Source organism: Hemitrygon akajei, chromosome 26 (assembly GCF_048418815.1).
Source record: "Hemitrygon akajei chromosome 26, sHemAka1.3, whole genome shotgun sequence".
Lineage (NCBI taxonomy): Eukaryota > Metazoa > Chordata > Chondrichthyes > Myliobatiformes > Dasyatidae > Hemitrygon > Hemitrygon akajei.
This window is the reverse complement of record NC_133149.1, coordinates 57,722,822-57,867,000: the sequence shown is the minus strand read 5'-3', so window position 1 is coordinate 57,867,000 and position 144,179 is coordinate 57,722,822. Positions and strand designations below refer to the sequence as shown.

Here is a 144,179-nt window from a genome sequence, read left to right as displayed (position 1 = left end):
TTATTTGACGCATTTAGGTTATCTGTTTCTACTAACCCATCACTAAGAAATAACGATAAAGTTGTTATTATTTACTCGCTTTGGTATATTGTCTAGCATTTGTGTTGCGAGCGTGTACTGGGGGGGGGGGTCGGAGTATTACACCATATTTACACCGATGTATCGCACTATTGGTGGGGCAACGGCGGTTCACCCTAAGCGAACGGGGGTAAACTGGGGGCACGGAGGCTACACTATCGAAATCTCTCCCTCTCCCTCTCCCACTCTCTCTCTCTCTTCCTCCCCCATTCTTCCTCTCCCTCTCCCTCTCTCTCCACACTCACTTTCTCCGTCCCTCTCCCACATGATGTCTTAGTCGCTTCACTATCACTCTCTCTCATTCTATTTTCCCTGCCTCTCCCATACGCCCTCGCGCTCACTCTCGCGACATCTTCCTCGTGCTCTCCTTCGCTCCCTCTCCCTCACGCCAACTCCTTCGTGGGCTCTCCCCCTCGCGATGTCTCCTTCTGTCGCTCTCCCTCGCGCTCACCATCGCCCGCACCCTCTCCCTCTCGCCCTTTACATCACGCTCACTCCAGCGTCATCTCCATGGCACCAGCTCCCTCGCGCCCTCTCCCTCACGTACGTTCCCGCGCGCCCTTTCCTCGCGATATCTCATTCGCTCTCTTCCTCGCGCTCACACTCCCTATCTCAGTATCCCTCACAGAGAGACAAATGAACGTAACAGTACTTTGTCTTTAATTGTAAAACAGAAAAATTCTTTTACAGGAAGATATTTCAGGATAGCAGTGAGAAGGAAAACCTACAGGCAGAGAAGGAGGAGAATAAAAGGTTTTGACCGGAGTAGCAGTGGTTGATAGAGATGAAAATATACTCCAAGATCAGACGGTTTTGTTAGAACCGGGGAGCAGGGGAAACAGGTTCGCCTCAAGCTTCGATATAACAGGGCGGGACGTGAGGCGCAAAAGGGATTTCTCTGGGATGTTGAGGCCAGTGATGCTGTCGGGATCAGCTGCTAAGGCAACACACAAAACAGGAAATTAGTAAATAATTGACAGGACTCTGAAGAAGGGTCTCGGCCTGGAACGTCGACAGTTTATTCTTTTCCATAGCTGCTGCCTGGCCTGCTGAGTTCCTCCAGCATTTTGTGTGAGGAGAAGAGTAAACAGTCGAGGTTTCGTGGCGAGACCCTTCACCAGGATCTGACTCTCTGTGTGTTGTTTTGTATTTCGAGCGAATGCAGATTCTCTCCTGTTTGTTCTGTAACTCTGTTCATCACATTGTTTCCATAGAATCACAAGTGGGGGGATACATTAGGGAGCATGAAGGCTGCTGAATTCTAATACTTTACTGCATTTATTTCTAATGGTTCATTTTGCCAATCTTTCTGCCTACGATTTCGACCCTACTGATAGCTCTGACCGTACTCAAACATCGAATTAACACTCCATCCGAGATACGCATGTCCAACCCACTTAATACGCAGGCATGATTAACCGGTACTCCCTCGATCTCACACCAGAGTTCAGTCTTATCCGAATCCATCTCCCCTCGTTTAAACCGTATGTGACAAATTCAACCCCGAACGAGAAACCCCACAATGGAGCCTCAGTGCCTCCAGTTGACCCCTGTTCGCCTAGGGTGAACCACCGTCACCACGCCAGTAGTGCAATACCTCTGTGCAAATACGGTGTAATGCCCCCCAGTACACGCTCACAACACAAACTTGTAACGCTTTCTGGGTTGTATGAATACTATGTTTTGCCGTTTGGAATTAAAACTTTCAGGAATATTCCGGAGAATAATTAATTCAGTAATTCAATGGTTAAAACACACAGATGCCTATATTGATGATTTAGTGACAGGGAGTGACACTTGGGAAGCACATAACTCTGCAGTGGAAGAGTTGATTGAAAGGCACTCGAAGGCCAATCTTACAGTTAACTTAGCTAAGAGTGCATTTTGCATGCTACTGTGACCTGTCTTGATCACGTTGTAGGTCAGGGTGTGTTAAGGAAAATAGTTAATCAAACTCCAGTTCAACAACAAAGTTTAATTCTGCAAGAATATGATATTATGATAAGTCACATTAAAGGCAAAGATATTCTAATTGCGAATTGCCTTTCTAGATGTTCAGCCTCCAATGTATTTTGATGTACATGTTTCTGCAGTATGTCGTATTGGTCTGTAGTATGATCTATGACAACCATGCATTTATTGTTTCACACTTTGTAGTTTGCAGTTATTTTTTTTCTCTTTTATATCAAAACCTTCCTTTTTGGAGGGAAGTGTTACGAGCCTGCGGTCGTTTACTGTGACTGTTACTTTTAAGTGCTTGAGTGAGGCGGGACAATGACGTCAGTCACAGGTTGTCGCAGTTTGTGTGGTTTTGAAAACATGCACAGAGAAAGTGTGTGAGAGAGAGAGATAGATAGATAGAGAGAGATAGAGATATAGATAGAGAGAGAGAGAGATAGATAGAGATAGATAGAGATAGAGAGAGATATAGAGAGATAGAGAGATAGATAGAGAGAGAGAGAACAGTTACTGTGCACAACGAATGTGTGACTGTCACTTCGTATGTCGCATTCGTGCCCCCAATTTACCCCCGTTCTCCTAGTGTGACCCCGCCAATAGTGCAATACTTCGGTGTCAATACGTTGTAATACCGCCCAGTACACGCTCGCGACACCAATACCAGACACTACACCAAAAGTGAGTAAATAATTGAAACTTTATAGTGATTTCTTAGTGATGAGTTAGTAGAAACAGAAAACCTAAAGGCGCCAAAGTAATAATCAGTTTGTCAGTTTGTGCGCATATTTCAATACGCTGAAGCTCACGCCTCCGGTTCCATCCGCAACGACCTTCCGAGCCTTCGGCCACGGTCCGAACCTCCGACGTCCATTATCCATCGCTCTGGAGCCGCTGCCCGCTCCCACACGTCCGTCCTCCTCGCTCTCCTGCCGAAAATACACCGCGAACTCCCGCTCAGCTTACACAGACAACGTAGCATTACAATTCTCCTTTGGTTATTTGGTTATTTGGTTATTTCTCCCTTTATCCACAGCCATAACCCAAACGTACGAGACACAGAAACCCATTACAGAGAAGCCATTTTGTTAGCCTGAACAGTTAACACCAGAGTTACTGGTACTGAGTACCCTACATGTGTTCAAATTTGACCTGTTGAAATGAGCCACTTCACACGTATCTTGCTTGAACTCCATCTGCCACTTCTCAGCCCAGTTCTGCATCCAATCTGTTCCCCGCTGTAATCTCTTTTTAATTGTTTTTTTATTGAAGGAATGACACAATACAGAATACGGAATGCATTACATTTTCCTACATTTTGCTTTTATATCTTACCCCTAAACAACCCCCCAACTCTTCTGTTATCAGCGGGGCCTTCTGAGAGTTGTAGTCATTGGTCCTCACCTCCTCCCGCGCTCCCTGCAAAAGCATTTTTCCTCAGCCACAACAGACATTGCCGAAACAGCCACCAAGGCACGAATAAGAATCACACCCCTCCTTGTGGATGCCGAGGCCGGTGACCACCAACAGAAGCGACTCGCTGAGCTCCGCCATGGCGATGGAGCGGAAGAGGAGGGGCTGAACATGGGCAGATTTCCAGCAGCCAATCGTAGCTCAGACCCAACACGGACCCTAACTATCATTGGCTAGAGTGCCTGTCTGTCAAAGAGGAACTCACACGGTGATTAGTTAATGTGAACGTCAGTCAGGCTTTCTGTCTTTATGAGCTTGAGTTTGAATTCATTTCCGGGACAGGAAGCTAACTGGGAGAAATATAAGTTTTTATGTGACGATGCATCAGTCTCTGATTGACATTATTAAGAATAAAAGGGCAAAGGACGTGGTGAGGAAGGCGGTGATTTACTGGAGGTTATATGGAGATAATATTGGAAGAGATACCCTGATGTGTTGGAAGTGAGCTGTAGCAATGATAGTATCACTGCTATAGCGTTTTCTTTGTATAAATTTAAGAAGTCTATTAATAATGCAGGTCTGGTGTCCCCAGAAAAGGGTGATATATGTAACTGTAATTGTATGTAATTCTTTTTGTGAAAATATTAAATTTTTGAATCGTGCTTGGTGGTTAGGCCATCTACTGTCCTCATGGAAAATGGCGCAGGAGTGCCAGTTCTAAAATCTGGGAGATCCCCGACTGATCCTTCTAGTTAAGGGCCTATATGGTGAATGGCTCATTTATGTAAACTGTTGGAATGTATGGTAATCAAGCGCTTGAGTTATATTTTGGAAAGAGTGGTGATAAAGTGTTTTATTAGAGTGGATTTTGGAAGGGTAAAATGACATTAGATTCAGTTTTAGATTTGGAAGATGATATTAAAGCAAAATTAAATAAAGATGCTGTAATAGCAGTATTTTTTGATACTGAAAAGGGAAATTATATGGAAACAAGGACTTTTGATTAAATTATGGAAATTAGGAGAGAGGGGAGATTGTATAATTTTTCTGAGATTTTTATTTGGGCGGACTGTGCAAGTACGGGTCGGCATGTTATGCTTGTGTTTCTATGAGATAGAGAATGGGATCCCACAAGGCAGTATTTGTAGCCCTTCATTATTTAATATTATGGTAAATGATATATTCTCTGAGATGGGTACTGGGTAAATCACAATATACAGATGATGTAGATTTATACATTAAAGGTAGCAATTGCAATTTACAATTAATACGGCAAACAGTTGACAAATTGATGAGAATTTTAAGCTTTCAGTCGGTAAAACACATTACGTGGTTTACAAACAGGATTAATAGACTTGTACTAGATTTAAAATTATATGATTACTATCTTGAGGAAGTGTCAGTGGTAAGATTTCTCAGTATGTGGATGGATAATAAGCTGACATGGAAGCACCTATCAGTAAAATAATTGATAAATGTAAAGGAGCTTCAAATCTCCTCAGGCATCTATGTAGGTATTCTTGGGTGCAACATGAAAATGTTTGTTGACCAATTATATTTGTTTCATTTGATCTATTCTTGATTATGTCTGTGTGGCTTATGGATCAGCTTCATCTTCAAATTAAAGATGTTTGTATGTGATACAATTACAGGCTTTAAGATTGTGTTCTGGTGCAGTAATGTTGTCTCCTGTTTTGGCTTTACTGATTGCAGTGGAACAATTGCCCTCAAAGTAACAGAGGTTCAAATTGATGTCAACATACTGGATTAATTTCAGAGGGCAAGGAAATGATCATCCTGTTAAAGGTGCTGGAGGACTGTTGTGAACATCACAGGAAGAGTTTTCTTTTGTTTTGGGTGGTTTGTATCAAGCTGGGAATATGGGTGTATTTGATACAATAGGTCCCACTGTAACTTTCCTGGTCACCCTATCTTGTTTTATCCAATGACTTCAGTTGATTTTAGATTACATGATTCAATTCGCTTCTGCCTGAGTGTCTATTGTTTCATCAGTATATTAATGAAAGTTATTATCGTACATTAACCATTTTTTACAGATGAATCAGAATATAATTTAACTGGGGATGTTGGTGTGGCTGTTTTCTGTATGGCTGAATTGCAGGTAAACGAGAAATAAATGACTGAAAGCAATTTATCAGCATAGGAAGCAGAATTCTTTGCCAACAGTTTAGGCTTACAGAGGGTGGAAATTGGTCCTTATAATTTGTTCAGAATATATTTCGGTTTTGATGAGTCTTAAGCAGGTCATTCTGGCAGTAGGTCAGATTGACTGTTGGAAACTCGTCAAATGGTATTTCATATATAGTTTGAATTATATGTCTGCACATTATGGGCCCTGCACATCACACTGTTGAGGGAAATGAACGGGTTGACTGTTCAGCGACAAAAGCTGATAAATGTTAAGCTGTGGATATAGACCTTCCACTTAGCAAATCAGAAGCTAAAGGGTTGGTAGTGTTTTTAAAATTAGGGGCTTATTGCAAGACTTGTAGGATAATGGACCTGTTGGGTTTATAGAAGGGGTTAAAACAAGGGAAGAAATGATATTGACATGAATTAGTAATGCCCACATTAGGCTTAATTATGCCTTGTATCTAATTGAAAAAGTTAATTCTGTGTCGTGTTCATTTTGTCATTATGAAGCTGTCGAAAGACATAATATTTCAATGTGAAGCGTATAAGGCTGAAGAAAAATCAAATGCAGTCTTCAGTACAATCTTTGCGAGAGTAGATAGTTTTCAGATAAAAACCGTTAAATTATGGGACTGACTTTAAATCAATTCACAGTTTGAGCTGGAAAAGTCATTTAATAATTGCAGTGTAACAATTGTATCATGGGACGTCAAGATGCAAGAGGATTGGGAAAATCAGGTTGTTGTCAGATCACTAGAGGGCATTTGTTGAATTCCTACGAAACGGCTTTTTAGAGCAGCTTGTGTGTGGGCCTACTCAGGGAAAGTCTATCTTATATTGGGTGTTGTGCACTCTTTCAATGTTACTGATATCCTTCCTATAGTTCGGTGACCAGAACTGCAAATAATACTCCAAATTTGGCCTAACCAATGCCTTATACAATCTCACCATAACATTCCAACTCCTATAAATACATTGATTTATTAATGCCAGGATGCCAAAAGCCACAATCCTGTCTACGTGTGACGCCACTCTTGGGGAATTATGTACCTGAACTCCCAGATCCCTTTGTTTCTCCACACTCCTCAGTGCCCTACCATTTACTACCTCGGTTTGTCCTTCCAAAATGCAACACCTCACGCTTGTCTGCATTAAATTCCATCTGCCATTTTCTGGCCCATTTTTCCAGTTGGTCCAGATCCCTCGGCAAGCTTTGAAAGTTTCCTCGTTGTCCACAACGCCTCCAATCTTGGTGTCATCAGCAAAATTGCTGATCCAATTGACCACATCTATATCATTGATATAGACAACAAACAACAATGGTCCCAGCACAGATCCCCGAGGCACACCACTAGTCACAGACCTCCAGTCTGAGGGGCAATCATCCACTACCATTCTCTGTGTTGTCCCACACAGCCAATTTCAAATCCAGTTTACAACCTCTCCATGGATACCTAGTGTCTGAACGTTCTGAACTAATCTCCCATGTGGGACCTTGTCAAAAGCCTTACTAAAGTTCATATTAGACAACATTCACAGCCTTTCCTTCATCTACTTTCTTGGTAACCTCCTTGAAAAACTCTACAAGATTCGTTAAACACGATCTACCAGACACAAAGCCATACTGACTATCCTTAATCAGCCCTTGGTTGTCCAAATACTTGTATATCTGATCTCTCAGAACACCTTCCAATAATTTACCTATTACTGATGTCAGGCTCATCGGCCTGTAATCACCTGGTTCACTTTTGGAGCCTTTTTTTTAAACAATGGAACAACATGAGCTACCCTCCAATCCTCTGGCACTGCACCCGTGGCTGAGGACATCTTAAATATTTCTGCCAGGGCCCCTACACTGTCCACACTGGACTCTAACAAGGTCTGAGGAAATATCAAGTCAGGACCGGGGGATTTATCTACCTTTATTCGCTGTAAGGCACAAGCACCTCCTCCTCATTAATCTACAAATGTTCCATGACACTACTGCTTGTTTCCCTTCCTTCCATATGCACTGTGCCAGTTTCCTGAGTAAATACCGATGCAAAAAAACTGTTTAAGATCTCCCCCATCTCGTGAGGCTCCACACATAGACGACCACTCTGATCTTCTAGGGGATCAAGTTTGTCCCTTACTATCCTTTTACTCTTAATATACTTGTAGAAACAATTCGAGTTTACCTTCACATTATCTGCCAAAGCCACCTCATGTCTTTTTACCTTCCTGATTTCCTTCTTTACTATTTTCTTACATTTTCTATACTCTTCAAGTACCTCATTTGTTCTTTGTTGCCTCTACCTGCTATACACTTCTCTCTTTTTCTTAACCAGATCGCCAATATCCGTTGAAAACCAAGGTTTCTATACCTGTTAACTTTGTCTTTAATCCTGGCAGGAAAATGCAAACTCTGCACCCTCAAAATTTCACATGTGGAGGCCTTCCACTTACTGAACACATCCTTGTCAGGAAAAAAAAACTTATCCCAATCCACTCTTCCTAGATTTTTTTTCATTTCCACAAAATTAGCCCTTCTGCTATTTAGAACCTCAACTCGAGGACCAGGCCTATCCTTATCCATAATTAACTTGAAACTAATTACGTTATGGTCACTGGACCCAAAATGTTCGCCTACAAATACTTCTGTCACCTGACTGTCTGGTTTCCTAACAGGAGATCAAGTATTGCATCCTCTCTCGTAGGTACCTCCATATATTGATTTAGAAAACTTTCCTGAAAACATTTCACAAACTCCAAGCCATCTAGCCCTATTACAGTTTGGGAGTCCCAGTCAATATGAGGGAAGTTAAAATCCCCTACTATTACAACTTTCTGTTTCTTACCTCGGTCTACTACCTTTATATAGGTTTGCTCCTCCAATTCTCTCTGACTATTGGGCGGTCTATAATACACTCCTATTAGTGTGGTCACACCCTTCCCGTTCCTCAGCTCCACCCATATGACCTCTGTAGACAAGCCCTCCGGTCTGTCCTGTCTACACGCAGCTGTGATATTTTCCCTGACTAGTAATGCCCCTCCTCCCTCTTTCATCCCTCCCACTCTATCATGTCTGAAACAACGAATATTTCTATCATGTATAAACCTTAGGTGAGAGGTTATCTTTTTGTATTAATGTATTAAAAATAAATTATATATTCTACCAATGTAACCTCTTACTAAATGATTCTTATTCAAAACAGTATCCAACAATTCAGATTAATATATGTAAACTTAGATAATTATTTTTGTAAAAAATGTCTAACCTGAAGATATTGCAGAAAGTGTGTATGAGAGAGAGAATATTTGCTAATTAACTCTTCAAAAGTCATCAATCGACCATCACAAAATAAATGAAAATAAAAATAAATAAATCTGCAAAAAGAAAAACAGATCCCCTTAATCACTAAAAATTAAACAAGATTGGGAGAGAGAACTTAATATGACCTTTGTTAATGAAGATGGTCAATTCTGCTTTAATATGTGCCAATCAGTGTTTAATTCAATTTAAAATTGTTCACTGTTACTATTTAACAAAGGAGAGACAATCCAAAATATTTCCTAACATAGACAATTATTGCAATAGGTGTAAAACTGAAGTAGCCACTTTTTCACATATGTTCTGGTCATGTTCTACATTAAAATCTTTTTAGAAATCTTTGTTTTCCACAATTTCTAAAGTTCTGAAAATTAATTTACAACCTAATCTATCTATCTATCTAAAGTACAAACCTTTGATTTCTGTCTATACATGCTGTCCTCGCATGACCTTTATCCTCCTCCACCTCACTATTTGCTCTAACACTCTGGTTCCCCTCCCACTGCAAATCTAGTTTAACCCCCTCCCCCCCCTCCCGCCCACCCCGAGCAGCACTAGCAAATCTACCCGCAAGGATGTTAGTCCCCCTCCAGTTCAGGGGCAAACCGTCCCTTCGGAACAGGCCCCACCTTCCCGGGAACAAAGCCCAATTGGCCAGAAACATGAAGCCCTCCCTCCTGCACCATCTCCTTAGCCACGTATTTAGCTGCACTCTCCGCACATTTATATTTACAGGGACTTTACTCCTGACGCCGGTCCCGGGACCCGACCCGTTTACAGACCCGGAGCGGAACCGGAACAGATTCTCAGCCACTGGTTTTCATCCCAGTTCGCGACGAAAGGATAAAGTTTCCCCGTGAATTTATTCCCAGTGAAGGTGTGGAGATGGGACTTGGTCTCCGCGTTGTAAAATGAAACTGTCCCGGACTCGTAACTGAGATAAACTCCCACCCTCCCGGGGATGGGACCAGCAGGGAGACGGGACTCGGAGGAGGGGGGGACACGGAACACGTCATAATCCCGATGTAACACATCATCAACCCGATATAACACGTCACCAACTCGCCCGATGACCCAGAATCCGGTCTCTGGTCTCAGACTGACCCCTCCCTCCCTCTCCCCAGACTCTGCGGCGACTCCCAGAAACCAGACCCGATTCGCCGTCACCTCCACCTCCCAGTAATGTCTCCCCGATGTGAATCCCTCCGATCCCAGCACACAAGCCCAGTGTGTGAATCTCTTCCCGGTGTCAGGGAGATTCCTCCAGACCCCGGTCCGGGTCCATCTCACACTCTTCCGATCCTCAGACACCTCGAGATACGGACTCGCCGTTTCCACATCCAGGGTGACAGAGACTGGGGGGAGAAGCAGAGAATTAGAGAGCCCCGGGGATCGGGGGGAGATTCGTGCGGCGCGGCCCCGGGGATCGGGGGGAGACTCGGGCGGCGGGGCCCCGGGGATCGGGGGGAGACTCGGGCGGCGCGGCCCCGGGGATCGGGGGGAGACTCCGGCGGCGCGGCCCCGGGGATCGGGGGCAAGGCCACTGATAAGAACCTTTCCCGTGGTTTGACCCGCCCAAAGCGGATGGACAACTAATCTTTCCTCAAGAGTTTACCGCTGGACAGGGGAAACATCCTCGCTCACTCCTGCCTGTTGACCCCTGAAAGAATTTCATGTTTCCCTGAGATCTCCTCTCATTCTTCGAAACTGGGAACAGAGAACATAGAGCAGTACAGCACAGGAACAGGCCTTTCATTCAATGTTCACATTCATTTCTGAGTGTGAAGTGGGGCAGTGTGGAGGGTTCGAGACAGTAAAGGAGGTGATAATGGGAACCAGTAGGGGAGAGATGAATGGCAGATTGAACCAGGAGGGAGAGGGGTGGAAAGCCTGTGGGTGAACTGTGTGTGTGGACGTAATGAGAAGCTAGAGGGGGCAAAGATGGCAGATGAGGATGACTTTGTCCCTTTCCCACAACCCCATCCCCCACAGCCCCTCATTAGGACAGGGGATGAATTTTCAGGGACCCTTAAGCAACACAGGTACTGATGAAGTGTTTCAGTCTGAACAGTCGACTGTTTACTCTTTTCCATAGAAACTTCCCGGCCTGCTGTTACCCGAACAATTTTTTTTTAATTGAATTTTCAAATAGGTTACAGAAATAAAAAAAAACACCTTCCCCCTCCCCCCAACATCCCGATAGAAAAAAAAGAAGAAAAATAAATAAAGAAAGAAAGAATGCCTGGATATCGGAAGATCCCCACATGCTCCATGGAGTTCATAATAGCTTTAATATGTATATTTATTTATTTCTGCAGATAACCAATAATTTTATCTCCGGAGCACCTATATATTTAATCCTATTTTTTGTAAATAAGGGCGCCAAATTTTCAGAAATATTTCATATTTATCTCTTAAATTATAAGTAATTTTTTTCAAGTGGAATGCAGCTAAAAATTTCATTCTTCCGACGATCTATACTTAAGTATGAATCCGATTTCCAAGTAACTGCAATAGCCTTTTTGGCTACTGCAAATGCAATTTTTATGAATTTTTTCTGATGTTTATTCAATTTGGATTTTAATTTTATCCCTTCAATATCGCCTAGTAAAAACAATATTGGATTGTGTGGAAGTTGTATTCCAATAATTTGTTCCAGTAAAACTCTTAAATTTGTCCAAAAAGGTTGAATTTTAGAACAAGACCAAGTAGAGTGTAAAAAATTACCAATTTCTTGATTACATCGAAAACATTGATCAGATAAATTTGAGTTTAATCTATTTATTTTTTGTGGTGTAATATATATTTGATGTAAAAAGTTATATAGTACTAATCTTAGTCGAACATTTATTGTATTTGTCATACTGTCAAGACATAATCTTGACCAACTTGTTTCATCAATTTTAATATGCAAATCAGTTTCTCATTTTTGTCTTGACTTATGAATTCCTTGTTTAATTGCCTGTTTTTGAATCAAATTATACATACCAGAAATAATTTTCTAAATATTTCCTTTATGAATTAAAGTTACTATTTCATTAGGTTTCAGCAATAACATTGTTTGACCCAGTTTACCTCTTAAATAAGTCCTTAATTGGAAATAACAGAAAAGAGTGTTATTTGATATTTTATATTTATTCCTTAATTGGTCAAATGACATTAATATACCTCCTTCAAAACAGTCTCCTATATATCTAATCGCTTTGTGAAACCAGTTATATAAAAGTTGATTATACATTGTAATAGGGATAAATTTATTTTGAATTAAAGGTCTCTTTGCTAATAAAGATTTATTTATCTCATCATCAACATTTATCTTATTCCATAAATCAATCAAATGTTTTAGTATAGGAGATTCTTTCTTTTCCCGTATCCATTTAGATTCCCATTTATATATAAAATCTTCTGGTATATTTTCTCCTATTTTATCTGATTCTATTCGAATCCATGCTGGTTTATCTTCATCAAGAAAAGATGCAATAAATGTAAGTTGATTTGCTTTGTAATAATTCTTAAAATTTGGTAATTGTAACCCTCCTAGGTCAAATTTCCATGTCAATTTTTCCAACGATATTTTTGACAACTTACCTTTCCAAAGGAATTACCTCACACATTTATTTAACTCTTTAAAAAATTTCTGTGAAAATTCTATTGGTAATGTTTGGAATAAATATTGTAATCTCGGGAATATATTCATTTTTACAGCATTGACTCTACCTATTAATGTTATTGGTAACATCATGCATTTATCAAGATCCTCTTGAATTTTTGTCAATAATGGCAAATAATTTAATTTATATAAATTCTTTATATCATTATCAACTCTTATACCTAAATATTTTATACTATTTATTGGCCATCTAAATAGAGTTATTAATCGACATTGACTGTAATCTCCTTTAGTAAGTGGTAGAATTTCACTTTTATCCCAATTTATTTTGTACCCTGATATTTTCCCATATTCTTCCATTCTAGAAGATAATTTACGCAACGAATGTAATGGGTTAGTTAGATAAATCAGAACATCATCAGCAAATAAGTTAATCTTATATTCCTCCAGATTAACTCTGAAACCCATAATATCTGAGTCAGTTCTAATTAATTCAGCTAATGGTTCTATCGCCAACACAAATAAAGCAGGTGATAATGGACAACCTTGTCTAGTTGACCATGTTAACTAAAATTATGTTGAAATTTGGCCATTTGTCACCACTTTAGCTTTGGGGTTAGTATTTAAGGTTTTAATCCATTTTATAAAAGATACTCCTAATCCATATTTTTCCAATACCTTAGATAAAAAATCCCATTCCAATCTATCAAGTGCTTTTTCTGCATCCAAAGCAACTGCTACACTCATTTCTTCCCTCTTTTGTGCCAAATAAATTATGCTAAGTAACCGAGTTACATTATCTGCCGATTGTCTATTTTTAATAAATCCTGTTTGGTCCATGTGTATTAATTTTGGTAAGTATTTAGATAACCTGTTAGATAAAATCTTTGCTATTATTTTATAATCCGTGTTCAACAAAGAAATAGGTCTATATGATGTTGGTTTTAAAAGATCTCTGTCTTTTTTTGGCAATACTATTAAAACAGCTGTCGAAAAAGATTCTGGAAGTTTATGCGTTCTTTCCGCTTGGTGTATTAGCTCCATAAAAGGAGGAATTAATAAATCTTTAAACTTTTTGTAAAATTCAGGCGGAAAACCATCTTCTCCTGGAGATTTATTACTCTGAACTGATCCTAGAGCTTCTTCGACCCCTTTTAATGTAAAAGGCACATCTAATCCCTTCTGTTCTTCCAAATTTAATTTTGGGAGAGTTATTTGTGATAAAAACCTTTCTATCTCAACAATATCATTTTGTGATTCTGATTGATACAATTCAGAATAAAAAATTTAAAAGTTTATAAAGGTTTATAAATAATTTTATTTACAGTTGTTCTAATTGCATTTATCGTTTTGGAAGCCTGGTCTGTTTTTAACTGCCAAGCCAGAATCTTGTGTGATCTTTCACCTAGTTCATAATATCTCTGTTTAGTTCTCATAATTGCTTTTTTCTGTTCGGTATGTCTGAAGTGTATTATATTGTAGTTTCTTATTAACAAGTTGTCTTTGTTTTTCTTCTGTCATATATCTTTGAGATTCTTTTTCTAATTTTGTAATCTCTTTTTCCAATTGATCTATTTCTACCATATATTCCTTCTTAATTTTAGAAGTATAACTTATTACCTGGCCTCTCAAATATGCCTACATCGCTTCCCATAATATAAATTTATCGTCAACTGAATGTGAGTTTGTATCTAAAAAAACTTGAATCTGTTTTTTATAAAATCACAAAAATCTTGACGTTTTAATAATATTTAATTAAATCTCCATCTGTAAATCGATTTCTCCTTATCCATCAGTATCATTGTCATTATCAATAGGGAATGATCTGACAATATTCTTGCTTTATATTCCATATTTTTCACTCTATCTTGAATATTCGCTGATAGTAAGAAAAAATCTATCCTTGAATAAGTTTTATGTCTAGTTGAATAAAGTGAATAATCACTTTCTCTTGGGTTAATTCTTCTCCATTTATCAATCAAATTTAAATCTGTCATCAATGATAAAGTTAATTTTGTTACTTTTGGTTTAGTAACAACCTTTGTTGATCTATCTAAAACTGGGTCTAGACAAATGTTAAATTCTCCACCTATTAATATTTTATCCTGGGCATCAGCCAAATTCAAAAAAGCCTCCTGTATAAATTTTACATCGTTTTCATTTGGTGCATAAATATTCACAAGAGTCCATAGTTCTGAAAAGATTTGACAATGTATAATTACATATCTTCCCGCAGAATCAATTAATACAGTTTGTGTTTTAATTGGTAAAGTTTTGTTGACCAAAATTCAAAAATCGCTTTTGAATTAAATGAAGCTGCTATAACATTTCCGATCCAATCTCTCTTTAATTTCTGATGTTCTATCACTGCTAAAGGTGTTTCTTGTATAAAAGCTATATCTATTTTCATTTTCTTAATGTAAGTTAAAATTCTTTTTCTTTTCACCGGTCCATTAAGCCCATTAACATTAAAACTTTGAAAAATCAGTAAATTAGTCATTATGTTTAACGTGGTTACTTCAGTCTATAATAATACATAATATTTCAACTCTCATAGTACCTTGGGGAATTATTTTAAAATTCTCCATGTTGCTATGTGTCTCCCCTCCGATCATCCAGGCAAAGAAAGAAAGATAAAAGAAAAATAAAACCCCTGCTAATTTTGTGAATGAAAAAAAAAACACAACATTACCCCCCCTCCGTTGTGCGGGTCATGGCAAACGCCATGATTACACACGTGAATCCCGTAGCGATCAATCCGAAGTTCCCCCAGCTCCCCCGTAACATGAAAAAAGTATATATAAGAAAAAATATTATCACTACTCTCGATTAATATTTCTCAAATTTTTACCTTTCGCCCCCTGTATCATATAATTAAAAGTATATTTAAATATTCTTCTGTCCTTAATGTCCATCAACTCACTTCAGTGTCCCTGTCTTCATCTTTAAACTGTTTCACTTTTAAATCTTTACTGTGACTAGTGAATATTGGAGTTCTTGTGCAAACTCCTCTGCATCCCGATGATCAGTAAAAAAAATTCTTTTTCCGTCATCCAAAAGAATTATCAGTGTTGCTGGGTGGCGCAATATAAATTTATAACCCTTTTCCCATAAAACATTTTTCGCTGGCTTAAATTTCTTCTTTCTCTTCAAAAGGTCATAACTTATATCAGGATAGAAAAGAACTGCTTTCCCTTCTATCATCAATGGCTCATTTTTCTTTCTGTCATATTGGGCAGCCGCCTTCAGGATCTTTTCTTTATCTTGATATCTTAAGCATTTTAACAAGATTGGTCGTGGGTTTTGATCTTAAAGCTCTGTGGACCCTTTCGATTTCAATCAACTGGGTTCCCTCTTCCATTTCCAAATTTTCCGGGATCCATTTTTCAAAAAATTTTATTGGATCCTCTCCCTCTATCTCTTCTTTTAAGACCAACAATTTTAATATTATTTTGTCTACTAAAATTTTCAAGCACGTCTATTTTTTCCAACAGTCGTTTTCATTCTTCCATTCTTCCAAATTCTTCCAAAATCTTCCATTTTCTTCACTCTCTCAATACTGTCTCCCGTTATTTCTTCCAGGTTTTTAACTTTCTTGTCCATTTTCTCCTGTTTTTTCACCATTTTATCAAACATAGCCTTCATATTTTTAATATCTTCTTGTATTATTTTTAATTTTTTTAATCACCAAAGAAGGAACTCTTATGTGTCCAGAATATCTTCCACCTCCAATCTCTTCCTGTTGTTCTTCTTTTACCTCCTCATCTTCATCTGTATGTTCCAGAGAATCCGAATCCACCGCGGGTTCATTGTCACTTCCGCTTCCAATGGTAGCTGGGACTTGTAGTTCATGTGCTCATGTTTGCGCATGGTCTTTCCTGCGCGCACGCGTAGTTCCTGTTGTTCCTTCTTGGAGACTATTGATGCTGCGGGGGTTTCTGTTCTGTATCGCCGGATTGAGATGCACTTGAGTCCGAGGCTTCTTCATGGTGGCCGGCTTAACTTGTACTATCTTCAAAGTAATAGTTTTCTTCTTTGTCTGTTTAGGAGACATATCTAAGGAAAATCCTGAGTAGTTTAGACGTAGTTTTTAGGAAATATTTACTAACTTTTCTTCACTTAAACATTAATTTATTAGTTTTTTTTACGGGAGAGCTGGATATCCGCGTCTCGATCCCACGTCATCACGTGACGTCCCCCCCCCCAAACAATTTGTGTGTGTTACTCCGCTTTAAATATACTCAATTATTTGGCCTCCACAGTTGCCTGTGGCAGATTCACTATCCTGTGGATAAAGGAATTCCTCCTCATCTCTGTCCTAAATGGACATCCCTATAGTCGGAGGTTGTGCTTACCGTTCTCGACCCACCCACATCCTCCCAACATCAACTCTCTCCAGACAGGTGTCAGAGAGATCTGGCAAGACCCTTCATCAGGACCTTTGTAGCTTGGATTACCAGCATCTACAGATTTTCTCCTGTTTGATTATTAAAGCAGAAGTTAATAAGTAAACTTCTTGATTAGTCAGATTCTCAAAAGTTATGGGGAGGAGGCGGGAGAATAGGGTTGAGAGGGATAATAAATCAGCCATTCTTCTAAACTCCGGTGAGTACAGGCCCAGAAACATCAAACACTCCTCATATGTTAACTCTTCCATTCCCGGAATTATTTTTGTGAATCTTCTGGACCCCCTCCAATGCCAGTACATGTTTTCCGATAGAAGGGACCCAAAACTGCTCACAATACTCCAAGTGTGGTCTGACCAATGCCTTATTAAAACCTCAGAATTACATCCTTGCTCTTGTACTCTAATCCTCTCGAAATGAAAGCAAACATTGAGTTTGCCAGTTTTACCACTGACACAAACTGCAAGTTAACCTTCAGGGAATCCTGCACAAGGACACCCATGTCCCTTTGCACCTCTGATTTTTGAATTTCGCCCTGTTTACAGAATTGTCTATGTCTTTATTCCTTTGACCAAAGTTGTACCTGCTTAAGTTTGTACCTGCCAAACTCTACCTGTGCTACAAGATCCTTATTACGTCTACTGGTGCATTCAAATAAGACCATAAGACAAAACAGCAGAAGCCGGCCATTCGGCCCTTCGAATCTGCTCCACCATTTAATCATGAGCTGATCCATTCTCCCATTTATTCCCACTCCCCCACCTTCTCACCATGACCGTTGATGCCCTGGCTACTCACATACCTATCAATCTCTGTCTTAAATACACCCAATGACTTGGCTTCCACTGCGCAAGAAATTCACAGATTCACCACCCTCTGGCTAAAAAAACTTTCTTCGCATCTCCGTTCTGAATGGGCGCCCTTCAATCCTTCAGACATGCTCTCTCGTACTAGACTCCCCCACCATGGGAAACAACTTTGCCACATCCACTCTGTCCATGCCTTTTAACATTCGGCATGTTTCTGTGAGGTTCCCCCTCCTTCTTCTAAACTCCAAGGAGTACAGTCCAAGAGCGGTCAAATGTTCCACATATCTTAACCCTCTCATTCCAGGAATCATTCTAGTGAATCTTCTCTGAACCCTCTCCAATGTCAGAACATCCTTTCTTAAATAAGGAGCCCAAAACTGCACACAATATTCCAAGTGAGGTCTTACCAGTGCCTTATCAAGCATAAACATCACATCCCTGCTCCTATACTCTATTCCTCTAGAAATGAATGCCAACATTGCATTCACCTTCTTCACCACCGACTCAACCTGGAGGTTAACCTTAAGGGTATCCTGCACGAGCACTCCCAACTCCCATTGCACCTCAGAACTTTGAATTCTCTCTCCATTTAAATAATAGTCTGCCCGTTTATTTCTTCTAACAACGTGCATGACCGTACACTTTTCAACATTGTATTTCATTTGCCACTTCTTTGACCATTCTCCTAATCTAGCCATCTTTCTGCAGACTCCCTGTTCCCTCAGCACTACCGTCCCCTCCACCTATCTTTGTATCGTCAGCAAACTTAGCCACAATGCCATCTATTCCATAATCCAAATCGTTGATGTACAACGTAAAAAGAAGCGGCCCCAACACGGACCCCTGTGGAACACCACTGGTAACCAGCAGCCAACCAGAATGGGATCCTTTATTCCCACTCTCTGTTTCCTGTCAATCAGCCAACCCTCTATCCACATATGTAACTTTCCAGTAATTCCATGGGCTCTTATCTTGTTTAGCAGCCTCATGTGTGGCACCTGGTCAAAGGCCTTCTGAAAATCCAAATACACAACATCCACTGCATCTCCCTTGTCTAGCCTACTTGTAATCTCCTCAAAAAATTTCAATGGGTTTGTCAGGCAGGATTTTCCTTTAAGGAAACCATACTGAGTTCTGCCTATCTTGTCATATGCCTCCAGGTACTCGGTAACCTCATCCTTGACAATTGACTCCAACAACTTCCCAACCACCGATGTCAAGCTAACAGGTCTATAATTTACTTTTTGCTTTCTTGCCCCTTTCTTAAATACCAGAGTGGCATTTACAATCTTCCACTCCTCCGGAACCATGCCAGAGTCTATTGACTTTTGAAAGATCATTGCTAATGCCTCCGCAATCTCCACAGCTACTTCCTTCAAAACACAAGGGTGTATTCCATCTGGTCCTGGAGATTTATCTACCCTTAGACTATTCAGCTTCCTGAGTACTTTCTCTGTCGTAATTGTGACTGCTCACACTTCTCTTCCCTGACACCCTTGAGTGTCCAGTGTACTGCTGATATCTTCCTCAGTGAGGACTGATGCAAATATTCATTCAGTTCCTCAGCCATCTCCTTATCTCCCATTACAATTTCTCCAGCATCATTTTTTATCGGTCCTATATCCACTCTCACCCGTTTTTTATTCTTTATATACTTGAAAAGCTTTTAGTATCTTCTTTGATATTATTCGCTAGCTTCCTTTCATAGTTCATCTTTTCCCTCTTAATGGCCTTCTTAGTTTCCTTTTGTAAGCTTTTAAAAACTTCCCAATCCTCTGTCTTCCCACTAATTTTTGTTTCCTTGAATGCCCTCTCCTTTGCTTTTACTTTGGCTTTCACTTCTCTTGTCAGCCAGGGTCGGATCCTTTTTCCATTCGAAAATTTCTTCTTTTTTGGAATATATCTGTCTTGCACCTTCCTCACTTCTCGCATAAACTCCAGCCACTGCTGCGCTGCCGTCCTCCCGCTAGTGTCCCTTTCCAGTCAAATTTGGCCAGTTCCTCTCTCGTGCCATTGTAACTTCCTTTACTCCACTGCAATACCGACACATCGGATTTCGGCTTCTCTTTCTCAAATTTCACAGTGAACTCAATCATGTTACGATCACTGCCTCCTAACGGTTCCTTCACCTCAATCTCTCTAATCACCTCTGGGTCATTACACAATATCCAATCCAGTAGCTCTGATCTGGTGGGCTCAACAACAAGCTGTTCTGAAAAACCATCTCGTAGTCATTCTACAAATTCTCTGTCTTGAGATCCAGTGTCGACCTGATTTTCCCAATCCACTTGCATGTTAAAATCCCCCACAATTATCATAACACTGCCCTTCTGGCAAAACTTTTCTATTTCCTGTTGTAATTTGTAGTCCACCTCAGTGCAGCTGTTAGGAGGCCTGTAGATAACAGCCATCAGGGTCCTTTTACCCCTGTTATTTCTTAGCTCAACCCAGAAAGATTCTGCACCTTTCATCCTATGTCACCTCTTTCTAATGATTTAATATCATTTCCATGCCACCCCCTCTGCCTACTTGCCTATCCTTCCAATACACCGTGTATCCTTGGACGTTCAGCTCTCAGAGACATGCATCCTTTAGCCACGTCTCAGTGATGGCCACAAAGTTATACCTGCCAATCTGTAGCTGTACGACAAGATCATCCACCTTATTCCTTATGCTGTGTGTATTTAAGTATAACACCTTAAGTCCAGTATTTGGTCCTTTTTGTTTTGATTGCACTGCAACTCATCCCAGTGGCTGCAAATTTGCCCTATCACGTGCCTGTCCTTCCTGACATCTTTACTGCTCACTATCTTAGATTTATTTCTGTTTTCCCCCTCCTCCATTCTATCATTCCGGTTTACCATCCCCCTGCCAAATTAGTTTAAACCCTCCCTAACAGCTCTATTAAACATTCCCGCTATGGTTAAGGTGTAACCCGTCCTTTTTGAACAGTTAATACTTCCCCCTAAAGAGATCCCAATGATCCAAGAATCTGAAGCCCTGCCCCCTTCACCAGTCTCTCAGCCACGCATTCATCAGCCTGATCCTACTATTCTTGCCCTCGCTAGCACGTGGCACAGGTAGCAATCCTGAGATTATTACCCTGGAGGTCCTGCTTCTCAGCTTCCTTCCGGAAATCTCTCTTCAGGACCTTCTCCCTTTTCCTCTCTATGTCATTGGTACCAACATGTACCAAGACAGCTGGCTGCTCGCCCTCTCCCTTCAGAATATTCTGGACCTGATCCGAGACATCCCGTACCCTGGCACCTGGGAGGCAGCACACCATGCGGGTATCTCTACCAGGCTCACAGAATCTCCTGTCTGTTCCCCTGACTATGGAATCCCCTATGACTACCGGATTCCTCTTCCCCTCCTTCCCTCCTGCACAACAGCGCCAGGCTCAGTGCCAGAGACCCGGTCACCGTGGCCGTCCCCTGTCAAGTCATCCCCCTCAACAGCATCCGAAACGATATACTTGTTGCTGAGGGGGGCAGCCACAGGGGTGCTCTCCACTATCCGGGCATTTCCCTTCCCTCGCCTGACAGTCACCCAGTTTTCTGACCCCTGTAGCCTAGGGATGACTACCTCCCTGTAGCTCCTGTCTATCACCTCTTCATTTTCTCTAATAAGCAGTAGGTCATCAAGCTGCAGCTCCAGATCCCTAACACGGTCTCCGAGGAGCTGCATCTCGGTTCGCCTGGCGAAGATGTGGCTATCAGGGAGGCTGGAGGTCTCCCAGGATTCCCACATCTGACACCCTGAACAAAGCACTAACCCTGCAGACATGCTAGCTAATTCTACAGGAATGAAACAAAGAAAGATAGGTCTACTCACACACTTACTTCGCCAAGCACACGAACTTTTTAAACTGTTAGCTAATGTGCCCTGCTTTTCCCCCGTCCGTCCGGGCCGATTTGCCAAGGGGAGAAAAAGAGAAAAAGAAAAAGCCTCACTCTCGGCTCTTCCCGTTACCGCCTAAGCCCGTTGAGCCAAAGCCCTACACTCTGCTGCCACCCACTCCGCTGCCCGCTGTATAGGGTGGTCATCTTTTCAAACTCTCCGCGCTGCCCTGCGCAGTCTCGTCGTTCTTGTATGCAAAGTTTTTTTAAAAACTACATTCCTTCAGAATTTAGCTCCCACACCGCCCTTCTTGTCCCAATCTAAAAAACACCTTCAGTCCTGTATTCATCAGCCTATTCCATACTGTCTACATGAAATTCAGCAAGGCCTTTGATGTCGATGATAGACCACACTTGGAGCATTGTCTGCATTTCCGGTTCCCGAATATGGGGAGGATGTCATTACACTGGACAGGAGGCTTCAGGAGGATGTTACCAGGACTGGGGGCTTGGGTCAAAAGCAGAGAGTGGATAAGCTTGGGCTATTCAGCTGTAGTGTAGGATGCTCAGGTATGACCCCTTATCAAGGTAATTAATTCATAAGGAGCTTAAATAAGGTTTCTTTTTCCAAGAAATGGGAGTACAGAACCAGAGGCCTCGGATTGAAAGTGAGACGGGAAATTTTTCTGAGTGGTCTATCGGGTAACATTCTCATAGAGAGTGAGGTTGGTAAATGGAATTTGCCCTCGGACGCTGTAGAAACAGGTAAAAATAAACTATTTTAAAATACATTTGGGCAGGTACACAGATGGGAAATGGTTAGAGGGATGGTCGGGGGAGCAAACACACACAAATGGGCCATGCTCAAGAAGACATCTTAGTCTTGCAGATTGATGAAGTGGGCCGTGCGTTCAACATCTGTTAAACGCTCCCAGATCATCCTCCTGAGTAATCTCACCCCGGAGTCTGTCTGTGAAGTGTTGATGTGACGTCACGTCAGAGGGCAGCGCAGTGCCACAGAACAGACAGACTGGGTAAGGATGGCAGATTTCAATCCTAAATGGAAATTTGTGCCTATTTCTGTGGCCGTGTGTCACACTTGATTGAGTTGTTTAAATGAATAAATGACTGTCTCTGAAGAGATTGGTTTCCAGGTTACTGAGGGAAATAACAATGTACATTGCTGAGGCTCCTTCAATGTACATTGAAGGCCAATCCTTCCTGTGTATGTGGGTGAGGGAGCTTTGCCAGGCCGGTTATGCTGTGTGTGCTTCTCCCGAGATGAAATCTTGACCCATGTCAATGCTTGTTGGTGTGTCTGAGCTCATTCTCTCAATGCTTCAATGTAGTGGTCTGATAACCATAAGACATAGGAGCAGAATTAGGCCATTTGCCTATCGAGTCTGCTCCACCATTCAATCATGGCTGATCCTTATTTTCCCTCCTCAGCCCCTTTACCTGGCCTTCTCCCCGTAACATTTGATGCTGTGTCCAATCTAGAACCTATCAAGCTCTGCCTTAAATACACACAACAACGTTCCACAAATTCAACAGCCGCTGGCTCATATTTCTTCGCATCTGTTTAAAATAGACGCCCCTCTATCTTGAGGTAGTGCACTCTTGTCCTAAACTCCACCGCCATGGGAAACATCCTTTCCACATCTACTCTGTCTGGGCCTTTCAACATTCGAAAGTTTTCAATAAGATCCCCTCCTCATCTTTCTAACTTACAGCGAGTACAGACACAGAGCTATCAAACGTTCCTCGTATGATAACCCTTTCATTCCTGGAATCATCCTTATGAAATGAACCTTCTGCAATGCCAGCACATCTTTTCTTAGAAAAATTGTTCACAATACTCAAGGTGAGGCTTCACCAGTGCCTTATAAAGCCTCAGCATCACATCCCTGCTCTTGGATTGAATGCTATTCTAAACCACAGATTAAAAGCCAGGAGCAACAGGCTCCGGGACAGCTTCTTCAACCAGGCCATCAGACTGATTAACTCATATAAATGACACAACTGAATTTCTATGTTATATTAACAGGCCTGTTGTACATATTATTCATCATAAATTACTATCAATTGCACATTGCACATTTAGACGGAGATGTAACAAAGATTTTTAATCCTCATGTATATGAAGGATGTAAGTAATAAAGTCAATTGAATTCAAATCAATTTCTTGTTTATTTTTTTCATCCCAATCATTCTTTCAGTTCCTCTCTGTAGATATTTAAAAGCTTCCCAATCCTCCGTCTTCCTGCTAATTTTTGTTTTGTTGTATGCCCTTGCTTTTGCCTTTACATTAACTGGTCTTCCCTTGTCAGCCACGGTTTTACTATTTTGCCATTTGAGTATGTATTTATTTTTGGAATACATCTATCCTTCACTTACTTCATTTTCCCAGAAACTGACACCATTTCTGTTCTGCTCTCATCCCTGCCAGCATCTCCTTCCAATTTGCTTTGGTAAACTCCTCTCTCAGACCACTGTAATTTCTTTTACTTTTCTGAAATACTACAATGTCAGACTTTACTGTCTCCTTATCAGATTTCAAGTTGAACTCAGTCATGTTGTGAGCACTGCTTCCTAAGGTTTCTTTTAGCTACTCACCTCTGGTTCAATACATAACACCCAATCCAGTAGAGCTGTTCCCCGAGTAGGCTCAACGACAAACTGCTCTAGAAAGCCATCATATTGCATTCAACAAACTCACTCTCTTGAGATCCTTTACTAACCTGATTTTCCCAATTGACCTGCATGTTGAAATCTCCCATGATTATCATAACATTGTCCTTTTTATCAGCCTTTTCTATTTCCAGTTGTAATCTGTGAGCCTCAACCCACTGACTGTTGGGAGGCCTGTATATGACTGCTGTCAGTGTCATTTTTACTTTTGTAGTTCCTTACCTCAACCCACAAGGATTCAACATCTTCCAATCCTATGTCACATCTTGCTGCTGATTTACCAACAGAGCCACACCACCCCATCGGCCTTCCTTCCTTCCTCCGATACATTGTGTAACCTTGAACATTCAGCTCCCAACTACAACCATCCTTCAGCCACAATTCCGTGATGGCCACAACATCATACCTGACAATCGGTAATAGTGCAACAAGATCATCCACCTTATTTCTCCTACTCCATGCATTGAGATATAGCACTTTCTGTACTGTATCTGCTACCCTTTTTAATTCTGCATCCCTAATGCACTGATACTCACCCTACTGGCTGTAATTTTCTCCTCGCATCTGTCCGCCCTATCTGACAGTCTGACTGCACGCAATCTTTGCATTTTTACCATCAGTCCTATCCCTTTACTCCAGTTCCACCCCCCCCCCCACCACCAAATTAGTTCAGACCCTCCCCTACAGCTCTATTAAACCTCTATGTGAGAATATTGTTCTCCCTCGGGTCCAGGTGCAACCCATCCCTTTTGAGCAGGTCATCCCTCCACCAGAACAGATCCCAATGATCCAAGAGCCTGAATCCCTGTCCCCAGCACCATCTTCTCAGCCATGTTTATCTGTCAAATTATCCTGTTTCTACCCTCACCAGCACGTGGCACAGGCAGCAATCCAGAAATTACAACCCTGGGGGTGCTGCTTCTGAGCTTTCTACCAAGCTAGCCAGATTCTTTTCAGGATCTCTTTGTTTTTACTTCCTATGTAATTGGTCCCAAAATGCAACAAGTTATCTGGCTGTTTTCCCTCCCTCTCTAAATGCTGCAGACACGATCTGAGACATCCCTGACCTTGGCACCTAGGAGGCAACATACCATTCGGGTGTCCAATTTACGTCCATACATTCTCCTGTCTGTCTCCTGACAATTGAGTCCCCTGTCACTACTGCTCCCCTCTTCTGCCTCTAACAAGAGTGAGAGATGCTGATCCGGAAGGGGGAAGACCTGTGTCAGTCAGAGTCTGCACTCACAGGGCACATGAAGGACTTGTGTATTTTCCTGACAATCCCTGTCACCACACTGATACCTGCTTTTATTCCCTACAATATTATCATCAGTATTAAATTCCCAGCTCCTGTGGTAGGATTCAAATTCATGTCTTGGCGTGTTAGTGCAATGTGTCTGGAATCAGGACACAGTGGTTCATCTGCCAGTCCCGTGTATTGGTTGTATTGTGACCCTGTGCTGGTGTGTTCAGGGGTCTGACATCTCCAGCTGACCATGTGACAGTGATGCCTCCTAGTTAGTGGGGCTGATGTGGAATAAACTTCAGTTCCCCTTCAGTCCATTATGACAGCCAATCCTTGCTTCAGCTTATAAATTAATTGTGTTCCATGAACAAGGAAAAATGAATCTTTATAAGTTTTACCTCGGTTAATGGCATCAAGTGTTTCTGTCAGCACTGTATTCAACAAATAGAAGCAATCGAATTTTTCAACCGGTAGGGCCTCATCTGTCACTGACAATTCCTGGACATCATCACTGATTCTGTAAATGTTAAACTGCTGGTGATAAACTGGAATTTTGAAGTATTTTACAAATCCATACAGGGTTTCAGTAAAGAGCCTGTCCTACCTCCTGTTTCGATGAGCTTCCTCCTGAAATAAATAAAAGCACAAATCTGATTAGACTTGGACTTAATGTCCACATCCTGAATTTCATCCAAATCATTACAAGGTGTTGAAAATTCCCACTCCCACAGTCACTCACACACACCAGCAATACAGAACCACGGGGTAAATTACAGGGAAAGTTGCTGAAAGTTAGACCATTACTGAGAGGATGAAACTGACAGGAAAGACAGGACAGGCTGTGCATTATATCTGGATAAGATGTCAGAATGATAAAATGGAACAATTTAAGATTAGTGATGGATTTGCTTGCGCGAAGGTGGAAAAAGTATTTCATTTATGGTGAACTCGAGAGGACACAGGCGCTTGGAAGTAGTACAGAGGAGATGTCCGGGGTAAGTGTTTTGGAATGGGTGGAATGAGCTGCCAGCAATGAAGGTGGAGGTGGATGCGACAGGGTCTTTCACAAGACTCCTACACAGGTACATGGAGATGAGCTGCCAGCAATGAAGGTGGAGGTGGATGCGACAGGGTCTTTCACAAGACTCCTACACAGGTACATGGAGCTTAGAAAAATAGAGAGCTATGGGGAACTCGAGGTAATTTCTAAAGTCAGTAGATGTTCGACACAGCATTGTGGGCCAAAGAGACTGTATTGTGCTGTAGGTTTTCTTTGTTTCTATGTTTCTATTTATGGGGAGACCTTCAGTCAAAGATAAAATGCCAGGAGGTTTTAATAAACCCCACAAGAAATTTAGTGAAGAGGATGTGGAACTCAGTGCCGCAGGAGTGGTTGAAATGGAACAGCAGAGATTGAATGTAATGGGGAGGCTGGATAAACACGTGAGGGACCAGGGAGTCCGGGGCATTGTTGCTGGGTGCGGTGAGTAGGTGACAGGAGGCTTGTGGCAGAGGGAAAATTGATATAAGATGGACCAAATGGCCACTGATTGACAAAGAGACCCTCACACCCACCGCACCAGACACACTCACAGCCTGTGACTGGAACTGGGTGTTAATGGGAGTATTAAAGGATATTTAATGCGGTATTTAAGGACACAATCAGCAACTCTGTGTTATGATCAGAGTAAATCATTTCAGAAAAGATTACATTCTGTCCTGGGATGTACAGAAGTTGTGTAAGTCCAGTTTTGGGACAACAACAACCCTGAATAGTTGCATCAATTGTCTGGTGAAAAACAGTTTACTGCCATTTGTAAATGCTGTGTGTAAGAGCAACACGTCTGTTTTCTGTCTGCATTGTATTCTGTGTTATGTGTTTATTACGATAACCAGTCACGTGAGTGGGGACGTCGTAAAAGTGAAGGGAATAAGTTACGTATTCGTACTTTGTTCTGGGCTGTTTTGATCCTGGGACTGGCAGATGCCATATCTTTTGTTGACCGATTCATTGCAGTTTAATTTATGATTAATTATGCCGAAATATCATCGCTTAAATATTGTATGTTGCTGATAAAGGATCGAATATCTGTCTCCAACATTTTAGAATATCATTAGCGGAGTGATTGGAGGTTCATCATGCAAGGAGAACACTCTGTGTGAGGACACCAGCAGCGGCAATTGATTTGGTAGAATTGGCCGCTGTGCTTTGTTTAGTTCAAATATACCACTTCATTTAGTTCAATTTGTCAGAAGTAAATTGAAATGTAATCCCTCACCTTGAGAAATGTCACACCGTCTTTTTGATCCATCTGTTCCTTTAACTTAGTGATTTCCTCCTGAATAATCCTCATATTCACTTGAATCTTAAGAAGATTTTTCTCCATTGGGTTGAGAATCCTCTTCTCTTCTTCCCTGAGATCCCTGAGTAAACTCTGCTCTTTGTCAGTGATAATCTGGTGCAGTTCAGCAAACTGGGATGTGATGTGGGTCTGAACGCTGTGTGACTGTTTCTGTCGAATGAAAGGTGAAGATTAGTTTACTGCATTGCTGTGTTGTATTTCCTGATGACATGACGGTGACCATTCGGTCCATTGGGGTCCATACTACTTCTGAGACATTCCCGTCAACCCCTTTCCCTCACATTTTCCTGAAACTTATTCTCCCTCTGTGACCCATTAACTCCCAGCTGATTCACATCACTCTCCTCCACCTTCACAGGGTTAATTGTAATTAAACATTCATCCAGCATGTCCTTGGAATGTGTCTGAAACTGTCATGGACACAGGGAGAGCAGGCAAACTTCACACAGACAGCAACAGAGGTCAGGATCGAACCCAGGTCACAGGAGCTGCGATACTCGGCTATTCTGCATTAAATGGAGCAAAACTCGACAGTAATATCAGAAATTCCGCTCAGGAAGCCTCACCAGAACTCCGGAAATCTTCTCTTTCTGTTGCTGCTCCTTTTCCTGGAAGTTTGATTTCTTTTTTGTGAGAGAGTCTAAGGAAGATTTTAGCTGATCCTAGAAGTCAGAGAGTGAAGGAAATAGAAACAAAGATGCATAAAAAAAAGCAGGTGATCAAACCCGATTATCACACAAAATGCCGGAGGAACTCAGTGAGTCAGGCAGCATCTATTAAGGGGAAATAAACAGTCGGTGTTTCGGAATGAGACCCTTCATTAGGACTGGGAAGGAATGGGACAGAAGCCAGAATAAAAAGGCTGGGGATGAGAACCAGCTGACAGGTGAGACAACGTGAGGGGGAGCGTGGGGGAGGGTGATGAAGTGAGAAGCTGAGAGGGGACAGGTTGAAGAGGTAAAGGGCTGGAGAAGAGGGAATCTAATACGAGAGGACAATCGACCATGGAAGAACCGGGAGGAACTGGGCTGTTTGCGGTCCTGAATGGTGACGAGGGAGGAGGTTAGTAGTCAGGTGTAGCACTTGTCCCGCTTGCAGGTGTCAGTGCCAGGAGGGAGATCAGTGGGTAGGAGCGAGTGGATAAGGGCGATACAGTACGTAGAGCGCGATCCGTATAGAGAGCGGAGAGTTCGGGGTGCGGAGGTGGGCTGTGGGACGGAGAGATGCTAGAATCCAGTTGGAAATGGCGGAAGTTGCAAAGAGTGATGTGTTGGTTATGGAGGCTCGTGTGATGCTATGTAGGAGAAAGGAAATGTGTTAAGTATTAAACTAACGTTAGTTTTACCTTGTAGATTTTAACAGCTTCTTTAATCGGCTTGAAGCGGTGCTCTCTGTGTTCCTCCGCCACTGCACAGACCAGACAGATCAGTGTCTTGTCCGTTTCACAAAACAGCTTCAGTTCTTCCTCATGTTCCTCGCAGTGACGTTTACTTTCCTTCCCTTTCGGATTCAGGCTTAGATTTCGAAATTTTTCAGCCAGATTTGCTAAGGCCCGATTCACCCTGAGGGTGCGGTCAGCAAACACCGCTCTACATTCCGGGCAGGAGTTTCTCTGCTCCCTTTCCCAACACCGTGTGATACAAGAGCGGCAGAAGTTGTGTCCGCATTCCAGTATAACCGGATCAGTGAATAAATCCAGGCAGACAGGACAAATTACCTCCTCGCTCAAACTCTCGACCGGTCCTTTCGAAGCCATGTTAACTCCCAGCACTTCCTGATTCAGAATGCTTTCGCTTTCGGGGAGCTGCTGATCCCCTGCAGTACCGCGATTGTCCACTACGCGCGCTGCAGACTCAGGGAATGAACATGGTTTTGCTGGAAGTGTTCAGTGGAAATTCTGGCCATTTCTATGTTGAGTGTGGGATCAAAAACACATTAAACGGGCAACAGATAAGAAAACGTGGCCATGGACTGTCTAAGCCCGGCTACGAGCGGATGAGGGTTGACGGTATGGCTACCAACCCATCTCTAAAAAGCCCAGTGCGACACCTGGAAGACGATTGAAGGCCTGCGCTTAAAGGAGAAGCCATGTGTCCCCCCTGGGGTGGTTCACTACAATAACTGTGAGGTTTCCTCAGCCAACCCGGTCTCTCCCTGTCCAGTGTAGAGGATCCCTGTAGTTCCAATGGTGTCCCTGTAGTCTGGAATGTGACAGTCGGCAGCATTCCTGTACGACAGGGGTTCCCAAACATTTTCTATGCCAAAGACCAATACCAGTAACCGTGGACCCCAGGTTGGGAACCGCAGCTCTCCGGACATCTCGATGTGATGGCAGGCCAAAAAGTTTCCAGCGTCTTTCCCCGAGTTGATGATCTTCCAGCAGCACTCGCCGTCCGTTTTCCTGCGCGTCCTGGGAACAGCCCGAGGATCAGTGAGCCTTCTGTCACGCAGCTGCTGTGGCACAGGCCCTTGCATCTTTCTCCACAGATCTTCGCCAGCCCACAGTCCGCAAAGAGGTGAGTGACCGTCTCGTCTCCACTGCAGTAATCTCGGGACAGCGCGCTGTGGGAGTGATCTCCGGGCATGCAGCAAGGATCAGACTGGGAGGGCCCCTCTCGTCTCCACTGCTGTAATCTCGGGGCAGCGCGCTGTGGGAGTGATCTCCGGGCATGCAGCAAGGATCAGACTGGGAGGGGCCCTCTCGTCGCCAGACAGGCGAGGTCGGTGCCTGTTGGTGAGATCTGGTGATGAGACATTCTGCCAGATGGTCTGGGCTATCTGCTCAGGGAACCTCTCCACTGTGTCCATCCAGTCCTTCTCCTGCAGTAACTAGAGGACATTCCGTGCTGACCACTGTCTGATGTCCTTGTGGTCAAAGCTGCTGGTCTGAAAGAACAGTCACCAGTTTCATTAACACAAGGTTCACATGGAGAAGCTTCCTGATTGAGACAGACACAGTCTCACAGGGTATTTACAGGGTAGGGGCAGGAATGATGTTTCTCCTGGCTGGGCAGTGGAACCAGGGATCACAGACTCAAAATCCGAGATCACCTCAGCAGGACTGAGATGAGGAGAAATTTCCCCAACACAGTGCGGTAAATATTTGGAGTTTTCTCCACAAGTTTTCTAAATTAAACGGACATATTTAGGGGCTGGGCGATGATGGGAACGTTTCAGGAAAGTGGCGCTGGGGTTAATGATCAGCCATGTTCTGAGTGAGGGGCAGAACAGCGCAACGGGCCGAATGGCAACGCCCGCTCCTGTTTCTTATTTTCTAAATCACGAGTTGACCTTTGCGCCTTGTTCTCCCTTGGCCTTCAGCCTGTCGGATTGCACAGGGGAGCGGTGAGAGCTCCGGAGATCCATCAGCAGCCGCTGCGGTTATTTCATGCTCTTGTTATTTATCGCTGTTTCTCCATATTTTCATTTGCACAGTTTGTTACCTTCAGCACTCTGGCTGATCTTTCACTGCCTGCTTCTGTTATGGTTACTATTCTATACTTTTTCTAAGTATGTCCGCAGGAAAATGCCTCTCGGGATTGTATCTGGTGACTTATCTGTACTCTGATAATAAAATTTACTTTGAAATTTGAGTTTCGGGGAACTTCCTTTGATTCTGAGAAAAAACTGTGACTGACATCTCCAGCTCCCAGCAGCAGCCCGTCCTCCCACACTCACAGCCAATCAGGGACCACCGTTGGGAGAAGGATGCTCCATTTGGCTGAGGGGTGTCAGTGGGCGGGATGCTGAGTTTGGAACCGGGACCGAGTGAGGCCGGAGACCGGGAGCTGCGCGTCGGGTTTCGTCTGCACCACCGGCAGGTCGTGAATCCTTTCGAAGGCAGAGCTGAAGAGACTGGCGGAGATTCCGTGAGATGTTTCAGCTACACGGAGGGCGCCCGGCCTTTCCCCGCCGTGGATCGGGGCCTGTTGTCTGGAGTTGTCTCCCAAACCTGTCCCTTCCTGCTGGGAGACGGGAGCTGCCCCGCAGCGGCTGCCGATGGATCTCTGGAGCTCTCACCGCTCCCCTGTGCAATCCGAACGGCTGAAAACCAAGGGAGAACAAGGCGCAAAGGTAAACTCGTGCTTTAGAAAATAAGTAACAGGAGCGTGCCTGGCCACTCGGCCCGTTGCGCCTATTCCACCCTTTCCTCAGAATAGTCCTTTCTTTTTAAATCTTTTTATTGATTTTAAACAAACATAAATGAAACATGAATACTAAGAGCTTGAGAGTACATAATTAATAGGTTAAGGTATAAATACAAATAGATGATAATAACCTCCCAAACTCATAGTGGTTACAAAAAATGGAGAAAATAAGAAACCCTCCCCCCCAAAAAAATGAAAAAAATCCTAACCGACATGGGCCATTGCATTATATCAATTATACACAGTAGCGTCAATAACTCCGCACCTCCATCCATATAATTAAGGACAATAAAACTAACGTTTAGGAAAAGTCAGTTTAGCTCATATGAAAATGTTGAATAAATGGTCTCCCTGTTTCTTCATATTTAACTGAAGGGACAAAGACAACACTTGTAATTTTTTCTAAACTCGAACAAGAAATAGTTTGAGAAAACCACTGAAATATATTTGGAGGATTATTTTCTTTCCAATTCAATAGGATAGATCTTCTAGCCATTAATGTAACAAATGCAATCATCCGCCGGGCTGAGGGGGGATAAACGACTATTATCCACCATTGGTAAACCGAAAATTGCAGCAATAGGATGCGGTTGCACTGTTGAAATAATACCAAAACTATCTTTCCAATAATTTTGCAAACGGGGGCAAGACCATAACATGTGGGTCAATGAAGCGACTTCAGAATGACATCTGTCACAGGTTGGATTAACATAAGAATAAAATCGAACGAGTTTATCCTTGGACATGTGAGCCCTATGAACAACCTTAAATTGTATTAGGCATGTTTAGCACAAGTAGAAGAAGAATTGATTAATTGAAAAATTTTCTCCCACTGCTCTGTGGGTATAAGACAGTGAAGTTCTTTTTCCCATTCCTTCTGAATTATTTCTGATTCTCCTGGCTGTATTTTCCTGATCATATGATAAATGATAGCTACTTAACCCTTCTGGCAAGGATTCAGAGCTAGAATTTTTTCTGTAATGTTCATTGGACATAATGTCAGAAAATACTAACATTCAAGAAATTCCTAACTTGCAAGTATCTAAAAAAATGAGTTTTAGGCTGGATAGCTGTTCAAAGGACATAAAACTGTTATCTAAAAATAGATCACAAAAACATGCTATACCTTTTGTTTTCCATAACACAAAGGCTTGGTCCATAAAAGAGGGCTGGAAAAAGAAGTTAGATATAATAGGGCTTGATTATTCAAGCCAAAGAATTTACGAAATTGAAACCATATTCTTTATGTATGTTTAACTATAGGATCAGTTTTTTGTTTATTCAGTTTAGATAAAGCAAAAGGGAGTGAAGATCCTAAAATAGAAAACAATGAGAAGTCTTGTACAGATTTACACTCCAAATATCCCCATTGTGGGCAAGGTACTATGACCGATTCTTGTGTCCAAAATATTAAATATTGAATATTAACTGCCCAATAGTAAAATCTCAGGTTTGGCAAAGCAAAACCACCTTCCTTCTTAGGCTTCTGTAAATATTTTCTACTCAATCTAGGATTTTTATTCTGCCACACATACAAGGATATTTTGGAGTCAATAATATCAATAAAAGATTTAGTTATAAAAATTGGTAATGCTTGGAATAAATATAAAAAATTGGGTAATACTATCATCTTGGTAGTATTAATTCGACCAACCAATGACAGAGATAATGGGGACCACCTGGTAACAAGTTGCTTGATTCGTTCAATTAAACGTAAAAAACTAACTTTAAATAAACCCTTATGTTTCTTGGTAATTTTAATACCCAAATAAGTAAAATGATCTGTGACAACTTTAAATGGTAAGTGTTTATAAATAGGAACTTGCATATTTAATGGAAATAATTCACTCTTCTTAAAATTCAGTTTGTAGCCAGAAAAGCTACTAAACTGAGCAAGCAAGGATGAAATAGCAGGATTAGATCTCTCAGGGTCAGACATGTATAGTAACAAATTATCAGCATATAATGATAACATGTAAGTCCCTTACCCACGGGTAATACCAAAAATATTAGGTGATTCAGGAATGGCAACGGCTAAAGGTTCCAAAGCAATGTCAAATAATAGAGGACTTAAAGGGCAGCCTTGCCTCGTACCACGGGACAACTGAAAAAAAGGAGATCTTTGATTATTGGTCAGAACCGAAGGCAAAGGTTTATAATACATTAATTTAATCCATGATAAAAATTTCAAGCTAAAATTAAAATTCTGCAACGTATTAAATAAATATAGCCATTCAACTCTATCGAACGCTTTTTCAGCATCTAAGGAAATGACATTCTGGTATTTCAGATGAAGAAGTAAAAATTGTATTAGTTAATTTTCTAATGTTAAAAGATGAATAACAGTTTTTAATAAATCCGGTCTGATCATCAGAGATAATTTGAGGTAAAATATTTTCTAATCTAGTGGCCAAAATTTTGGTAAAAATCTTAGAATCCATATTCAGCAAGGATATTGGCCGATAGGATGCACATTCAGAGGGGTCTTTATCTTTTTTAAGAATTGGAGAAATGGAGGCATCATAAAAAGATTGTGGTTATTTAACTACAGTTAACGCATCTTTAAAAAATTTACAAAGCCAAGGAGCGAGTATAGAAGAAAACGATTTTTAAAATTCAGCAGTATAACCGTCCGGACCAGGGGCTTTACCTGATTTCATTGAAAAAGGGAGTGGGATCTCCTTTCCATACCCTGCCCGGGGACGTGCCACTCCTCAGGGTTATATATAGAACCTCTCGGGGAGGGACAGGGAGTGGGTTCCCCTTTCCAGACCCTGACCGGGGACTTGTGCTACTCCTCAGGGTTATATATGGAACCTCTCGGACAGGGACAGGGAGTGGGTTCCCCTTTCCAGACCCTGCCCGGGGACTTGTGCCACTCCTCAGGGTTATATATGGAACCTCTCGGGCAGGGACAGGGAGTGGGTTCCCCTTTCCAGACCCTGCCCGGGGACTTGTGCCACTCCTCAGGGTTATATATGGAACCTCTCGGGCAGGGACAGGGAGTGGGTTCCCCTTTCCAGACCTTGCCCGGGGACTTGTGCTACTCCTCAGGGTTATATATGGAACCTCTCGGGCAGGGACAGGGAGTGGGTTCCCCTTTCCAGACCCTGCCCGGGGACTTGTGCTACTCCTCAGGGTTATATATGGAACCTCTCGGGCAGGGACAGGGAGTGGGTTCCCCTCTCCAGACCCTGCCCGGGTACTTGTGCTACTCCTCAGGGTTATATATGGAACATCTCGGGCAGGGACCGGGAGTGGGTTCCCCTTTCCCAGGCAGACGCCCGAAGGTGACCGGGAGCCACCAGAGGGGCTGATGTCACTGAGGAAAGGGAACCCATTTGAATGACAGCCCGACTGCATGCGGATTTTGGTGAATTTACCCGATAACTACAGAAAAAAGGAGAATCCCTTGCGTACTTTATAGCTCGTTTTAAGGATACGTGAGAGTCAAATGCCGGCAAAACACTGGATAGATCAATATGTCCAGATGGCAGTGCAGACTTTTCTAAACTGTCTCAGACAAAAGCCTGCCCACTCCTTTAAGTTAACTAATCTCAATTTGCTGTGTCAGACCTGGCCCCGGGTGACATAAATTCTGATGAATATGGAGCGCAATTGACTCTTTAAAGGGACTGGGGAAAAGCGAGAGTGTGCACAGAGAACCGGTAGTGAGGAGATGGAGTTTTGGTCCTGACGAAGAACCCAGAACGGGTGGCAGGATCTTGCGGACGGTGCAGATGAAGTGGATATTTGGCTAAGGACAGAAACGGGGTTTGTAGAAAGAGGGGACATTGGGCCAGAGATTGTCGCAGTGCAATCACAGACAAGAATAATAAGGGGCAGGAAGAGAGCCCGGATCACAGTAATTCTCGACAGAGTAACATATGTACTCTCCACAATCCGTTTGGTCCCGAATAGGGCAGGCCAGAGGGGACGGAGCACAGTGATACTCGACAGAGTACCACATTTCCTCTCCACAATCCCCTTTGGTCTCGGATAGGGCAGGCCAGAGGGGACGGAGCACAGTGATACTCGACAGAGTACCACATTTACTCTCAACAATCCCTTTGGTCCCGGATAGGGCAGGCCAGAGGGGACGGTGATACAGGCGGCTGTGATCAGGCTCACCACACAGGCAGTCTCTTTTCTCACTGCTGCAATCAGGTAGAAGGTACAAGAGCCTCAGGACTCGCCCCACCAGGGTCAGGAACAGTTACTAGCCCTCAACCATCAGGCTGTGGAGCAACACAGGATAACTGCACTCACCTGCTGTCCATAGAGATGCTCCCACAACAAATCATGGTACAGGGACTGTCTCAAAATGAGTGAAATAAGAGGTGGTTTGACTGAGACAGATCACATTCCTGTCTCAGAATTAGAGAAATACAATCTCACAGGATATTTACAGCGGAAGGGCTGGAATGATGTTTCCCATAAGGTGTGGAACCAGCGGTCACAGACTCAGAATCCGTGGACAACTCAGCAGGTGCTGAGATGAGGAGAAATTTCCTCACCCAGAGTGCAGTGAATCATTGCAATTAACTCCACAAGATTTCTAAATTGAATAGACATATCCTGGGGCTCAGCAGTGATGGAAAGTGGTGCTGAGGTCAAAAGTCAAGCATGTTCTGAGTGAAGGGCAGAAGAGGCGCAAGGGGCCGAATGGCCACACCTTCTCTATTTCTTATTTTCTGAAACACGAGTTTACCTTTGCGCCTCACTGTTTCTTGTCCTGTCAGATTGAACAGGGAGCGCTGAGAGCACCGGACATCTATTGGCAGCCGCTGCGGTTATTTCATGTTCTCGTTGTTTATTTGCATTGGCGAAGTTTGTTGACTTCTACACTCTGGTTGATGTTTCAGTGATCCAGACATAGTTACCGTTCTGTAGCTTTGCTCTGTATGTTTGTAGGAGTTGTATGTGGCGACTTATATGTACTCTGTTAGTTTTTGGAATAGTCGCTTGGGGAATCTGAGGTGGAGGAGTATTTGGGGCTTATTTAAAATTATACATAGATATTATCCAAACAGTGTTTATTTGACAAGGATTAATTCTGATATTGAAACTAACTGTTCTTTTTCTGGTTTATATCCAGAGTATTTATTTCATCTGTTTTGGGATTGTGAATGTGTTAAAACATTTTGTGTTGATGTTTGTCAATTTATAGATCAATATGTTAACGTGGATTTAACTTTTTGTTTTGAAAATGTCTTATTTGGTTTTCTAATAATACCAAATCTCATAGGGATCATTTCTTTATCATAAATATTTTGTTAATTTACAGCAAATTTTATATCCATAAATGCAATCACAGCAATAAGAAAACTTCATTTATATTTTTTACATCAGACTTCAAACTATATGTTTATACTCTGAAAACTTCCCATAACCAGAAAGCTGTAAAGACTGTACAAATCTGTCAACGTTTTGGGTTATCTCTGTTTGTATTGTTTCGTACCCCTTAACTGGGTCACTTACTAGCAAAGATAGAGGTCCGTTGAAGTCTGATGATACTATTTTTAAACAGTATTTATTAGTAAAAAGACGCAAAAATAATATCAATGCAAATATACAGATACTATACGTCGTCAATACTAAATCTAAAGGTGCGGGTATAATAATAATCAATAAGAAATAAGCTGTATCGTTGTCTAGGGGATAATGAATTATCCGAAGGAAATATATAGTTCGTTCAGTTCATACAGGCTGCAGCCGTTGGGGGGAGAGAGATTTAGAGAAAAACTTGCCGACTCTTTTTATGATATCAATCCTTCGAGAGTCGTTGGGAGTTGAGTTCCCCGTTGTTAGCTAAAAACCGTTTTCCCGTGGCAAAGGCCACCGATTCCGGGGCAAATGGATACGGACGCACGTGGCCTTCCACCGGCTTTCGCTATTACGGGATCGCTAGCGTTTCTTCCGGTGCGTCTGAGGGGCTGTTCCCCCAGACCCTGTTTTTATCCTGACTCACAGGGTCGCAGATGTCGATCAGGTTGGGATGATGCCATCCCTCCAACTACCTCCCCCTCGGTTCATTGCCTGGGGGGGGGGGGGGGGGGCTTCGATGCATCGTGCAGGATGCAATACACAAGTCCGTCTCCAAGAGACAATAGCCGGTATCAATGGGTCCGTCTTTCGGAGGCCAGGACACATTTCAACCCTTTTGTGGATTCTGCATGTCCTTCTCTCATTTCCTGTGTCCCCTGAACTGACTTAATAGTGATCTTGCGATTCTCACAAAGGAGGGGGCTACCCCATACCCTTCGGCCCCTCAGAGCTGTGGCACATTCGTAGCAGTATATTTAAAGTTAATAGTTATATATCTGTTGCTGCTTTTGTGTGATTCCCTGGCTTTGTTAGCATATGTTTAGTGTTTCTGTTTTTGTTTGAGTTCAATAAAAATTAAAAAAAATTAAAAAATAAAAATAAAATTTACTTTGAACTTTGAGCATCGGGGAACTTGCTTTGATTCTGAGAGCAAACAGTGACTGACATCTCCAGCTCCCGGCAGCAGCCCGCCCTCGGATACACTCAAAGCCAATCAGAAAACACCACTGGGAGACTCTTGCCTCCATTGGCTGAGGGGTGTCAGTGGGCGGGACGCTGGGCGGACCGAAGTGTGAATCGGGAACGAGTGGACCCGGTGAGAGACCCGAGATTGGGAGCAGTTCCCCGGGTAAAGGCTGCAACAGCGGCCAGAGTTTTGAACCCTTCCGAGGGCGGAGGTGAAGATTCGGGCGGAGATTCCGTGAGATGTTTCAGCCTCACAGAGGGTACCCGGTCTTTCCCCGCCGTGGATCGGAGCCTATTGTCCGGAGTTTCCTCCCAGTCCTGTTTCCTGCTGCTGGGATACGGGAGCTGGCCCGCAGCGGCTGCCGATGGAACTCCGGCGCTGTGAGCGCTCCCCTGTGCAAAAGGACAGGCTGAAGGTCAAGGGAGAACCAGGCGCAAAGGTAAACTCGGACTTTAGAAAAAGGAAACTGGAGCAGGCCATTCGGCCCTTTGCCTCTGTTCCGCCTTTCACTCAGAACATGCCTGATCTTTGTCCTCAGCGCCACTTTCGCGCAACGTTCCCAGCATCGCAGAGCCCCAAAATTTGTCCTTCGAATTCAGAAACCTTCTGGAGAAAATTCCAAAGATTCGCCGCCCTCTGGGTGAGGAAATTTCTCCTCATCTCAGTAGTGCTGTGGTGAACTCGGATTCTGTGACCCCGGTTCCTCACCACAGCCAAAGGAAACATCATTCCTGCCTCTACCCTGTCAATACCCTGTGAGACTGTGTCTGTCTCAGTCAGACGACCTTTTATTTCTCTAATTTTGAGACAGGCCTGGTCAGTATAATCTCTACGAGGACACTACCTCACCTCCTAAATCAATCTGGGAAATCTCTTCATTCCCTTCATCCCACAGGCTGACTCCAGGACGGAGACCAGACCTGTGCACAGTGTTCCATGTACGCTCTCACCAGGACCCCATATACCTTCAGAGGAGATCTTTATTCTTGTATTCAAACCTTCCTTCCCATTCAATGCTCTTCATTTAATATCGAACTCAAACAGTGAACAGACACAACACAGCCTCAGCCATGAATTTAAAGGGCAGGTGTTGCAACAGTTTGAGCTTCATACCGGGGGCCACGGAGCAAGCAGGGTGTCACAAAGGGAGGAATGTGGGAGTGTTGTGTGTCTGGGCCCAGCTATGTGTGTTTGTGTATCAGAATCAGGTTTAATATCACAGGCATATGTGGTGAAATTTGTCAGCAGTACATTGCAATATCTAGGAATAAAAACCACAAATTACAGTAAGTATTTATAAAATTATACTTCAAATGTATTGCAAAAAGAGAAGGCAAATCCTGAGGAAGTGTTTATCAGCTGAAATGTGGTGAAATTTGTTCCTTTGTGTCTGCAGTACATTGCAATATTTAGTAATAAAAACTACAGATTACAATTAGTATGTGTAAAATTATATTTAGAATGTAGTGCAAAAAGAGAAGGAAAATACTGAGGGGGTGTTCATGGGTTCTTTGTCTATTCAGAAATCTGACAGTGGGGAAGAAGCTGCTCCTGAACCAGTGAGAGTGTCTTCAGTGTCCTGTTCATTCTCCTTGGTGGCAGCAATGAGAAGCCTTAATGATGGATGTACCCTTTTTGTGGCATCATCTTTTGAATGTGTCCTGGATGCTGTGGAGTCCAGTGCCCATGAAGGAGCTGGCTGAGTTTACAACTTTCTGCAGCATTTTCTGATCCTGTGCAATGGCCTCTCCACACCAGGCAGTGATGCAACCAGTTTGAATGCTCTCCACAGTACATCTGTAGAAATTTGCAAGTGTCTTCAGTGACAGACCGATTCCCCTCAATCTCCGAATGAAATATAGCCGATGTTGTGCCTTCATTGTAACTGCATCAATATGTTGGGCCCAGGATAGTTCCTCAGAGATGTTGACAGGCAGGAAATGGAAACTGCTCACCCTTTTCACTTCTGATCCCACGATGAGGACTGGTGTGTGTTCCCTCGACTTCCCCTTCCTGAATCCACAATCAATTCCTTTGTCTTCATGATGCTGAGTGCAAGGTTGTTGCTGTGACACCACTCAACTTGCTGATCTATCTCACTCCTGTACTCCTCCTCATCACCATCTGAAATTCCAGCAACAATAGTTGTGTCATTGGCAAGTTTATAGATGAGCCAAGCCACACAGACGTGGTGTAGAGAGAGTAGAGTAGTGGGCTGAGCACGCATCGTTGAGGTCTGCCGGTGTTGATTGTCAGCAAGGAGGAGATGTTATTTCTGATCCACACAGACTGGGGTCTCCTGGTGAGGATCCAGGTGCAGAAGGAGGTACAGAGGCCCAGGTTTTGGAGCTTGTTGGTTACAATTGAGGGTCTGATTGTGTTGAACGCTGAGCTGTAATCAGCTGCCTGACTTGTGTATTGCTATTGTCCGAGAGATCTAAGGCTGAGTGGAGACCCAGTGAGATTGCATCTGCTGTAGACATATTGTGGCAATTGGCTAATTGCAGTGGGTCCAAGTCCATGCACAGGCAGTTTATTCTATACATGACCAAACCCTCAAAGCACTTCATCAATGCTGTGTGTCTGTGTGTGTGTGTGTGCACGCTTGAAGCAGTGATCCCAGTTTGATTCAGGAATCTTTCCTGTAGCTGGGGTACCTCAGAAGAGGGGTCATAGTGATGGGACGATCATTCTGATCAGAGCCAAATTACTTAGCCAGTAAATGCTGAACCTTTAGAAATTACAAATCACACGTGTGTTTGAGAGAGTATTTACAGATTTAATTGTAGATTTCAAAATTTACCAAGTAAATTTATTCTCGAAGTACACGCTTGTCACCATGTTCAATCCTGAGATTGTTTTTTTCGGACAAATCCAAGAATCATGATTGAATCAATGAAAGCCCGAACCCAACATTGTAGATAAAACACAATGTGCAAAAGACAACAGACTGTGCAAATATTAAATAGGAAAAAAAAGTAAAAAATAATTATCATGAACAGGAGATGAAGAATCTGTGAATGTGTCCATTGGTTATCGGAACAGCTCAGTGATGGGGCAATTGAATTTGAGTAAGATTATCCGCTCTGTTTGAAGAACTTGATGATTGAAGGGTGATAACAGTTCCTGAGCCTGGTGGTGTGGGCCCTGAGACTCCTGCACTTTCTTCCTGATGGCATCAGTGAGAAGAGATCATGTGCCACTTGGTGGGTTCCTTGATGATAGATGTAGCTTTCCTATGACAGCGCACCAGAGAAATGTGCGCAGTGGTGGGGAGGGTTTTACCCGTGATGTACTGGACCGTATCCACTACTTTCTGTAGGATTTTCCTTTCAAGGGCTTTGGCGTTTCCATACCAGGCCATGATGTAACCACTGAACATATTCTCCACACACATCTGTAGAAGTTTGTCGAGGTTTTAGATGTCATGCTGAATCTTTGCAGGCTTCTAAGGAAATGGAGATGTTGCTGTGCTTTCTTCGTAATTGCACTTCCATGCTGGGCTCAAGACAGATCCTGGAAAGTGATGACATTGAGGAATTTAAGGTTGCTGATCCTCTCCGCCTTTGATCTCTGAGGAGCACTGGCTCACGGATCTCCTGTTTCCGCCTCCTGAAGTCAATAATCAGCTCCTGGCTCTTGCTGACGTTAAATGAGAGGTTGCCATAAGACCATAAGATATAGGAGCAGAATTAGGCCATTTGGCCCATCGAGTCTGCTCCGCCATTTCATTTTAGCTGACACAATTTCCCTCTTGGCCCCAATCTCCTGCCTTCTCCTGGTAGCCCATCATGCCCTGACCAATCAAGAAACTATCAACCTCTTCCTTAAATGTACATGAAGATTTGGCCTCCACAGCTGCCAATGATTCACTGTCCATAGAGTCCATAGATTCATTACTCTCTGGCTAAAGAAATTCCTCCTCATCTCCATTCTAAAGACACCTCTCTATTCTGAGGCTGTGTCCTTTGGTCTTAGACTCTCCCAAAATAGGAAACATCCTCTCCATATCCACTGTATAAATCCTTTCACCATTTGATATATTTCAATTATGTCCCCCTCTCATTCTTTTGAATCCCACTCAATACAGGCCCAGAGCCATCAAATGCTCTTCATATGACAACACATTCATTTTGGGAATCATTGATGTGAATGTCCAAATTCATTTGGACACTCTCCAGTTTCAGCAAATCTTTTCTAAGATAAGGAGTCCAAAACTGCTCACAGTACTCCCAGTGAGGCCTCACCAGTGCTTTCAAAATTTTCAACATTACATCCCTGCGTTTATATTCTATTCCTCTTGAAATGAATGCTGACATTACATTTTCCTTCTTCACCACAGACTCAATCTGAAAATTGACCTTTAGGAACTATTTGGAAAATAGTCAGCCCTTTCATTTCTTCTGCCAAAGTGCATGCTGATACCCTTTGCTGACACTGTATTCCATCTCCCACTTCTTTGCCCATTTTCCTCATCATGTTGAAGACCTTCAATTGCCTCTCTATTTCCTCAAACGACCTGGCCCTCAACCATCTTCATATCATCTGTGCAGCAAGGTCATCAGTTTCATCATGCACATCACTGACATTTAACAAAGAGTATCAGTCCCAACACAGAGTACGGTGGAACCCACTCATCAAGAGGCTCCCTTTTCACCCACTCTTTGCTTCCTCTCAATCAGCCACGGCTTTGTCCATGCTAGAAACTTTCTGGTAATACCATGGGCTCATGGGTTGTTAAAGCAGCTTCATGTGTGGCATCATGTCAAAAGCCATCTGAAAATCCAGGTAAACAACATCAATCGATTCTACTTTGTCTGTCCTGCTTGTTATTTCTTAAAATAATTTCAACAGGTTTGTCAGGCAAGACTTTCCCTTCAGGAAACTATGCTGACTGTGGCCTATTTTATCTTGTGACACGGTACTCTCAGACCTCATCATTAATAATGGACTCCAGCATCTTCCCAATCACTGAGGACAGACTAACTGGCCTATAGTTTCCTTTCTTCTGCCTCTCTCCCTTCTTGAAGAGTGGAGTGACATTGGCAATTTTCCATTCTTGCTGAACCATTCCGGAACCTTGTGATTCTTGAATGTTCATTACTAATGGGTCCACAATCTTTTTAGCCACCTCTTTCAGAACGCTGGGGTGTACACCATCTGGGTCATGTGACTTCTCTAACTTGGCCTTTCAGTTTCCCAAGAACCTTCACTCTGGTTCTGGTAACTTTGCAAACTTCTGACTCCTGACACCTGGAAGTTCCACCATTATGCTGGTGTCTTCCTCAGTGAAGACAGACACAACATATTTATTCAGTTTGTTTGCCATTTCCTTGTCTCCTGTCACTGCCTCTCCAGCATCGTTTTCCAGCCACCCTAGACTTGATATTAGATAAAACGTGGGGTGAGTGTGCTTTAATTGGGCAAGAATGTTGCACCAACACACCAGACAAATCTGAAAATATAACTCACCTGATGGATTATATTTGAGATGCAGCAGATAGAATGAGAGAAGTGGGAGAGCAGTTCCACAATGATAATCCCTCAGGAAGCTGGTGGCCATTTGGGACTCTGGGAGGATGGTGGGATACTGGTTTACATAGTACAGTTCCACAATGATAACCCCTCAGGAAGCCGGTGGCCATTTGGGACTCTGGGAGAATGGTGGGATACTGGTTTACATTGTACAGTTCCACAATGATAACTCCTCAGGAAGCCGGTGGCCATTTGGGACTCTGGGAGAATGGTGGGATACTGGTTTACATTGTACAGTTCCACAATGATAACTCCTCAGGAAGCCGGTGGCCATTTGGGACTCTGGGAGGATGGTGGGATACTGTTTTACATTGTACATTTCCACAATGATAACCCCTCAGGAAGCCCGTGGCCATTTGGGACTCTGGGAGGATGGTGGGATACTGGTTTACATCGTACAGTTCCACAATGATAACCCCTCAGGAAGCCGGTGACCATTTGGGACTCTGGGAGGCTGGTGGGATACTGTTTTACATTGTACAGTTCCACAATGATAACCCCTCAGGAAGCTGGTAGCCATTTGAGACTCTGGGAGGATGGTGGGATACTGGTTTACATTGTACAGTTCCACAATGATAACCCCTCAGGAAGCCGATGGCCATTTGGGACTCTGGGAGGATGGTGGGATACTGTTTTACATTGTACAGTTCCACAATGATAACCCGTCAGGAAGCCGGTGGCCATTTGGGACTCTGGGAGGATGGTGGGATACTGGTTTACATTGTACAGTTCCACAATGATAACCCCCCCAGGAAGCTGGTGGCCATTTGGGACTCTGGGAGGATGGTGGGATACTGGTTTACATCGTACAGTTCCACAATGATAACCCCTCAGGAATCCGTGGCCATTTGGGACTCTGGGAGGATGGTGGGATACTGGTTTACATTGTACAGTTCCACAATGATAACCCCTCAGGAAGCCGGTGGCCATTTGGGACTCTGGGAGGCTGGTGGGATACTGTTTTACATTGTACAGTTCCACAATGATAACCCGTCAGGAAGCCGGTGGCCATTTGGGACTCTGGGAGGATGGTGGGATACTGGTTTACATTGTACAGTTCCACAATAATAACCCCTGAGGAATCCCGTGGCCATTTGGGACTCTGGGAGGATGGTCGGATACTTGTTTGCATTGTACAGTTCCCCAATGATAACCCCTCAGGAAGCCGGTGACCATTTGGTACTCTGGGAGGATGGTGGGATACTGGTGTACATTGTACAGTTCCACAATGATAACCCCTGAGGAATCCCGTGGCCATTTGGGACTCTGGGAGGATGGTGGGATACTGGTTTACATCGTATAGTTCCACAATGATAACCCCTCAGGAAGCCGGTGGCCATTTGGGACTCTGGGAGGATGGTGGGACACTGTTTTACATTGTACAGTTCCACAATGATAACCCCTCAGGAAGCCGGTGGCCATTTGAGACTCTGGGTGGATGGTGGGATACTGGTGTACATTGTACAGTTCCACAATGATAACCCCTGAGGAATCCCGTGGCCATTTGGGACTCTGGGAGAATGGTGGGATACTGGTTTACATTGTACAGTTCCACAATGATAACTCCTCAGGAAGCCGGTGGCCATTTGGGACTCTGGGAGGATGGTGGGATACTGTTTTACATTGTACATTTCCACAATGATAACCCCTCAGGAAGCCGGTGGCCATTTGGGACTCTGGGAGGATGGTGGGATACTGGTTTACATTGTACAGTTCCACAATGATAACTCCTCAGGAAGCTGGTGGCCATTTGGTACTCTGGGAGAATGGTGGGATACAGGTTTACATTGTACAGTTCCACAATGATAACCCCCCCAGGAAGCTGGTGGCCATTTGGGACTCTGGGAGGATGGTGGGATACTGGTTTACATTGTACAGTTCCACAATGATAACCCGTCAGGAAGCCGGTGGCCATTTGGGACTCTGGGAGGATGGTGGGATACTGGTTGACATCGTACAGTTCCACAATGATAACCCCTCAGGAATCCCGTGGCCATTTGGGACTCTGGGAGGATGGTGGGATACTGGTTTACATCGTACAGTTCCACAATGATAACCCCTCAGGAAGCCGGTGACCATTTGGGACTCTGGGAGGCTGGTGGGATACTGTTTTACATTGTACAGTTCCACAATGATAACCCCTCAGGAAGCTGGTAGCCATTTGAGACTCTGGGAGGATGGTGGGATACTGGTTTACATTGTACAGTTCCACAATGATAACCCCTCAGGAAGCCGATGGCCATTTGGGACTCTGGGAGGATGGTGGGATACTGTTTTACATTGTACAGTTCCACAATGATAACCCGTCAGGAAGCCGGTGGCCATTTGGGACTCTGGGAGGATGGTGGGATACTGGTTTACATTGTACAGTTCCACAATGATAACCCCCCCAGGAAGCTGGTGGCCATTTGGGACTCTGGGAGGATGGTGGGATACTGGTTTACATTGTACAGTTCCACAATGATAACCCGTCAGGAAGCCGGTGGCCATTTGGGACTCTGGGAGGATGGTGGGATACTGGTTTACATCGTACAGTTCCACAATGATAACCCCTCAGGAATCCGTGGCCATTTGGGACTCTGGGAGGATGGTGGGATACTGGTTTACATTGTACAGTTCCACAATGATAACCCCTCAGGAAGCCGGTGGCCATTTGGGACTCTGGGAGGCTGGTGGGATACTGTTTTACATTGTACAGTTCCACAATGATAACCCCTCAGGAAGCTGGTAGCCATTTGAGACTCTGGAAGGATGGTCGGATACTTGTTTGCATTGTACAGTTCCACAATGATAACCCCTGAGGAATCCCGTGGCCATTTGGGACTCTGGGAGGATGGTGGGATACTGGTTTACATCGTATAGTTCCACAATGATAACCCCTCAGGAAGCCGGTGGCCATTTGGGACTCTGTGAGGATGGTGGGATACTGGTTTACATTGTACAGTTCCACAATGATAACCCCTCAGGAAGCCGGTTGCCATTTGGGACTCTGGGAGGATGGTGGGACACTGTTTTACATTGTACAGTTCCACAATGATAACCCCTCAGGAAGCCGGTGGCCATTTGAGACTCTGGGTGGATGGTGGGATACTGGTGTACATTGTACAGTTCCACAATGATAACCCCTGAGGAATCCCGTGGCCATTTGGGACTCTGGGAGGATGGTGGGATACTGGTTTACATCGTATAGTTCCACAATGATAACCCCTCAGGAAGCCGGTGGCCATTTGGGACTCTGGGAGGCTGGTGGGATACTGTTTTACATTGTACAGTTCCACAATGATAACCCCTCAGGAAGCCGGTGGCCATTTGAGACTCTGGGTGGATGGTGGGATACTGGTTTACATCGTACAGTTCCACAATGATAACCCCTCAGGAAGCCGGTGGCCATTTGATACTCTGGGAGGGTGGTGGGATATTGGTTTACATGATGGAATAACCATTGGAGCAATAATAAAACCAACAATCTGATTACGATTCTCGTGCTCAGTCGGGAGCCAGAAAAGGAGGCGACATCAGGGTTCCGGGTCCTCATGGGGAATGGTCGGGGTAAAAGGGGTAAGAAAGCCCTGAGATCTGAAGCATTATCGCCATAAAGACATCATTCACTTCGTAAGTCCTGATGATATTGGATGTCTGTTGTCATGGGACAACAAAGAGGAGGGAATGGGGAAATATGTATTGAACTTTGCATTTTATTGTGAGTATCTGATGAGACAAAATGGAGCTGTAAAAACCCCGGAGTGCTGAGCTGGTAAATGCAATATATGTAGATGACTAAAGTAGCCGGAGGAAACGACAAGAAATGTGCTCACTAAAGGAACTCGTGACTGCATACACTGAACGCTGTGCAGAAATGAGGAAGTAGCAGAGACGACTCAACCGGAGATGGCAGCAACAACAAATGTATCGGGAACACGGAGCTCGCTGAAAACAGTAACCTCGTCTTGTTCTTATGTACAGAAGGAATATTTTGTAAACGCTGTGTTTGAAGTCCCCTCCCATCCCTGGTGAGAATGGAGGTGAACTTACCCCCTGCAGGTAATAAAGAATAAAGCTGCTTGATGAAGAAGCACTCAGTGTTGGGATTGTGTTCTGTGAGTCTCAGCAGAGAGATACTTGACAGGGGGTTAAGGGTGAAAGGTGGGGAGTTTATGGGGCACATGAGGGGATACCTCTTTACTCAGAGGGTCACAGGAGTGTGAAATGAGCTTCACCCACCCACAAAACGTCTGCCCCCAAATGAGGTGGAGCCCAAATGGCGGGTCCCTCAAATGAGCTGCTGCCAACCGGACACTGGGATCTTCGGGCTGGTTTGTTGCCACCAGAGAACATGATGTGTGCCCCTGGTGATGGACACACTGACGGTAGGTGTCGGCGCTAGGGGGGAGGGCAGTGTTGTACTTGTACGGGTGGGTAGAGATATCTCAGAGCCAGTAGATGCCAGACAAGGGCTCGTCCTTTATTCTGGGAGGTCCTGGTACCAGTTGTAACGGGGTTTACCCGATGGTGCAGTCTGGGAGGACAGGGACTGGGCCGTCTCCAGCGCCAGTACAGTCACTCTCGGCTGAGCCTGGAGTGGGAGCAGGGACGGTTCCTGTTGAGATACGGACATGAAGGTCCAAACCCGGGGAGAAGCCATTGTCAAATTTCACCAAGAAACAATCAGGCCAAACAAACTTCAGGCAGAACTGGTCAGGATGACAAACAGACATCGGTACACAGAAATGACAACTTTTAAAATCAGAAATAAACCAATGTAAAAGCAAATTTAAAACCAGCTCCTTTGCCCGAGGATGGGTGGAATGGAAATGGTCCTGAGGTAAAGGAGGTGGTTTCACACCGTCTGCATGACTCAGTCGCCCCATTGAAGGAGTGGCAGTGGCGATTGAGTTCGCACTGAGAGGGGAATTGGACACGGAGGGACAGGCCTGATGAGGGTCGGTTTGATTGCCGAGGGGATCTGCTGTCTTGTCTTGTGGACTGGCCACTCACGGCTTCCTCACCGGCTCAGACACTGAAAGCCTGTGTTTCCCTGCCCCGCCCCCCCCCCCCCGGGTCCAGGCAGTCTTGTCCCCCGGGAGATGAAAGAGAAAGTAAATTCACCCGCTTACAACTGGACAATGATGTGTGTTAATTATTTGGAGAATGCAGATCAAACAGTGAGGTTGTGAATGTCACCAAAACCGGTGTGTGGAGAAAGTGAGGGTTGTCTCAGGTTACAGTGGGATCGAGACCAGTTGGGAAAGTGGGCCGAGGAATTGCAGGTGGATCTTAGCTGTCACTCAGAAACAGTTCTTCAGGGGGTCAAAGACGACTGAGACACGAAAGAGAGCTTTTCTTGGGCTCTGGATTCAAACAGACAAGACTGGTGCACTCGTTGATCTCGTTTGAAGGTACCGCGGCAGAATATAAGTTGTTGCTCCGCCACCCTGAGGGTGCAGTCATCAATTAGGAGCAACTTCGCACCATCCTCCACAAGTGTGACTTACCAGTCAGCAAGCATTTTAATTCTTCATTCCCAGTCCTGTTCGGCCGTGTCGATCCATGGACTCCTCTTGTGCCAAGATGAGCTCCCCTCCCCCCCCCCCCGGGTGGAGGAGCAACACATTATATTCCGTCACATTATATACCCTCCAATCTGATGGCATGAACATCGATTTCCACTCAGGAGAACAAATTACCGTCACCCTCCTCTATGCCCCACTCTGACCTTGTACTTCTTCTCACCTGCCTACACTCCTCCCGGGACCCACCTCCTGCCCTCTCTCTGGTCCACTCTCCTCTCCTATCAGATTCTTTATTCTCCAGCCCACCCTTTCTTGACCTTCCCCACCCACCCGGCATCAGCTTCCAGCTCGCCTCCTCCCCTCCCCCACCACATTTTTATTCTGGCATCTTCCCTCGTGCTTCTCTGCCTTGCAGAAGGCTCTCGGCCAAAAAGCGCCGACTGTTTATAATTTTCTATAGATGCTGCCTGAGGTGCTGAGTTCCTGCAGCGTTTTGTGTGAGTCGCTTTGGATTTCCAGCATTTGCAGACTTTCTCCTGTCAGTTCCAGAAATCGCCGTCCGTGACCAGGCGATCAGATGCGCATGCGTACGGTGCGCGGGGAGTTTCGCGCGTGCGCACGGTGGACAAAAGGCTCGGGGACTCCGCTGCAGGTAGGAGCGGGGATCTGGGCGGATTATTATCAGTACCGGCCTCCGAACCGGGACTCCGAAGTCCAATTACTGTCAGCTCCGGACACACCTTTCCTCCGCACCCCGGGACAGTCCAAGTCCTTTCCCTCTCTCTCTACGAGGGCTCCGGGGAACTTTCTGCTGACCAGCGAAGGTGCTGGAGCCGTGGCGGATAGATGGGTCTCTTCGTCGTGGGGGTTTCTGGGTAAAGAGGCAGCCATAGATGACAGGGCCTGCGTTTTCCCCGTTAGAGAGATAGATAGATACTTTATTCATCCCCATGGGGAAATTCAACATTTTTTCCAATGTCCCATACACTTATTGTAGCAAAACTAATTACATACAATACTTAACTCTGTAAAAATATGATATGCATCTAAAATCACCCTCTCAAAAAGTATTAATAATAGCTTTTAAAAAGTTCTTAAGTAGTTTACTTAAATACATTGAGTCCTAACCCCGGCATCTCCACAACTGACCTATAGAACATCTTCAGCATCTCACTACAAACATTGAATGACGCCTACCTTCTAAGGAAGTACAGTTGACTCTGTGCCTTCTTGCACAAGGCATCTGTGTTGGCAGTCCAGTCTAGCTTCTCGTCTAACTGTACTCCCAGATACTTGTAGGTCTTAACCTGCTCCACACAGCAGGACTCCGAGTTATATTGGAAGTCTGATGTGTACAGGGTGAACAGGACCGGAGAGAGCACGGTCCCCTGCGGCGCTCCTGTGCTGCTGACCACCGTGTCAGACCTACAGTCTCCCAACCGCACATACTGAGGTCTATCTGTCAAGTAGTCCACTATCCAATCCGCCATGTGAGAGTTAGTCCGTAGGCCGTATTTGGAATCGCAAGGGAAGGGAAGGGGAGTAGATGGATCACTCGGGCACCACTGAACACTGAGGAACTGACCTTCCAGTCAATGAAAATGTCAATTTTTACTGTATGAAAAGAAGGAAACAAAATCCTTGCATCAGTTTTAGTCCTTGTGGAAATCACCTTTGTTCCATCTAAATCTGGACCTTTCTGCCTGTGAGAACATGTTTAGAACCATTCGCTTTGAGTACATAATGATACCAATTACCTTTGGCCTGGGTACCAAGTGACCTGTAGCTTTCACTTCACAAATATGCCACATTCCAATGAGAACCGGGACTGCCCTCCCCATCATGTTCATTGGCATTGCCTCTGATGGGCTCTCCACCGTCAATCACCTGTGCGGAGGGGCAGAGTAATTTGAAACTCTCCAGGGTTTGCCGTGTAACATCACATGCTCTTTGTAGTGCTGTCATACATGACCAGAACTTGAAATAATACCAATGTTTTCCCTAATTTATTTTTCTCACAACATATGGACCGACGATTTGTCTGAAAGTTAAATGTTTAAACAGCCTGAAAACAGCACGGCATCAACAAAATACCAGCTGTGCAGCAACAAAGGCTCTCTGTGTGGGAGCATTTCAGTTACTGCACAGCTGAGAATAATATGGGACAGAGAATAATACTAATGGAAGGAATCAGACTGGGCCAAGTCACAGATTGAATGTCCCATTCTCACACAGACAGGAAGACTGTCGGGGAATTCGATGGACAGACCAGTTGCTGGCACCATGAACAGTTAGAAGGTGAGTTTTTCCCCAAACTTGGGTTGATCGTCGCTGCAACAGTGTGATGTCAGAGCTCAGAAAGGAAACTAAAATTATCTCATAATATATCGGCTGTGAAAATTAATCAGATACAGAAGCAGAATGAGGTCGTTTGTCCCATCGAGTCTGCTCCACCATTTCATTACAGCTGATCCATTTCCCTCTCAGCCCCACTCTCCTGCCTTCTCCCCATATCCCTTCCTGCCTTGACTAATCAAGAATCCATCACCCTCTTCCCTAAAATATACCCAATTACTTGGCCTCCAGAGCAACTCATAACAACAAATTCCACAGATTCACCACACACCAGTTAAAGAAATTCCTCCTCATCTCCATTCTGAAAGAACAAAGCTCGATTTTGAGTCTGTGTCCTCTGGTCTTAGACTCCCCCACTCTGGTAAGCATACTCTCCACATCCACTCTATCGAGACTTTTCAATGTTCGATAGATTTCAATGAGGGCCCCTTCATTATTCTGAACTCCTGTGAGTAGAGGCCCCGAGCCATCAAATGTTCTTCATCTGACAAACCTTATAATTACAGAAATATTTTTGTAAACTTCCTTTGAACGCTCTGCAATGTAAGTACATGAGTTCTACTTAAGGGGCCTGAATCTGCTCTCAACAGTCCAAGTGAGGCCACACTTTATAAATACTCAACAACACATCCTTGCTTTTATATTCTCGTACTCTTCAACATTATTTCCTCTCTATTGAGAAAACAGTCTGCACTCCTTGTTTCTAACAAAGTGGATGACCATACACTTCTCTGAATGATGACTTTCATTCATTGATGTCTTTTGTAAATCTTTTTTACAGGTTAGAAATGGCAAACATTGTGTACGGGAATTTTAAAAAGAACAAAATGTCAGTTTGCTGTCTCTGCCCAGATATTTAAGGAGTTACTAGATATTTAACAATGTATCACTGTCGATCCTTGGAGATGAAGAATTATGTCATCACAGCTGGAAAAGTACTTTGTGTCTGAAATGAAGTTTCCTGTGGTAACTCAGTGAAATCCACTGGAACCGGGGAGCTGAGAACACACCAGCATTTGTTCACTGGAGATCAGTTCTTCAAATACATTGATTGTGCAAGGGGTTTACTACATCTGACATTTGACTTATGAATTGACAAAGAACTGTGGGAAGGGATTCACTCTTCACTCACTCATCTGACCTGCATGCACACCAGCGAGTTCACACTGATAAGATGTCGTTCACCTGCACTGATTGTGGGAAGGGATTCACTCGGTCATCTAGCCTACTGACACACCAGCGAGTTCACACTGGTGAGAAGCCGTTCACCTGCTCAGACTGTGGGAAGGGATTCACTCAGTCATCGCAACTGCAGAGACACCAGTCAGTTCACACCGGGGAAAAGCCATTCACCTGTTCAGACTGTGGGAAGGGATTCACTTGGTCATCTGAACTGAAGATACATCAGCGAACTCACACTGGGGAGAGGCCGTTCACCTGTTCAGACTGTGGAAAAGGGTTTATTCGGTCATCTCAGCTGAAGGTACATCAGCGAATTCACACTGGGGAGAGGCCGTTCACCTGCTCAGTCTGTGGGAAAGGATTCACTCAGTCATCTGTACTGAAGGAGCATCAGCAAATTCACACAGGGGAGAGACCGTTCACCTGCTCAGACTGTGGAAAAGGATTCACTCATTCATCTGTACTGAAGGTACATCAGCGAATTCACACTGGGGAGAGACCATTCACGTGCTCAGACTGTGGGAAGAAATTCACTGACTCATCCAGGCTACAGGCCCACCGGCGAGTTCATACTGGAGAGAGGCCGTTCACCTGTTCAGACTGTGGGAAGGCATTTACCCGGTCATCTCAAGTGATGGTACATCAGCGAATTCACACTGGAGAGAGGCCATTTTCCTGCTATGAATGTGGGAAGAGATTCACTCATTTATCTGACCTACAGGTGCACCAGCGAGTCCACACTGGAGAGAGGCCATTCACCTGCTCAGACTGTGGGAAGTCCTTTATTCGATCAGTTGAACTGAAGACACATCAGCGAATTCACACTGGGGAGAGGCCATTCACCTGCTCAGACTGTGGGAAAGGGTTTATTCGGTCATATCAACTGAAGGTGCATCAGCGAGTTCACACTGGGGACAGACCGTTTACCTGCTCAGACTGTGGAAGGGGATTTACTCAGTCATCTCAACTGATGATACATCAGCGTATTCACACTGGGGAGAGGCCGTACACCTGCTCTGAATGTGGAAAGAGATTCAGTCAGTCATCCGACTTACAGACACACCGACGAGTCCACACTGAGGAGAGGCCATTCTCCTGCTCCCAATGTGGGAAGAGATTCTCTCAGTCATCCCACCTTGTGACACACTACCGAGTTCACACTGGGGAAACTATTTAAATAGGTGACAGGCTACAGGCTGGATATTTCACCATCACAGTTACTGAATCAAGTTCAAAAGTGACTGTTGGTGCCGAACTCGGTAATTATTGCTGCTGTTTATCAAACCCAGTTCTGCACTCTGGTCACTGGACGTGGGAGGTATTCCTCGGCTAATGTTCCCGTTTAATGGGACTGGAGTTTAATGGTTTGGATCTGTGACACAGAAATCAGTTCTCATTTAAATTATGACCACATTGACAGAATCTCCTTTCTCTCCCGTGACTGTCATCTCCTATAACTACCGCAAGGCCTGAATTTACACTTCCCTGTTGAGCATCAGAGCCGACAGTGCTACCGGCCTTTCTGTTGCTGCCGTGCGCCAATGGGTCAACAACCACCCACCCAGCAGTATCCAACAAGGTGTTATGCTGAGGAGAACGCCCACAGGACAGCCCTGCACTGTCTTCCTAATGACCCTTACCTCTGCTGGTGGTCACGCTTCTCCTATCCGAAGCTTGTACTCTGGGTGTGGCCACCTCTTCAGATGTTTCTTTTCAAATATTATTATTATTATTATTATTATTATTAAAAATAACACAGGTACATTGAAGTAACAACACTCACAATCCCTCAAAACAAATTATCTTAAAGATTGAACATTTTTGTGAATTAAAAAACCCTACTAAGCAAGAAAAGTGAGAGAGAAAAGAAACCCATTGGGGGTACAACCCCGGAGCCATGCGTCATACAGAAAGCTTCTAAAAATAAACATCAAACCGCCAACAAGAAAGACAGATATATCAAAAAACAATTACACTTAGATAGTGGAGGAAATCTATCAGTTAACTGAAATGATAATAACGAGCAAATGAGCCCCATCTCTTCTCAAAATCAAATAAAGGTTCAAAGGTTCGACTTCTAACTTTCTCCAAGCTAAGACACAGCATCACTTGAGAGAACCATCGTGACAAAGTAAGAGCTGATATGTCCTTCCATTTCAACAAGATGGCCCTCCCAGCTATCAATGTAACAAATGCAATAACATGTTGGTCAAACATAGAAATACCACGGATATTTTGAGGAATTATTCCAAAAAGCACAGTCAACTTCTTTTCTTTCTTTTTACAATATTTTTATTCAGAAGAAAAGAATGATTTACAGAGAGCAACACATAGATACATCTCAACATAACTTGTGTACATTCATATATTGTGATAAAATTGATCAAAATGTTATAGCATATCACATAAAGGTATACCACTCTGTAATCAAAAATTGAAAGATAGGTAATACATCATAAAAAAATATATAAAAAGTCAACCCCCTACCAACTACCAAAGGAAAAAAGTTGATGGATGATAATGAATAAATTAGAAAAGAAAACATATTCGCTTAAGAAGAGAAGATAAAAATATACATAAAAGTCTGTGCACTGTTAAACTTTATAAATTGGAAAAGTAATTTTGGAAAGGTCCCCAAATATCATAAAAATATTGTTTCGAATTTAAGACTGAGCAGCGGATCTTTTCTAAATTTAAATCAGACATAATATCACGTAGCCATTGAAGATGTGTAGGAGGGGTAGACTAAGAAGCTGTCCAGTTTTTATCCGAATGTTTCTCCACTTTGTAATAAATGTAACTCTGCTGATGCCTCTTTAATTCATATGTTTTAGTTTTGCCCTAAAATTTAAAAGATTTGGCGGGAAGTATTCCATACCTTCTCACAACTTTTTAGGGTCCAATTTGACCCAAATCCCTTTACTGCCTTGTTTGGTATTATTGCAGATGAAGATATAACTTTAAATACTTCTAACCTACAGGGTTTAGTTTTTACCTCTCTTTTAGCAAGGAGAGCAATCTTGCTTAAATGGAAGCACAGTCAATTTATTAGGTTGTAAGTTGATTCTGAGTGCTTTAGAAATTATCGAAAAGACTGACTTCCAAAACTATTTTAATATAGAACTTGACCAGAACATATGTGTCAGTGTAACTCTCTCAGTTTTACATCTATCACAATACTTGTCAACTTTGGGAAATATTTTAGAAAGTCTCTCCTTCGACAAATGGTAACGATGTACAATTTTAATTTGAATCAGTGAATGACTAGCACAGATCGAAGAAGAGTTAACCAGCTTCAGAATCCGTGTCCAATTCTCCCATATCAACGTCAAACTGAGTTCCTTCTCCCAATCTTGTTTAATCTTAAGTAAAGGACGCTTATCCCATTGTAATAATAAATTATAAATTCTTCCAATAGAACCTTTCATCGAAGGGTTCTTATTCATAATAGTCTCTAATAAGTCAGCCTCCAATATGTAAGGAAAATTATTTAAATATTTTTGAATCTCTGAAACAATATCTAACTTGAAGGTATTGTAAAAAGTATGAATATGAGAGAGAATATTTATCGACTAATTGTTCAAAAGACATAATTCTGCCTTCTTTAAATAAATCTAAAAAGGAAGTAATACCTTTATTTTTCCAAAGTAAAAAAAAATTGGATTGCTCCAGGAAGGTTTAAAAAAGTGATTACGATAAAATAAACTACACAGTTTAAATTTTTTAAGATTAAAAAAATTGTGGACATGGAGCCAAATTTGCAAAGAGTGCTTAACCACAGGATATAGGTTTAAATTAGCAACTTTAGCTAATTGTATAGGTAGAGCAACTCCTAATAACGGAGTTAAATAAAACTGTTTCACAGCTCTCAGTTCCAGGTTTACCCAAAATGGCCGATCATTCCTATCACCTTATTATAAGCAAAAGGACATATATCGCAAATTAACACCCCAATAATAAATTCTTAGATTAGGCAAAGCGAGACCTCCGTCCTTTTTCAACTTCTGTAAATGACATTTATTAATTCTTGGTCTTTTATTATCCCAAATAAAAGATAGAATAATAGAACCAATCCCATCAAAATCCCCTGATAGCTGAAAAAAAGACCTACAGTTATTAGTGACAACAGTAGCAATAGGAGATTTATATATGATTTTAATCCAATCATTAAAATTAATACCTAAATCAAATGTTTCTAAGACATTAAGTAAATATTTCCATTCAACGCGATCAATTTCCTTTTCAGCATCCAAAGATTCATCGCATTGTGGAGATTTCGAAGCGGGCGAATATATAATGTTAAATAGTCTCCAAACATTTGAAAAAGAATAACGACCCTTTATAAAGCCTGTTTGAGCTTCAAAAATGATTTTACCCACAGACTCTCCAACCGATTGCCCATTATCTTTGACAGAATCTTCGCATCAACATTCAATAATGAAATAGGTCTGTATGAGCACAGTCAATAGGATCTTTATCCTTTTTGAGGATGAAAGAAATAGAAGCCTCATAAAAAGTAGAGGGTTAATCACTTTTCACAAAAGAATCTTTAAGCATCTCCAACGTATATGGAGAAAGCAATTTTCCAAATTTTTTATAATATTCTACAGGATAACCATAAAGTCCCGGAGCCTTACCAGATTGCATTGAAAAAATAGCTTTATGAATTTCGGATTCAGTATTTGGGCATCCTAATGACCAAATGGTCTTCCTAGTGAACCTTACCTCTGCTGGTGGTCACGCTTCTCCTATCCGAAGCTTGTACTCTGGGTGTGGCCATCTCTTCAGATGTCTCATTGATAGTACCTTCAGGCTGCCGAATGATCCTGAGTACATCCAACTCCCTGAACCAGTCGTCAGGCGCTGTGATTAGGTGCACTTCATACAAATAATCATGAGGGAAACTGTTAGATATCCAGAATTCCCACATCTGACCGGAGGAGCATCCCATCTGCTCTGCACTAAAACACACCACTGTGGGTCAGGAAGGAATTAACATGCAAAAAAAACATTAAACGTTAATTGGTCAATGACAGTGGAAGGAGAGTGAACAATTGTCTGTGTTTTTGCCATGAGGTCGAAGGAATAGAGGCTGCCATTTTGTGAAGCTGCTCTGTAACCCCCATTTTTTGAACTGATTGAGGAACTGTTTGCTATGGGATAATCTAATCAGATCAATTGAACACAAGAAGTTTCTGGTGTTCCCATTCTGAGCCTGAAATCACTCTCACATAAACCATGTATTATGTACACGGTCAGGTTTGCAGAAGTAATCTCTTTATATCTGAACCTGAAATCACTCTGAGATAAGGTGTTTATTATGTACAGTGGCAGGTTTGCAGAAGTAACCTCGTTATCTCTGAACCTGAAGTCACTCTGAGATAGGGTGTTTATTATGTACAGTGGCAGGTTTGCAGAAGGAATCTCGTTATCTCTGAACCTGAAATCACTCTGAGATAAGGTGTTTATTATGTACAGTGGCAGGTTTGCAGAAGTAACCTCGTTATCTCTGAACCTGAAGTCACTCTGAGATAGGGTGTTTATTATGTACAGTGGCAGGTTTGCAGAAGGAATCTCGTTATCTCTGAACCTGAAATCACTCTGAGATAAGGTGTTTATTATGTACAGTGGCAGGTTTGCAGAAGTAATCTCGTTATCTCTGAACCTGAAGTCACTCTGAGATAAGGTGTTTATTATGTACAGTGGCAGGTTTGCAGAAGGAATCTCGATATTTCTGCCGAGTGTCTGAACCAGAGCTGAAGAGATCAAAAGAAGTCACCTTTGGCAAGACGTTGTGTAGCCTTTGGACTACATCCAGTGGAAATCTGTCAATCAACAACCTGATGAACTTCAGCCAACAAGAATTACATACATCCTGTGAACTGATAAGAGTTTCATATCAGAGTTTCTTAACAAGAGTTTCAAATGCAAAGGTGTGATAACTCCTGAGACTAACCCTCACAAGGAAGAAACCCCATGAAAGGGACTGGAGAAGAAATGATCAAGCATTTGGACAAAATGGGATCCCCTGTTTCAATGTTGTGAATTTGAGAAGTGGCCAGGGTGTGTATTACTACAGAAGGAAAGGGGAATTCATGTTTTAAGTTGTTGGCCTGGGATCAACGTAGTTACTTTGTTGTTTGTACAGGAACAATAAAGTGCGAGCTTTGATTAATTACGAGTTGCCTTGTGAGTTTCCAAACTGATCTCAGTTGATGAACGGTGAACATACTTTGGCGCCCTGGGGTGCACTTGAAAAGACAGAAAAGTGGTCTGGGACCCTGGTGTCGAGTTGAACCACACAGTAGGTTAGGATATTAAACTGTGAAAGGGAAGAGACAGGAAGAACCCAGGAATTCAGAGGATTTCAGAGATTACTTTCATGGTTAATTATGAAGGAAATGGTCAGATTATGAGGAGTGGTTAGGAAAGTTTAAGAGTCGAGGGTCAGAGACTCTGGAGGAAGAATTGTGGAAAATAGTTAGTGAAAAGAAATTAGAGAAATTATAAGGGATTAAAAATGTTGTAATGTGATGTTTGTTGGATGATCTAATTGAAGTGAAGAGAGAAAAAACTGAAAGTGGCGGTGGAATTGTGTAAGTGTAGGGAAGAGTTAGAAATTCTGACGGAGCAGGTTCAGGTGAATTTGATCCACATGAGTCAGTTTCAGGCTCAGTGTGAAGCGTTAACAAGAGAACATGAGAAAACTGAAGAGGTGTATAAACAGGCGGATACAGAATTAGAGAAAGGAAAAGTCAGGGTCGGGATTTACGGCTGTTGTGAATGTCATGAAGAAATCGGCGGTAATCGTAGCCTTTGGCCAGGGGCAGATATGATCAGGTAGTGCCCAACCTTCATAGAGTGTTTCAACCCTTAACCACTACACTGTCCAGCTGGTGGATGAGAAGTGAGGGCCAAGTCACTGCCCATCTGTTCCTGACCTCCAGCTCAACCCCTCTCTCCAACTCCATACCCAGTCAGGGGCTCTTTCTGCTTCCTCCCCCATCCTGCCAGCTGCTTGCTTCTTGCTCTTTTCATCAAGGCCCAGCACAGACAGCAACTTCCATGCTGGCCGTGCCGGGAACCCACTACAGTCGGTCTCCATGAGGAACAGCCACGTCTGCCATCCTTTGTCCCTGCACTCCGGGACTAACAGTATAAAAGCCAGGATTATTGGGGAAGTGGCCCGCCTCCCAGCAGGTTTTTCCGAGAGTGGGTGGAACCTTCAACACTCAGTGCCCCAATGGCGCCTGTGGTAATGGAGGGACTGCAGGACACACCAGAGCCGGGGGTGTGGGGCGTGTGTGACACGGTATTCTGTCCCTTTTGACGTGGCCCAATTGACTGCTGGAGCTGTGAATGAGAGATGATTCTCGGAAACTTTCCCAGTCCATTCAATAGACAGGATAACTCACGGTTTATATGAAACGGAGGAGGGGAAGCTAACCCTGCTCTGTCTAACTTCAGCTTTCCCTTCAGCCCTGCCGGAGGAACAGGCAACCGCCCAGGGGACACTGGGTGATGTACAGAAGGCACCATTAGAAGCTGCTGGACTAATAGAGGTGACAGTGGAGGTTTTGCATGACTGCAGACAGTGGAAAGGAAGGAACCTTCTATGTTTGTGACGATGTTGTGGCCGGTTTTCTCGAGTGTTTTGGGTCCTACTTTGGATCCGCAGAAATTGACTCCGTGACAGAGTAGGAACTGGCCGAGGAACTTGGTATCGCACAGTACCGAGGAGAGCAGAAGGGTGTGTGAAATGATTGATCCATTCAAAACCCACACATGCTGAAGCATGGGCTCTCAGAAGGATGATGTGAATGAGGGAAAAGGGAGTAAGGGAGAAAGGTACAGAGGAGGGTAAGGGGAAACAGAGTTCTAAAACGACCCTATCACAGAACAAGGTTTGCAGTGGCAGAGTGAAGGGAGACGGGGTGCTGATCAGGATGTGCTGCCACCGAGCTCAACAGCGCCGCCTAATGGCTAGGTAGTCGAACACGCGTTTGGAATACCGTACTTACGTTCCCACTGTTATGAATCCCCAAAGAAATGATGCAATTCCGGACACAAAGTTTATTTTGCCATTGATTACCCACAACCCAAGTGGGTTGAGACTTGTCAGGTTGTAACAATGGCCCATCGCCCCTGGAAGGACAACAGCGTTACCTAAAAAGCAATGCCCATGATGCTGATGAAAAGCCACGACTTGCATCCAGAGTTATCCCCAGGGGGAGTCCAAATTGTATGTGTGTTCAGCACATGGTTGGAGCTGGACCCCTTGTAGAAACTAAAGTAGGAATCCACCGCGTAAAATTTCTTCGGAATGCAGGAGAGTCTCGAACCACCCCAAACATGGCTACGTTCAATGCAACACTTTGGGAAATACAAGATACGGTTATTATAAATTGATTGAATTGACATTCAGAAGCGTGGAATTTGAGTACCGTTGAAATATATTTGAAACTTTGAGATTTTTTATGTATTAAATCTTGTAATGTCACAAATGGACCCTGAATTATACCAGAGTGCTTTGCTATCTGCTGAGTGAGGATGTGGCAGGGGACATGTGGTGCTCTGATCATTGTTCATTGTGTAACTGGAAAGGTCTCCACATTGCGTGTCCTTGAATAAAAGTATTGCAGTCGCTAAGTAGAGGAGCTGACACCCAGAATAGCCTGAACACTTGTATAAAAGTGAAATTTGTAAGCTGTAAATGATCCATCTATTCTGAGGAATGGAGTTGGCTTTCTCATTGTAAGTGATAAGCGCACTGTGTGTATGTGTGTTTCTGTGTGTGTGTGTGTGTGTGTGTGTGTGTGTGTGTGTGTGTGTGTGTGTGTGTGTGTGTGTGTGTGTGTGTGTGTGTGTGTGTGTGTGTGTATGTGTGTTTCTGTGAGTGAGCGTGGGAGAGGAAAAGTTGTTCTGTGTTTGCTCAATCGATAATAAGAGAGAGTTCGAATGAATCTTGGACTTCGAAAGACCAAAAATAAGGTGATCAAGGGAAATATTTTTTTCTGACTTGAATTCGCTTTTGTGTTAAAAATGTATTATTGTGTCAGGGCCTCACGCAGCCGTAACCGCCCCCCCCCCCCTCACCCCAGTCTCTTTATAATGTGTGAAAATGGACTGGTTATTTTAAGTTTTGCAATCATTTTTGTGGCCCAAAACAGCAGCAGGGGACAACGTTTCTTTTCCGTTTTTATTTGTTTTTGTGCATTTGGTGCGGAAGAGAAGTTGTTGATCGTGTTGCTGTTCTTCCTTATCCTGGTTTCGAGACTATCTGAAGAAGAAGAATCACAGGATTGTGTACTGCATACATATTCTGATAATACATGAAATGACATGAATGAAGGAATGAAAGAATGATACAAACATGGATTTTTGTGCTGTCTTCTCTCTCTCTCTCCTCTCTCTCTCTCTCTCTCTCTCTCTCTCTCTCCTCTCTCTCTCTCTCTCTCTCTCTCTCTCTCTCTCTCTCTCTCTCTTTCTCTCTCTCTCTCTCTTTCTCTCTGTGCGCACGCGTGTGTGTGTGTTTCTTTGTGTTTCCCTATTTGTTTTCCATGTAACTGATATTAAAGCCACACGAATTCCACACTGGCAATGTTCAATCCTGGTTTAGCAGATGGAAATCCGTGCATCTGTATTCGGATATGAGATGCCTACATTCCAGGAGAAAATTACTCATTGGTGTACCGTTACGTTTGGGAATTTGAAATTAACAATTTTGTTTAAATTGGAATAATTTGAGAGCAATCCTAAAAGTTGTTCAACTAACAAGATACCGTTCTTTTATAGAACAGAAAAGATGTCAAAACTTTTGACATATTCTGAATTTGTGATTTCTTGGAAAATAGTTTTGATGAAATCAGTGTTTTGTCATGTAAATAGCAAACGGAAAAAAAAGGTAACGAGTTTTCTGGTTGGCACCATATTAATACAGTACGTAGATGACCCCCTGTTGAAACCCCCGAAAGGAAACTTGTGATCAGGGCTCCATAAGCTAGGTACATAAGCCAGTTATGAAAGTTCAAAAAGTATCAAAGCAGAAATTAGTTTCTACAACCAGAAGTTATTTACCTAGGATGTACCCAGGACAGAAGGTCATCGATTAAGACTTCTGTTAAAGACGGATGCGAACGACTCACAGAGAACTGAAACACTTTCTAAGAATGATATCTGATATTGTAGACGATGGATTTTAGATTGTGCAGGTATTGTTAGGCCCACCCCTGTGGTGTCAAAGGCGAGCGACCTACTCAGTTGATCCTGATGACATCTCCAACTTTGGGTGAAAGAATGTTTTAGACATTATTTATGTGTTCTCACGATGGGCTGAAGCATTTGTTTGTGGGAAAAAAATGATGCAGCTGCAGTGACAAAATGTTTGTTAAAGGAAGTAACCCGCGATCTGGAATCCCCTGGAAACTATCCAGTGACAACGGTACTCATTTCACTGGTAAAGTCATTGAAGATGGATGCAAAGCCTAACAAGCGGGTCAAAATTTCCATTGTCGCTCCCATCCACAGTCAGCGGTACGAGTCGAAAATATGAACGGAATCATTAAGAATACACTTAGGAAGATTTGTGAGGAAATGAGACTAAAGTGGAAATAGGAGCTGCTTTTGGTTCTGATGACTACAGAAGCCACTGCCAGTGGAACCATTGGGCTGTCCCCACATGAAATCACAACGGGACTGCCGTCTGATGCTCCATCAGGAATTAAACAAGTGCGTGTACACCACTTGGATGAGAGCATGTTCAATTATCGTATCGCCTGAAAAAATCACTAAATATCATCAGCAGGTAAGAGAGGCCCAGCAAACTGTAGAGACCGTTAAATGCTACCACAGTGAACCGGTGACTACGTGGTGGTGCGGACATTTAAAAGGGAGATGTGTTTGGAGCCTCGGTTTGAAGTACCATTTCCGGTTTTGCTGGTCACTAATCATGGTGAGAGAAAGGCCGTCGTGGATTCACGCCTCTCACTGCAAGAAGATACTTGACGGCGGGAAAAAGATAAAACCACTGAGAGACCGAATGGTGTCGGTTGGATTAGCTCTTGTCCTTTCCCGGACGGATGTGGTCGCCACAAACATCCAAGCTGCTGAGTTTGTATGGGTGTCTTGGCACATGTAGAAATAGATGTGTCCCGTTTAACTGTGATCGTCAATGAAATACAGATGAACTGTTACTTTAACTGGTCCAGGTCCTCAGTCCAGGATATGTTTGGTTTCTAGTCAGGGCTGATGGGACTTGGAAACATAGACCCCTTTCATTCCCTTATCAGTACAGTCAGAATGTCACTTTGTCTGGATGAAGATATAAATTTGAAAACGAGTGTTGTAGAGAATGATTTGCCCCAACTCAACAATGTTAACCAAGGTTAAAAAGACTTAGTGATGTCCTCATAGAAACGTGCAAAGATAGAAAACCTACAGCACATTATCGGCCTTTCGGCCCATACTGCAATGCCGAACATGTAATTACTTTAGAAATTAACACCGGCTACCAATTGCCCTCTATTTTTCTAGCTCCGTGCAACTAACCAGGAGTCTCTTAAAAGACCCTATTGTATCCGTCTCCACCACCATCGCTGGCAGCTTATTCCACGCACTCACCACACTCTGCTTAAAAAAAAATACTTACCCCTGACATCTTCTCCGTATCTTCTTCCAAGCACCTTAAAGCTATGGCCTCTCCTGTAAGCCATTTCAGCCCTGGGAAAAAGCCTCTGACTATCCACAGGATCAATGTCTCTCATCACATTATGCACGTCTATCAGGTTACCTCTCATCCTCCGTCGCTCTAAGGCGTAAAGGCCAAGTTCACTCAACCTATTCTCTAAGCCATGCTCCTCAACCAAGACAACATCCTTGTTGGTCTCCTCTGCACCCTTTCTATAGTTTCCACATCATTCCTGTGGTGAGGTGAGCAAAGCGCTCCAAGTGGAGTCTGCCCAGGGTCCTATATAGCTGTACCGTTACCTCTCGGCTCTTAACTCAATGTATTCTTAACCTCACAGGGAAGGTGACACTTGCCAAGGAAATCAGCAAGGCAGCTCCGGAGCTCATTAACATGGCAGCAGCATTGGAAAAGTTAGCAAATGATATTACTTATACTCTCGAACAAACCCTACAAGCAATATCTAAATTGTTGGCGAAATCGGTGACGGTTCGTAAAGTGGCATTTCAAATCCGAATGGCTTGGACTTTGTTTTCGCGGGGAAAGGGGCCACGTGTGTTCTGATTGGCCGAGACCGTTGCACGTACACATGATGAATCAGGAGAATATACTTCACGTAACAGCTCACATCCGTGAGGGCACCGAGAAGCTGAAGGAAGAAGGAGACCATTTCCATCATTACAACCCCCAGGAAGCTGGCGGCCGTCTGGGATGGTGGACTGCTGCCCTACATTATGGAAAGACCACCGGTATTATAATATTGGCAGCCACCATCTTGTAATTTTGTGTAGGACTAAAGAGATGATATTGAAAATGGGTACCCTTTGATGCGGACTCGGAAAAGAAGATTGTGCTGACTCAAAGGCGGGAATGTGTAAAATATATTCGAACCTTTGTCATGTAACAGAATGGAACCTGTAAGATCCCACAGTTGTTTGCTATATGCTGAGTGCGTACTTGACAGGCACCATGTAATTGATCACTGTTCACTGTGTAACTGAGAGGAGGTTGATATGCACTGGAGCAGCCACCGGCAGAACAGATGACAGCCAAAGCACAGACTGACAATTTGTATTGAACAGCAAACTTCGTAAGCTGCAAAGCAGAAGCGATCTCTCGCCATGGAGAGTGGAGATGCTTCTCATTACAGCTCGCAGTAAGCATGACTCTGAACAGATCCACTGTGTGTTTCTGGTTCTTTGTTGACAGACCTGGAGAAATGCACACGACATACAGATGGCAATGAACAACAGAGCCAGATCCGGGTCTCAGTTGCTTTGGGGTTGCACACTGATTTGAGGTTTGAATGAGGGTTTGCCGGTCAGCAGAGATTTATGGGTGTACACTGATTTGCAGATACTGTATATGCAGAGTTGGGTGTGTTGGCTGGTTCGGGGGTGAACACTGACTTTGAGGAGCTGCTGGATTTGGAGATGTGTCGAATCACAAGGTTGTTGCTTTTAAAGATAAACGCGATATGAACTTTGACCTCTGTACTTGCTTTTTTTTATAATGTAAGCCACCCTTTTGTGAACTGTTTGAAATGATTCTTGCGCTGGGATAATCTAATGTGCATGTTGGAAAATCAGTGGGTTCGGGTGCGCAGCGGATTCGGGTGTGCAGACGGATTTTATAATATGTACCGATTTAGGAGTGCTTTGGAGAATATGGTGGGTGAACAGGGATTTGGGAATGTGGACAGGAATGGGTGTTTGCCAGCTAATATTGGGATGCATGCGGATTGAGGGCACACATTAACTCAGTTGCACAAGGATTTGGGGCGCACACGTATTTGTTTTTCGGTGCAAATTTGAGTGTGTGCAGAGATTTGGGAATGTCGGCGGATTTCAGGATGCATACGGAATTTGGGGGTTTGGTGGTTTTTGGAGCACACATTTGGGGTGTGTATGCATTTCAGAGTTCTGAAGATTTGGAGGTGTGACGACTATCAAACTTGTTTTCTTTAGAGATAATTTAACAATAAATGCATTTTTGAGTGTTGAAGTTTGTTCTTGCTATTTTCCAAGATGGAGGCAGCCGTTTTGTGAACTATTTGAAATGATTTTGCTCTGAGATGATCCAATGTACAAGTGTGTCTGCTGATTTGGAGCTCTGACGAATCTCAATGTTGTTGAATTTGTACGCAGATTAATCATGAATGCAATTTGAATTTTGACCTCTGCTCTTGAATTTTATGGTTCAGGCAGCCACTGTGTGAAGTGTTTGAAATGCGAGTTTGAGAGCATGTGCAGTTTGCGGGGACAGATGGGAAGGAACTGAACCGAGGGGATAAATTGAACTCGAGGTCTGTGGATAAGTGTACAGTCAGGCAGGGACAGGCAGAGACAATGGGTCGATCCACACAGAGACACAGAAACACGCTACACACTTTCTTATCCGCCTCTCCAGCGCTCCGCCGTGTTCGTTAACACATACGTGGTGATATGATTGAAACATACTCAACCCCCTACTAGACGTTATGGCCATGTATTAGGGTTAAGGGTGGGTCCTGGACGAGCGCCGAAATGTTCTGACTGTGACTAAGTCAGTGAAGATGTTGGAGGGTTCTGTGGATATGAAAGTGTTTATTCTCCATCACAAGCAGATCTTTTCTTGGCGACCCCCTCGTTCGAGTCCCCCAAACATTAACTAATCCAAGAATTTATACTCTCGAGGAGAATGGTAACAGTAGGTGATTCAATACAATTTTACAAGCTACAATGACATAATTTACTTCAATATTCTGTGTGTCTCAATTGGCTCCATTGAAGTACATATTTACAGTGGGAGCACATTAAATTGATAAGAAACCACTGAAGGTTTAGTCACCTTTGTTGGGGCAAACTAATTCACACAAACAGTCCAAACATTGCACTAGTTAATTATTTAATCGCAATCTGTCACCACGGGGATTGCACCTGCCTGACATAATTGGTTTGTAAATACTTTTAAAACAGTTATTTTTAAATTTGTTGAAATGTGTCCCTGTGGAGTCGCTAAATGGTATTAAAAACCGCAGGCATGTGCTGCCTTAACATTTCATTGCGAGAGATCGCCTGTCGCACAGTGGGGCCAGGTCACTGGACAGAGAAAATGCCTGCTATGTTGGATAGGTACAGTAATGTGGAGAAAATATTGTACGTGTTCATCACCGTCATTGGAGTTCCTGGTGAGTGAGCAGAGCAATTCATGTTTGGTATTTCTGTGTGTTTACCATGTGAATCTGTTTATGAACATTTGACAAGCTTCTAACTTGATGATCATTGTACAAATATCCGTCAGAGGTATTGATCCTGTCAGTTCAACACTCTGATTTTTCATATTTAATGACAAGCGGAGCTAAACTCCTGTCTCTCATCAAACTCACGGGATCGACTCGAACCTTGTTCTTGCCTTCAATGACACCTTGTCCGGAGTTGTCCCAGTGTGGGGATAGGCAGCTCTCCCGCAAGCTGTGACTGGGATGGGTTTACATTGTAAAGTTCACTGTTTCTGAGTTATTGACCAGAGAGAAACCCTGGTCCTGTGTTTCATGTCTCCCTGTGGAGTTTGTCACTGTGGGATCTCACCGCCTGTCGGTCAATAATTGGGTCTGATCACCTGAACCAGTGTCCACGGATCTGCTAACGAGAGTTATCGAATTGAACTGCGCTGTGGAATTCATCCATCATCGGAGCCGCTCAGCCTCAGGTTACTAAATTGTTCCTGCTTTCCCTCTGAGACGCGTCGTAAATTGGGGCACCGCTTCGTCCTGTAGAAAAGTCTCGGCCCAAAACCAAAGTTTGTTCAATTCCTTCGAAGCTGCCTGACCTGCTGAGTCCCTCCAGTATTTTGTGTGTATTGCTCCTCTCTGTATCCCTTCCCGGCCCCATCAGATGCTGAGTTTCCAGGGGCCTGGTCAGTCACAGTTAAATCCGTGAAACCGGCCACGTTTGTGACTGGAATCGGGATCAGTACCGACCTTTGTTGTTCATGCAGATCGCTTTTAACGCCGGCGATTGCCCACACATTGTCTTATCTCCACACTGAAGAAGGCAGGTCAGAAACAGTGTGACCCATTTGATTAGCAGCCTTTCATAGACTGTAGCGCTGCAGACCTTCAGCTCAAACCCGATCCCTTGAGGAATGGGGTCCGTAATGCCCATTGTTCTCTCTCTCTCTCTCTCTCTCTCTCTCTCTCTCTCTCTCTCTCTCTCTCTCTCTCTCTCTCTCACACACACACACACACACACACACACACACACACACACACACACACTCTCACTCTCTCTCTCACTCTCACTCTCTCCCCTTCTGTCTTTCTCCAGTGAATTTACTGGCGATCGTGATCCTGTCCCGGGGAAAGTGCGGCCTCTCTACCTGCACCACTCGCTACCTGGTGGCCATGGCAGCGGCCGATCTACTGACCGTTGTCACCGAGGTAATTTTCATTCGAATCAAAATGTATTACTTCCGGTGGAGTTTTCTGGGCATCACCCCTGTGTGCAGCGTTATCCATGTACTGAGCTACACAGCCACAGACTGTTCTGTCTGGTTCACCGTCACTTTCACCTTTGATCGGTTTGTCGCCATTTGCTGCCAGAAGCTGAAAACAAATTATTGCACCGGAAAAACTGCGGCTGTGGTTCTGACAACAACCGGCGTACTGTCCTGTCTGAAAAACTTTCCCCAGTACTTCACACGGGAACCTGGAATGATCATCAACAGTGTACCTTGGTTCTGTTATCTCAGGGACAATGTCTTCACTGATCTCGGGTGGGTAGCATATGACTGGATCAATACGGTTTTAACTCCGTTCCTCCCTTTCACTGGGATCCTGCTGCTCAACGCTCTGACAGTCAGACACATTTTAGTGGCCAGTCGGGTCCGTAAGGGGCTGAAGGGTCAGAGCAAGGGGGAGAACCGCAGTGACCCGGAGATGGAGAGCAGGAAGAGGTCTGTGATTTTACTCTTCACCCTCTCCGGCAACTTCATCCTCCTGTGGATGACGTTCGTTGTAAATTTCATATATTATCAGGTCTCAGGGAAAGGATTCAGTTTCAATGATTCGGAATGGATCTTTATCTACGTCGGGGTTTTGCTGAGCAATTTCAGCTGCTGCACGAACACATTTATTTACGCGGTGACTCAGTCAAAATTCAGGGAGCAGATCATTCGGGTGGTGAAATATCCGATCACCTCGGTGTTTCAGTTCATTAATAAAGTCGCGTCCTGATCACAAGCCGCAGGCGGTCGCAGTGTCTCCAATCGGGACGCCAGCTCCTCACATTCACCGCCTGATCTCCCAGTTGTTATTCCGGGGCAGACTGTCCCGTCGACCGACAGGTCTGGGACATGAGGATAAAGTGTTTTTGTAAAAAAATTATTTATTTATTAAATTTCAGAAATTACAAGGAATAAATGTAATAATAAAATAGTAAGAAAAATAATATTGACCCTCTCCCTCCCCTTAACCCTTATCTAAAGAAAGGAAAAAAAAGAAAGAAGAAAAAGATTGCCTGGATATCGGAGGACCCCCACATGTTCCATGGAGTTCAAAATAATTTTGATATCTATTTTTACTTTCCCCAATTACTATGATTTTATCTTCAAAGGACCTGTTTATTTAATCCTATCTTTTGTAAGTATGGGAGCCAAATTTTCAAAAATATATCATATTCATTTCTTAGATTATACGTAATTTTTTCAAATGGAATACAACTATGCATTTCATTATTCCAATGATCTATAGTTAAATATAAATCAGATTTCCAACTAACTGCGATAACTTTTTTGGCTACTGCCAATGCAATTTTTATAATTTTTTTCTGATACTTGTTCAATTTAAGTTTCGGCATTGTCCCTTCAATGTCTCCTAATAAAAATAATAGTGGACTATGTGGGAGTTGTACTCCAATAATTTGTTCCAATAAAAGTCTTAAATTTATCCAAAATGGTTGAATTTTAAAACAGGACCAGGTAGAATGTAAAAAAAAGTACCAATTTCTTGACTACATCGAAAACATTGGTCAGACATATTTGAATTAAATCTATTTATTTTCTGTGGTGTTATATATAATTGATGTAAAAAATTATATTGTATTAATCTAAGTCGAAAATTTATTGTATTTCTCATACTATCAGAACATAATCTTGACCAGTTTTTTCCATCAATTTTAACATTCAACTCAGATTCCCATGTTTGTCTTGATTTGAATTCCTAACTTAATTGTTTGCTTTTGAATCAAATTATACATACAAGATGTAATTTTTTTAATTTTTCCTTTCTGAATTAATATTTCTACTTCACTAGGTTTTGGCATCAACATTGTTTGTCCCAGCTTTTCTCGTAAATAGGCTTTTAATCGAAAATAACAGAAAAGAGTATTATTTGATATTTGATATTTATTTTTTAATTTATCAAACGACATCAATATACCTCCTTCAAAACAATCACCTATATATCTAATCCCCTTTTGGAACCAATGATGTAAAAGTTTATTATCCATTGTAAAAGGAATAAGCCTATTTTGAATTAAAGTTCTTTTTGCTAATAAAGATTTCTTTATCTCATCGTTCATATTTACCTTATTCCATAAATCAATCAAGTGTCTTAATATAGGAGATTCTTTTTTTTCCCATATCCATTTGGATTCCCATTTATATATAAAATCCTCTGGTATATTTTCTCCTATCTTATCTAATTCTATTTTAATCCATGCCGATTTTTCTTCTTCAAAAAAAGACGCAATAAATTTAAGTTGATTTGCTTTATAATAATTCTTAAAATTTGGAAGTTGTAACCCCCCTAAACCAAATTTGCATGTCAATTTTTCCAATGATATTCTTGACATCTTACCTTTCCAAAGAAATTTCCTTACATATTTATTCAGTTCTTGAAAAAAACTTCTGAGGTAATTGTATTGGTAAGTTTTGAAATAAATATTACAATCTAGGAAATATATTCATTTTTACAGCATTAACTCTACCTATTAATGTTATTGGTAACATCATCCATTTATCAAGATCCTCTTTTTTTTAAATAATGGCAAATAATTTGTTTATATAAATTTTTAACATCGTTATCAACTCTAATACCTAAATATTTTATCCCATTCATTGACCATCGAAATTTAGTTGCTAATCGACATTGATTATAATTTCCTTTGGTGAGGGGCAAAATTTCACTTTTATCCAAATTTACTTTATAACCTGATACTTTCCCATATTCTTCCAATCTAAAGGATAATCTTTGCAAGGATTGCAAAGGGTTTGTTAAATAAATCAAAACATCATCAGCAAATAAATTAATCTTATATTCTTCTTGATTAACTCTAAAGCCCCCAATATCTGAATCTGTTCTAATTAGTTCTGCAAATGGTTCTATTGCCAATACAAATAAAGCAGGTGATAATGGGCAGCCTTGTCCAGTTGACCTCGTTAAGCAAAATGGTGTTGAAATCTGACCATTTGTAACTACTTTAGCTTGAGGATTAGTATTTAAAGTTTTAATCCATTGTATAAAAGATTTTCCTAACTCATATTTTTCCAATACCTTAAATAAAAAATCCCATTCCAATCTATCAAATGCTTTTTCTGCATCCAAAGCAACTGCCACACTCATTTCTTCTTTTTTTTGCCAAATGAATTATACTAAGTAACCGAGTTATATTATCCATTGATTGTCTATTTTTAATAAAACCTGTTTGATCCATATGTATTAATTTTGGTAAATATTTAGATATTCTATTAGATAAAATTTTTGCTAGTATTTTATAATCTGTATTCAACAATGAAATAGGCCTATATGATGTTGGTTTTAAAGGGTCTCTATCTTTTTTTCGCAATACAGTTATGATCGCTGTTAAAAAAGATTGTGGAAGTTTATGCATTCTTTCCACTTGGTATATTAATTCCATAAAAGGAGGAATTAATAAATCTTTAAATGTTTTATAAAACTCAGGAGAAAAACCATCTTCTCCTGGGGATTCATTACTCTGAAGTGCTCCTAAACTTCTTCAACCTCTTTTAATATAAAAGGCATATCTAATCCTTTCTGTTCTTCCAAATTTAATTTTGGAAGGGTTATTTGTGATAAAAATTTATCTATCTCAGCAATCTTATTTTGTGATTCTGATTGATATAGTTCAGTATAAAATTTTTTTAAAGTTTCATTAATTTCTAAAGGCTTATAAATAACCTTATTTACACTTGTTCTAATTGCATTTATTGTTTTAGAAACCTGTTCTGTTTTCAACTGCCAAGCAAGAATTTTATGCGATCTTTCACCTAATTCATAATATTTCTGTTTAGTTCTCATAATTACTTTCTCTGTATGATATGTCTGGAGTGTATTATATTGTAGTTTTTTATTAACACGTTGTCTTCGTTTTTCTTCTGTCATATATCTTTGAGATTCTTTTTCTAACTTTGTTATCTTTTTCCAATTAATCTATTTCTGCTGCGTATTCCTTTTTAATTTTATATGTATAACTTATAATCTGACCCCTTAAATATGTTTTCATCGCTTCCCATAATACAATTTTATCCTCAACTGAATGTAGATTTGTATCCAAATAAATTGAATTTGTTTTTTCATAAAATCACAAAAATCTTGACGTTTTAATAGAGTTGAATTAAATCTCCATCTGTAAATCGATTCCTCCTTATCCATCATGATCATTGTCATTATCAAGGGGGAATGATCTGACAATATTCTTGCTTTATATTCCACACTTTTCACTCTATCTTGAATATTTTTTGATAATAAAAAAAATCAATCCTTGAGTAAGTTTTATGTCTGTTTGAGTAAAATGAATAATCTCTTTCTCTTGGACTAATTCTTCTCCATATATCAATCAAGTTTAAATTTTTCATTAATGATAAAGTTAGTTTTGTTACTTTTGATTTTATAGCACCTTTAGTTGATCTATCCAGAACTGGATCTAAACAAAAATTGAAATCTCCACCTATTAATATTTTATCATGTGCATCAGCCAAGTTCAAAAAAACTTCTTGTATAAATGTTGCATCATTTTCATTTGGTGCATAAATGTTCATAAACGTCCATAATTCTGAAAAAAATTGACAATGTATAATCACATATCTCCCCCCAGAATCAATTATTACATTTTGTATTTTAATTGGTAAAATTTTATTAACCAGAATTGCAACTCCTCTCGATTTTGAATTAAATGAAGCTGCAATGACGTTTCCAACCCAATCTCTCTTTAATTTCTTGTGTTCTGTTTCTGTTAAATGTGTTTCTTGTAAAAAAAAAGCTTTATCTCCTTTCATTTTCTTAATATATGTTAAAACTCTTTTACTTTTCACAGGTCCATTAATTCCATTAACATTAAAACTTTAAAAATTAAGTGAATTAATCATTCATAGTACCTTGGGAATTCTTTAAAGTTCTCCATGTTACTATGAGTTTCTCCCCAATCATCCAGGCAAAGAAGAAGAAAAATAGAAGATAACTAATATATAAGAAAAAAAAACAAAATACCCCCTCACTAATGTTGCGAATAAAAAGAACACAACATTACCCCCCCCCCCTATTTTTTGGGTCATGGCAATCGCCATGATTGTACACGCGAAACTCGCAGCTATCGATCAGGAGCTCCTCCAGCTCCCCCGCAAAAAGAAAGAAAAAAAGAAGGAAATATATTAATAAAGAAAAAGAATAATAATTAATGTCTCTACTCCCAATTAATACTCCTCGACCATTTTTTTCTTATAATTGTCCATCAAATCCAGCCTTGTTTCAGTTTTCATCATTAGTCCAATTCATTTCTATAATTCTTTAGTCTTCTCCATGGACATCAGGTAGTTTTTGTACAAATTCCTCAGCTTTCAACGAAGAATCTTCTTTCTCCATCATCCAGGAAAATTATCAATTTTGCTGGATAGCTCAATAAAAATTTATAGCCCTTTTCCCATAAAGACTTTTTCACTGGGTTAAATTCCTTCCGCCTCTTCAACAGATCATAGCTTATGACTGAATTTTAAAAAAACTCGTTTCCCTTCTATTATCAATGGCCCTTTTCTCTTTTTTGCACCTTGAGTAGCTGCCTTCAAGATCATTTCTTTATCTTGGTACCTTAAACATCTTATCAAAATTGATCTCGGGTTTTGATCTTGTTACGATCTTGGTCTTAAAGCTCTGTGCGCTCTTTCAATTTCAATTACTTGACTTTCTTCTTTCATTTCCAAAATTTCCAGAATCCATTTTTGAAAGAATTTTATTGGATTTTTTCCCTCTATACCTTCTATAAGACCAACAATTTTAATATTATTTCGTCTACTAAAGTTCTCAAGTGCATCCATTTTTCCCAACATTCGTTTTCGTTCTGTTATCCAGGCAAGATTATCGTATTCTACCTTATCTATTCTTTCCGTGTTTTCTTCTAGTTTTACTTCCATCTCTTTGACTTTATTTTCCATCTTCTTTTGTTTTTCCACCACATTATCAAGTGTATTCTGCATCCTTCTTATCTCTGTTCTTACAACTTTAAATTCATTCTTCATATCTGTTTTTATAACTTTTAATTCATTCGTTATATACATCAGGATATCTTTTATGTCTCCTTTAATCTCTTCTTTCTTCTCCTCTTCTTCTTCTTCTCCTGAATTTCCCAAAGTGTCTGCTTCTACTTTCGATTCACTTCCAATTTCACTTCCAACCGGAGTTGGGGTTTGTAGTTTAGCTGATATCTGTTCAAGCATACTTTCGCGCATGCGTTGTTCTTGCCGTTTCTTCTCAGAGACCGCCGACATTGCTGCAACTTCTTTTCCCGGATCATCAAAAATGCCATACCCTTCGTCGTTAGGAGATCCAACTTGAGTCCGAGGCTTCGCCGAGGCGGCTAGGCCTTTTTCCTTGCCGATTTGCGCCGTCTTCGAAGTAGTAGCTTTGTTTTGTTTCAGTTTAGGAGCCATATCAAAAGATAATCCTGAGTTACTTATAGATAATTTCTAATAGATATTTAATAACTCTTCTTCATTTAAACCTTATTTCATTACTTTCTGCGAGGGAGCTGGAATCCCAACGTCTCGACCCTACGTCATCACGTGACCCCGCCTACGCCTTCTGAGACGTTTAACAACCATCGAGATTTTCACCCACACCTGAGAGTCACTACATTCAATCCCGAAGTCCCATTAACTTCACAATCTAGGTCCGATGATGGGATGAGTGTCAGAATTCCGTCAGTGTTGAACGAGCAGTTCTCAACATCTCCTTGTGAAACGAAACTCGCGACCTGAACATGGAACACAAAAATCTACAGTGCATTACAGGCCCTTCGCCCACAGTGTTGTGCCGGCCATGTAATCCACTCTTCAAATTGCCAAAAATTACCCTTCCGCATCACCCTCTATTTTCATAAGCTCCAGGTACCTATCTAAGTCTCTTAAAAAAAAACACTAATCGATACGCCTCCACTCCCGTCGCCGGCAGTGCATTCCACGAACCCACCATTCTCAGTGTGAAAATACATATCCCTGACATCCCCTCTGTACCTACTTCCTAGCATTTTGTGCTGAAATATTGCCCCTTGCGTTAGCCATTTTAGCCTTGAGAAAAACCCAAACTTACTAATCCACCCTGTTACCTACCCATCCAGGTCATTTATGAAAATCACGAAAAGGTGATGTCACAGAAACATATCCCCGTGGAACACCACTGGTCGCCAACCATCTACAGCCACAGTCTACCTTTTATGGGCAAGCTGTTTATGGTTCCACAAAAGCGAGCTATAATTGGATCCCATGCCTCCTACTTTCTGAATGAGCCTTGCATGGGGAACCTTATCAAATGCCTTACTGAAATCCATATGCACTACACACAAGTTCTGCCAGCATCAATGTGTTCTGTTACATCCTCAAAGAATTTAATCAAGCTCGAAGTCACAACTTGTCTCTACAAACCCATGCTGACTATCTCAAATCACATTGTGTCTCTACACATTCTCATAGATCCTGCAAATCAGGATCTTCTCTAATAACCTGCCCACCGCTGAAGTAAGACTCTTTAGTCTATAATATCCTGGGTTATCTGTACTCATTCTCTTGAATATGGGAACAACCCTTTCAATCTTCCAGTCACCTGGTACTTCTCCCGTCCATATTGATGATGCAAAGATCATCGCCAGAGGCTCAGCAATCTTCTTCTTATCTTCACCATCCCACCACTCCCCCCGACCTCACCGCTTTCTGCGGGGTGCACTCTCTCCATAATTCATTTGATAATTTATCTCTACCAATTGATTTCCCTCCTGGCACTTAGCCCTGCAAGTGGAAGAAGTACTAGACCTGCCTATTCCCGTCTTCCATCACAGAATGCGGCCGCCCCACCCCCACGAACTGTCCTTCCAGATGAGACAACACTTCACCCTCTAATATTTCGGGATCATCTACTGTATCCGATTGTTCCAGTGCGGCTACGACATGGATTGTGGGACCACTTTGCAACGAACAGGACTTCCCACTGTTCTAGCATTTTATTTCCATTACCCATACTCATTCCGCTTTGTCAGTGGATATCCTCCTGTAATGCCACGATGAGGCAAATCTCAGGTTGGAAGAGCAACACCTCATATCCTGAGTAGCCTTCAACCACGAGGCATAAACACCGATTTCTCTAACGCGGTAATATTTACCCTTCCTCTCCATCTCTTTTTATTTCATTCCCCATTCAGGATTTACTCTTCCCTAGTCGTCGAATGCCTATCGTCTCTCTAGTCTCCTCCACCTTCCCTTTCTTCCATGGTCCGCTCCTCTCTCCTATCGGGTTCCTCCTTCTTCAACACTTTGCTTTTTCCATCTATTACCTCCCAACTTCTAACAACATCCAACTCTCCAATCCACCTCAGTTCTCCGCGAACCTTTCTTCACCTATAATCCTCGAGCATGTACTCTTCCCCTCCGCCCACCGTTTTCCTCTGGTTTATTCCCCCTTCCTCATTAGTCCTGATGAAACGTTTCGACTCTAAACGTCGACTCGTTATTCCTCTCTGTAGAAGCTGCCTGCATTGTTGAATTCCGCCAGCAGTCTGTGTGTATTACTCTGATCCTGGTGTCATAAATGCCCATCTTCGCCCGTCATCCATCTATCATTTTGGGCCACTATGTTTTCTCTTTTTCTTCTGCCATTGTGGTAGTCTGCTGTGCTGGACGAGCCCACAGTTCTGATGTTCACAACACCCAACACACACAAAAATTAAAAAAAAAACTGACCCGATTCTAACAATCACAATCACTCTTTTGCTCTCACACGATTAGTGGCTTCTCGTTTGCCCGATCACTTTCGCTCTCCTTGCCTGAAAGTAAAAACTTGCTTTAAGTATTTTCTCATTCTCAGTTGTGCCGAACGGGCATCCACATAAAATGTTAAATCTGTTCTCCTTCCTAAAAACGTGAACAACCGGCTCGTGTTTCCAGCACTTTTCTTTATTTTTATACAAGAACAATGCACTTTATAGCTGTGTGTGTGTGTGTGTGTGTGTGTGTGTGTGTGTGTGTGTGTGTGTGTGTGTGTGTGTGTGTGTGTGTGTGTGTGTGTGTGTGTGTGTGTGTGTGTGTGTGTTTCGGCCGATGTTTGCATCTATCTACGCCTTCTGAGACCTTTAACAACTATCGAGGTTTTCACCGACACCGGGGAGTCACTGCATTCAATCCCGAAGTCCCATTCACATCACAATCTAGTTCCGATGATGGAATGAATGTCAGAATTTCTTTAGTGTTGAACCAGCAGTTCACCACATCTCCTTGTGAAACAGAATTCGCGACTTGATCATAGAACATAGAAATCTACAGCAAATTACAGGCCCTTCGGCCCACAATGTGGTGACGTCCATGTAACCTACTCTTGAATCTGCCTAGAATTACCATTCTTCATCGCCCTCTATTTTGCTAGGCTTCATCTACCTTTCTAAGAATCTTTTAAAAGACACCATTGGAGACGCCTCCAGTCCCCCGTCGCTGGCAGTGCATTCCACGAATGCACCATTCTCTGCGTCAAAAAAACATATCCCTGACATCCAAACATCCTAAAACTATGCCTCCTCTATTTTCGCCATTTTAGCCCTGGGAAAACCGAAACTTACTAACCTACCCTTCTACTTACTGATCCAGGTCATTTATGAAAATCACAAAGAGGAAGTGTCTCAGAAACAGATCCCTGCGGAACACCACGGGTCTCCAATCATCTACACCCACAGTTTGCCTTTTGTGGACAAGCCAATTCTGGATTCACAAAGCAATGTATCATTGGATCCCATGCCTCCTTACTGTCTGAATGAGCCTTGCATGGGGAATCTTATCCAGTACCTCACTGAAATCCATATGCACTACATCGACTGCTCTATCTTCATCAACGTGTCTAATTACTTTTTCAAATAATTCAGTTTGGCTCCCAAATCACGACCAGCCCTCGACATAGCTACGTTGACTATCTCTAATCAGATTATATCTCTACAAATACTCATAAATCCTGCCTCTCAGGATCTCCACCAATACCCTGCCCACCAATGAAGTAAGACTCATTGGTCTATAATTTCCTGGGTTATCTGTACTCACTTTGTTGAAAAAGAGAACAACATTTTCAACCTTCCTATCCACTGGTCCTTCTCCCGTCCCTATTTATGATGCAAAGATCATCGCAGGAGGCTCAGCAATCTTCTCCCTCTCTTCCCATGATAGCCGGAGTATCTCTTGTCCGGTTCCGGCTACGTATCTGTCTTAATGCTTTTCAAAAGCTCTAGCACATCCTCTTTCTTAATGTCTAGACGTTCAACCGTTTCAGACATCTATAAGTCATCCCCCCAATTGTCCAGGTCATTTTCCTCGTAGAAAAAGGAAGCAAAATATTCATTAAGTCCCTCCGTTACCTACTCCCACTCCAGCCACACGATTGTACGATCGCACCTCCTTGACCCTATTCTCGCACGGCTCCTCCTCTTGCTCTTCACATGCTTATCGAATGCATGGGGTTTTCCTTAATCCTGTTGGCCAAGGCCTTCTCATAGCTCCCTCTAGCCCTCACTTTAAGCTCCCTTCTGGCAACCTTGTAATTGTCTAGAACTATAACACTACCTAGCTTCTGGAACATTTGGTAAGTTTTCCTATTGCTCTTAAGTACATTTTCCACATACTCTGTACTCAATTGTTCTTTAACCCTACCATCCTTGCCCTGCCTCATTGGAACATTTCTGCCGTGTATTTCCCCGAGATCATCTGCTCCCAAGATCCTGCCTAATAACATCATATTTCTCCGTACACCAAATACGTGTTTTCCCCAATTGTCCATTGCAATTGTAAAGGAGATAGAGTTGCGGTCACTACCTCCAAAACTTTCTCCCTGCGAGAGATTTGACTCCTGACCAGGTTGATTTCGAAAAACCAAGTCAAGTACGGCCTCTCCTCCAGTTGGCTTATCTACATATTGCATCAGGAAACCTTCCTGAACACACCTAACAAACTCCACCTCATTTAAACCCCTTGTTCTAAGGAGATGGCAGTGAGTGAGTAGGCCAGTGAAGGAGTGGAGCTTTGAGGCTTTGACTCGAGAGGTTTCGACGAGAAGAGGCGGAGGATGAGCTTGCTCCCAGTTAGGCTTTACAATGCCTCCTGAGACGGTGATGTGCGTCTCCTGTGAGATGTGGCAGTCTTGGGGGAGCTCCCGTCTCCCGCAGAGTCACATCTGCCAGAAGTGCATGCAGATGTGCGATCTGGAAGATCGGGTAAGGAATCTGGAGCAGTAACTGGATGACCTTCGACTAATAAGGGAGAATGAGGCAGTCATAGATGAGAGCCACAGTGAGGTAGTCACACCTCCCGGTAGCAAGTCGTTGGGTGACAGTCAGAGGGGGAAAAGCGAAGGTGAGTACACAGATAGTCAGAACACTCCTGTAGAAATTGACAAGGACACCCGCATTGTTTTTTTGCCTCCCGGGTGCCAGGGTCCGGGATGTCTCTGACCGGATGCATGACATCCTGTTACGCGAGGGACAGCAATCAGAAGTCGTGATACATGTTGGCATCAACGACATAGGCAGGAAAAGGGATGAGGTCCTGAAGTGTGAGTTTCGGGAACTAGACAGAAGGCTGAAGAACAAGCCCCGAAGGGTGGAGTTCTCAGGATTGCTGCCAGTGCTACGTGAGAGTGATGGTAAGAATTGGAGGAGATGGCAGTTGAATGCGTGGCTGAGGAGTTGGTGCAGGGGGCAGGGTTTTAGATTTTTGGATCATTGGGGTCTCTTCTGGGAAAGATGGGACCTGTACAGATTAGATGGGTTGCACCTGAACTCGAGGGGGAGCAATATCCTTGCAGGTAGGTTTGCTAGCATGGTTCGGGAGTGTTTAAACTCATTTGCAAGGGGGGTGGGTTCCGAAGCGATTGAGCAGTGGAAGAATTGCACGAAGTAAAGCCAGATCTAATATATAGAGAGGCTTTGAGGAAAGAGAAGCAGAATAAAGGGTCTAAAGGTAGTGAGATAGAAGGGCTAAAGTGCGTGTACTTCAATGCAAGAAGCATCAGGAATAAAGGTGATGAACTGAGAGCTTGGATACATACATGGAATTATGATGTAGTGGCCATTACGGAGACTTGGCTGGCACCAGGGCAGGAATGGATTCTCAATATTCCTGGATTTCAGTGCTTTAAAAAGGATGGGGAGGGGAGGAGTGGTGGCATTACTGGTCAGGTATACTATTACGGCTACAGAAAGGGTGGGTAATGTAGCAGGGTCATCTTTTGAGTCAGTATAGGTAGAAGTCAGACACAGGAAGGGAGCAGTTACTCTACTGGGGGTATTCTATGGGCCTCCTGGTAGAAGCAGAGATACCGAGGAGCAGACTGGGAGGCAGATTTCGGAAATGTGCAAAAGTAACAGGGTTCTTATCATGGGTGGCTTTAACTTCCCTAATATTGATTGGCACCTGATTAGCTCCAATGGTTTAGACGGAGCAGAGTTTGTTAAATGTGTCCAGGAGGGATTCCTGTCACAGTATGTTGATAAGCCGACTAGAGGGAATGCAAGTCAAGTCAAGTCAAGTCACTTTTATTGTCATTTCGACCATAACTGCTGGTACAGTGCATAGTAAAAATGAGACAACGTTTCTCGGGACCATGGTGTTACATGACACAGTACAAAAACTAGGCTGAACTACGTAAAAAAAAAACAACAACAACAACAACAACAGAGAGAGGAAAAAAAAACACACACAGCGACTACACTAGACTACAGACCTACCCAGGACTGCATAAAGTGCACAAAACAGCGCGGGAGTTACAATTAATAATAAACAGGACAATGGGTCAAGGTGACAGGCCAGGCGCTGGGTATTGAGGAGTCTGATAGCTTGGTGGAAGAAAATGTTACATAGTCTGGTCGTGAGAGCCCGAAAGTTTCGGTGCCTTTTCCCAGCCGGCAGGAGGGAGAAGAGATTGTATGAGGGGTGCATGGGGTCCTTCACAATGTTGTTTCCTTTGCGGATTCAGCGTGTAGTGTAAATATCCGAGACGGCAGGAAGAGAGACCCCGATGTTCTTCTCAGCTGACCTCACTATCCGCTGCAGGGTCTTGCGATCCGAGATGGTGCAATTTCCAAACCAGGCAGTGATGCAGCTGCTCAGGATGCTCTCAATACAACCCCTGTAGAATGTGATGAGGGTGAGGGTTGGGAGATGGACTTTCCCCAGCCTTCGCAGAAAGTAGAGACGCTGCTGGGCTTTCTTTGGCATGGAGCTGGTGTTGAGGGACCAGGTGAGATTCTCCGCCAGGTGAACACCAAGAAATTTGGTGCTCTTTACGATCTCTACCGAGGAGCCGTCGATGTTCAGCGGGGAGTGGTCGCTCCGTGCCCTCCTGAAGTCAACAACCATCTCTTTTGTTTTGTTCACATTCAGAGACAGGTTGTTGGCTCTGCACCAGTCCGTTAGCTGCTGCACCTCCTCTCTGTAAGCTGACTCGTCGTTCTTGTTGATGAGACCCACCACAGTTGTGTCATCGGCGAACTTGATGATGTGTGTTGCAGCACAATCGTAGGTCAGCACAGTGAACACCCTGGGGGGACACCCGTGCTCAGTGTGATGGTGTTGGAGATGCTGTTCCCGATTTGGACTGACTGAGGTTTCCCAGTCAGGAAGTCTAGGATCCAGTTGCAGAGGGAGGTGTTCAGGCCCAGTAGGCTCAGCTTTCCAATCAGTTTCTGAGGAATGATTGTGTGGAATGCTGAACTGAAGTCTATGAACAGCAACCGAACGTATGTGTCTTTTTTGTCCAGGTGGGTTAGGGCCTGGTGGGGGATGATGGCAATGGCGTCACTTGATGAGCGGTTGGGACGGTACGCAAACCGCAGGGTGTCCAGTGAGGGGGGCAGCAGGGTCTTGATATGCCTCATGACGAGCCTCTCGAAGCACTTCATGCCATTCTAGACCTCGTATTGGGTAACGAACCGGGTCAGGTCACAGATCTGTCAGTGGGTGAGCAACAGGGGGACAGTGACCACCGCTCCCTGGCCTTTAGCATTATCATGGAAAAGGATAGAATCAGAGAGGAGAGGAACATTTTAATTATGAGGCTATAAGGCTAGAACTTGCGGGTGTGAATTGGGATGATGTTTTTGCAGGGAAATGTACTATGGACATGTGGTCGATTTTCGCTGATCTCTTGCAGTATGTTAGGGATAAATTTGTCCCGTTGAGGAAGATAAAGAATGGTAGGGTGAGGGAACCATGGGTGACAAGTGAGGTGGAATAACTAGTCCGGTGGAAAAAGGCAGCATACATGAGGTTTAGGAAGCAAGGATCATGGGTCTATTGAGGATTATAGGGTAGCAAGAAAGGAGCCTAAAAGTGGCTGAGGAGAGCAAGAAAGGGCCATGAGAAGGCTTTGGCGAGTAGGGTAAAGGAAAACCCCAAGGCATTTTTCAATTATTTGAAGAATAAAAGGATGACAGGAGTGAAGGTAGGACCGATTAGAGATAAAGGTGGGAAGATGTTCCTGGAGGCTGCAGAATTGAGCGGGGTCCTCAATGAATACTTCTGTTCGCTATTCACCAATGAGAGGGAACTTGATGACGGTGAGCACAATATGAGTGAGGTTGATGTTCTGGAGAATGTTGATATTAAGGGAGAGGAGGTGTTGGAGTTGTTAAAATACATTAGGTCGGATAAGTCACCGGGACCTGACGGAATATTCCTCAGGCTGCTCCACGAGGCGAGGGAAGAGATTGCTGAGCCTCTGGCTGGTATCTTTATGTCCTCGTTGTCCACGGGAATAGTACCGGAGGATTGGAGGGAGGCGAATGTTGTCCCCTTGTTCAAAAAAGGTAGTAGGGATAGTCCGAGTAATTATAGACCAGTGAGCTTACGTATGTGGTGGGAAAGCTGTTGGAAAAGATTCTTAGAGATAAGATTTATTGGCATTTAGAGAATCATGGTCTGATCAGGGACAGAAAGCATGGCTTTGTGAAGGGCAGATCGTGTCTAACAAGCCTGATAGAGTTCTCTGAGGAGGTGACCAGGCATATAGATGAAGGTAGTTCAGTGTATTGATCTACGTGAATATTAGTATGGCATTTGACAAGGTACCACACGGTAGGCTTATTCAGAAAGTCAGAAGGCATGGGATCCAGGGTTGTCAGTTTGCAGAAGACACAAAGGTTGGTGGTGTTGTGGATAGTGCAGAGGATTGTCCAAGATTGCAGAGAGACATGGACCACGGTCTCTGACTATGCCCTCTCCCACTTATTTAAATCTGAAGCATTGCTCCGAGATGTACTAAGACCTGGAATCCCTTTCTCGCCCGCATAAGCTCCTGTCCGTTCCTCTAACTAAGGAATCCCCTGTTAGCACAGCTTGCCATTTCTCGCTCCATCTCTTCTGAGGGATGGAAACCGACTGAGTGCCACAGACCCGACCACTATGACTTTCGTCTTTAAGGTCAAACACCTCCCATCCCCCCAAAGTATACAACGTGATATATTTGTTGTCGAGGAAGATAGTCTTGGAGCTTCTCTGCAGTGACTCCTTAACCCCTTTCGCCTTGCTAGCTGTCACCCTCTTCCTTGTGCCCTTTACCTTGAGTGTAGCTACCTCCGTATATATCCTATCTACCACCCATTCAGCCTTTTGAATGATCCAGTGTTCATCCAGTTCCAGCTCCAACTCCTTAACACGGTTGGTTAGAAGCAGCAGCTGGATGCATTTCTCGTAGTTATAGCCGTCAGGGATACGAAAGGTCTCCCTGCCTTCCCACATCCGCAACAGGTGCATTCCACTAACCTGCTGTCCTGCATCTCTACTGTCCTGGCTGAGTAGATATAAAGAATGGAAGGAGATAAAAAGAAAGCAACCTAGGACTGATTGATGCCTGATACCCCTCATCACGGAAGTCTCGAAGAACTAAGGCGTTATGGATTGCGGTGATGTTGCTGATATTAGGACAGGATGCAGAGTGATTATCCGTATGTTGCCGTTTTGGAGACAGTGCAGATACGAGTTGGGAATGTTATTGTACTGAGAGGGTACAGAGAGGATTTGAGAATATTATTGTACTTAGAGGGTGCAGAGAGGGTTGGATGAGTGATTGAATTGGAGAGACTGGGGGTGAGTTTGAGGGTGCGATCATATTGGAGATAATGCAGAGGGAATTGCGTGTGATTATATTGGAGAGGACGTAAAGCGGATTGGGGTTGTAGATGCATTTGAGAGAATGCAGAGTGTAATGGGGCATGATATTCTATTGGAGACAATGCAGAGATGGTTAAAAGTGTGATTGCATTGGGGAGGTTGCAGAGAGGACTGGTGGCGTGATTGCATTGAAGTGGATGCAGAAGGATTGGATGCTAATTATACCAGGGAGGAGAGGGTGTGTTGGAGAGGGTGGAGATGGAATTGTGGGTCTGATGCATTGACAAGGGTACGGATGGTATTCGGGGTGTGGCTATATTGGAGAGGATGCAGGGTGGATTGGGTATGATATTTTTAGAGAGGATTTGGGGATTAACGCTGCAGAGGGGATTGGGGATGTGCTGGTACTGGAGGGAACGAAGAGGTTATTGGAACTCTGATTGTATTGAAGAGAAGGTAGAGGGCATTGGGGATCTGATTGTACTGGGAGAACGTAGAGGATGATAGGAATATTATTCCTTAGTGCATATTGCAGAGGGATGAAATAAAGCGTCGGGTATGCACTCTCTTAGGAAATATAAAGTCGTAGTCTTTCTAATTAGAGAGTGAATTCAGATATTCCAGCTGCAGAGGAACTTGGGAATATTTGTTCAGGATTCGTCGGTCTCATTCAATAGTGAGCGGGCAGATAGGAAATTCCGTGGCCACAGACGAGCTGCCGAGATGGTGCTTTACCTTTGATTTCTCTGACAGCTACAGAAAATTCTCGAGGGATAGTGTGAACGGTCAGAGGGATAGTGTGTACATGCTGGTAGTATCGACGCAGATAGAAAGTGGTATGTGGTCCTGCATTATAAGCTCATGGCGTTATGTTGGAAATTACCTTGAGGGTTGTGTTCTTTAGCTTAGACCCGGTGCCACAAACCAGCAAGTTTCGAAATACCATACGAGGAAAAGCCAGTTGACTATGTGGTGCTGGAATAAACAACTCATGTTCTTGGTCGATTAGGACCTCTTCTCGTCCAGAAGCTTTGAGAGATTGGACATAGCTAGAAAGAACACCTGCCGAATCTACTCCTGAATGGCCCTTGAACCAGAGTAAGAACAATATCCTTGCAAACAGAATTGCTGATACACAGAAATTCTTAAGCTAAAGTCGGATCGGCAATAAATTGAACTACACAATCCAGTGCTCGAGGTTTAACGGGTTAGGCGGATGACCTCAGAATTTAGGTTGGCTGTGAGGACTGGAATATTGCAGTCATAACAGACACAGGACTGAGCGAAGGATGGGACAGACAGCACAACATTCCAGGATAAAGATTCTATAGGTGTGACAGTAGGACAAAGGTACGGGTAAGCGAGAAGGAGTGTAACATCAGTATTTAGAGATGACATTCCTGGGGGAACGTCCATTGAGACCATATGATGAATTGGAGGAGCAAATTAGTAAGGAGATAATTAGTAAGGAGATAGCAGATATTTGTAGATAGCAGATATTTGTAGTAAGCACAAGGTTGTGATTGTGGGAGATTTTAATTTTCAACACATTGACTGAGAAGATCAAAAGGGCTGGATGGTTCGGAGTTTGTAAAATGTGTGCAGGATAGTTTTTTGCAGCAATACATAGAGGTACCAACTAGAGAAGGGGCAGTGTTGGATCTCCTGTTAGGCAATGAGATAGGTCAGCTGACGGAGATGTATTGGGGAGCACTTCGGGCCCAGTGATCACACTGCCATTAATTTCAATATAATTATGGAGAAGGGTAGGACTGGGCCCACGGTTGAGATTTTTGACTGGAGAAAAGCTAACTTTGAGGGGATGCGAAAGGACTTAGAAGGAGTGGATTGGGACATTTTGTTTTCTGGGGAGGATGTAATGGAGAAATGGTCATTTAAAGGTGAAATCTTGAGGTACAGAATCCTTATGTTCCTTTTAGGTTGAAAGGAAAGGTCAAAAGTTTGAGAGAGCCATGGTTTTCAAGGGATATTGGAAACTTGGTTCGGAAAAAGAGGGAGATCTATAATAAATATAGGCAGCATGGAGTAAATGAGGTGCTCGAGGAATATAAAGAATGTAAGAAGAATCTTAAGAAAGAAATTAGAAAAGCTGAAAGAAGATACGAGGTTGCCTTGGCAAGTAAGGTTAAAATTAATCCGAAGGGTTTCTACAGTTATAGTAATAGCAAAAGGATAGTGAGGGATAAAATTGGTCCCTTAGAGAATCAGAGTGGACAGCTATGTGTGGAGCCGAAAGAGATGCGTGAGATTTTGAACAATTTCTTTTCTTTGGTATTCACTAAAGAGAAGGATATTGAATTGTGTAAGGTAAGGGAAACAAGTAGAAAAGTTATGACGATTAAAGAGGAGGAAGTACTGGCACTTTTAAGGGAAATAAAAGTTGATAAATCTCCGGGTCCTGACAGGATATTCCCTAGGACCTTGAGGGAAGTTGGTGTAGAAATAGCAGGGGCTCTGACAGAAATATTTCAAATGTCATTAGAAACGGGGATGGTGCCGGAAGATTGGCGTATTGCTCATGTGGTTCCATTGTTTAAAAGGGATTCTAAGAGTAAGCCTAGCAATTACTGGCCTGTCAGTTTGACGTCAGTGGTGGGTAAATTAATGGATTCTTAGAGATGGTATATATAATTATCTGGATAGACAGGGTCTGATTCGGAATAGTCAGCATGGATTTGTGCGTGGAAGGTCATGTTTGACAAATCTTATTGAAATTTTTGAAGAGGTTCCGAGGAAAGTGAACGAGGGCAGGGCAGTTGATGTTGTCTATATGGACTTCAGTAAGGCATTTGACAAGGTTCAGCACGGAAGGTTAGTTAGAAAGGTTCAATCGTTAGGTATTAATATTGAAGTAGTAAAATGGATTCAACAGTGGCTGGATGGGAGATGCCAGAGATTAGTGGTGGATAACTGTATGTCAGGTTGGAGGCCGGTGACTAGTGGTGTGCCTCAGAGATCTGTATTGAGTCCAATTTTGTTTGTTATATACATTAATGATCTGGATGATGGGGTGGTAAATTGGATTAGTAATTAAGCAGATGATACTAAGGTAGGTGGCGTTGTGGATAATGAAGTAAGTTTTCAAAGCTTGCAGAGAGATTTAGGCCAGTTAGAAGAGTGGGCTGAACGATGGCAGATGGAGTTTAATGCTGATAAATGTGAGGTGCTACATTTTGGTAGGTATAATCCAAAAAGGACATACATCGTAAATGGTAGGGCGTTGAAGAATGCAATAGAACCGAGTGATCTAGGAATAATGCTGCATAGTTCCCTGAAGGTGGAAATTCATGTGGATAGGGTGGTGAAGAAAGCTTTTGGTATGCTGGCCTTTATAAATCAGAGCATTGAGTATAGGAGTTGGGATGTAATGTTAAAATTGTACAAGGCATTGGTAAGGCCGAATTTGGAGTATTGTGTAAAGTTCTGGCCACCGAATTATAGGGAAGATGTCAACAAAATAGAGAGAGTACAGAGAAGATTTACTAGAACGTTACCTGGGTTTCAGCACCTTAGTTACAGGGAAGGTCTGAACAAGTTAGGTCTTTATTCTTTGGAGCGTAGAAGGTTGTTCGGGGACTTGATAGAAGTATTTAAAATAATGAGAGGGATAGATCGAGCTAACGTGGATAGGCTTTTTCCATTGAGAGTTGGGGAGATTCAAACAAGGGGTCACGATTTAAGAGTTAAGGGGCAAAAGTTTAAGGGTAAAACGAGGGGGAATTTCTTTACTCAGAGAGTGGTAGCTGTGTGGAATGAGCTTCCAGTAGAAGTGGTAAAGGCAGGTTCGGTATTGTCATTTAAAATAAAATTGAATAGGTCTATGGACAGGAAAGGAATGGAGGGTTATTGGCAGAGTGCAGACCACTGGGACTAGGTGAGTGTAAGCATCGGCACGGACTAGAAGGGCCGAGATGGCCTGTTTCCGTGCTGTATTTGTTGTATGGTTACATACGGTTATAGGATTGTTTTGAGGTGACAGACTGGCAGGCCCTCTGTGAGCCACATGGAGAAGTCTGGTTGCATCAGCTTCTGTGTGGACTGCAATGTTCTGGCGAGACCTGTCCTTCGTTATTCAAATAACAAGCCATGGGTAACAAAGGACATTAAGGACATCCTGAACGCTAAAAAGAGGGCATTTAGAGATGGAAATAGGGAGGAGTTGAGGACAATACAGAGGGACCTAAAAGCCAAGATCAGGGAGGCTAAAGACAGGTATAGGAGGAAGCTTGAGTGGAAACTCCAGCAGAACAACATGAAAGAGGTCTGGAGTGGGATGAGGACCATCACTGGGTTCCAGCAAACTAGCAATAGAGGAGCTGAAGGCAGTGTGGACAGGGCCAAGGAACTTAACGTGTTCTTCAACAGATTTGACACTGTGGCCCCTGCCCATCCCCCACATGATTCATCTGTTGTCGGCCCCAACCAACACATACTCCACTCTCCCCTCCTACCCCTCCTCACAGCCCCCCACCCTGCTCTCGTGATTACACCCCTCCCCCACCTGAAACCACCACGGTGAGTTTCACAGCTGAGCAGGTGAGAAGACAGCTGAAACGTCTCTACCCACAAGCAAGGCTGCAAACCCAGATGGTGTCAGCCCCAGGGTGCTCAAAGCCTGTGCCCCCCAGCTATGTGGGGTACTTCACCGTGTCTTCAACCTCAGCCTGAGTCTCCAGAGGGTTCCTGTGCTGTGGAACCCGTCCTGCCTCGTCCCTGTACCGAAGACGCCGCGCCCCAGTGGCTCCAATGACTACATTGAGATTGGCATTGACCTCCCATATCATGAAGACCCTGGAGACACTTGTTCTGGAGCAGCTCCGGCCTATGGTTAGGCCACACTTAGACACCCTCCAGTACGCCTAACAGCCCCGACGAGGAGGTGAGGATGCCATCGTCTACCTGCTGAACCGTGTCTGCGCCCACCTGGACAAGCCGGCGAGCACTGTGAGGGACATGTTTTTGACTTCTCCAGTGCGTTCAACACCATCCGCCCTGCTCTGCTGGGTGCGAAGCTGACAGTGATGCAGGTGGATGCTTTACTGGTGTCATGGATTATTGATTACCTGACTGGCAGACCACAGTACGTGCGCTTGCAACACTGTGTGTTAGACAGAGTGGTCAGCAGTGCTGGGGCTCCACAAGGGACTGCCCTGTCTCCCTTTCTCTTCACCATCTACACCTCGGACTTCAACTACTGCACAGAGTCTTGTCATCTTCAGAAGTTTTCTGATGACTCTGCTATAGTTTGATGCATCAGCAAGGGAGATCAGGCTGAGTACAAGGCTACGGTGGGAAACTTTGTCACATGGTGCAAGCAGAATCATCTGCAGCTTAACATGAAAAAGACTAAGGAACTGGTGGTGGACCTGAGGAGGGCCAAGGCACCGGTGACCCTTGTTTCCATCAAAAGGGTCAGTGTGGACATGGTGGAGGATTACAAGTACCTGGGGATACGAATTGACAATAAACTGGACTGGTCAAAGAACACTGAGGCTGTCTACAAGAAGGGTCAGAGCCGTCTCTATTTCCTGAGGAGACTGAGGTCCTTTAACATCGGCCGGACGATGCTGAGGATGTTCTACGAGTCTGTAGTGGCCAGTGCTATCATGTTTGCTGTTGTGTGCTGGGGCAGCAGGCTGAGGGCAGCAGACACCAACAGAATCAACAAACTCATTCGTAAGGCCAGTGATGTTGTGGGGGTGGAACTGGACTCTCTGACGGTGGTGTCCGAAAAGAGGATGCTGTCCAAGTTGCATGCCATCTTGGACAATGACTCCCATCCACTCCATAATGTACTGGTTAGGCACAGGAGCACATTCAGCCAGAGACTCATTTCACCGAGATGCATAAGAAGTCATTCCTGCCTGTAGCCATCAAACTTTACAACTCCTCCCTCGGAGTGTCAGACACCCTGATCCAATAGGCTGGTCCTGGACTTATTTCCATTTGGCATAATCTACTTAGTATTATTTCATTACTTCTGGTTTTATTTTGCTATATTTCTACTCTATTCTTGTTGGTGCAACTGTAACGAAAACCAGAGGACTGGTGGGCAGGTTTTTGGAATGGTCAGGGAGGAATCACCTGCTCCTGAATGTGTCCGAAACCGGGGAGATGTTGACTGATTTTAGGAGGAAGAGGACAGTGACGAGTCCTGTATACCTTCTGGGAGAAGACGTCGCGGTGGTGGAGGAGTACAAATACTCGGGGTTCACCTCGGCAGTAGACGTGACTGATAAACCAACACCAAGGCTGTTCACAGGAAGGGGATGCGCGGAGTCTATTTTCTAAGGAAGCCGAGATCCGTCAATGTGTGAGGCGGGATGTTGCAGGTCTTTTTCCAGTCTGTTGTAGAGACTGCAGTCTTCTTTGCTGCTTCATGTTGTGGGAGCAGCGTCGGTGCTGGTGATGCAAAATAAACTCATCAGAAAGGCTGTATCCATCCTTGGCAACAACCCGGAGTCTTTTCAATCAGTGATGGAGAGGAGGTCGCTCAACAAACTGTTATCCGTTATTGTCAGTCTGTCACATCCTCTCCGTGACCGACTGAGTAGGCAGCGGAGCCCCACTCCCATTTCGAATGGACTCACTCAGCTCGGCTGTCACAAGGATTGTTACAGAAACTCTTTCCTACCAAATGCAATCAGAATACAACCGTTCATTCGCTTCAACAGGAGAACACACTTCGTAGTTCAAAAGTCTCTGCGTTATTATTTAATATATAATTATTGTGTAGATTGTTAATCTTTATTTTTAGTAAAGTCTGCACAGTGCTAAGTATGTTTTTAAATGTCGCTGCTGTAACGAAAGAATTCCCCACTCGGGATTAATAGTATTTAATAATAATAATTCTCCACCCCTTTATCACTCTCACCAATCACCTTCTCAGCTCTTCACTCCTCCCCGTCTCCCTGTTTACCCTATCACCTCACATTCCCCCAGATTCTTACTCCCTCCCTTCCCTCCCGGTCCTGAGAAGAGTCTCGGTCTGAAACGCCGACTGTTCTCTCCTCTCCATAGTTGCTCCCGGCCCCTCTGATTTTCCTCCAGCATTTCCCCTCTGTTGCTTTGGATTTCCACATCTGTAGATTTTCTCTCGTTTGCTCACATACGCATGCGCAGAGGTCTGAGGCGGTCCGAGCTATCACGCATGCGCTCAGTAGACGAGAGGCTCACAAGGACCGGCTGCAGATAGGAGGGGTCACCGGGAGGGAATTAATCTCCGGTGTCTGAAACGCCGATTGAAGGGTTATTACTGTGAGATCCTGCCGCACTGATCCTGCATCCAGCAGAGCCCTGGTCGGTTCCCTCTTCCTCAGCCCCACGATCCATACCCGGGCCCCGGGGAGCATTCAGCTGATAAGCGCTGGAGCCGCCGCCATCACTGTTGCGCATACGCATCGCTAGATTGTTCGGTGGCTGACAGACAGCTTTCTCGCTCGTGCGGCCTTTTGGGTAAAGAGGCAGCCATGCGTGACTCTGCCAGCGTTGTCCCAGTACAGTCGGAGGAAATGTGAGCTAATGTCTCTCTCAAACACTGCCGAGGTCCAGCTGTATAAATGCAAGGATTAGTATCTCGGAACAAAAGTATATTTCCGAGTTAATCTTGGATGAAAAGTCCACCTTCCAATCAATTAAATTGTCAGTTAGTGCTGTATGGCAAAAAAAATCCTTCCGTCAGATTTAGTTACCGCTGGGTAAATAACTCATTTGTCCTCGAGGACAAGTGACTTGTGGCTTTCACATCACAAAAGTGCCACACTCGAATGAGAATAACTGCTGCCCTCCCATTTCAGGATTGGGGACATTGACATTAATGGATTCATCACTGTCAATCAGCTGGGGTGGGGATCCGAGTAAATAGAAAATTTCTGGGATTCTATATGTTGTGGCAATTGCTCTTTGTAGTGTTGTGGAGCATGGCCAGAACTTGAAATAATCCAAAGGACAGAGACAAATTGAGCCAAGTCATAGGTTGATTGAACGCAGAAACATCCTCATACAGACAGGAATACAGTCAGAGAATTTGATGGTCAGCCAGGATAACTGATCCGTGCCTTGTTAGAAGATGAGGAGTTCATATAGAGACAGAAATCCACAGTGTAATTACAGGCCCTTCGGCCCACATTGTTGCACCGAATGTGTAACCTATTTGAAAAACTGCCTAGAATTTCCCTACCACATAGCCCTCTATTTTTCTAAGCTCCATGTACCTATCTAAAAGTCACTTTAAAGGTCCTATTGTATCCACCTCTCTGTGTGAAAAACATACCTCTGACATCACCCTTGTACCTACTTCCAAGCACCTCATGTTAGCCATTTCACTCTTGGGAAAAAGTTTCTTGCTATCCTCACGCTCAATGCCCCTCATCATCTTATTCACCTCTATTAGGTCACCTCTCATCTTCCGTCGCTCCGAAGTTCACTCAACCTATTCTTATGAAGCATGCTCTCCAATCCATACAACATCCTTGTAAATCTCCTCTGCCCTCTGTCTATAGTATCCACGTCCTTCCTGTATTGAGGGACCAGAAGTGAACACAGTACAAAAAGTGAGGTCTAACTAAGGCTTTACATCTGTAAATCTCCTCTGCCCTCTGTCGATAGTATCCACGTCCTTCCTGTATTGAGGGACCAGAACTGAACGCAGTACCAAAAGTGAGGTCTAACTAAGGCCTTATATCTGTAAATCTCCTCTGCCCTAATTTTTCCATATCTAATCAGTTCAGGCCTTTCAATGTTCAGAGTGTTTCTGTGAGAACTCCGTCATTCTCCTGAACTCCAGGGAATACAGCTCAAGAGCTGCCGGACGTTCCTCATGCGGTAACTGTTACGAACACAAAAGTCTCAGCAGCAATGGAACGCCTGGAGTCTGGTTTTGCTGTTAACAAAACACTATTTTATTAGTAACTAAGTCATTTAGTAACTCAAACCAGGTAAATCAAGAGTTAATGCTGTTATGCATATACAGGTTGTAAATGTATAAAATCCCCGAACTTCTTCAAGCTTAGGTGGTAAATGATACAGTCTTACGATGGTTGTGGTAAGGAAATTCAATTCGGTCGACGGGATTGAAGTGAGAGAGAGAGAGAGAGAGAGAGAGATGTGTAATCCAAGTAAACAGATGTTGTCAATCCTCCTCGATGTCCTCCAAATCTTCCAAGTTAGCCAGACATGACCAGCTTAAGAGCGCCATCTTTAAGTGATAATCTACCAACCCAAGCAGGGGTTAGACACACCGGTAGATTCCACAGAATTGCCCTCAAACGCACTAATAGTCATGGGTCGATTCCTCTTAATCGATCCTCAGCCCCACCCTTGTGGGCACTTAAAAGTTCAGTGGCAATTTCCGCCACCAGCCTTTGTGCATCTGCGTGTCCCACGAAAGAGACAGTGACGCTTGTTTTAAATGCCGGTGTGCTGAACAGCAGCTGTCCATCTTGTAGCGTTCTCGTTCTCTCTCTCTCTCTCTCTCTCTCTCTCTCTCTCTCTCTCTCTCTCTCTCTCCTCTCTCCTCTCTCTATCTCTCCCTCTCTCTCTCTCCCTCTCTCTCTCTCTCTCACTCTCTCTCTCTCTCCTCTCTCTCCCTCTCTCTCTCTCCCCTCTCTCTCTCTCTCTCTCTCTCCTCTCTCTCTCTCTCTCTCTCTCCTCTCCTCTCTCTCTCTCTCTCTTCTCTCTCTCTCCCTCTCTCCCTCCCCCCCTCTGCCTTTCCCGCTCCCTCTCTCTCTCCCCCTCCCCTCCCCCTCTCTCCTCCCCTCCTCCCCCTCTCTCCTCCCTCTCCCTCTCCTTGCGCTGTACGTCTCTCTCTCTCTTACAGGCATGATTCTTAAAGACACAGTCCATAATGAATAAAACTTAAGATTTTCATCGCAGTAACCATTTCATACCTGGAATCATTCTCGTGAATCTTCTCTGAGCCATCACCAATGTCAATATATCCTTTCCAAAATGAGGAGCCCAATCCTGTACACAATACTCCGTGTGGTCTCCCGAGTGCCTTATAAAGCCACAACATCACATCACTGCTCTTATATTCTATACCTCTAGAAATTTGCCTTATTCACAACCGGCTCAACCTGGAGGTTCACCTTTAGTGTATCTAGCACAAGGACTCCCAAGTCTCTTTGTGCATTTCTGCATTTTGAATTCTCTCCCCATCTAAATCATAGTCTGCCCATTTATTTCTTCCACAAAATTGCATCACCACACACTTTCCAACATTGTATTTCATTTACCACTTCTTTGCTATTCCCCTAAACTATCTAAGTCTCTTTGCAGGCTCTCTGTTTCCTCAACACTAACCGCTCCTCCACCTATCTTTTTATTATCGGCAAATTTAGCCATAAATCCTTTAATATCATAGTCAAAATCATTGACATGTATCGTAAAAAGCAGTGGTCCCGACTCCTACCCCTGTGGAACTCCACTGGTAACAGGAAGCCAGCCAGAATAGGATCCTTTATTCCCACTCTCTGTATTCTGCCGACCAGCCAATGCTCCACCCACTTTAATAACTTCCCTGTCATACCATGGGCTTTTATCTTGCTAAGCAGCCTCATGTGCAGCACATTGTCAAAGGCCTTCTGATCATCCAAGTACACCACGTCTACTGCATCTCCTTTGTCTACCCTGCTTGTAATTTCCTCAAAGAATTGCAGTAGGTTTGTCAGGCAGGATTTTCCTTTCAGGAAACCATGCTGGCTTTGGCCTATCTTGTCATACGCCTCCAGGTACTCCACAATCTCATCCCTAACAATCGATTCCATCAACTGCCAGCCATTGATGTCATGCTAACAGGTCTATAGTTCCCTTTCTGTTGCCTCTGACCCTTCTTAAATAGTGGAGTAACATTTGCTATTTTCCAGTCATCTGGTACAATGCCAGAATTTATCGATTCTTGAAAGATCATTGTAAATACCTCCACTATCTCTTCAGCTATTTTCTTCAGAACCCGAGGGTGCATTGCATCAGGTCCTGGAGATTTATCCACCCTCAGACCATTAAACTTGCAGAGCACCTTCTGAGTCGTAATTGTCACTGCACAAACTTCACTTCCCTGATACTCTTGAATGTCTGGTACGCATTCAGTTCCTCTTACTTCTCAGCAACTCTCATTACAGTAACTCCAGCGATATTTTGTATTGGTCCTAAAGCTACCCTTGGCTCTTTTTACCCTTTATATATATTTAAAAAAGCTTTCAGTATCTTCTTTGATATTAGTCACCAGCTTCCTCTCATAATTCATCTTTTCCTTCCCAATAACCTTCTGAGTTTTCTTCTGCAAGTTTTTAAAAGCTTCCCAATCCTCTATCTTCCCACTAGCTCGAACTTCCTCGTATGCCCTCTCTTTTGCTTTTACTTTGGCTCTGACTTCACTTGTCAGCCACAGTAGTGTCCTTCTTCCCTTTGAAAGTTTCTTCTTATTCGGAATATATCTGTCTTGCATTTCCCTCATTATTTGCAGAAAATCCACCCATTTCTGCTGTGCTGTCCTTCCTGCAAATGTCCCTTTTCAGTCCACTTCAGCCAGTTCCCCCTCATCCATTGCAATTTCCTTTATTCCACTGAAATACTGACACATTGGTTTTATTTTTTCCCCTCTCAAATTTCAATGTGAATTTGATCATATTGGAATCACCCAGTCCAGCATAGCCGATCCCCTAGTGGGCTCAACAACCAGCTGTTCTAAAAAGCAATCCCTTAGACATTCTACAAATTCCTTCTCTCGAGATCCTCCCAATTCACTTTCATGTTAAAATCGCCAATGATTATCATGACATTGCCTTTCTGGCAGGCCTTTTCTATCTCCTGTAATCCACATCCCGACTGCTGTTTGGACAACTGCCATTAGGGTCCTTTTACCCTTGCCATTTAACTCAACCCATAGAGACTCATGACCCTATCATGTGGATAGGGTGGTGAGGAAAGCTTTTGGTATGCTGGCCTTTATAAATCAGAGCATTGAGTATAGGAGTTGGGATGTAATGTTAAAACTGTACAAGGCATAGGTAAGGCCGAATTTGGAGTATTGTGTACAGTTCTGGTCACTGAATTATAGGAAATATCAACAAAATAGAGAGAGTACAGAGAAGACTTACTAGAATGTTACCTGGGTTTCAGCACCTAAGTTACAGGGAAAGGTTGAACAAGTTAGGTCTTTATTCTTTGGAGCGTAGAAGGTTGAGGGGGACTTGATAGAGGTATTTAAAATAATGAGGGGGATAGATTGAGTTTACGTGGATAGGCTTTTTCCATTGTGAATAGGGGAGATTCAAACAAGAGGACATGATTTGAGAGTTAGGAGGCAAAAGTTTAAGGGTAACACAAGAGAAAATTTCTTTACTCAGAGAATGGTAGCTGCGTGGAATGAGCTTCCAGTAGAAGTGGTAGAGGCAGGTTCGGTATTGTCATTTAAAGTAGAATTGGATAGGTACATGGACAGGAAAGGAATGGAGGGTTATGGGCTGAGTGCGGGTCGGTGGGACTAGGTGAGTGTAAGCGTCCGCATGGACGAGACGGGCCGAGATGGCCTGTTTCCGTGCTGTAATTGTTATACGGTTAGACGGTTACACCTTACAATCCTATGTCATCTCTTTCCAATGATTTAATATTTTTATCCATAGAGCCACACCACCCTCTCTGCCCAGTAACCTATCATTCTGATACACCGTATATCCTTGGACACTCAACTCCCAACGGCAGCCACCTTTTATCCAAGTTTCAGAGATTGTCCAATTTGCCAATCTGCAGCTGAATTTCAAGATCGTCCATTTTAATCCTCATGCTCTGTACATTCAAATAACACTCTCAGCCCAGGATTTGTTGCTTTCTGTTTTAACTGCCCCACATCTCTATTGCCCTGTTCCTCATGCCACTGGCTTTGATTAAGCCTCATCTCCTGACCATTCTTTCTACAATCTCTGTTGCACGCTATCTTCGATTTATTTCTGTTTCCCTTTTCCTCAGCCCCATCACTCCGATTCTCATCCCCACGCCAAATCAGTTTAAACCCTCCCTAACAGCTCTATTAAATGTGCCGGACAGGATATTGGACCCCTTCGGGTTCAGGTGTAACCCGTCCTTTTTGTACAGGTCGTACCTCCCCCAGAAGAGGCCCCAGTGATCCAGGAATCTGAAGCCCTGCCCCCTACACCAGTCTCTCAGCCACACATTAATACCCCTGATCATGCTATTCTTGCTCTCGCTAGCACGTGGCACAGGCAGCAATCCCGAGGTTACTACCCTAGAGGTCCTGCCTTTCAGCTTCCTACCGAACTCCCTGAATTCTCTCCTCACGCCCTCCTCCCTTTGTCTACCTGTGTCATTTATACCAACGTGTACCGAGACTTCTGGCTGGTCACCCTCTCCCTTCAGAATACTCTGCACCCGATCGGAGAGATCCCGTACCCTGGCACCTGGGAGGCAACACACCACGCGTGTATCTCTGTCAGGCCTCCTGTCCCTTCCCCTCACTTCTGGCTGGTCACGCTCTCCCTTCAAAATACTCTGCACCCGATCTGAGAGATCCCATACCCTGGCACCTGGGAGGCAACACACCACGCGTGTATCTCTGTCAGGCCTCCTGTCGCTTCCCCTCACTTCTGGCTGGTCACGCTCTCCCTTCAAAATACTCTGCACCCGATCGGAGAGATCCCGTACCCGGGCACCTGGGAGGCAACACACCACGCGTGTATCTCTGTCAGGCTTGCAGAACCTCCTGTCTGTTCCCCTCACTATTGAATCCTGTGACTACCGCATTCCTCATCTTCCTCTTTCCCTTCTGCACCACGGACCCAGGCTCAGTGCCAGAGACCCGATCGTCATGGTCGTCCTCTGTCAGGTCATCCCCTCAACCACATCCAAAGCGAGGTAATGATTACTGAGGGAGATGGCCACTGGGGCACTCTCCACTCACTGGTCTATAATTTCTGGGTTCCCTCTACTCCATTCCCTTAACAATGTCTTCCAATCCTCTGGTACATCTCCCTTCCTGAGTGGTAATACAAAGGTCATCGCCAGAGGCTCAGCAATCTCCTACCTCGCTTCCCACAGTAGCCCGGGGTATATCTCAGGTTGAGTTGCTCCAGCTTGAGTTGATCTGGGTAAAATTGTGATGCCACAGCTCACATTGACAGGAGATCTTACAGAAACATGTAAAATTATGAAAGGGGTAGATAAGCCAGAGGCAGGGAAGTTGCTTCCACTGGTAGGTGAGGCTGGTACGAGAGGACATTGCCTCAAGATTGGGGGATGTGGGATGGAGATGAGGAGGAACTGTTTTTCCCTGAGAGTGGTGAGTCTGTGGATTTCTCTGCCTAATGAAGCAGTGGAGGCAACCTCAGTAAATGTATTTGAGACAACGTTTTATAGATTTTTGCATAGTAGGGGAATTAAGGGTTATGGCGAAATGGCAGGTCGATGGAGATGAGTCCATGGCCAGATCTGCCATAATCTAATTAAATGTCGGAGCAGGCTGGACCGGCTGTGTTTTCACCACAGACTAAAATCCCACCTGAAATATTCTCCTTCACCCATTGATGTATTTTGCATTGTTGTTCATCCTAGGAGATAAAGATGTACCTCATTCCAGTTGGAATTGTATCTGTGTCTGAAATGAAGTTTTCTATTGTAACTCCGTGTTATCCACAGGAACCGGGGGTACTGAGAACACACCAGCATTTGTTCACTGGAGATCAGTTCTTCAACTACATTGATTGTACAAGGGATTCAAACGTCTGACTCTCTGAATAGCCAGATGATTGATCGCAGTGGGATATCATTCTCCTTCTCTCAGTGTGGGAAGGGATTCACTCACAGCCTACCCACAGACACGCCAGTGAGTTCACCGTGGGGAGAGACCATCCACCTGCTCTGTTTGAGGGAGGGGAACTACTCAGTCATCCAGCCTGAAGATACATCAGCAAGTTCACACCACAGTGAGATGCTCCGCCTGTTCTGACTGCGGGAAGCAATTCATTCTGTCATCGATGCTGAAGATATATCCAAAAATTCACCAGTGAGGAGACGTTTCTCAGAGTGTGGGAAGGCACTGACACAATCAACCACACTACAGAGACACCAGCAAGTTCACACGGTGCCATGGCCTTTCCCCACCTCTGAATGTCGAAACGGATTCATTTAGTCATCTCAACTGAACAAACGTCACCAGTTCACACTGAGAAGATGCCGTTCACCTCCTCAGACTGTGGGAAGAAGTTCACTTCGTCATCTCAACTGAAGGTACACAGGCGAGTTCACACTGGGGAGAGGCCGTTCACCTGCTTTGAATGTGGGAAGCGATTCACTCGGTCATCTCACCTACTGAGACACCAGCTGGTTCACACTGGGGAGAAACCGTTCATCTGGTCAGAATGTGGGAAGGGATTCACTCGGTCATCTCAACTACAGGAACACCAGCTGGTTCACACTGGGGAGAAACCATTCAGCTGCTCAGAATGTGGGAAGGGATTCACTCGGTCATCTGACCTGAAGGTACATCAGCGAGTTCATACTGGGGTGAGTCCGTTCACCTGCTCTGAATGTGGAAAGGATTCACTCACTCATCCAAACTACAGAGACACTTGCTGGTTCACACTGGGGAGAGGCCATTCACCTGCTCTGAATGTGGGAAGGGATTCACTCAGTCATCCAAACTACAGACACACTGGCTGGTTCACACCGGGGAGAAACCGTTTGCCTGCTCCGTATGTGAGAAAGGATTCATACGTTCATCTCAACTGAAGGAACATCAGCGAATTCACACTGGGGAGAAACCGTTCACTTGCTCAGACTGTGGGAAGGAGTTCGCTCGTGCAGCTCAGCTGAGCGTACATCAACGATTTCACACTGGGGAGAAACCATTCAGCTGCTCTGAATGTGGGAAGAGATTCACTGTGTCATCTGACATGAAAATACATCAGCGAGTTCATACTGGGGAGAGGCCGTTCACCTGCTTGGACTGTGGGAAGCGATTCATTCGGTCATCTGAACTGAACACACATCAGTGCTTTCACACTGGGGAGAAACCATTCATTTGCTCAGACTGTGGGAAAAGATTCACTCTGTCATTTCGTCTACTGAGGCACCAGTTAGTTCACACTGGGGAGAAACCGTTCATCTGCTCAGACTGTGGAAAGGAGTTCGCTCGATCATCTGGCTTGAAAGTGCATCAGCGAGTTCACACTGGGGAGAGGCCGTTCACCTGCTCAGACTGTGGGAAGGAGTTTGCTGGGTCATCGGACTTGAAAATACATCTGCGAGTTCACATTGGGGACAGGCCGTTCACCTGCTCTGTGTGTGGGAAGGGATTCACTCACTCATCCACCCTACAGAGACACCAGCTGGTTCACACTGGGGAGAGGCCATTCACCTGTTCTGAATGTGGGAAGGGATTCACTCAGTCATCCAACCTTTTGTCACACCAGCGAATCCACACTGGGGAGAGGCCGTTCACCTGCTCAGATTGTGGGAAGGCATTCACTCACTCATCCACCCTTTTGTCACATCAGCGAATCCACACTGGGGAGAGGCCATTCACCTGCCCTGAATGTGGGAAGGGATTCACTCGGTCATCCAAGCTACAGAGACACCAGTTAGTTCATACTGGGGAGAAACCATTCACTTTCTCAGATTGTGGGAAGGGATTCACTTAGTCATCTGACTTGAAGCTGCATCAGCGAGTTCACACTGGGGACAGACCGTCAGACTATAAGATATAAGACCAGAATGAGGCTGTTTACCCCATCGAGTCTGTTCTGTCATTTTATCGTGGCTGATCCAAATTTCCTCTCTGCTCCAATCACCTGTCTTGTCCCCGTATCCCTTCATGCCCGGATCAATCAAGATTCTATCCACCTCTGCCCTAAATGTACATAAAGAATTGGCCTCCACAGCTGCCTGTGGCACGGAATTCCGCAGATTCACCACTCTCTGTCCGTTCTCAGTCATCTCCGTTCTGAAAGGACACCCCTCTATTCTGATGCTCTGTTCCCTGGTCGTAGACTCTTCCACCACAGGAAGCATCCTTTCCACATCCACTCTATCAAGCCCTTCCACAGTTTGATAAGTTTCAATGAGATCAGCCCTAATCCCTCTGCTGATACAGGCTCAGGCCCATTAAACACTCTTCATATGACAATCCATTCAATCCTGGAATCTGTTTTTGTGAACATACTTTGAACCTTCTCCAGTTTCAGCACATCCTTTCTAAGATAAGCGGCCCAAACCTGTACTCCAAGTGAGGCCTCACCAGTGATTACCAACTTCCCAAATTACATCCTTGCTTATATATTGTAGATCTCTGAAATGAATGCTAACGTTGCATTTGCCTTCCACACCACAGACTCATTAGCTGTTAGGGAATCCTGAACATGGACTCCCCGTGTCCCTTTGCACCTCAGTTGTTTGGTATTTTCTGCCCATTTCGAAGAAGTTAACACTTTCATTTCTTCTATCAAAATGCATGAACATACACTTCCCAGCACTGTATTCCATCTGCTGTTTTTTCCCCATTCTCTAAATCTATCTCAGTCCTTCTGTACCCTCTCTACCGAAAACTACCTGCCCCTCCTCATGTCTTCATATCGTCTGCAAACCTTGTAACAAAGCCAGCAATTCCGTCTTCCAAACTATTGGAATATAACACAACTCACCAGTCCGAACACAGAGCCCTGAGGAACACCACTAGTAACTGGCAGCCAACCAGAGATGGCTCCCTTTATTCCCAGTCTTTGCCTCCTACCATTCAGCTTGTCACGGTCCGGTCCGTGACGTCTGCGTTCCGGTTCACGGTCCGGTCCGTGGACTCTGGACTCCGGGTCTTCTGGCTGTCCATTGTTTCAGTTGGGCTTAATCACAGGCACCTGATTCTCAAATTGGGGCTGGAATATAAGTCGCCCTGGGTTCAAGTGTGGTTGCTGGTTCATCTTGTCAGTATCCTGTTCTCGCCTCTGTGGGGTTCGTCTTGACAGTATCCTCTCCTTGCCTCCGTTGGGTAAGATAGGCCTGAGGCTGGACTGTTCCCTTCCCTTCCCCTTCTTTCAGCAACCCACGCCTGAAGCCTTGCCTGCAACCTCACCTGCGTCCTCCCCTGTTATCACTGTCAAGTTTAACCGCTGGAGTGAGACTGGAGCCTTGCCCCGCCAACAGAAGAAACTATCTATCTAGGAGCTTGGAACTGTCTTTGTGTCCCCGTGTTTAGTGTCCGTGTATGAGTCCCGGCCCTACGTCCTGTCCCCAAGGAGGGGTCCTGACTCTGTGTATGAGTCCCGGCCCTACATCCTGTCCCCAAGGAGGGGTCCTGACTATATGTAAAGCCCCGGCCCTACGTCCTGTCCCCAAGGAGGGGTCCTGACTCTGTGTAAAGCCCCGGCCCTACATCCTGTCCCCAAGGAGGGGTCCTGACTCTGTGTAAAGCCCCGGCCCTATGTCCTATCCCCAAGGAGGGGTCCTGACTCTGTGTAAAGCCCCGGCCCTACGTCCTGTCCCCAAGGAGGGGTCTTGACTCTATGTAAAGCCCCGGCCCTACATCCTGTCCCCAAGGAGGGGTCCTGACTCTGTGTTCTGTGTTCCCATGCTCGGGTCCAAGGCTCAGTAGGAAGACTGTTTGCCGCTACTCGAGTGGACTGTCGTTGTTTGTCGTTCCGTGTCCAAGTCCAGTCCAAGTCTCAGGCTCCGTGTCAAGTCCAGTCCGGGTCAAAGTTTCCGAGGAGGTTTCCAGTCCGTGTTCGAGGCTCCGAGGAGGTTCCCAGTCCTGTTAACTTGCCACGTCCAGTCCTTGTCTGGAACCGGAGTCCGAGCCCGAGTCAAGACCCAGGTTCCGGGTCCCCGTCCAGTCTCTGACTCGGAATCCTTGTCCAGGTTCCTAGTTCCCAGTTCTTAGTTCCTCGTCCAGGACTCACCTTCCTACTCTGGTCCTAGCCCATGCCCTGTCACTTAGTCTTGTCCAGGGCCTGTGTCTTGTATAGTGTCGTTTCTTCCCCACTTCTTTCCTGATACACCTAGTCCTCTCCCTAGTACTTCAGGGTCTGTGTCTTGCATTTGGGTCCGTTCCCAACGCCCACAGCCACTGTTTAATCCATGCCAGAGTCTCCACTGTAACACCGTGGGTTTATTCAGCAGCCTAGTGTGTTGCTTTGTCAAAGGCCTTCTGAAAATCCAAGTATACAACATCTATTTCTTCATTCGGGTTGCTTTTCCAGCTTCACGAGTTTCACTTGAGGAAACTTTGTCGATCCTGCTTGTTGCTTCTTCCAAGAATGCCAACAGATTTGTCAGGCAAGATTTCCCCTTGAGGAAACTTTGCTGACGTTGGAGAAATAGAAGGCTCGAAGACAAATAGAGGGCTATGGGTAACCCTAGGTAATTTCTGAGGTAAGGGCATGTTCGGCACAGCCTGTATTGTGCTGTAGGTTTTCTATGTTTCTATGGCATATGGTCTTCAGTCGAAGATTAAAGGCAGAGCCTTGCAGCAGTTTTTTTCCGTTGGACCTTTGAGCAGCGGCCAGTCAGCATTTGGGTTTGCTCAGCAAGAACTGAAAGTTGTGCAGGAGCGAGTGGAGCGGTCAGTGTCAGAGTGAATGGAGTCCGAGTGGAGCGGTCAGTGTCAGAGTGAATGGAGTCCGAGTGGAGCGGTCAGTGTCAGAGTGAATGGAGTCCGAGTGGAGCGGTCAGTGTCAGAGTGAATGGAGTCCGAGTGGAGATTCTGAGGCTTTAGCTGTCAGTGATGGGAGCCTTCAGTCAGAGAAGGTGTAATTAAGCTGAAGGTAGAGATTTTTTGCCCCCTTCTTTTCAGTTGCTCAATGAGAACGGTAGAGATTACAGTCGGGGTAGTGGAAAGCTCCTCTTGTGGGATGCGGGAAACCAGGGGCACCTCCAGTGTCCCTGATCACTACACCTTCGAGAAGTGGATCCGGCTGCAGCTTCTAACAACCTGCATTAAGAGGCTGGAACTGGATGAACACCAGATCATTCTGGAGGCTTCAGGGCTGATAGATGGGATGTTTAGAGAGGTGGTTACACCCAAAGTGCAGGACACAGGAAACTGCGGGACAGCCAGGGAAAGGAAAGGGGTGAAACAGCCATACAGAGTACCCCTGTGGTCATCCCCTCAACAACTGGGGTATCGTTCTGGATACCGTTGCGGGATGAGGGGGTGATCCAGCCAGGGAAAGGAAAGGGGTGAAACAGCCATACAGAGTACCCCTGTGGTCATCCCCTCAACAACTGGGGTATCGTTCTGGATACTGTTGCGGGATGTGGGGGTGATCCAGCCAGGGAAAGTCACAGCCACTGGGTCTCTGTCTCTGTGACTCAGAAGGGAAGAGGGGAGAAGAGTCGAGCTGTGTGATAGGTGATGCATCCATTAAGGAAACGGACTGGATTCTGTGGGTGAGAACGAGATTTCAGGATGGTCCTGTGTGCCGTGGGTCCGGGACATCTCTGGTCGAGTGTTCAGCATTCTTAAGGAAGGGGAATAGTAAACGTCGTGGTCCACGTGGGTACCAATGATATGGGCAGGTGGAGTATTGAGGTTCAACAAAAGGGGTTCAGGGAATGTGGTGCTAAGTTCAAGGGTTGTAATCTTAGGATTGCCACTGTGCCACGTGCCAGAAACAGGAAGACTAAGGAATCGGTGCAGGAGGGAAGGTATAAGATTTTCAGATTATTTGAGCCAGCGAGGATTGCGGTGTTGCGTTGAGGGAGAGGATGGCATCGTTGATGGAGGGTGGAGCAGGCCGTTCTCTCTCTCTCTCACACAAACATATGCAGTGTGGGTATGGAGCGTAAGGAAGAGCGGGTTGAGTGGGAGAAGAGTGAGAAGGGGAATGAGGAGGATGAGGTTAGGGCTCCTTCTCAAAGACCCAGACTCACCCACCCCTCCCCCTCTGGAATTGGTCCCATTCCGTACCCCAGGCTGGGGGTGAGCATTGAATTGCCTTGCCAACCAGAAAATGAATGGTTCAACAAACATCTGGTTAACACACTTTGATAATAGATTTACGTTGAGCTTGATCATTGAAATGTACTGATGAGAAATGGTCTCAGTGAAGGTCCGAGAGTGGAAAACAAACCGGTGTTCTGCCCCACTGCTCCATGCCAGACAAGAACCCCTATCTGAGTCTGTCCCATCTCTCTGTGCTTGAGACATCTCCCTCTAATGTTTCCTCTCTCTGTACCTGTCCCAGAGTATTTTATTTCCCTTTTCAACCCCTTTCTCCTGTCTTCTCCCCATAACCTTTGACATCCTTAATAATCAAGCACTGATTAACTTATGTTTTAAATAAAACCTGTGAAGAGCAAACCAAGCTGAAATGGGGTCGAGAGTTGACCCCCCTGTGAACTATGCTGCTAATGAGAGAGAGAGAGAGCGAGAAGAGGGGGGCGAGGCGCCCGCCACAGATGAGAGGCAGATAGACAGGATTTAATATTATGGCTCCTTGGCTGATTGTTTACCTTTGCTCCAAGGACACTTTTGCCTGCTTGTAAGATTCTTGCAGAGACAGCGAGGCGGAGCCGGTCTGATGGACAGCCGGTGTCCAGCAAGTGATGATAAAAAGCAGCTCTGCTGAGACACAGGCAGACACACCACGGGACACTGAAAGAGCGTTGTGCACCCATGTGAAGGTGCGGGTTTGGAGGATCGATCAGGGGCTCACAGTGTGTGAAAGGTGCGACCGGTGGGGGCTTGTTTGTGTGTCCACCCTTGCCTGGGTGACAGGTCCACCACTGAAGAACGGTCGTACATGGTCATTGCCGATGACCACAACAGGACAGGAAGCCAACGGACAGTTCGATGGTAACGTGTCTCTCTCTCTCCCTCCACCTAAACTGAACTGAACTCTTCACCATTGTAAGGCTATCCATTTACACCTAGACTTTGAAAGAGCTTGGTTTTGATTCCGATTTCCACACTTCTGTACATACCATTGTTAACCTGTTTCACATATTTGCATTTTTATAGTACTGTATTGCTTAGTTTACTAATAAACACTATTAGCTACAGTAATACCAGACTCCAACGTGTTTTTCATTTCTGCTGGTTCGGTAACCCGGTCACGGGGTACGTGACAAACCGATGACTTGGCCTCCGAGCCGGCCATGACAATGAATTTCACAGGATCACTACCTGCAAATCATTGTGGGCAGGTGTTTTCAGGGAAATGCACGGCAGAAATGTCGCAAATGTTCAGGGAACACTGGCATGGCGTTCTGCACAGGTATGTTCCATTGAGGCAGGGAGCACACGGTGGGGTAGAAGAACCATAGTGTACAAAGGATGTAGAAAATCTAGTTGAGAAGAACAGAAAAGCTTATGAAAGCTCCAATAAACTGAGTACAGATGGATTTCTAGAGAATTACAAGGTTACCTGGAAGGAGTGTAAGTGTGAATTAGGAGAGCCAGAAGGGGCCATGAGAAGCCCTTGGTGAGCAGGATTAAGGAAAACACCAAGTATGTGAAGAGCAAGAGGATGAGCAATGTGATCGTAGGACCAATAGAGTGCGATACCTGAGTTAGATCAGGTAGCGTTGGTACTTAATGAATAGTTTGCTTCAGTATTCACCAGGGAAGGGGACCTTCACAATTGTGGGGATGACTTACAGCGGATTGAAATGCTTGAGCATATAGACATTGAGAAGGAGGACGTGCTGGAGCACTGGAAAGATATTAAGTTAGACAAGTCACTGGGGCCAGGTGAGATCTACCCCAGGCTACTGTGGGAAGAGAGGGAGAAAACTGCAGAGCCTCTGGCGATGATCTTTGCATTATCAACCAGGACGGGAGAAGTACCAGAGGACTGCAAGTTAGCAAATTCTGTCTTCAAATTTGACCAACCAAATATTAATGGTGAAACTCTTGGCAGTGTCGAGGATCTGTGCCCAATAGGAGCTCAAAGCTGCTCCGCAGGTTGACCGTGTTGTTAGAAAGGCGTATAGTGTGTTGGACTTCATCAACTGTGGGATTGAATTCAAGAGCCATGAGGCAATGTTACAGGGATATAAACCCTTAGTTCCACACCACTTGGAGCACTCTGTTCATTTCTGGACACCTCACTACAGGAAGGATGTGGATACTACAGAGACAGTGCAGAGCAGCGTTACAAAGATCTTGCCCGGATTGGAGAGCATGTCTTATGAGAATAGATTGAGTGAACTTGACCTTTCCTTCTTGGAGTGACGGAGGCCGAGAGGTGACTTGACAGAGGTGTATAAGATGACGAGGGGATTGATAGTGTGGATAGCCAGAGGCTTTTTCCCAGTGTTGAAATGGGTAACACGAGGGGGCATCGTTTTAAGGTGCTTGGAAATAGGTACAAGGGGAGATGTCAGAGGTACGTTTTACACACAGAAGGGAGCATGGGACGCATTTCCAGTGAAGGTGGTAGAGGCGGATACAACAGGGTCTGTTAAGAGACTCTTATATAGGTACCGTACACGGAGCTTAAAAATAGAGGGCTATACGGTAGGGAAATTCTGAATTAGGATCCATGGTCGACACAACATTGTGGGCAGAAGCGCCTGTAATGTGCTGTGGATTACTATGTTCTATGGTCACTCTCCGCTGCTATCAGATTTTTCTTCTCCAGCCCTTGACCTTTCCCACCCGCCTGGCTTCAACGATCACATTCTAGCTAATCCCTTTCCCCTCTGATTATACTGCACACCTTTTGATTCTGGCATTTCCCCCGTCCTTCTCAGTGCTGAAGAAGGGACTCGTCCCGAACCGCCGGCAGTTTATTCTTTTGCACAGATGCTGCCTGAGCTGCTGAGTTCCTTCAGCGTTTTGAGTGAGTGGCTTTGGATTTCCAACATTCACAGACTCTCCCGTGTTCGCTCCAGGATTCGCCGTGACCAGGAGATCACATCGGCAAGCGTAAGGGTCGAAACCTTCCCGAAAATCACGCCTGCGCTCGGTAAACGAAAGGCTCACTGACCTGGCAGCATGTCGGAGCGGCGCCACGGGCGGAGATTTCCCGCGACTGAGGGACAATTACTGTGAGATGCCGACACACCATGGATCCGCATCCCGGGACAGTCCGGGTCCTTCCCCTCTCTCTCGGCCCCGCGATCCGGATGAATAAATTCACTTTATTTCTTACATCCTTCTCATACATGAGGAGTAAAATTCTTTTTGTTAAAGTAATAATAATAAATGAAATAAAAATAATAGTAATGAATAAATAAACCAATTACATATGCTTATATTGAATAGATTTTAAAAACGTGCAAAAACAGAAATACATTACATTAAAAAATTGAGGTAGTGTCCAAGGGTACAATGTCCATTTAGGAATCGGATGGCAGAAGAGACGAAGCTGTTCCTGAATCTCCTAGTGTGTGCCTTCAGGCTCCTGTACCTCCTACCTGATAGTAACAGTAAGGAAAGGACATGCCCTGAGTGCTGGATGTACCCAGAAGAAGCCAGAATAAAAATATGGGGAGGGGAAAGAGGCTAGCTGGAAGGTGGCAGGTGGGTGGGAAAGGTCAAGGGTTGGAGAAGAAATAATCTGGTCGGTGAGGAGAGTGCACCAGAGGGGAGAGAGAAGGAGGAGGGGACCCGATGGATGTAATAGGCAGGTGAGAAGTAAGAGTGTGGAATAGAGGAAGACGGGGGTGGGGGTGGGTTTGGTCTATCAGAAGGCGAGATCAATATTCACGCATCAGGTTGGAGTACTCAGACCGAATATAAGATGTTGCACCTCCACCCTGATGGGGGATTTCATCCCGGCACAAGAGGAGGCCATCGATCGACATGTCAGAACAGGGATGGGAATCAGTATTGAAATGTTTGGCACTGGGAGGTTCTGCTTGGGACGGATGGTGTGAAGCTGCTCCACGAATTGTTCCCCTAATTGATGAGCTGATGCTCAGGAGGGAGGAGCAACACCTTATATTCCTGGTTCCCTCCAACCTGATGAGCTGAACCATAGTGCACCAGTCTTGTCTGTTTGAATCCAGAGCCCCGAGGGAAGCTGTCTCTCCATCTGAATGATGGTCTTTTTGACCTCCTAAAGACCTGTTTTTGAGTAACAGTAATGTTCCGCTGCTCTCCTGTGCCCACTTCCCCAGCTGGTCTTCACCCCACTGTAACCTCAGACAACCCTCACTTCCCCCACACACCAGTTCTGGTGCCATCCACAATCTCACTAATTGTTCGATCTGCATTCCCCTCCAAATCATTCACACATGTGACCAGCACCAGTTCACTGCAAGGTGACAGAAAGAAGTGAGAGTAGAGCTCAGCTCAAACAAAGAAGACAAGCGAAACAAAGAGCAGGAGAGTGGTGGTGGAGGGGAACTCGTTGGGTCTGGTGTCCAGAAGGAAACGGAGAGCTCTGTGACTTTCCTGGTGGGAGGGGGAGGTGTACATGAACGGGGTATCCACAGTGACAGTAAGATGATCGTGGCCAGGGAACATGAAATCGTTGAAAAGATTTCTCGTGTGTTGCTTGGATTTCCAGCATCTGCAGATTTTCGCCTGTTTGTGACCGGGAAATTCCGTTTGTTGTGGACAGAGCAAAGGTACTTGACAAAGTGGACTCCCGATCTACATTGGGCCTCACTGACCTAGCGGAGGCTGAACCAGCAGCGTCAGGTAGAGTAGATCAACCTGACAGGTGAAGTGTTGCCTCACCTGGAAGGACGAATGGAGCTGAGAGGGAAAGAAAATGGGAGCGTGTAGAACTTCCCTCGCTTGCAAGGATATGTTCCAGGAGGGAGAATAGTGGGAAGAGACGAATGGAATCCTTGTGGAAAGCAGAAAGTGGAGGGGGAAAGTAAAGATGGGAAGGTAGGAAGAGGTTTAGTGAAGATCACCATGCAAATCGATAGGTTTACTAAATCAGCCAGTGTGAATGTGTTTTGTGAGCCCCGCCACCTGCCACTTATGATTGATCCACTCTGAGTTAATTGTTGTTGGTTTGGAAGACGTAGTGAAAAGCTGCTTAACACCATCTCCTACCTGGACACTCACTCTTACCTGCACCCGCAGCTTCCTCCGCATCGCTTCGCCATCTCACCACTACACCGCTCGTCGTAGGAACTGAAATACTCATTCCGTCCATTGAGTCTTCTCCACCACTCGAATTTCCCTCTCAACTCCAGACTGCTGCTTTCTCCAGGTCAGCTTCGACACCGTTATTAATCAACAACCCACCATGTACTACTCAAAGCCCGTTACGCCGCTGGTGTTCAGGGCAGCAACGAAGAGGTTCACCGGGATGTTGTCTGAGCTACTGTGTAAGGAGAGTTCGGACAAACTTGGGCTGTTTTCCCTGGAGTGGAGGAGGATCAGTGTGACCGGAAAGAGCTTGATCAGATTACAAGAGGGATAGAGAGAGTAGACAGATGCCATTTTTAACCTTCTGCGTCACAATGTCTAATCGCAGACAGCATGCATTTGGAGAGATGAGGGAGCTGTGGAATTCATTGCCACGGACGGCTCAGAGGCCAAGTCATCGGGTTTATTTAAAACAGAGGCTGATCAGTGCTTCATCAGTAAAGGTGTCAAAGGTCATGGGGAGAAGGCAGGGAATGGGGTTGAGAAGGAAAATAACAGACACTGGGACAGGTACAGAAAGAGGAAACATTAGAGGGAGATATCTCAAGCACAGACAGATGGGACAGACTCAGATAGGGTTCTTGTCCGGCACGGAGCAATGGGGCTGAACACCGGTTCATTTTCCACTCTCGGACCTTCACTGAGACCATTTCTCATCAGTACACGTTTTACCAACAGTACGTTTCAATGTTGAAGTTTAAAGTAAACTTATTATTAAAGTGTTTTAACCAGATGTTATCGAACAATTCCTTTTCTTGTTGGCAAGGCAACTTAGCGCTCATCCCCAGCCTGAGGGAGGGAATGGGACCAATTCCAGAGGGGGTGGGTTGGGTGAGTCTGAGACTTTGTGAAGGAGCCCAAACTCCATCTTCCTCATTCTGCTTTTCCCTTCTCACTCCCCTCCCTCCCACTCCACTGGTGTGTGTGTGTGTGTGTGTGTGTGTGTGTGTGTGTGTGTGTGTGTGTGTGTGTGTGTGTGTGTGTGTGTGTGTGTGTGACAGAGAGAGAGAGACCTGTGTGCCCAGTCACACTCCATCAACGATGAGCTCTCCCCCCCAACACACTCACACTCCTCCGTACACAGCAATCCTCACCAGCTCGAATGATCCAAAAATCTTATACCCTCCCTCCTGCACCAACTCTTTAGCCACCTGTTAAACTGTATAATCTTCTGATCCCTGCCACATCACACAGATGGCAGTCCTGTGATCACAGGCCTGGAGGAGCTGCCCTTTCAAATAGCACCTCACTCCCTGAACTCCCTTTATAGAACTTCGTTACTCTACCAGCCCATCTCATTGTTACCCACATGGACCACGACCTTCACTGTCCACCCTCCTGAGGAATGCTGAGCACTCGACCTGAGATGACCCAGATGCCAGCATGCAGGAGGGAACACACCATCCTGGAATTTCATTCTCACCTACAGAACATCCTGTCAGTTCCCTGAGCTAACAAGCCACGTATCACCACAGCTCACCTCGTCTCCTCCCTTCCCTTCTCAGTCTCAGAGCCAGACTAAGTGCCAGAGACCCAGTTGCTGAATCACCTCTGACCACAGCTCACCTCGTCTCCTCCCTTCCCTTCTCAGTCTCAGAGCCAGACTAAGTGCCAGAGACCCTGTTGCTGTGACTTTCGTTTGCCAGGTCAACCCACCATCCCCGACTGTACCTAAAGTGATACCTGTGTTGTTCAGAGGGATGGACACAGGGGTAAACTGCACTCTCTGTTTCCCCTTCCCTTTCCTCACTGTCACCCAGTTTCCTGTGCTGTGCACCTTGGGTGCAACTACCTCTCAAATGTCCTACCTATCACCCCTTCAGCCTCCCGAATGATCTGGAGTTCATCCAGTTCCAGCTCCAACTCCGTAATGTGGATTGTTCGGAGCTGAAGCTGGATGCCCTTCTCTCAGGTGTAGTTATCAGGGACACAGGAGGGTTATTCATCTTTTAACATTAGAAAATTAATTAATATAATTTATATTTCTTCATCTAAAATACCAGAATGTGTCATTTCTTAGATGCTGAAAAAGCGTTCCATAGAGTTGAATGGCCATACTTATTTAATACGTTGCAGAATTTTAATTTTAACTTGAAATTTATATCATTGATTAAATTATTATAAACCTTTGGCTTCGGTTCTTACCAATAATCAAAGATCTCCTTTTTTTCAGTTGTCCCGTGGTACGAGGCAAGGCTGCCCTTTAAGTCCTCTATTATTTGACATTGCTTTGGAACCTTTAGCCGTTGCCATTCGTGAATCACCTAATATTTTTGGAATTACCCGTGGGTAAGGGACTTATAAGATATCATTATATGCTGATGATTTGTTACTATACATATCTGACCCTGAGAGATCTATTCCTGCTATTTTATCCTTCCTTGCTCAGTTTAGTAGTTTTTCCAGCTACAAACTGAATTTTAATAAGAGTGAATTATTTCCATTAAATATGCAAGTTTCAGTCTATAAACACTTACCATTTAAAGTTGTCACAGATCATTTTATTTATTTGGGTATTAAAATTACCAAGAAACATAAGGGTTTATATAAAGTTAATTTTCTAACTTTAATTGATCAAATCAAGCAACTTTCTACTAGGTCGTCCCCATCATCTTTGTCATTGGTTGGTCGAATTAATGCTATCAAGATGATAGTATTACCCAAATTTTTATATTTATTTCAAGCATTACCAATGTTTATTCCTAAATCTTTTTTTGATATTATTGATTCCAAAATATCCTCATATGTGTGGCAGAATAAAAATCCTAGATTAAGTAAGAAATATTTACAGAAGCTTAAGAAGGAAGGTGGTTTGGCTTTGCCAAACCCAAGATTTTACTACTGGGCAGTTAACATTAGATAGTTAATATTTTGAACACAAGAATCGGTCATAGTACCTTGCCCACAATGGGTAAATTTGGAGTGTAAATCTGTACAAGACTTCTCATTGTTTTCTATTTTAGGATCTTCACCTCCTTTTACTGTATCTAAACTGAATAAACAAATAACTAATCCTACAGTTAAACATACATTAAGAATATTGTTTCAATTTCGTAAATTCTGCAGTTTGAGTAAGTTTATTTTATCAAGCCCTATTATATCTAACTTTTTTTTCCAGCCCTCTTTTATGGACCAAGCCTTTGTGTTATGGAAAACAAAAGGTATAACTTGTTTTTGTAATCTATCTTTAGATAACAGTTTTATGTCCTTTGAACAGCTATCCAGCCTAAATCTCATTTTTTTAGATACTTGCAAGTTAGAAATTTCTTGAATGTTACAGTCTTTTCCGAAATTATGTCCAATGGACATTACAGAAAAAAATTCTGGCTCTGAATCCTTGCCAGAAAGGTTAAGTAGCTTTCATTTATAATACGATCATGAAAGTACAGCCAGGAGTATCAGAAAAAAATAAGAAGGAATGGGAAAAAGAACTTCACTGTCTTATACCCACAGAGCAGTGGGAGAAAATTTTACAATTAGTCAATTCTTCTTCTATTTGTGCTAAACATGCCGAATACAATTTAAGGTTGTTCAGAGGGGTCACATGTCCAAGGTTTTATTATCATGTTAATCCAACCTGTGATGAGAATGTGGAGAGGGTAAGGGGTACGTGTGGGGGGGGGGGGGACGAGGGGTAAGTGTAGCAAAGTATGCGTACTGGACTGGAGACAGTATGTCATTGGGGAAGCGTAGGAAGACAGGGAACATGTAACTAAAATAGTGTACCAAACGGATATGGCAACCACAAAGAAAGGGGAACCTTGCCCCCGCAAGACAATGTGTCTGGCAAAGTATCTGAGCTATATACCTATTTCGTGTGTTTTGCTAGCGTCCATACTTATTCCGAGTATTTCGCGTGCTTAGCTATGCGATAGCCAATCAATCGATGAATTTGAGTCGGTTACCATATTTACGAATGTAGTGCCCCGTTTTTGGGTTTAAGTATGACCTTTGTGAACCGACAAATTGGGAGCTCGCTACCTTACGCCCGAAGTGCGTGTGGCTGCGAACTCCTCTCTAATAAAAACTGCTTCAGAGGTAATTTCGTGTCTCTGGTGTTTTTTCCTCAACTGAGCAGGTTAATTATATCAATTGAACAGTGGCAGATGTCATTCTGAAGTCGCTTCATTGACCCACATGTTCTGGTCTTGCCCCTGTTTGCAAAATTATTGGAAAGATATTTCTGGTATTATATCAACAGTTCTGAATATCAAATTGCAACCGCATCCTATTACTGCAATTTTCAGTTTACCAATGGTGGATAATAGTCGTTTATCCCCCCTCAGCCCGGCGGATGATTGCATTTGTTACATTAATGGCTGGAAGATCTATCCTATTGAATTGGAACAAAATTAATCCTCCAACTATATTTCAGTGGTTTTCTCAAACTATTTCTTGCTTGAGTTTAGAAAAAATTACAAGTGTTGTCTTTGACCCTTCAGTTAAATATGAAGAAACTTGGAGACCATTTATTCAACATTTTCATATGAGCTAAACTGACTTTTCCTAAACCTTACTTTTATTGTCCTTAATTATTTGGATGGAGGTGCGGAGTTATTGACGCTACTGTGTATAATTGATATAATGCAATGGCCCATGTCGATTAGGTATTTTTTCATTTTTTGGGGGGGAGGTTCTTATTCTCTCCATTTTTTGTAACCACTATGAGTTTGGGAGGTTATCATCATCTATTTGCATTTATACCTTAACCTATTAATTCTGTACTCTCAAGCTCTTTGTATTCATGTTTCATTTATGTTTATTTAAAATCAATAAAAAGATTTAAAAAGAAAGGACTATTCTGAGGAAAGGGTGGAATAGGCGCAACGGGCCGAGTGGCCAGGCATGCTCCTGTTACTTATTTTCTAAAGCACGAGTTTACCTTTGCGCCTTGTTCTCCCTTGGTTTTCAGCCGTTCGGATTGCACAGGGGAGCGGTGAGAGCTCCGGAGATCCATCAGCAGACGCTGCGGGGCAGCTCCCGTCTCCCAGCAGGAAGGGACGGGTCTGGGAGACAACTCCAGACAACAGGCCCCGATCCTCGGCGGGGAAAGGCCGGGCGCCCTCCGTGTAGCTGAAACATCTCACGGAATCTCCGCCAGTCTCTTCAGCTCTGCCTTCGAAAGGATTCACGACCCGCCGGTGGTGCAGCCGAAACCCGAGGCGCAGCTCCCGGTCTCCGGCCTGACTCGGACCCGGTTCCAAACCCCGGCCCGGCCGGGCGCACAGCGTCCCGCCCACTGACACCCCTCAGCCAATGAGAGCATCCTTCTCCCAACGGTGATCGCTGATTGGCTGTGAGTGTGTCTGAGGACGGGCTGCTGCTGGGAGCTGGAGATGTCAGTCACAGTTTGTTCTCAGAATTAAAGCAAGTTTCCCAAAACTCGAATTTCAAAGTAAATCTTATCGGAGTACAGATAAGTCACCACATACAACCACATACAAATTGTGCAAATGCAAATACGGGGAAAAAGTGATAAATAACAAGAGCATGAAATAACCGCAGCGGCTGCTGATGGATCTCTGGAGCTCTCACCGCTCCACTGTGCAATCCGACAGGCTGAAGGCCAAGGGAGAAAAAGGCGCAAAGGTCAACTCGTGATTTAGAAAATAAGAAACAGGAGCAGGCGTTGTCATTCGGCCCGTTGCACTGTTCTGCCCCTCACTCAGAACATGGCTGATCTTTGACCTCAGCGCCACCTTCCTGCAACGTTCCCAACATCGCCAAGCCCCTAAATATGTCCGTTTAATTTAGGAAACTTGTGGAGAAAACTCCAAATATTTACCGCACTGTGTTCGGGAAATTTCTCCTCATCTCAGTCCTGCTGAGGTGATCTCGGATTTTGAGTCTGTGATCCCCGGTTCCACTGCCCAGCCAGGAGAAACATCATTCCTGCCCCTACCCTGTAAATGAAATTGGTGACAGTTCTTTCAGACCAGCAGCTTTGACCACAAGAACACCAGACAGTGGTCAGCACGGAATGTCCTGCAGTTACTGCAGGAGAAGGACTGGATGGACACAGTGGAGTGGTTCCCTGAGCAGACAGTCCGGACCATTTGGCAGAATGTCTCATCACCAGATCTCACCAACAGGCACCAGGACCTCACCTGTCTGGCGGCGAGAGGGCCCCTCCCAGTCTGATCCTTGCTGCATGCCCGGAGATTACTCACACTGTGCGCTGCCCCGAGATTACTGCAGTGGAGACGAGAGGGCCCCTCCCAGTCTGATCCTTGCTGCATGCCCGGAGATTACTCACACTGTGCGCTGCCCCGAGATTACTGCAGTGGAGACGAGAGGGCCCCTCCCAGTCTGATCCTTGCTGCATGCCCGGAGATCACTCCCACAGCGCGCTGCCCCGAGATTACTGCAGTGGGGACGAGACGGTCACTCGCCTCTTTGCAGACTGTGGGATGGCGAAGATCTGTGGAGAAAGATGCAAGGGCCTGTGTCACAGCAGCTGCGTGACAGAAGGCTCACTGATCCTCGGGCTGTTCCCAGGATGCACAGGAAAACGGACAGCGAGTGCTGCTGGAAGATCATCAACTCGAGGAAAGAAGCTCGAAACTTGTTGGCCTGCCATCACATCGAGATGCCGGAGTGCAGGGGTTCCCAACCTGGGGTCCACGGTTACTGGTATTGGTCTTTGGCATTAAAAAAAGTTTGGGAACTGCTTTCGTACAGGAATACTGCCGACTGACACATTCCAGACTACAGGGACACCATTGGGACTACAGGGATCCTCTACACTGGACAGGGAGTGGCCGGGTTGGCTGAGGAAGCCTCACAGTTATTGTAGTAGTGAACCACCCCAGGGGGGGCACATGGCTTCTCCTTTCAGCGCAGGACTTCAATCGTCTTCCAGGGGAGGGTCCTTCCGACCGCAGGGATGAGGCCTTTGGAGATTCAGCTGACGTTTTTGTCGCACTGGGTTTTTAAGAGATGGGTTGGTAGCCATACAGCCAACCGTCCTCCGCTCGTAGCAGGGTTTAGACAGTCCATGGCCGCGTTTTCTTATCTGTTGCCTGTTTAATGTGTTTTTGATCCCACACTAAACATAGAAATGGCCAGAATTTCCACTGAACACATCCAGCAGCAGAATGTTCATTCCGGGAGTCTGCAGCGCGCGTAGTGGACAATCGCGGTACTGCAGGGGATCAGCAGCTCCCTGAACGCGAAAGCATTCTGAATCAGGAAGTGCCGGGAGTTAACATGGCTTCGAAAGGAACGGTCGAGAGTTGGACCGAGGAGGCAATTTGTCCCATCTGCCTGGATTTCTTCACCGATCCGGTTATTCTGGAGTGCGGACACAACTTCTGTCGCTCTTGTATCACACGGTGTTGGGAAAGGGAGGAGAGAAACTCCTGCCCGGAATGTAGAGAGGAGTTTGCTGACCGCACCCTCAGAGTGAATCGGGCCTTAGCAAATCTGGCTGAAAAATTTCGAAATCTAAACCTGAATCCGAAAGGGAAGAAAAGTAAACGTCACTGCGAGGAACATGAGGAAGAACTGAAGCTGTTTTGTGAAACGGACAAGACACTGATCTGTCTGGTCTGTAGAGACGCGCAGGAACACAGAGAGCACCGCTTCAAGCCGATTAAAGAAGCTGTTAAAATCTATAAGGTAAAAACTAACGTTAGTTTAATACTTAACATATTTCCTTTGTCCTACATATCACACGAGCCTCGATAACTAACAGATCATTCTCTGCATCTCCCATCTCCAACGGGATTCTAGCATCTCTCCGTCCCACAGCCCACCTCCTCACCCCGCAACTCTCCGCTCTCTATACGCATCGCTCCCCGTACTGTATCGCCCTGATCCACTCGCTCCTCTCCACTGATCTCCCTCCTGGCACTGACACCTGCATGTGGGACAAGTGCTACACCTGACTCCTAACCTCCTCCCGTTTCTTCCATGGTCGATTGTCCTCTCGTATTAGATTCCTTCTTCTCCAGCCCTTTACCTCTTCCACCTGTCCCCTCTCAGTTTTTCACTTCATCACCCTCCCCCACGTTCCCCCTCACCTTGTCTCACCCGTCACCTGTCAGCTGGTTCTCATCCCCAACCTTTTCATTCTGGCTTCTGTCCCATTCCTTCCCAGTCCTGATGAAGGGTCTCATCCCGAAACACCGACTGTTTATTTCCCCTGAATAGATGCTGCCTGACTCATTGAGTTCCTCCGGCATTTTGTGTGATAATCGGGTTTGATCACCTGTTTCTTTTGATGCATCTTTGTTTCTATTTCCTTCGCTCTCTGACTTCCAGGATCAGCTAAAATCTTCCTTAGACTCTCTCACAAAAAAGAAATCAGACTTCCAGAAAAAGGAGAAGCGTCAGAAAAAGAAGATTTCCGGAGTTCGGGTGAGGTTTCCTGAGCGGAATTTCTGATATTACTGTCGAGTTTTGCTCCATTTAATGCAGAATAGCCGAGTATCGCAGCTCCAGTGACCTGGGTTCGATCCTGACCTCTGCTGCTGTCTGTGTGGAGTTTGCATGCTCTCCCTGTGACCACGAGAGATTCCAACACATCCCAAGGACATGCCGGATGAATGGCTAATTACCGTTAACCCTGTAAAGGTGGGGAGGGTGTGTGTGAATCAGATGGGAGTTTATGGGTCAATAAGTGAGAATAGGTTTGAGGAAAACGTGAGGGAATGGTGTTGACGGGAATGCTCTCAGAAGTAGCATGGACTCTGATAGACCGAACTTAATGACAAAAGGAAACAGAGCACAGCAGTGCAGAATATTAATCTTCACCTTTCATTCGACAGGAAGAGTCACACAGCCTTCAGTCCCACATCACATCCCAGTTTGCTGAACTGCGCCAGATTATCACTGAGAAAGAGCAGAGCTTACTCAGGGATCTCAGGGAAGAAGAGAAGAGGAATCTCAACCCAATGGAGAAAAGTCTTTGGGAGATTCAAGAGAATATAAGGATTATTCAGGAGCAAATCACAAAGTTTAAGGAACAGATGGATCAAAAAGACAGTGTGATATTTCTCAAGGTGAGGGATTCTATTTCAATTTGTTTCTGTCAAAGGGCACTGAATGAACAGTGGTATATTTGAAATAAACATGGCACAGCGGCCAATTCTAACAAATCAATTGCCGCTGCTGGTGACCTCACACAAGTTGTTAGACTTGCATGATGCACCCTCCCATCACTCCAATAATGACATTTCAAAATGTCCAAGATACGCTTTCAGTCCTTCATTAGCAAAATACAATCTTGAAGTGACGAAACTTCAGGGTAATTCATTGTAAAGTAAGCTGCAACACAAATACAGAATGACATCCGCCCGTCCCCAGCTCAAAACTGTGCAGAACAAAGTATGAATACGCAACTTATTCCCTTCGCTTTTACCAGGTCCCCACTCACCAGACTGGTTATCGTAATAAACACGTAACACAGAATACAATGCAGACAGAAAACAGACGTGTTGCTCCTACACACAGCATTTACAAATGTCAGTAAACTGTTTCTCACCAGACAATTGATGCATCTATTCAGGGTTGTTGTTGTCCCAAAACTGGACTTTCACAACTTCTCTACACCCCAGGACAGAATGCAAATTTCTCTGAAATTATTTACTCTGATCGTAACACAGAGCTGCTGACTGTGTCCTTAATTCTGCATTAAATATCCCCTAAAACTCTCATTAACTCCCGGTTCCAGTCACAGGCTGTGAGCGTGTCTGGTGCGGTGGGTGTGAGGGTCTCTTTGTCAATCAGTGAGAACAAAGAATTTGACCCACACATCAGACTTATCTTCTGTATTCGGTTTCCATCAGATTAGGGAAACCATTATTGTCTCTTTACTTTTACAGATAACATTTAAATGAACGTTCAATCGTTCAAAACATAACCAGGTCATTCAGCCCATTTTCTCCTCTCAATTTCCCTGCTTCACAATCCTCCTGCCACCTACTCACCACAACCAGCCACCGTGCCCCGAACTCCCTGGTCCCTCACGTGTTTATCCAGTTTCCCCATCACAGTCAATCTCTGCTGTTCCATTTCAACCACTCCTGTGGCAGCGAGTTCCACATCCTCTTCACTAAATTTCTTGTGGAATTTGTTAAAATCCATCTGGAATTACATCTACCCACAAGTCTCCCCATAAATAGAGGAACTTCCTCCACCCGCACACAATCACATACATCACTGATCTTAAATTCCTCCATCCTATCACAAAGACGTCATATCCAGATGAAAATGCACAGCCTGTCCTGTCTTCCCTGTAAGTTTCATCCTCTCAGTAACGGTCTGACATTCAGAAACTTTCCTTGTTAGTTACCCGGTGGTTCTGTATTGTCCGTGTGTGTGAGTGATTTCAACACCTTGTAATGATTTGGATGAAGTTCAGGATATGGACGGTAAGTCCAAGTCTAATTGCATTTGTGTTTTATTTATTTCAGGAGGAAGCTCGTCGGAACAGAAGGTAGGACAGGCTCTTTACTGAAACCCTTAATGGATTTGTAAAATAGTTCAGAATAGCAATTTATAACCAGCAGATTAATATTTACAGGATTAATGATGATATCCAGGAATTGTCAGTGACAGATGAGGCCCTACCGGTTGAAAAATTTGATCACCTTGTTACGTACCCGTGACACGTGACAGTGGTACCCTTGTCACGTGACTGGGGTTGAAGTTATACTGGACATGAGGTAATGGTGGAGTGATGTCATTTTCCCGCCAGTAGAGGTCATGTGACAGGTTTTTTCTACAGGGTATAAAAGGATGACCCACCCTGTCAGGTGGGGCAGTTCGTGGCTGGATTTGCCAAGATGACTTCATATCACTGTGTGATTTAATGTGATGACGCAGTTTAGTTAAAAATGAAGTTTTATATAATGCCTAAAGTTTAAAAGGTCAGAGCCAACGGTTTCTTTGCTAAGGGAGAGTGAAGTTTGGAAAATGGAGATCGAGGAAAATCGATTTTCGATGGATTGACTTCGACCTTGTGTGATCCTCATTCGGAAGGATTTCGTTTACTATTCTCATGATAGTCTCCGCTGGAAAAAGCGGGAGATTGAGAATATTGTGGAAGGAAGGTCAGTCACTTTAAGTTGTTATATTTAATAAAATTCGACGTGGGAGTTCGACGCTGGGAATCGAAGGACATCGACGTAGAAGAGAATTTACATCGCTTTAAAAAGTCTCTCCTTTTAAAAGTACCGTGAGCTTTTGAACTGTTGGCATATCGCTTTACAGAACTGAGTTCTTTTCAATTCCGCTTTGAAGACTGTTTGGGACTGCAACGCTATTAAGGACTGTTTGAGCAGTTGAGCTCGGATCATTGTTCGGGTTTGTTTACTTTTGAAGGGGGTTTGTTATCAGTGTTTAATAAACGTGTTATTTGTTATAAAACCCTTCGTCTAACTCATCTATAATTATTGTTGCCTGAATACGTAACAACCTCTATTTGTTGAACACAGTGCTGAGAGAAACGCTTGATGCTATTAATCGAGGTAAAACTTACAAAGATTCATTTCCTCTTGTTTATGAAGCTCAATTTAGTTCCAATTTGAGGCGAAGATTGTCTGTAATACTGGGCTGAAGGGGAACTGAAGTTTATTTCACATCAACCCCACCGACTGGGAGGCATCACTGTCACATGGTCAGCTGGAGATGTCAGACCATTGAACACACCAGCACAGGGTCACAATACAACCAATACATGGGACTGGCAGATGAACCACTGTGTCCTGATCCCAGGCAAATGCACTAACACACCAGGACATCAGTTTGGATCTTCCAGAGGAACTGGGAATTTAATACTGACAATAATATTGTAGGGAATAAAAGCAGGTATCAGTGTGGTGACCGGGATTGACAGGAAAATACACAAGTCCTTCATGTGCCCTGTGAGTGCAGACTCTGACTGACGCAGGTCTTCCCCCTTCCGGATCAGCATCTCTCACTGTTGTTAGAGGCAGAAGAGGGGAGTGGTCGTGATCGGGGACTGAATCGTCAGGGGAACAGACAGGAGAATCTATTGATGTGAACGGGACACCCGAATGGTATGTTGCCTCCTGGGTGCCAGGGTCAGGGACGCCTCGAATCGTGTCCGCAGCATTTTAGAGAGGGAGGGAAAAGAGCCAGATACTTTGGTAAATTTGTGACAATGACATTGGAAGTAAAAGCAAAGAGGTCCTGTAAATAGAATTTGGAGAGCTTGTTAGAAAGTTCAGAAGCAGCACCCCCAGGGTTGTAATTTCTGGATTGCTGCCTGTGCCACGTGCTGGTAAGGTTAGAAACAGGATAATTTGACAGATAAACATGGCTGAGAAGATGGTGCTGGGGACAGGGCTTCAAGTTCTTGGATCATCGGGATCTCATCTGGTGGAGGAATGACCTGCTCAAAAGGGATGGGTCGCACCTCGACCCGAGGGAGAATAATACTCTCACAGAGAGGTTTGATAGAGCTGTCGGGTAGGGTTTAAACTAATTTGGTGAGGTGAGGAGTTGGAAGTGGAGTGAAGTGATAGAACTGATGGTAAAATGCAAAGAAAGCGTGCAGTCAGACTGTCAGATAGGGCGGACAGATGAGAGGAGAAAATTGCAGCCAGCATGGTGAGTATCAGTGCATTAGCAATGCAGAATTAAAAAGGGTAGCAGATACAGTACACAAAGTGTTATATCTCAATGCATGGAGTATGAGAAATAAGGTGGATGATCTTGTTGCACTATTACAGATTGTCCATATAACCATATAACCATATAACAATCACAGCACGGAAACAGGCCATTCCGGCCCTCCTAGTCCATGCCGAACTCTTAATCTCACCTAGTCCCACCTACCCGCACTCAGCCCATAACCCTCCACTCCTTTCCTATCCATATACCTATCAAATTTTACCTTAAATGACACAACTGAACTGGCCTCTACTACTTCTACAGGAAGCTCATTCCACACAGCTATCACTCTCTGAGTAAAGAAATACCCCCTCGTGTTTCCCTTAAACTTTTGCCCCCTAACTCTCAAATCATGTCCTCTCGTTTGAATCTCCCCTACTCTCAATGGAAACAGCCTATTCACGTCAACTCTATCTATCCCTCTCAACATTTTAAATACCTCGATCAAATCCCCCCTCAACCTTCTGTCAGGTGTGATGTTGTGGCCATCACGGAATCGTGGCTGAAGGATGGTTGTCGTTGGGAGCTGAATGTTCAAGGTTACACAATGTATCGGAGGAAGGAAGGAAGGCTGATGGGGTGGTGTGGCTCTGCTGGTAAATCAGCAGCAAGATGTGACATAGGATTGGAAGATGTTGAATCATTGTGGGTTGAGGTAAGGAACTGCAAAAGTAAAAATGACTCTGACAGCTGTCATATACAACAGTCAGTGGGTTGTGGCCCACAGATTACAACTGGAAATAGAAAAGGCTGATGAAAAGGACAATATTATGATAATCATGGGAGATTTCAACATGCAGGGCAATTGGGAAAATCAGGTTGGTAAAGGATCTCAAGAGAGTGAGTTTGTTGAATGCACTGTGATGGCTTTCCAGAGCAGTTTGTCGTTGAGCCGACTCGGGGAACAGCTCTACTGGATTGGATGTTATGTATTGAACCAGAGGTGAGTAGTTAAAAGAATCCTTAGGAGGCAGTGCTCACAACATGACTGAGTTCAACTTGAAATTTGATAAGGAGAAAGTAAAGTCTGACATTGTATTTCAGAGGAGTAAAAGAAATTACAGTGGTCTGAGAGAGGAGTTGACCAAAGCAAATTGTAAGGAGATGCTGGCAGGGATGAGAGCAGAGCAGAAATGGTGTCAGTTTCTGGGAAAATGAGGAAGGTGAAGGATAGATGTATTCCAAAAATAAATAAATACTCAAATGGCAAAATAGTAAAACCGTGGCTGACAAGGGAAGACAAATTAATGTCAAGGCAAAAGAGAGGGGATACAACTAAACAAAAATTAGTAGGAAGACAGAGGATTGGGAAGCTTTTAAATATCTACAGAGAGGAACTAAAATAATGATTGGGATGAAAAAAATAAACAAGAAATTGATTTGAATTGAATTGACTTTATTACTTACATCATTCATTCATATACATGAGGATTAAAAATCAGTCTGATGGCCTGGTTGAAGAAGCTGTCCTGGAGCCTGTTGCTCCTGGATATTAATCTGTGGTTTAGAATAGCATTCAATCCAAGAGCAGGGATGTGATGCTGAGGCTTTATAAGGCACTGGTGAAGCCTCACCTTGAATATTGTGAACAGTTTTGGGCTCCTCATCTAAGAAAAGGTGTGCTGGCATTGCAGAAGGTTCATTTCATAAGGATGATTCCAGGAATGAAAGGGTTATCATACGAGGAACGTTTGATAGCTCTGAGTCTGTACTCGCTGGAATTTAGAAAGATGAGGTGGGGATCTCATTGAAACCTTTCGAATGTTGAAAGGCCCAGACAGAGTAGATGTGGAAAGGATATTTCCCATGGCGGTGGAGTTTAGGAAAAGCGGGCACAGCCTCAAGATAGAGGGGCGTCTATTTAAAACAGATGCAGAGAAATTTGAGCCAGCGGCTGGTGAATTTGTGGAACTAGTTGTGTGTATTTAAGGCAGAACTTGATAGGTTCTAGATTGGACACAGTATCAAAGGTTACGGGGAGAAGACCAGGTAGTGGGGCTGAGGAGGGAAAAAAAGGATCAGCCATGATTGAATGGCGGAGCAGACTCGATAGGCAAATGGCCTAATTCTGCTCCTATGTCTTATGGTGATCAGACCACTACATTGAAGCATTGTGAGAATGAGCTCGGACACACCAACAAGCATGGACATGGGTCAAGATTTCATCTCGGGAGAAGCACACACAGCATAACCGGCCTGGCAAAGCTCCCTCACACACACACACACAGGAAGGACTGGCAGATTGTAGTCAGAGCCTCAGCAATGTACGTTGTTATGTCCCTCAGTAACCTGGAAACCAGTCTCTTCAGAGACAGTCATTTATTCATTTAAACAACTCAATCAAGTGTGACACATTGTCAACACACACCAGACATGTGATGACACACTGTAACATACAAATTCTTCAATGTGCACACTCTCCTTCAATGTGTATACACACCACATGGATATTTACCACAATCAACACACACACACACACACACACACACACACACACACTATCAGAGTGTGACACACGGCCACAGAAATAGGCACAAATTCCCATTTAGGATTGAAATCTGCCGTCCTTACCCGGTCTGTCTGTTCTGTGACACTGAGCTGCCCTCTGACGTGACGTCACATCAACACTTCACAGACAGACTCCGGGGTGAGATTCCTCAGGAGGATGATCTGGGAGGGTTTGACGGATGTTGAACTCACGGCCCACTTCATCAATCTGCAAGACTAAGATGTCTTCTTGAGCATGTCCCATTTGTGTGTGTTTGCCACCCCCCCATCCCTCTAACCATTTTCCATCTGTGTACCTGCCCAAATTTATTTTAAAATATTTGATTTTTACCTGTTTCTACAGCGTCTGAGGGCAAATTCCATTTACCAACCTCCCCCTCTATGAGAATGTTACCCGATAGACCACTCAGAAAAATTTCCCGTCTCACTTTCAATCTGAGGCCTCTGGTTCTGTACTCCCATTTCTTGGAAAAAGAAACTTAATTTAAGCTCCTTATGAATTATTTACCTTGATAAGGGGTCATACCTGAACATCCTACACTACAGCTGAATAGCCCAAGCTTATCCACTCTCTGCTTTTAACCCAAGCCCCCAGTCCTGGTAACATCCTCCTGAAGCCTCCTGTCCAGTGTAATGACATCCTCCCCATATTCGGGAAACGGAAATGCAGACAATGCTCCAAGTGTGGTCTATCATCGACATCAAAGGCCTTGCTGAATTTCATGTGGACAGTGTGGAACAGGCTGATGAATACAGGACTGAAGGTGTTTTTTTAGATTGGGACAAGAAGGGCGGCGTGGGAGCTAAATTCTGAAGGAAGGCAGTTTTTTAAAAGACTTTGCATACAAGAACGGCGAGACTGCGCAGGACAGTGCCGAGAGTTTAAAAAGATGACGACCCTATACAGCGGGAAGCGGAGTGGGTGGCAGCAGAGTGTAGGGCTTTGGCTCAACGGGCTTAGGCGGTAATGGGAAGAGCCGAGAGCGAGGCACCGACTCTTTTTTTCCCCTTGGCAAATCGGCCCGGATGGACGGGGGAACAGGAGGGCACATTAGCTAACGGTTTAAAAAGTTTGTGTGCTTGGCGAAGTCAGTGGGTGAGTTGACCTATCTTTCTTTGTTTCATTCCTGTAGAATTAGGTAGCATGTCTGCAGGGTTAGTGCTTTGTTCAGGGTGTCAGATGTGGGAATCCTGGGAGACCTCCAGCCTCCCTGATAGCCACATCTGCACCAGGTGAACCGAGATTCAGCTCCTCGGAGACCGTGTTAGGGATCTGGAGCTGCAGCTTGATGACCTACTGCTTATTAGAGAAAATGAAGAGGTGATAGACAGGAGCTACAGGGAGGTAGTCATCCCTAGGCTACAGGGGTCAGAAAACTGGGTGTCTGTCAGGAGAGGGAAGGGAAATGCCCGGATAGTGGAGAGCACCCCTGTGGCTGCCCCCCTCAGCAACAAGTATATCGTTTCGGATGCTGTTGAGGGGGATGACCTGACAGGGGACGGCCACGGTGACCGGGTCTCTGGCACTGAGCCTGGCGCTGTTGTGCAGGAGGGAAGGAGGGAGAAGAGGAATGCGGTAGTCACAGGGGATTCCATAGTCAGGGGAACAGACAGGAGATTCTGTGAGCCTGGTAGAGATACCCGCATGGTGTGCTGCCTCCCAGGTGCCAGGGTACGGGATGTCTCGAATCGGGTCCAGAATATTCTGAAGGGAGAGGACGAGCAGCCAGCTGTCTTGGTACATGTTGGTACCAATGACATAGAGAGGAAATGGGAGGAGGTCCTGAAGAGAGATTTCCGGGAGTTAGGAAGGAAGCTGAGAAGCAGGACCTCCAGGGTAGTAATCTCAGGATTGCTACCCGTGCCACGTGCTAGCGAGGGCAAGAATAGTAGGATCAGGCAGATGAATGCATGGCTGAGAGACTGGTGCAGGCGGCAGGGCTTCAGATTCTTGGATCATTGGTATCTCTTCTGGGGGAAGTATTACCTGTTCAAAAAGGACGGGTTACACCTGAACCATAGCGGGAATGTTTAATAGAGCTGTTAGGGAGGGGTTAAACTGATTTGGCAGCCGGATGGTAAACCGGAATGATAGAGTGGAGGATGGGGAAAACAGAAATAAATCTAAGATAGATAGATAGATACTTTATTCATCCCCATGGGGAAATTCAACATTTTTTCCAATGTCCCATACACTTATTGTAGCAAAACTGATTACATACAATACTTAACTCAGTAAAAATATGATCTGCATCTAAAATCACTCTCTCAAAAAGCATTAATAATAGCTTTTAAAAAGTTCTTAAGTAGTTTACTTAAATACATTGAGTCCTAACCCCGGCACTTTAACATATCTTACTCCTGCCGGTTGAATTGTAAAGCCGAATGGGATTGGGGAGTATTGATCTCTTCATCCTGTCTGAGGAGCATTGCATCGATAGCAACCTGTCGCTGAAACTGCTTCTCTGTCTCTGGATGGTGCTATGTAGAGGATGTTCAGAGTTATCCATAATTGACCGTAGCCTACTCAGCGCCCTTCGCTCTGCTACCGATGTTATGTCAGCGGCGCTCCTGTGCTGCTGACCACCGTGTCAGACCTACAGTCTCCCAACCACACATACTGAGGTCTATCTGTCAAGTAGTCCACTATCCAATCCACCATGTGAGAGTCTACTCCCATCTCCGTTAGTTTATGCCTTAAGATCTTGGGCTGGATGGTGTTAAAGGCACTAGAGAAGTCCAGGAATGTGAGCAGTGAGGATAGTGAGCAGTAAAGATGTCAGGAAGGACAGGCAGGTGATGGGGCAAATTTGCAGCCACTGGGATGAGTGCAATCAATGCAAAAAGTATCAAATACTGGACTTAAGGTGTTATACTTAAATACACACAGCATAAGGAATAAGGTGGATGATCTTGTCGTACAGCTACAGATTGGCAGGTATAATTTTGTGGCCATCACTGACACGTGGCTAAAGGATGCATGTCTCTGGGAGCTGAACGTCCAAGGATACACGGTGTATCGGAAGGATAGGCAGGTAGGCAGAGGGGGTGGCGTGGCTTTATTGGTAAGAAATGATATTAAATCATTAGAAAGAGATGACATAGGATTGGAAGAATCTTTATGGGTTGAGCTAAGAAATGTGCAACACAGATATATTCCAAAAAAGAAGAAATTTTCGAATGGAAAAAGGTTGTGACCGTGGCTGACAAGAGAAGTCAAAGCCAAAGTAAAAGCAAAAGAGAGGGCATTCAAGGAAGCAAAAATTAGTGGGAAGACAGAGGATTGGGAAGTTTTTAAAAGCTTACAAAAGGAAACTAAGATGGCCATTAAGAGGGAAAAGATGAACTATAAAAGGAAGCTAGCAAATAATATCAAAGAAGATACTAAAAGCTTTTTCAAGTATATAAAGAATAAAAAAAACGGGCGAGAGTGGATATAGGACAGATAGAAAATGATGCTGGAGAAATTGTAATGGGAGATGAGATGGCTGAGGAACTGAACGAGTATTTGCATCAGTCCTCACTGAGGAAGATATCAGCAGTATACCGGACACTCAAGGGTGTCAGGGAAGAGAAGTGTGCGCAGTAACAATTACGACAGAGAAAGTACTCAGGAAGCTGAATAGTCTAAGGGTAGATAAATCTCCAGGACCAGATGGAATGCACCCTTGTGTTTTGAAGGAAGTAGCTGTGGAGATTGCAGAGGCATTAGCAATGATCTTTCAAAAGTCAATAGATTCTGGCATGGTTCCGGAGGAGTGGAAGATAGCAAATGCCTCTATGGTATTTTAAAAGGGGGCAAGGAAGCAAAAAGTGAATTATAGACCTGTTAGCTTGAGAAATGGTTGGGAAGTTTCTGGAGTCAATTGTCAAGGGTGAGGTTACAGAGTACCTGGAGGCATATGACAAGATAGGCCAAACTCAGCATGGTTTCCTTAAATGAAAATCCTGCCTGACAAACCCATTGGAAGTTTTTGAGGTAATTACAAGTAGGCTAGACAAGGGAGATGCAGTGGATGTTGTGTATTTAGATTTTCAGAAGGCCTTTGACAAGGTGCCACACATGAGGCTACTAAACAAGATAAGAGCCCATGGAATTACAGGAAAGTTACATACGTAGATAGAGCATTGGCTGATTGGCAGGAAACAGAGAGTGGGAATAAAGGATCCCATTCTGGTTGACTGCCAATTACCAGTGGTGTTCCACAGGGGTCCGTGTTGGGGCCGCTTCTTTTTACGTTGTATATCAATGATTTGGATTATGGAATAGATGATTTTGTGTCTAAGTTTGCTGATGATACAAAGATAAGTGGAGGGGACGGTAGTGCTGAGGAAACAGAGAGTCTGCAGAGAGACTTGGATAGATTGGGAGAATGGTCAAAGAAGTGGCAAATGAAATACAATGTTGAAAAGTGTATGGTCATGCACGTTGGTAGAAGAAATAAACGGGCAGACTATTATTTAAATGGAGAGAGAATTCAAAGTTCTGAGATGCAATGGGACTTGGGAGTGCTCGTGCAGGATACCCTTAAGGTTAACCTCCAGGGTGAGTCGGTGGTGAAGAAGGCGAATGCAATGTTGGCATTCATTTCTAGAGGAATAGAATATAAGAGCAGGGATGTGATGTTGAGGCTCTATAAGGAACTGGTAAGAGCTCACTTGGAATACTGTGTGCAGTTTTGGGCTCCTTATTTAAGAAAGGATGTTCTTACATTTGAGAGGGTTCAGAGAAAATTCACTAGAATGATTCTGGGAATGAGAGGGTTAACATGTGAGGAACATTTGACCACTCTTGGACTGTACTCCGTGGAGTTGAGAAGAATGAGGGGGAACCTCACAGAAACATGTTGAATGTTAAAAGGCATGGACAGAGTGGATGTGGCAAAGTTGTTTCCCATGGTGGGGGAGTCTAGTAGGAGAGAGCATGACTTAAGGATTGAAGGGCGCCCATTCAGAACAGAGATGCGAAGAAATCTTTTTAGCCAGAGGGTGGTGAATCTGTGAATTTCTTGCGGCAGTGGAGGCCAGGTCATTGGGTGTATTTAAGACAGAGATTGATAGGTATGTGAGTAGCCAGGGCATCAAAGGTCATGGTAAGAAGGTGGGGGAGTGGGAATAAATGGGAGAATGGATCAGCTCATGATAAAATGGTGGAGCAGATTCGAAGGGCCGAATGGCCGGCTTCTGCTGCTTTGTCTTATGGTCTTATTTGAATGCAGCAGTATACGTAATAAGGATCTTGTAGCACAGGTAGTGTTTAACAGGTAGAAACTTTGGCAGGTACGATTTTGGTCGAAGGAATAAAGGCACAGACAATTCTGTAAACAGGGCGAAATTCAAAAATCAGAGGTGCAAAGGGACATGGGTGTCCTTGTGCAGGATTCCCTGAAGGTTAACTTGCAGTTTGTGTCAGTGGTAAGATTGGCAATCTCTTTTCTTTTTAAATCTTTTTATTAATTTTTTAAACAAACATAAATGAAACATGAATACAAAGTGTTTGAGAGCACATAATTAATAGTTTAAGTAGACATTCAAATATATAATAATCAGTATATATAGCCTCCCAAACTCAAAGAATTTATGAACAAAAGAGACAAAAAGAAAAAAAAACAACCCCAAAAAAAGAGAAAGAAAAAAAAACTAACCAACATGGGCCATTGCATAATGTTAAGTACATACAGTAGTGCCAATAACTCCGAACCTCCATCCAAATAATTAAGGATAATCAAAGTGAGGTTTAGGAAAAGACCATTTAACTCATATCAAAATGTTGAATAAATGGTCTCCAAGTTTCTTCAAATTTGACTGAAGGATCAAAAACAACACTTCTAATTTTTTCTAAACTCAAACAAAAGATAGTTTGAGAGAACCACTGAAATATAATTGGAGGATTAATTTCTTTCCAGTTCAATAAAATAGATCTAGCAATTAATGTAACAAACGCAATCATTCGTCGAGATGAAGAGGATAAACGACTATTATCCACCATTGGTAAACCAAAAATTGCAGTAAAAGGATGCGGTTGGAAATTGATATTCAGAACTCTTGAAATAATACTGAAAATATCTTTCCAGTAATTTTGTAAACAAGGGGGCAAGACCAAAACATATGGGTCAATGAAGCAACATCAGAATGACATCTGTCACAGGTTGGATTGACATAAGAGTAAAATCTAGCAAGTTTATTCTTAGACATATGAGCTCTATGTACAACCTTAAATTGTATTAGGGCATGTTTAGCACAAATAGAGGACAAATTGACTAATAGTAAAATTTTCTCCCACTGTTCAGCGGATGTAAGACAATGAAGTTCTTCTTCCCATTCCTTCTTAATTTTTTCTGATGCTTCTGGCTGTATTTTCATGATCATATTATAAATAATAGCTACTAAACCCTTTTGGCAAGGGTTCAGAGCTAAAATTATTTCGGTAATGTCCAATGGACATAATTTCGGAAAAGACTGTAACTCATTATACAAAAAATTTCTAACTTGCAAATATCTAAAAAAATGGGTTTTAGGTAAATTATATTTATTAGATAGCTGTTCAAAGGACATAACACTATCATCTAAAAACAAATCATGAAAACATGTTATACCTTTTGTTTTCCATAATAGAAAAGCTTGATCCATAAAAGAGGGCCGAAAAGAATAGTTAGATATTATAGGGCATGATAAAATAAACTTATTCAAACCAAAATATTTACGAAATTGAAACCAAATTCGCAATGCATATTTGACTATAGGATTTGTTATTTGTTTATTCAATTTAGATAAATAAAAAGGAAGCGAAGATCCTAAGATTGAAAACAATGAAAAGTCTTGTACAGATTTACATTCCAAATTTACCCATTGTGGGCAAGCTGCTATAGTCAATTCTTGTGTCCAAAATATTAAATATCGTATATTAACTGCCCAATAGTAAAATCTCAAGTTTGGCAAGGCCAAACCACCCTCCTTCTTAGGCTTCTGTAAATATTTTTTACCTGGTCTAGGATTTTTATTCTGCCATAGATAAGAAGATATTTTAGAGTCAATAATATCAACAAAAGATTTAGGAATAAAAATTGGCAATGCTTGAAATAGATATAGGAATTTGGGTAATACCATCATCTTAATAGCATTAATTTCACCAACCAATGACAAAGATAACGGAGACCACCTGATAGCAAGTTGCTTAACTTGGTCAATTAAGGGTAAAAAGTTAACTTTAAATAAATCTTTATGTTTTTTAGTAATTTTGATGCCTAAATAAGTAAAATAATCTATAACCATTTTAAATGGTAAATGTTTATAAATTGGAACTTGCATATTTAATGGAAATAATTCACCCTTATTAAAATTCAATTTATAACCAAACAGGTTACTAAACTGAGTAAGCAAAGACGAAATAGCAGGAATAGATCTTTCAGGGTCGGATATGTATAGTAACAAATCATCAGCATATAATAATAACTTATACGTCCCCTCCCCATGAGTAATACCCAAAATATTAGGTGATTCACGAATGGCTATAGCCAAAGGTTCCAAAGCGATGTCAAATAATAAAGGACTTAAAGGACAGCCTTGCCTTGTACCTCGAAATAACTGAAAAAAAGATCTTTGATTATTGGTAAAAACCGAAGCCAAGGGTTTATAGTATATTAACTTAATCCATGATATAAATTTTGAACTAAAATTAAAATGCTGCATCGTATTAAATAAATATGGCCATTCAACTCTATCAAATGCTTTTTCAGCATCTAAAGAAATGACACATTCTGGTATTTTGGATGAAGGGGTATAAATAATGTTAATTAATTTTCTAATGTTAAAAGATGAATTACGATTTTTAATAAATCCAGTCTGATCATCAGAAATGATTCGAGGTAGTATATTTTCTAATCTAGTAGCCAAAATTTTACTAAAAATCTTAAAATCTGTATTCAGCAAGGATGTAGGCCGATAGGATGCACATTCAATAGGGTCTTTATCTTTTTTAAGGATTAAAGAAATAGAAGCTTCATAAAAAGATTGTGGCAATTTACCTATAATTTTACAAAGCCAAGGAGAAAGTATAGAAGAAAAAGATTTTAAAAATTCTGCAGAATAACCATCTGGACCAGAAGCTTTACCGGAATTCATTGAAAAAAATAGCTTTTTTTATTTCAATTTCCGTGATAGGTGTATCTAAGAATACACTATCCTCTACTGTTAATTTTGGAATATTCAATTTCCTTAAAAATTCATCTATTATAGAAGAATCCTCAGCAAATTCTGACTGATATAAGGGATTATAAAAATCTTTAAAGGCTTTATTTATCTCTTTATGGTCGATCGTCAGAGTGCCATCTTGTTTACGAATCCTAGTAATCTGTCGTTTAATCGAAGCAGTTTTCAATTGATTAGCCAATAATTTACCAGACTTATCTCCATATACATAAAATTGGGTTCTAGATTTAATTAACTCATTTTCAATCGAAGAGGATAATAACAAGCTATGCTCCATTTGAAGTTCCACTCTTTCTTTATAAAGTTTTTTGCTGGGAGTCACTGAATAAATCTTATCAATTGCTTTGATTTTGTCAACCAATGTTAATATTTTAGAATTAGTTCATTTCCTAACTCCAGCAGAATATGAAATAATCTGTCCATGAATAAATGCTTTAAAAGTGTCCCATAAAATTCCACTAGAAATCTCTGTTGTAGAATTTGTTGAGAAAAACAAATCAATTTGTTGTTTAATAAAATTAACAAAGTCTAAGTCCTGCAATAAAATAGAGTTGAACCTCCAAGATTTAGTATTAATAGATGAATCCATTGTCTTAATAGATAACTTCAAAGGTGCATGATCAGAAATGGTAATAGAGTCATATTTACAATCTATAACATCTGTAAGTAAACAGTGATCAAAGAAAAAGTAATCAATTCTTGAATAATTATGATAAACATGAGAAAAGTAAGAAAACTCTTTGTCATTGGGGTGTAAAAAACGCCAAATTTCGCAAATTGCTGAATCAGTCATAAAGGAGTTGATAAGAGAGGCCAATTTATTCGGAAGAACTTGTGTGGACTTGGATCTGTCCATTGAAGGGTTTAAACAACAGTTAAAATCCCCACCCATTATCAGTCTATACTGATTCAAATTGGGAAAGGATGAAAATAGACACTTAAAAAATTCAGGACAATCAGTATTTGGAACATAAACATTAACTAAAACTACTTTTTGATTAAAAAGTAGACCAGTAATGAGCAAAAATCTACCTTGTGGGTCTGAAAATGTTTCATGATGTATAAAGGAGGTTGAAGAATCTATAAAAATAGAAACACCTCTTACTTTGGTTTGAGAATTTCAGTGATATTGTTGGGCTTTCCAAAACCTAAAAAAGCATTGACTATCCACCTTCCTTAAATGAGTCTCTTGTACAAAGATAGCATTAGCATTCATTCTATGGAATACTTTGAATATTTTTTTCCGTTTGATCAGATGATTTAAACCATTAGTATTCCAAGAAACAAAATTAATAACCTTATCCATATTGACAATATTTATTACAATTAACACATAAGGTTGAAAAAAAGATGAACTCATGAATCCGGAAGAGGAAAGTAAGTTCAAGGAGGAACCGGAAGTCACGACACTGCAACCATTTTTGTAGTTTCATATAAGCCCATGAAGTAAAACTAAGCACAAAGCAAGTAAAAAGAAAAGAAAAAAGAAAAATCCCCCTCCCTCCACCCTCAAAACCCTAGGAAAAAAGCCAAAAAGAGGCAAGCAAGCAATCTAACACTAAAATTACCCCCATGTCTCAAGACGGCAACTCAAACAAAAAAAAGGTTGAATAATAGATACAAACCACCCATATTCTAAGAAAGGGTGGGTATAACAAAAATTAAAATATAAAGTTAGTATTATATATATAAAACAAAAGGATTTAAAAAAAAGAATTAAAATGATAAAACCCATAAATGAATAATACTGAATTAGTGTTTTAAAAGAAAGTTTAAAACTTATTCAAATTCATCAAAACGGATATGACGTTCCAAGCACTAAAGCCTTTCGGGAAGAAGAAACGACATTTTATTTTTTTTAAATATCTTAATATTTAAACGTTAAAATATATAAAAAAGTGTATACAAATTTAAAAGAAAACCCTAATAAATTACTTTCAAAACTAACAGATTAATAATATGAAAAAATAATAAATTCAAAATAAACCAAAAACGAACTTTTACCATGTATAAAAATACGTGTAAGCCATGCATTAAAAAAAACATCATTTTATAGAAGATCCAAATCTATAGACTAATTATTACATTAGTCAACCCAATAAAATGTTATTCTTCCAGAAATTTTTGAGCATCCGCTGGAGATTTGAACAACCGATAAGTTCCGTCTTCGAGAGAAACTCTCAAATGTGCTGGAAATAACAGCGCTTGCTTGTAGCCTTTCTGATGAATTTCCCTCATAACCGATTTAAAAGCCATTCTTGCCCTTAGAACTTCGGGACTGTAATCTTCCAGAATACGGAATTTAAAATCTTGAAGGCTGATCATACCCTTTTTCCGTGCAGCCCGAATCAAACGCTCTTTGGTGTGAGGGTAATGGATCCAGAGAATTACTTGTCGTGGTTTCAAACTTGAATCTGAATGAGAACGAGAGATGCGATGTGCACGGTCGATTGTTGGAGGAGAATCCAGTACTTCTGAGCCAAAGACATCCATTAAAAATTTGGAGAAAAAAACAGTGAGATCGCCATTCTCAAATTTTTCCGGAATCCCAATTAACTGAAGATTTTGTCTTCGAGAGCGGTTTTCAAGATCAGTGATTTTAAATTTATAACGATCCATCTGTAGAGAAGTCGAAGTTTGCTGTTGCTGCAAAGTTTCAATTATACGATCTCTCTGGCGAGCGGCTTCTTCAAGAACTAAAATACTTGCTTGTTGTTTTTGTGACTCCAGTGTAAGTGCTTGAAGTTGTACGTCAAATGTCTTTAAAATTTCATCAAACGTAGAAAGCTTTGCGGTTAATTTACTCTCCAGTTTTCCAAGTCTGTCATCCATAAGATTCGCAATTGCTTCTAAAGTTACCGGTTCTTTCGTCTGTTTCGATTCCTTTGCTTTAGACATTTCAGCGAGTTGAAGATGTTTCAAACAGTTGAAAAAAATTTCATATGTTTAAACCCCTTTAGAATAGGTATAAAAAGATCAATTAGGGGGTGATTGTAGGTTAAAAAAAAGTAAAAGGTTTGGAGCACAGCCTAAAACCGCTTCACTACATAAGCGCCATCTTGAGACCCAGATTGGCAAACTCAATGTTTGCTTTCATTTCGACAGGATTAGAATACAAGAGCAAGGATGTAATTCTGAGGTTTTATAAGGCATCGGTCAGACCACACGGAGTAATGTGAGCAGTTTTGGGTCCCTTCTATCGGAAAACATGTACTGGCATTTGAGGGGGTCCAGAAGATTCACAAGAATGATTCCGGGAATGAAAGAGTTAACATATGAGGAGCGTTTGATGGTTCTGGGCCTGTACTCACCGGAGTTTAGAAGAATGGCTGATTTATTATCCCTCTCAACCCTATTCTCCCACTTCCTCCCCATAACTTTTGAGACTCTGACTAATCAAGAAGTTTACTTATTAACTTGTGCTTTAAAAATCAAACAGGAGAAAATCTGCAGATGCTGGTAATCCAAGCTACACAGGTCCTGTTGAAGGGTCTCGCCAGATCTCTCTGACACCTGTCTGGAGAGAGTTGATGTTGGGAGGATGTGGGTGGGTCGAGAACGGTAAGCACAGCCTCCGACTATAGGGATGTCCATTTAGGACAGAGATGAGGAGGAATTCCTTTATCCACAGGATAGTGAATCTGCCACAGGCAGCTGTGGAGGCCAAATAATTGAGTATATTTAAAGCAGAGTAACACACACAAATTGTTGGGGGAACAGCAGGCCGGGAAGTTTCTATGGAAAAGAGTAAACAGTCGACGGTTCAGACTGAAACACTTCATCAAGACCTGTGTTGCTTAAGGGTTCCTGCAAATTCATCCCCTGTCCTAATGAGGGGCTGCGGGGGATGAGGTTGTGGAAAAGGGGACAAAGTCATCCTCAACTGCCATCTTTTCCCCCTCTAGCTTCTCATTACGTCTACACACACAGTTCACCCACAGGCTTCCCACCCCTCCCCCTCCTGGTTCAATCTGCCATTCATCTCTCCCCTACTGATTCCCATTATCACATCCTTTACTATCTCAAACCATCACACTCCCCCACTTCACACTCACAAATGAATGTGAACATTGAATGATGGGCCTGTTCCTGTGCTGTACTGCTCTATGTTCTCTGTTCCCTGTTCGAAGAATGAGAGGAGATCTCATGGAAACACAAAATACTTTCAGGGGTCAACAGGCAGGAGTGAGGGAGGATGGTTCGCCTGTCCAGCGGAAAACCATTGGGGAGACATTAGTTGTCCATCCGCTTTCGTCGCGTCAGGTGCAAGAGTAGGCCGTTCGGCCTTTCTAGCCAGCACCGCCATTCACTGTGATCATCGCTGATCATACACAATCAGTACCCCGTTCCTGCCCTCTCCCCACATCCCTTGACCTCGCTATCTATTAGAGTTCTATCTAACTCTCTCTTGAATGCATCCAGAGACTTGGCCTCCACTGCCTTCTGGGGCAGAGCATTCCACATATCCACCACTCTCTGGGTGAAAAAGTTTTTCCGCATCTCTTTTCTAAAAGGCCTACCCCTTATTCTTAAACTGTGGCCTCTAGTTCTGGACTCACCCATCAGCGGGAACATGCTTCCTGCCTCCAGTGTGTCCAATCCCTTAATAATCTTATCTGTTCCATTCAGATCCCCTCTCATCCTTCTAAATGCCAGTGTATACAAGCACAGTCGCTCCAATATTTCAACATATGACAGTCCCGCCATTCCGGGAATTAACCTTGTGAACCTACGCTGCACTCCCTCAATAGCAAATCTGGAGTGGTCTCACCAGGGCCCTGTACAGCTGCAGAAGGACCTCGACCTCGACCGCGGGAAACTACGGGAAAGGTTCGTGTCGGCCACTCGACCGCACCTGAGGCCCCGCGGCCTTTCCCTCGGTCCCCGGGGCCGCGCTGCCCGAGTCTCCCCCCGATCCCCGGGGCCGCACTGCCCAAGTCTCCCCGCGATCCCCGGGGCCGCGCTGCCCGAGTCTCCCCCCGATCCCCGGGGCCGCGCTGCCCGAGTCTTCCCCCGGTCCCTGGGGCCGTGCTGCCCGAGTCTCCCCCCGATCCCCGGGGACACTCAAATTCTCTGCTTCTCCCCCCAGTCTCTGTCACCCTGGATGTGGAAACGGCGGGTCCGTATCTCGAGGTGTCTGAGGATCGGAAGAGTATGAGATGGACCGAGACCTGGAGGAATCTCCCTGACACCGGGAAGAGATTCACACACTGGGCTTCTGTGCTGGGAGCAGAGGGATTCACATCGGGAAGACATTACTGGGAGGTGGAGGTGACGGGGAATCGGGACTGGTTTCTGGGAGTCGCCACAGAGTCTGTGGAGAGGAAGAGAGGGGTCAGTCTGAGTCCGGAGACCGGATTCTGGGTCATCAGGCGGTATTATGAAGTGTTACATCGGGATTGTGACGTGTTCGGTGGTCCCCCCTGGCCCGAGTCCCGTCTCGCTGCCGGTCCCATCCCCGGGAGGGTGGGAGTTTATCTCAGCTACGAGTCCGGGACAGTTTCATTTTACAACGCGGAGACCAAGTCCCATCTTCACACCTTCACTGGGAATAAATTCACGGGGAAACTTTATCCTTTCTTTGCGAACTGGGATGTGAACCAGTGGCTGAGAATCTGCTCCGGTTCCGCTCCGGGTCTGTAAACGGGTCGGGTCCCGGGACCGGCGTCAGGAGTAAAGTCCCTGTAAATATAAATGTGCGGAGAGTGCAGCTAAATACGTGGCTAAGGAGATGGTGCAGGAGGGAGGGCTTCATGTTTCTGGACAATTGGGCTTTGTTCCCGGGAAGATGGGACCTGTTTCGACGGGACGGTTTGCCCCTGAACTGGAGGGGGACTAACATCGTGCGGGAAGGTTTGCCAGTGCTGCTCCGGAGGGGGGGAGGGGGGGGGGGTTGGGGTGGCAGTGGTTAAACTCGATTTGCAGAGGAAGGGGAACATTAGGTTGTAAATTAATTTTCAGAACTTTAGAAATTGTAGAAAATAAAGATTTCCAAAAAGATTTTAATGAAGAACATGACCAGAATATATGTGAAAAAGTGGCTACTTCAGTTTTATACCTATCGCAATAATTGTCTATTTTAGGAAATATTTTGAGTAGTCTCTCCTTTGTTAAATAGTAACAGTGAACAATTTTAAATTGAATTAAACACTGATTGGCACATATCGAAGAAGAATTGACCATCTTCATTAACAAAGGTCATATTAAGTTCTCTCTCCCAATTTGTTTATTTTTTAGTGATTAAGGGGATCTGTTTTCTTTTTGCAGATTTATTTTGTGATAGTCGATTGATGACTTCTGAAGGGTTAATTAGCAAATAGTCTCTCTCATACACACTTTCTGCAATATCTTCAGGTTAGACATTTTTTACAAAAATAATTAAGTTTCCATATATGCAAGAATCTGATTTGTTGGATACTATTTTGAATAATAATCCTTCAGTAAGAGGTTCCATTGGTAGAATTTATAATTTATTTTTAATACATTAATACAACAAGATAACCTCCCACCTATGGTTTATTTCAGACGTGATAGAGGGGGAGGGATGAAAGGGGGAGGAGTGGCATTACTAGTCAGGGAAAATATCACAGCTGTGCAGGAGAGGACAGACCGGAGGGCTTGTCTAGAGAGACCATATTGGTGGTGCTGAGGGACGGGAAAGGTGTGACCACACTAATAGGGGTGTATTATAGACCGCCCAATAGTCAGAGAGAATTGGAGAAGCAAATCTGTATAAAGATAGTGGACCGGTGTAAGAAACAGGAAGTTGTAATAGTAGGGGATTTTAACTTTCCACATATTGACTGGGACTCCCAAACTGTAATAGGACTAGATGACTTGGAGTTTGTCAAATGTTTTTAGGAAAGTTTTCTAAATCAATATATAGAGGTAACTACGAGAGAGGATGCAATACTTGATCTCCTGTTAGGGAAACCAGACAGTCAGGTGACAGAAGTATGTGTAGGCGAACATTTTGGGTCCAGTGGCCATAATGTCATTATTTTCAAATTAATTATGGATAAGGATAGGTCTGGTCCTCAAGTTGAGTTTCTAAATTGGAGAAAGGCCAATATTGTGGAAATGAAAAAGGATCTAGGAAGAGTGGATTGGGATAAGACTTTTTTTTCCTGGCAAGAATGTGTTCAGTAGGTGGAAGGCCTTCAGAAGCTAAATCTTGAGAGTGCAGTGTTTGCATTTTCCTGCCAGGATTAAAGGCAAAGTTAACAGGCATAGGGAATCTTGGGTTTCAGGGGATATTGGTGATCTGGTTAAGAAAAAGGGAGAAGTGTATAGCAGATATAGAAACATAGAAAAATAATTGCAGGAGTAGGCCACTTGGCCCTTCGAGCCTGCACCACCATTCAGTATGATCATGGCTGATCATCCAACTCAGAACCCTGTACCTGCTTTCTCTCCATATCCCCTGATTCCTTTAGCCACAAGGGCCATATCTAACTTCCTCTTAAATATAGCCAATGAACCAGCCTCAACTGTTTCCTGTGGCAGATAATTCCACAGATTCACCACTCTATGTGTGAAGAAGTTTTTCCTCATCTCGGTCCTAAAAGGCTTCCCTTTTATCCTTAAACTGTGACCCCTCGTTCTGGACTTCCCCAACATCGGAAACAATCTTCCTGCATCTAGCCTGTCCAATCCCTTTAGAATTTTATACGTTTCAATAAGATCCCCCCTCAATCTTTTAAATTCCAGTGAGTATAAGCCTAGTCGATCCAGTCTTTCTGAATATGAAAGTCCAGCCATCCCAGGAATCAATCTGGTGAACCTTCTCTGTACTCCCTCTATGGCAAGAATGTCTTTCCTCAGATTAGGGGACCAAAACTGCACACAATATTCTAGGTGCCGTCTCACCAAGGCTTTGTACAATTGCAGTAGAACCTCCCTGGTCCTGTACTCAAATCCTTTTGCTATGAATGCCAACATACCATTTGCCTTTTTCACCGCCTGCTGTAACTGCATGCCTACCTTCAATGACTGGTGTACAATGACACCCAGGTCTTGTTGCACCTCCCCATTTCCTAATTGGTCACCGTTCAGATAATCTGTTTTCCTGTATAGGCAGCAAAGAACAAATGAGTTACTTGAAGAGAATAGAAAATGTAAGAAAATACTAAAGAAGGAAATCAGGAAGGAAAAAAGACATGAGGTGGCTTAGGCAGATAATGTGAAGGAAAACCTGAAGGGTTTCTACAAGTATATTAAGAGTAAAAGGACAGTAAGGGGCAAAATTGGTCCCCTAGAAGATCAGAGTGGTCGTCTATGTGTGGAGCCTTACGAGATGGGGGAGATCTTAAACAGTTTTTTTGCATCAGTATTTACTCAGGAAACTGGCATAGTGTATATGGAAGGAAGGGAAACAAGCAGTAGTGTCATGGAACATTTGTAGATTAAAGCGGAGGAGGTGCTTGCTGCCTTAAAGCGAATAAAGGTAGATAAATCCCCCGGGCCTGACTTGATATTTCCTCGGACCCTGAGAGAGACTAGAGTAGAAATTGCAGGGGCCCTGACAGAAATATTTAAAATGTCCTCAGCCACGGGTGCGGTGCCGGAGGATTGGAGGGTAGCTCTTGTTATTCCGTTGTTTAAAAAAAGACTCGAAATTGGCTGTGTGGGAGAAGACAGAGAGTGGTAGTGGATGATTGCTTCTCAGACTGGAGGCCTGTGACTAGTGGTGTGCCTCAGGGATCTGTGCTGGGACCATTGTTGTTTGTTGTCGATATCAATGATATAGATGTGGTCAATTGGATCAGCAATTTTGCTGATGACACCAAGATTGGAGGCGTGGAGAGTGAGGAAGGCTTTCAAAGCTTACAGAGGGATCCGGACCAACTGGAAAAATGGGCCAAAGAATGGCAGATGGAATTTAATGCAGACAAGCGTGAGGTGTTGCATTTTGGAAGGGCAAATCAAGGTAGGACATACACAGTAAATGGTAGGGCACTGAGGAGTGCGGAGAAACAAAGTGATCTGGGAGTTCAGGTACATAATTCCCTGAAAGTGGCATCACAGGTAGACAGGGTTGTAAAGAAGGCTTTTGGTACCCTGGCATTCATAAATCAAAGTATTGAGTATAGGATTTGGGATTTTATGGCGAGATTGTATAAGGCATTGGTGAGGACAAATTTGGAGTATTATTTGCAGTTCTGGTCACCTAACTATAGGAAGGATATCAGTAAGATTGAAAGAGTGCAGAGATTTACTAGGATGTTGCCAGGTCTTCAGGAGTTGAGTTACAGGGAAAGATTGAACAGGTTAGGACTTTATACCTTGGAGCGTAGACGAATGAGAGGAGATTTGATAGAGGT

At 43.7% G+C, this 144,179-nt stretch overlaps 1 protein-coding gene across 1 annotated transcript; it reads right to left on the bottom strand.

Moving 5' to 3' along the window:
- Positions 1–26,358: 26,358 nt before the first annotated feature.
- Positions 26,359–111,441, bottom strand: LOC140716716 (nuclear factor 7, brain-like). The gene is made up of 7 exons (XM_073029528.1): positions 111,418–111,441; positions 111,006–111,072; positions 92,774–92,887; positions 29,221–29,375; positions 28,442–28,537; positions 27,873–28,025; positions 26,359–26,364 (listed from the first exon to the last, which is right to left on the bottom strand). The coding sequence occupies exons 1-7, from the start codon at positions 111,439–111,441 to the stop codon at positions 26,359–26,361; spliced, it is 615 nt and encodes a 204-aa protein (XP_072885629.1).
- Positions 111,442–144,179: the final 32,738 nt, after the last annotated feature.

Coding starts and splice junctions, on each gene's coding strand:
- LOC140716716 (XM_073029528.1), bottom strand. CDS start 111,441: ATGCGGAGGAAGCTGCGGGTGCAG. Junction 111,073..111,417: donor GGAGGAAGCTGCGGGTGCAG/GTAAGAGTGAGT, acceptor TCGTCCTTCCAG/GTGAGGCAACACTTCACCTG. Junction 28,538..29,220: donor AAGCTGTTAAAATCTACAAG/GTAAAACTAACG, acceptor TCTGACTTCTAG/GATCAGCTAAAATCTTCCTT.